Source organism: Primulina tabacum, chromosome 2 (assembly GCF_025594145.1).
Source record: "Primulina tabacum isolate GXHZ01 chromosome 2, ASM2559414v2, whole genome shotgun sequence".
NCBI classification, from domain to species: Eukaryota; Viridiplantae; Streptophyta; class Magnoliopsida; order Lamiales; family Gesneriaceae; genus Primulina; species Primulina tabacum.
The window spans coordinates 49,619,145-49,743,619 of NC_134551.1; the positions used below are offsets into that span (position 1 = coordinate 49,619,145).

Below are 124,475 nucleotides of genomic sequence, written 5' to 3' on the forward strand. Positions count from 1 at the left end.
ATTTCTCAGGCCTTACATGACCCGTCTCACAGATGAAGATTCGTGAGATTATCTCACAAGAAACATACTATTCTTTTAGAATGGAAAATGACCAATTCAAAGAGGTTGAAAGACACAAGATATTAAAATTTTTGCTTAATGTATAAATCTTTTAAACATATAGTTTTAATTTAATTATCAATTCTTCCCTCTCGGGTTACGACTCGATTGTCCACAAAATCAAAATCAAAATCAAAATACTTGAAATGCATGGGAAGTTGGTTAGGAGTTGGTTAACAAATATAAGTTTGCGAAATATCCTCCTGCATGAACATGCAAATTCTTGAGTGTTGCTCTTCTTGAAACTAATCAACTCCAAAGCTCTCATGTCAACGTCCTTCTTCCTCCGCCGCCTCCTCCTTGTGGCAGCCATTATTACCACCAGTCTCAGTCTCATCTCGGTCACAGAAAGGGCTCCTCCACCCTCAAAGCCACCGTCCCAATCACCCTCTCATCCACCAGTAACACCACCTCCACCTCCAGTACCGCCACAAAACTCCACCTTGATACGGACGCCTCCGCCGCCCTCACCTCCGAGGCTGACACCGGTTGATACTCAAGAAAGTCAGATGAACAAGATAATCGACGCCCTAATCGGGGCCGGAGACTTTGCGGGTTGGGCTAACATGCTTTCTTCTACCGACCCTTCGTCTCTCCCACTCACCGCTACCCTGTTTATCCCAAGTAACGATGCCATTTCCCAGTTCCAGCTACCTTCCGCCACTGCTAACCCTTTTCTCATACCATATCACATAGTCCCGCAACGCCTAACTTTCTCCGATCTCAGACAATTCAAAACTCACACGCTCCTCCCAACTTTGCTGCCCTCCAAATACATTCTCATCACCAACAATTCTCCTTCAAATTTCACTGTTGATGACTCACAGATCATGCATCCCGATATCTTTGTGAACCCCGCATTCTCCCTGCATGGCATCAAGAACGTTCTTGATTACTCTCTCTACGGGAACAATGGTCTTCTTTCACCACCCAAGAAAAATAAAAAGAAGTCCCCAAGGCCTAAATCTTCGCCTGTAACACCAAAAGGTTCAAACAAGAATTTCTCGGGGGAGGTTATTGTTGATTTAATTAGCTCCAGCGCAGCATGCTCGTGCACCGAGTGTTTGGTTATCTTTTGTGTCATTTCCGCTGTTTTTGCTTCCAAGATCTATGAAGTTGCATCTTATAGAACATGAAGACAATAAGAACGCATCATCAATTCTTGATTTGTATGATAAAACATTTATATGATTCTTTTAAGTCAAATTGTTGAGTGTCATGTACGCATTTTATGGGTTAATATGATTTGTTTTCAGAATTTAATGTTCACTGAGATGAGATCTGTTAGCAAGTTCAATGACTTTAGATAGTTTCATTTATTTACCACAGCTATCGTTTTCTTCTGTGATGTGATGTGATGTTATTTAGTACATATTCAGTAAGAAGAAATTTACTAGCAGACAACCAGGCATAATAACAGGAGCCATATCAGCTCAATAGTTAGAATACAACTTTTGAAAATATTACAATCTAGATTCACGAATAAAATTGTTCTCTAATCCATACAAAAGTCAACAGCTGTCGGTTATTCAGAAGATACCGGGGGAAAAAATCATTTATAAAATCTGTATCAGCTAAACCAGGAACTTCCCCTTTTTACACCAAGGTTGAAAAGAATGACAATTGACTAAAAAGGGTTGCTTAACCCCAAAAATAATGGCGGAATGTTAAAGATTTGCTACTTCAATTATTTCTTTGTTGTATGGATCTCCTCTGTCAGTGTTTCAACAGCTACTCTCCATAGCTGACTTTTTGATTCTTGGCACAATATTCTGTGCAGTACTTCCATCTCTTCAGAATCAGCTTTCCTCAATAGCCTTCTGAATATAGGCCGTATTTCATCATCAGACAAAAAATTATCACTACCTAGAGTTAACCTGTCGGAAGTTTCCTGCAAGGCCGAGTCAGTTGCATAGCTATCTGTTATTTTTTCTCCTTCACCGGACCTTGTTTCTGAAGACTTCTGAGTTAAGAGCTTGTGATTCCAGTATTTAACGCAACAGTGATGAGTATCCTGAGCCTCAATAGCCTGAATATACTCTAATTAGCATTTTCTTAACTAATCAAATTAACACAGTAGCCATATTATTTCTTGGTTGAGTTCTCAACAAAGGGTACAAAAAAAACGAGAAGCCAGATTTACCTGAATGATAGATGAAGAAAGAAATCCAAACATCTGAAAACCATTCACGCCACTAACAGGCTGCAATGGAGGCAATCCTTGCTTTCCTAGGCATGCCTGCGTTGTAATTTCTTGATTAATTCTCTGAAGCACCATTTCCCAGCATCCCTGTGCTGACGTATTCGTAAAGCTCTCGTGCGGATACTCTTCTAGACTAACCTGGTAATCGAAAGTTTCTATCAGAATGGTTGTTGAAGCGAGAGTAACAAAAGGTAAGGTTCGTTTAAGACTTGGGGATCTAGGAAGATTACCTTGAATAGGGGGCCTAGTAGTCCACCATCCAGGATTTCTGATGTATAGGTACTCCTAATCATCGGATTCAAAACGTTAAAGAATTTTACCCGGCTTTTATATCCTGTAACAAGTCATTCATGACTTTGCATAAGAACCATGTAAATAATTATGAAAGCCAACACACCTTCAAAGAATTTTTGTTTATTCCGGACACATACCTTTCGAGAATATGAACGCCTTGTTGCACCACAGTTTTCCACAAACAACAGAACCCAAATTTATAGGTTCCACGCAGAAGTCAAGCCTCCCTTCAGAATCTGGCCCAAACTCAGAAATCTTGTTTGCTAAATGCTCCTCTGGATCGTTTTTCAAAGTGCTATTGAATGGAACACTAGAAGAAGGGCCTGTATTTCTTGAACCTAAAGGCTGACCATCATCTGAAGCCACATTTGATTCAGATGAGCAACAATCACTCCCCCTATTTATTCCTTCCTCTCTCTTGGGGTGGTGAACTCCATCTTCATCTTTCCCTCCATCTAGCTTGTCAAAATCATAGGTTTTATCAGTTAACAATGCCACCTGAAAGTATTTGGACGACCATATTTTGAGAGCATCTGTGCACTCTTCCAGTGCCTCGACCAATGTGTTCAGCTCATCAATGGTGTAACGGAGGATGAGAAATCTGTTGTCTGGTTCACAGCAACATATGAGATTTGCATGTTTAAGGCATGCGAATTTTTTGGAGGAACAATTGCAAGAAGCTGCAGATAGATGCAAGTCAAAAAAGCATGCAAAACATTCCCTCTCTATGTGCAGATCAAGATACTTTTCCATCTTCTGAAAGTTGGTAACCTGTGGAAGACGTTCGATTCTTTTCTTCTCTAAATGAACCCTCCTCTAAAATTCAAATAAAAGAGTAATAAGTATAATAGATACAAAGAAAGAATCAGACATGGATGTACATTCATTTTTTCCACTTTACCCTAATAGCCTCAGTAAGCTTCCCATCCTTTCCACAGACATTTTTCCATCTCAAGTTCTCTGGGTTTTCTTGCTTGAGAATGGAGATCTCCCAGAGAGCCTGGATAGCTTTCTGGGCTGCAGCCACCATCAGCTTATCATGTGACAATGACGTTTTGCGACACTGTTTGCTATACAGCTCAACTGCATTTAGTCCATGCTGTAGCCAATCCACGGGAGCCACATTTACAGCCTCTGCACAGTTAAAGCCACAGTTGAATCCACAGTGATAAGCTCTTGGAAAGGTGAGAACAAATTCCCCAGATTTCTGAAGAGCCCGATACACGGGTACACCTTCTGACTTCAAAACTGAAGGAGACAACTGAGTGACCTGTCACAAGTGGTCCTAAAGTCATACATGATGTAGCATAATATTATGATGATGCCAAAAAGAAAAGGACGCGGAGGATTATGATTTACCAATTCATTAAGTAAATTAGGTTGTTCTTCAAATAGATCTTTTAAGTGTTTCCTCATAGCATCCTCCAATGCCGAGGCATGACTTCCAGGAACCCCATACCAAATTTTTGGATCCCCCCAGTGGAGATAGTTCAGAGAGTAGAGATGGTGGTCTTCAACATGCTTTCGTAAGTAACATAAGAACGATCATATACATAAGAATCAGGTCGACATACAAAAGTAACTTCGCATAGATGACAAGTTACTGCAGAGAAAATAACTCACCCAACAAAATGATGAGAAGCACATTCCAATATAAAGCCATGGTACAACTACCCCAGAGATGTGCTCTTCAAAATTCAGAACCGAGCCCGGGAGAAGTGAGAAGTTATTCAAATTCCACCCTGAGTTCACATATTGATCTATCTTAGAGTCTGTTATTGACGATAATTCTTTAGGGAATCCACTCCCCAGTGTTTCATTTTCCAAATCAGCTCCATAGTATACCTATGGTTGTCACACAAAGTTAAATATTGTAAGCTTACTTGTACTAAAGAATCTGAAAAAAGGGTAAAAAACATGGTTAAATTTAGAGTTTCTCACCTCAACCTCATCCGTAGGCTCCTCGATGATCCTCCAATACTCTCCTTCAATGTCAGCAACAGATGGAAACCCCTTCTTAATCTGTCCAGTCTCACTAGAGCATTCTTGAGTTCTGTTGTGCAATCCAAAGTACGATTCTTTAAATTCCTCTGCAAATCTTTGAAAATCTTCGAGGGTAAAGTCTGGTCCCGATTGAAAACCAAACGTTTCGTCAGTATCACATGCAGCATATGATTCGGCACTCTCAGGATGAGCATGTCTCCTCGGTCTAGTGTTAAATAGCCTCCTCTTTTTTCTCTTTGGCTTTAGTTTTTTCTTCATGGGTTCTCTATTCTGAAGGAGATCTACTTGCTGAATTCTTGTAGAAAATGTCGTGTTCTTCCAGACTTTCTGATCTTTTAGGGGACAAGGAGGATTCCAAGATGCAGGAGGCACAATTTTGCAAATACCATATGCCTCAGCTGTGGACCTTATGCTCGCTATATAACCAAGTGTATCTTGGAACTCCTAAAAATTGAAGAATATTTCAACTTCATATCAGGGACAACAAGATAGTAACAGTATGATCTCTATTTTTTTAAAGAAAAAATGAACCTCAGCAGTTGGATAGAATACTGGAGCTTCTTCGAGTAAGGGTCTACATGCTTCAGCAGGAACCCATCTTGCAGATACCTGCTTCAGTAGACACAAATAGAATCATTTCAAAAATTTGTAAAACTAGGAAAACGAGTTATTCTAGCAAGCATAAATAAATTTCTCAAAAACAACTCAAACAATTATGGAAATGGTCATTCTGTCACTCTTGCACCTTTCCATTCAGTGGACTGCCTGGACTCTTTAGGCTGTCATCATTTTTCGGCATATTTCTGGAATGCTGCTCCTGGAAGAAAACTACTATGAGTATTTATCTATTAATACATATTCTAAAGAAACTGAGCCATGAAAAAGCAAAGCCCGAGTAAACGGGGAAATTTGAGAGTGGAAAACAATATGTAAATATAAAATGATTCATCAGGGTAAATTCTGCATGATTCAGGCGATAAAGCAAACCTTCATTCTCATGATGATTCAGTTCCTAGTTGATGCATATGTTAGGAGCATAGTCGTGCTGATGTGTGGTTCAGAGACTTCAGACCTTCCCGTAAGAATGGAACTATAGAACCTATATGCGGAACCGTTCTTGAACAAAACTAATCTTGTTGAGAAATCTGAAACAATAATAAATTAATTTCATGTTCTAATGGAGATTGTTAACTCAAAAGAAATCATTTTTCAGACACCGTATTGATAATCAAGCAAAATGCATATGGCTGAAAGAGAACATATGAGGAAAAAACCAAACACATGATCTCACTGAAACAGGGACTGAAATTTAGCTTTAGCAAATCTCAACCTTAACAATACCTATTCACTAATAACTCCCGATATTGATATGTTATGTCTAATTATCAACTACCTGCCTTCTATTTTCCACTGTTAGAGAAGAATGAAACGAATTTACCGTGAAGATCATTTTTTCCTGAGAAATTCAACATGGTTGACAAGAAAACACGGATTATAAGCTGAATACAGAATAACTCGAGCAGTTTACACAACAAAACACACAGAACAATCAAACGCTGAAGACATGTGTTGCCTTTGTAATATACTATGCAGATTCTTGAATGACGAATGTGGCTGGAAGAGAAATCGGATTTGCACATACTATGAAACAAAGCAACTATGTATTAGATTGGTAAACATAATTAATTACCAAGAAGTAATACAAATCAACTGACCCCCAAATCTTAGAAAATCTTTACACGTACATACAATTCTTGAAAATAAACGGAAACCAATTTGTAACTGTAAAGCCAAACAGTTTCTACTTGTTCTCCCATTCATTAATGCCCTAAGAATTTTCCAGAAATCTTCCCAGAAAATATCATAAATCGCATTAAGAAATAATGAAGACTAATTATCCAAGATCCTCCAGCCTAAAGGTAATTTCCACGAATCCCAGTATTAACACGCAGATAAAAATACCTTTTATACTCAAATAAAAGGATGAAAAAATCAAATCTTGAAAGAACGATTAAATATTTATAGAGTCGACAATAACATAAAAGGTGGGGGAATATAAAAAGCAACTTGACCAACAAAGAAAATGACATTCAAATTTAATGATGGAAAGTAAAAACAAAAGGAGATTCGCAGGATTATATTTACTGCGGGGACGTTGACAAGCATTCAAGAAGATGAAAATATGAATGCCAGGGTTACCTCAAAGCGACAGCTCAAGAATTCCACATTGTAACCCAATTGTTTTTCACTTGAAAAGTATGGCAAAACAGAGTATTTATAATATTGTTATAGGGGAAATTGTTAAAACGAAATCGAGGAAGTTGGATAGTATACAGAGAGAGGAAGGAGGATAGGGTCCCTCTCACTTAAAAATCCTCGTGTGTGTGGGAAAAATCAAGAAACCGAATGGGAATCAAATTGAAAAGGACGGATCCACGAATCCTTAATTTAATGGGAAAAATAGAATGGTGCCCCCCGTTGTTTTCTTGATTTGCTACGTTAAAAGTACAATTTGGGTACAAAGATTCTCTAATGATTGGCATCGTGTTTCGTGCTCTGCTACCACCGTGAATAGAAAGAAAAAATATATAAAAATGAATATCACGTTATCATTTTCGAACTACATGTTAATAATGCGATGAAAGATGATTATCTTTTTTATTAGAAAAAGTGAAATTAATCTATTAAAATATATATTATATATATAACATTTATATATAAGAATAAAAAAATGTACATCAAATAGTGTGCCATTAAACATATTTTTGTATGGAAAATTAGAGATGTATTAAAATTAGAATTTCAGACATGAATATTGAGTAATGTGTCAGCAGAAATATTAGACATTCCGATGGCCCTTCGAACCATGAGGACTTTATGTGTTAGGCTCATGATCCAAAAGATAATATTCGGTAAGGGAAGAATATAAGATTGAAATTAGATTTTATGAACCACTTGCACATAGCTCGGATATACATTTAAAGAGGTGGTGGAAATTCCTTTGGGCTAGGTCGATCCATCCAAAAGTCCAAGTATTTTGGTGGCGCATTTTGCATAATATTATCCCGACATCAGTCGATCCTAATGTCTGACCACGTCCGTTAATTGGCAGATGCCCCCTTATGTCATTTCGGATATGATACAACAAGCAATGTGTTATTCTCTTGCCCCATAGTTAAAGTTTGGTGGAAGACATCTTGGTTTTCGCCCTTGTTGAAACAAGTACAATCTTTCGATATCTTAAGATAGATGAAGGATAAGCATAACGGATTTTGAACTATTCACTGTGAACACTATGCGATACGGGCTGAACAACTCAAACTCGTACATAGCCAAGGAAGCCACAAAAAGGGACTTAATGTAAATTGGAGTGAGTCACTGCTGCGAGACTTGCAAGAGGCCCAACAATCGAGCATGCTGGCTGGGAAAAATGATAATTCATGAAACTCATCGAAGACATGGACAACACATGTTAATGAGTTAAGACTAGATGTTAATGCAACTTATAATGAGAACATGACAACTTTTTATAGGAGTTGTTATACGAAACCATGAGAGCCAACCAGTGATAGCTTTCGGGAAAAAAAATTCGAAAGCCTCCCTCTATTGTCTATAGAGAACTGGCCACCATTGATATGTGAATGAAGATTGCACGAGAACATAATTTTCTTATCAATCAAATCATATCGGAGTCATGATTTGCAGTGTAAACATTAACTCAACTAGAAGAACTCAATTAGAAGAGGACCTTAACTATTTTGGCACCTATGCTTTATATATCAGATGATCTTTGATTCAGCATAGTGAAACTATTTTAAACCACATTCGGCGCACGAAAAATGCCTTTGCAAATTCAATGAGGTCTTTTGTTATTTCTCACATAACTTCATTTGTCTGAAAGCCCTATGATTTTTTTTATTAATTTGTAAATCTTGTAATCAATTATATTTCTCATCTCAGTGATATTACAAATTTTACAGTAAAAAAAATATTAGATATTCATCACACCCCATGTCGCTTTATTATGTAGTGTAGATATTAAATAATTGTGATCTATTTAAAATTGTTTATGTCAGACACTCTTTAAAAAAAACATCATTCGCTTGTTTTCATACAATTGGGAATTTGGACATCCAATGATAATCGAAAATAGTAAATATTAAAACAAAAATCTTCCCCCAAACATTATTTAAGTGGTACGGAATCAAGAAATTGTCGAGTTACAAGTATTTTATTTGTTCATTTTTAATATGTATAATTTAGTTTTTTTTTTACTCGAATAAGATTTCGAGTATTGCAGTCAAGAACTTACTACATGAGTGATAATATGTGACAGATTCTTTGCCTTATAAATATATATACTACCATATATTAATACTAGAGTAGATCTCTTGTGAGACGATCTCACGAATCTTTATCTGTGAGATGGGTCAACCATACCGATATTCACAATAAAAAGTAATACTCTTAGCATAAAAAGTAATATTTTTTCAAAGATGACTCAAATAAGAGATCCGTCTCACAAAATACGACCCGTGAGACCATCTCACACCAGTTTTTATCTTAATACTAATCAATTTGGTCCGTTAACAACGTACCAACATCTAATTATTATGTATATAATCTAGTACCCACTCATTTTTTTGCTAAGAGATCAAAATCGTAATTCTTTTATCCTTATCTTGACTTTTTTTAAAAGTTTATTCTCTTTTTAAAATTTGTACCATATAATCCGCCAAATCTTATGATTTGACTTTTGTTAAGGGTTTTTTTAATATTTTTTTTTTCATTTTGATCATGGGTATCTGAATTTTATTATTTGATTGTAATAGGATATAAATATGTATTCAAACAATAATGTATTCAAAGAATAATATCGAATTAAAAAAAGACAATATCTAGTAAGACTAAAAAATTCTTATTTTTCCATATCTATTAGAATTATAAGTAATTAAATAAAAAATTAAAATAACATATTAAAAAAATATTTTAAAAATAAAATTGCATGAGATACACTCAACATATAATATTAACTTAAACATAGGCAATGTGTGCCATGAAAATTAAGTATACTCTATACATACATACATACATATATATTGAATACCGATAAATTACATCGAGATTTATTTTCAAATCAGGCGGAAGACGATCAAACTAATTTTCATAAAAATCGATTAAATGTTTATTAAATAATTTGAAAGATATACAAGTTGAATGAGTAGAGATTTTTTTGGTCAAAGTATTTATCAAACAATTAGTATGCAATATTTTTGTAGTTTTGAAAGATATATAAAACGCTTCAACATTGCATCTAAAAATAGTAGCAATAGTAAATAAATGTGATAAATAAATAAACACAAATTTGTTTATTTATATTCAGAGATTAATAACTCTTACGTCACCCTCTTCTTCCACTTGGTAAGGTATCACTAAAAGACTTTGATTTATATAACTTATTGTATAAATTCATTTCAACTTAAGACTTATCAATTGCCTAATTGAAACGTCTAACATACTCGACTGTAAGTCGTAACCTCACAATCCGCATAATATCTAACGTCTCTTATGTCAATACTACAAACATAATATTTAATATCTTTGTGTGAAGACTATCACTCAACTATTCATTGAAACTCAACTTTCTTTTGTGTGATTGATTAATGTGTGTGAGGATTTGGCCATTTACCATGTATAAATATTTCATACGTATCCTCACACATTATGCTTGCTCTAATTATAGCTAATTTTCTTCATATATATTGCTCATGTTTTGAATCACCTTCAAAAACTTGTATTTGATCTTCAAGATATTGTATATATAGTCTTCAAAAATAATATATATGTTAGACATAAGAATATGACCGTTTGAGAAGACTTTGGATAGTTTCTGGTATTAAAATGGTATTTCCACCTTGATGGCTAATTTCCCGAGCCTGACTGATTTTGAGGTCCGCTGTTAGTTAGGCTCGTCGGTTAGGTTGTTCCATCAGCTAGATTGGTCTTTGTTGAGCCTCGATGATTTCATCACATGCAGAACCAACAATTTTATCGTGGTTTATCAGCTTTTTAAAATCTGCTTCAGACTTCGACTTGTGAAGATGATTTGTAGATCATTGTCTTATCTTCGTAAAGCATTTTCAGTTTGCCCAAATTCGAGTTTCAGCTTTAATCTTGAATTTACAACTTCACACTTGAGTAAATATGTTAAAAACACAATAAAAAGCTTTTTTCATCAAAATCAAGATTGTAAATATTTTTAAACTCAACTGTCTCCTCTTTTTTTATGTAAATTAACAAGTCATATTTTAAAACAATTTAAGTACAAAATTTTATTTCATCAACATTTAAAATCAATCTTCTCTTTAAAATCATAATTAGCCATCCTTCTATACTTTTGAAAGTTTGAAATCGATAAATATATGAGGATAACTAACCGATATAAATATTTTCAAAAGGTTTGAATGATATGTAAGTTGAATGAATATAAACATTTTTGGTTGAAACTATTCATCAAACACTTATACAATATTTTGGTATTTGAAAGACACATAAAATGCTCAAAAAATGCATCTAAAAATAATAACAATAGTAAATAAATACGATAAATAAATAGATACAAATTTGTTTATGGATGTTCGGAGATTAACAGCTCCTACGTCACACCTTATATTACTTAAGAATGTATCACCGAAAGACTTTGATTTATACAACTCATCGTCCAAACTCATTTCAACTTATGACTTATCTATTGCCTAATTGAAACTCATATCATACTCGAACATTTTCGGTATACCGACATTTTTTCGGTATACCGACAAAATTTTCGGTGTCGGTACAGTACCGGTATGAACTTTTTCCATACCGAAAATTCGGTATACCGAATGTGCGGTATACCGAAATTTCGGTATCGGTATCAGTATGAAATTTTTCCATACCGATATTTTCGGTACGGTATACGGTACCGTAGTTCGGTACGGTATACCGTACCGTACCCACCCCTAATATAGACTGCTCATGCTTTAAATCTCCTTCAAAACTTGTATTTGATCTTCAAGATGTATATATATCATTTAAGAGTGATATATACATTAGACACATGAATATGACCGTTTGAGAATATTTTGGACAGTTTTTGCATTAAAACAGTCATTTTCGCCTTGCTGACCACTATTCCCAAGCCTAACTGATTTTGAGGCCCGCTGTCAATTAGGTTTGTCAGTTAGGTTGCTCCATCAACTAGGTTGAGCCTCGCTGATTCATCTTATGCAGAACCAGCAACTTCATCATGTTTTATCTGTCTTTTAAACTTCGAGTCAAACTTTGACTTGTGAAGATAATTTGTAGATCATCGTATTAGCTTTGTAATGTGTACTGAATTATTCTATTCTAATAATGGAGCTGATTGGACTGATCAAAATACGACAACTGCTCATATTTTACTTATCTTTGTTGATATGCCAAACTGATGAGCTTTGTTATCATCAGTTTGCCTAGATAACATCCGATTTAGCCCAATTGACATGAAGGACGACTTGTCCCAAATTGAGTTTTCTTTTTGGTTGCTTTGGCAGCTAGTCATTTTCATCATCGAGCCATAAGATATCATCAAAATTTTCAACTTACCATATTTTCAGTCTGGCTAAATTCGAGTTTCATCTTCTATTTTGAGTAAATATGTTAGACACACAATAAAAAATTTTACTATCATCAAAATCAAGATTGTTAGTGTTTCTAAACTCAATATCATTAAATAGAGAATAAAACAATAAAAATAATATTACTTAATAAAAAAATTAATAAAAGTATAAATAATAATGAACAATAAGAATATTAATGACAGCTCCCATAATTACTGCAATATAATAAATGTACTATTTTTATATTAAATTGAGCAAATATTTCACTAATTTATACTAAACATTCGTAATTTGTCAATGTACTATTAATAATATAAATAAATATTTATCAAAGTAAATCAAATTGTAAAAATCATCATATGAAAAATATTTATGATTTTAATAATTATACTAAATTTCCCATTTTTATAATTGTTTAAAAAATTTACACGTCAACCCAAAATTAAATTAAGATAAAAATGGTATTATAGAAGTATTTTAGGATTTTTAAATGATGTAAGGATATATAATAAAATTTTAATTAAGTATTAAAAATTGAGGTTTTAAATGGGTTAGTACAACTAATTTTCCAAAAATAAAAGATTTTATTATGCTCTATATAATTAAATGAGAAATCCTATAATAAATACTTTTGACTTTAAAAGACACCAAATTTTCTTCCCGAAATATCACTTCTCCAAAATATCTTAATTTCATCAAAATAGATAATAAGAGACGAAAACTCAAATATAAAAGATATGATAAAAATTTCTTAAATATAAATAAACTAGCCACAAAAAAAAAAAAAAACCAGAAACAAAAAGTTTACACTTGGTAACAAATTTTAGTATCTGCATGCATTAAAATCACTTGCATGATTTTGACAGGAAAATTGATACATACCCCATTGTCACTTAAAAATTTCACATGGTGTATTTAATATATGAGATTTAGTGGTTTTTAATTATTTTGTAGATTTAATATAGGAGATTTAATGGTTTTCAATTATTTTGTAGAATTTTATAGTATAAGGTATTCAATCAAAACTGTATGCTATATAGAAGTCTAGTGATATTCAAAACAAATTTTCATAATGTCTTTAAAAGTCAAGTGATATTAAACATTGAATTTTAAAAACATTCAAACGTTTATAGGTATTAAAATTTTCAATAGAATTTAGTAACTCCATAAAATTCATTAACGTACAAATATTAAAACCTAAGGTACAAATATAAATTGTCAAAAATTGTATTTAGTTCAACCCTGAAAAATTTAAATTGATTTTTAAAACTTCGAATTCATGCACAAGCTCTCTTTCTTTCTCTGTCTCTCCTCTCCTCTCCTCTCCTCTCATCTCATCTCATTAATCCTATATATTATTCACAATATATCTCAGTATACATATTCTCTTTTCATCTTCATATTTTTCATTTTTTTTGGCCGATTGCTCATTTACTCATTTTTTTTATAATAATTTGAAATCAAAACCAAAATTACTAATGTCATATGAATTTTTAAATTCTGGTATTATTTTGTGATTTTTAATTTATGATGTATATCAATCAATAATTGTAATATTCAATAAAAGATGATCCAAATTTTTTTAAATTCTTTTTATCAATTTCAATTAATAAAAGTCGTGGACACCAGTAGCTGATGTTCCGAGTATTCAGCATTGAGTCTACATTGATGTATTCGCATCCTATATTTTCCGTGCGTTCTTCTTCGGAGTTAAAAAATGATAATAACAAGAGCACCGTAATGCAAAAGCAAAATTATTTTTAGTAGATAACAGTATAATTGAAAGATAACAAAACAGATTGATGTCAAAGGTATACGAGAGATCGATGATCATGGAACATTGGTAAAAGAAACAATCTTCTTAGTTTTATTGCTGAGTCTGATGATGGAGGCAATGGTGATGATGATCATGAGTAGGAGGCCGAGCAAAGATGCAAGCATGGCTGCTCGTCCACGGTCGCAGAAGCTCTCGATTTTATCACATATCTTGTTCCACCGTGCGTGTGAATTCCCATCCCTACCCAGCTGCCCCATGAAAACCGCTGCGCTTTCGCCGCTGGAGACGAGAACCACGTTCATCTGGCCATAAGTAAGTTCATTATGGAAATAAGTAGCTGGTTTTTTTTAAGTATTTTAAGTGTTTTGCTGTACTAGGCATCATGTGTATATGCATATTACAAATTTCAATGAATTTTGTATATTCTGTGATGAAATGTATAATCAGAATGTGTTGAATAAATTTTAAAATAAAATTTGCATTCTATTACCAAGTCCAAGATTGCAATTGCCAAGGGTGCATGTCCCTTCAAACCAAACTTGTATCCAATAAAAGTGACCACCAACATCAGTAAGTTGTGGAGACTAGCGTTTCCATTGACAATCACAAAGAACCTATACAACAAAGTTATGAAATTTTTAGAAAATTGGAAGAAAAATGCTAATGAAAGAACCATTTAAAATTACTGCTTTATTGGTACGATGAAATCTTAATTTCAACCAGATGATAACAAGTATAAAAGTTAGTGGGACCAGAAACATACACAAATGCTGGAGTATCTTGAAATCTGGCCTTGAGAGTAGCTTCAATAGACGTGGTTCCAATCGTAGCCACGAGTACTTTCTTGGTTTCTTTGTTAAGCGCCATTACCAGGGTGGCTGATAATGTTGCAAGAAATGCTAGCAATCTCAACAAGGGAACTACCCAATCCACCCTTGAGCTAGGGGTCGGTGTCGGTTCTTGACCGGAACCAACCTCAGGTCTTTCAACTCCTTCGGAAGCCATTATGAATATTAGATAGATGAGAATGTAGACGAGACATAAATGTATTTAAAGATCCAATTTATTTGACATCTGATTTTTCTCTCTTTTTTTGGGTCGTTTGGCTAGCTAATGCTCACTTGCCTGTTTGTTGTATTAGTTGTTGGGAAAAGTGACAAAGGGGATACATGATTAGGTGACTCTTGATTGGAAAAAGGTATGATACGCCACTGGATTCTTCCACCATACAAGATTTGCAGCAATTTGTATTTAACTATATTTTCTGAGAAAAGGCCATGTTTCGGTTTTGCAGGCATTACCAATAAAATAACCCACAAATCAAATACATAATCATGTTTGATTTTACCTAAACACACACACGTTAGATTCATCTTGAAAATAGTAATTGATTCACAAAACGTCTTCAATAATACCAAGCCTATATATGTTTTCGCCCTAATCCTTCCGTTGTATGGATTTAACGTTCTCAATTATAGCATGCCTAGCACGGTCCCTTTTTTTAATTAAAAAAAGCACATAACCAATTCATAATTTTTTTACGTTTAAGTGGATATGTGGTGACATTTTGTTGTTTTCTGAAAGCCAAACCTCAATGCTACTTCACTCTGCTAAGTTGCTGATACAAATCAAATTCTTCAGTAACATAATTACATAGAGATGTAGATTCAAAAGTTCCATAAGCTCACCCATATAGAACAGAAATTTCACATATGACATAATCCCATATATATCGTAGCCAAAATATGCACAAGTTATCTCTATAAAACTTGGTTAGTTCTCCCACTTCATCGCCATCGCTACTATGTTGTCACTCCAACAACAACGTTGCTCACCTACAGCAATATAACAAATGACATAAGCCCAAGTGTGCAACAACGTATTGTAGATAATACAGCGAAGCAAAAATGAAATATATGACGAGCAATATGAAGAACTCACCAACTTGCCACTTTCATTAACTGTCATGGGATTCTGCACGACAACGGTTTGATTCTGAGAAGGGACTGTTACCTATAGCAGAAAAAGGAAGTTCAGAAAAATCACTCCCCAGTCAGACTTTGTTAAATTAGTGCAACACATGTATGAAAGATGACTCACCGAGGAAGGAGATGGCTTTGATGCTGGTAAAGAATTCCCAATCTGAAGGGATTACCTTGTGTAATCCATCTGCATAAGATATGATTAAAAAACAATAATATAAATATTAACTTCAGAATTTGGGAGAACCAGGAACTACGAATAGTATCAGAGGCTAATCACTTGGTTATTTAGTTTGCTTAAAGATAAATGAGGGACCAGTTACCGCAAAAAATCCAATAACTTGTAAGTTGTTAAACATGTTTCCCCACAATTCAACTCACTCCGACTATCTAGAAGTATGAATATTTTTTTCAACTCTTTTCCAATATAAATAGTACAACTATCCATTTACTACAGCATATTAGTTGTCAATTTCTTGCGGATAGCAACAGCAATCCTGTAGAGAGACACGCGGGAGAGGAGAAGGATCAAGTATCAGCCGTCAGCTTCAGGGAGATAGTAGAATTTAAATGATAACTGCACACAGAACATAGGAAATATAGTGGTGAAGGGTTACCGACATTGACATTTATAATATAGTGGCAGATCGAACATTTAACTGATGGAGCTCCAGCTGGATACATCAGCGTAATGCGACAGTTTCCACAATTGACATGAGCAACGTGATTAGGCATTGGTGCCGTTGCTGCAAATAAATAATATCGAGCTAATCGGCAAATGAGAAGGAAAAACTAGGATATCTAAATCCATGGTCATATACATCAGCGAGGAACCAACATTCGAAAAGAAGGATTCTGTTGCAGCAAAGAAAGAAAATTTTCGATGGGGCTGATGTTTAAATAACAAGAGGATTGAGCATTTGTGATGAAATTACAATTCATGAAATTGGTACCAGGTACGAGGTTCACCGTATGACAGCAAGAGCATCTGACACTGGTAGCCCCCAGTGCATGCATGAGTAAGGTCAAGCATCCTCCACATATTGATTGTGCCATATCCATGCCTGCGCGTGCAAAAAATGACTCGGCCCACGTTGCATATCACGAAACAGCGTAACATATTCAGGTGCAGTGTCAAATACACCAGTTAGCAGTAAGTAAGTTAGTAAGCAATTAGCAATTAGTTAGAAAGCGGTTATTAGTATTAGAGCTATTAATATACAAGACAAATAGCTTTTGTATTCATTCGTTTATTTCCAGATTACATTCAATATATCAAAGAACTCTCGGTTCGAGAGATTCAATAGCTTCACGTAATATGGTATCAGAGCTTCCGCATAAATCCTTCAATTTCTTTCATATCGTCCCAAATTCTTGAGCTAACGATTCGATGGCTCCCGGAAACACATCTGAAGTTCCTCGCACGCATGCTCCATCCGCCATTGATGATCCCCTGAGTCCCTACTTCCTGCATCACTCGGATAATCCAGGGCTCACACTGGTATCACAATCGCTTACCTGAGACAATTACCCGTCCTGGAGTAGAGCAATGAAGATTGCGCTTTCAGTCAAGAACAAGTTCGGTTTCGTTGATGGAACGATCGTCAAGCCTCCTGAGGTAGATTCAAATCTTCTCAATTTCTGGACTAGAAACAATAATATTGTAATATTTTGGATTCTGAATTCGGTATCTAAAGATATTTCGGCAAGTATTCTTTTCTCGGAGTCTGCTGCACACATTTGGGAAGATCTCAAAGAAAGATTTCAGCAAAGTAATGGACCAAGAATTTTTCAATTAAGGCGTGATTTAATCAATCTGTGTCAAGAACAACAATCCGTGAGTGTCTATTTCACGAAACTTAAAGCGATTTGGGAAGAATTGAATAACTTTCGTCCACTTTATAGTTGTGGAAGATGCACTTGTGAAGGAGTTAGGAAAATGGATGCATACTCCCAGATGGATTACATCATGACTTTTCTCATGGGTCTTAATGAATCTTTTGCTCAAATTCGCAGTCAAATTTTAATACTTGATCCCCTTCCTCCCATCAATCGTGTGTTCTCGCTGGTTGTTCAAGAAGAACGCCAGAGAGCAATTGGCTCACATCCTTCAATCCATAATCATGCAGGGGACATGGCATTTGCTCTCAAAACTAATCGGCCACAACGACATTCTCATGAACGAGGGCCCTCGAGGTTCGTTCGAGAAAGGCCATTTTGTACTAAGTGCAACATCAATGGACATACAATAGACACATGTTATAAAATCCATGGGTACCCACCAGGATTCAAGTTCAGAGGAAACACCATTAATCGGGCAAATGTGTTCAATGCAAATCAAGTGTCTGATTCACACAATTCCTCTGCTAGTACAGATGATGGTCCAAATCAGAATTTGTTTCAGAGTTTCAACACAAAGCAATTAAATCAGTTAAAGATAATGTTTGACCAACATATTTCTTCGGTTGATCAGAAGCACAGTCACCCCAATGAGCCAAGCAATGCTCCCACCACAGGTATATGTTTATCTACATATGCTCCTAATGATTTAGTCTCTTCATCATATTGGATTATTGATTCCGGAGCATCCCGACACATATGTTCCCATGCGTACTGGTTTAATTCACTCAAACCAGCTGGTGGTTCCATAATTACCCTACCCAATCACACAACCATTGAGGTTAAGTTTTGTGGTGATATTGAACTTGGTGAAAGTCTCATTCTTAAGGACGTTATGTTTGTACCAGATTTCAAGTTCAATCTTTTATCTGTCAGTGCACTCCTTGCTACTGCCAAATCAATGATCATCTTTTATCATGATTCATTCGTCATTCAGGAAGCATTAACGACGAAGACGATTGGCAAGGGTAGGAAACTAGAAGGGCTCTATGTGCTTGATACAAATTCAATCCATCAACATTGTTCTGTCAATCAAATATCAGCTGAAACGTGGCATAGCCGGCTTGGGCATCCTTCGGTTAGTGTCATGAATACACTAAAAGATCAATTACAGCGTAATATGCAAAATTTAGATAGATGTAAATCTTGCTACATTTGTCCATTAGCAAAACAAAAGAGACTTGCGTTTATATCACACCATAATATGGCTGCTTCTTCCTTTGATCTTGTGCATTGTGATATTTGGGGTCCATATAATGTTCCAACCATACATAATCAAAGATATTTCTTAACCTTGGTGGATGACTGCACACGGTTTACATGGATATTTCTCCTTCAATACAAGTCAGATGCACTCAAGGTTGTCTCAAAGTTTTGCATTATGGTTGAAACTCAATTTCTCAAGAAAATTAAAGCATTTCGCACTGATAATGCAAAAGAGCTTGAGTTTACCGAATTATTTCTTGAAAGAGGCATCATACATCAGTTTTCGTGTGTACAAACACCTCAACAAAATTCCGTAGTCGAAAGGAAGCATCAACATCTATTAAATGTTGCTCGAGCTCTATTATTTCAGTCCCATGTGGGGGTTAATCTATGGGGCGAATGTATCATGACAGCAACTTACTTAATCAATCGGGTACCATCTCCCACAAATCAAAACAAGTCTCCCTATGAACTACTATATCAGAAGTCGTTTGACTACTCATCTTTAAGAAATTTTGGTTGTTTAGCTTTTGCTTCTACTCTAGCTGCTCATCGGGACAAGCTATCACCTCGTGCTCGGGCTTGTGTTTTCTTAGGTTATCCTGCTGGTATTAAAGGGTACAAGTTACTTGATATCAAAAGTCATGAAATTTTTATTTCCCGGGATGTTATATTTCATGAAACAACATTCCCTTTTCTGTCCACTAACACAAATATCAACATTGATCCATTTGATGATGTGGTTCTGCCATTGTCTCATGATACATCAAATCTCGACACCTTGGTTCCTTCCATGGTCGAGGATCCACACTTACTTGAGTCCATCAATCATTCTTCGCCCATGGATCAAGCTACTATTCAACCAGTGTCAGTTCCTCTTCGAACTTCATCCAGAAACACACAGCCTCCATCATATCTTCGTGATTATCATTGCAATCTGATGCAGTCCAGCAACCTAATGCAGTCCAGCAGTTCTCTCACCTTTGAAGCTGTATATCCCTTGAGCTCTTGCCTTTCTTATGAATCTTTGTCTCATTCTTATCGCAATCTTGTCCTCAATGTGTCTTCACAATTTGAGCCACAATTCCATCATCAAGCTGTCGGTTTTCCTCAGTGGCGAGCAGCCATGCGTGATGAACTAGAAGCTATGGAGTCTAATCACACATGTTCAGTTGTCCCATTACCACATGGCAAACATTCCATCGGTTGTCGATGGGTTTTTAAGATTAAATACGCATCTAACGGGTTGATTGACAGACACAAGGCTCGCCTTGTAGCCAAAGGATATACACAACAGGAAGGTATTGACTTCTTTGAAACTTTTTCCCCTGTGGCAAAGCTAGCAACCGTCAAAGTGTTGTTAGCACTAGCTGCAAGTCAGAGTTGGAAACTTGCCCAATTGGATGTGAACAACGCATTTCTCAATGGTGATTTGTTGGAGGAAGTCTACATGGATTTGCCACTTGGCTACAATACACAAGTTTCACACACCGATTCATCCCAAAAACTTGTATGTAAGCTTCACAAATCAATTTACGGTCTTCGTCAAGCTTCTAGGCAGTGGTACTCTAAGTTTTCTACGGCGCTGCTTCAATCTGGATTCACACAATCTCAATTTGATCACACTCTGTTCACCAAAGGCACAGGCCACTCTTTTGTGGCACTTCTTGTATACGTAGATGACATCATAATTACATGTCCATCCTCAAGTATCATTCACTCATTAAAAGTGCTTCTCCAAGAACATTTTAAACTCAAGGATTTGGGTTCGTTAAAGTACTTTCTTGGTCTTGAAATCGCTCGGTCACAGGACGGCATTTGTCTATCACAACGACATTATGCCTTAAAGCTATTAGAGGACACGGGATTTTTGGCCAATAAGCCAGTTTCCACACCAATGGAACCACGACTTCGGCTAAACAATACTGATGGTGAGCTACTAGAGGATATTTCACAATACCGTAGGCTCATTGGACGGCTTCTCTATCTCACACTATCACGGCCAGACATTACATTTGCGGTTCACAAGCTTAGTCAATATGTTGCTAAGCCTCGCACGACTCATTTACATGATGTGCATCACATTTTGCGCTACCTAAAATCAGCCCCTGGTCAAGGAATTTTCTTCCCAACTTCATCTTCCACTCAGCTGAGAGCCTTCTCTGACGCTGATTGGGCCGCCTGTCTTGACACGAGGAAGTCACTCACAGGATTTTGTATCTTTCTTGGTGATGCTTTAATCTCCTGGAAGGCAAAGAAGCAAGCCACCGTTTCCAGGTCTTCTACCAAAGCTGAATACAGAGCATTGGCTAGCACCACCAGTGAAATCTCGTGGCTTATTCAATTGCTTCATGATTTCCACATTTCGCCACCGTCACCAGCAACCTTGTTCTGTGACAGTCAATCGGCAATACACATTGCCACTAATCCAGTGTTTCACGAACGAACAAAGCATATAGAAATCGATTGTCATTTTATTCGAGGACGAATCCTAGATGGATCTATCAAGTTACTGCCAGTTAGATCGAATTCTCAACTCGCGGACATGTTCACAAAGCCATTGTCGTCTCCCACATTATCCACTTTACTCTCCAAGATGTCCATCACTAACATTTATGGCACATCTTGAGGGGGGTGTATCAAATATACCAGTTAGCAGTAAGTAAGTTAGTAAGCAATTAGCAATTAGTTAGAAAGCGGTTATTAGTATTAGAGCTATTAATATACAAGACAAATAGCTTTTGTATTCATTCGTTTATTTCCAGATTACATTCAATATATCAAAGAACTCTCGGTTCGAGAGATTCAATAGCTTCACGTAATATGCAGTGCAATCAATATCCAACTCTTCCTTGCTAGTACAACCAAACAATCAAGGAGAAGAATCTAAAAAATTACCAGTTGGTGGCACAGGAGTAACCATATTGCATAATGTGCAGCGAACATTTGTTGCTCCTCTGGGATAAAGTAGGACAGTCCTACACCCACCGCACACAAGCTGGCTCTGCATATCTACAAAACTCAAATTTTTCAGGATAAAAATCAAACTTTTAAAGAGTAGCCATCATAAATCAGAGACTTGTAACTTCCAGCAATACATGATTCTCACACACCCCACCAAAACAGAAGAAGAGATTCATCCCAGGACATCACTATCTTAAAATTGTTCGATAATCTTGGTCAGAACATGAAAAATAACCTTTCTAGGAAACAAATTCGACAGGAGTAAATAGTTATTACCAACCCTAACCGAATCATTACACCTTGCAGGAGGAGATTAAAGAAAGGGAAATCGTCGATTCTCCAAATAAAAATCTGAATCAGATACCCCGCGATTTGATTAAATAGCTGATTTTCATCTTTCCGTTGAAATTTTCAGAAGATCGTGGCTGACACTTCTCTCTTGCACACATTGCCCGCGTCAACGTGTAAAGGATTGGGAACTGAATCTGTTCGATACTAACACATGGAGTTCATCGTATTTTTATTGTTTTTAACTTCATATAAGAACAAATGAGAATCGTTGGATTATCCCTTGCAGGCAACTTCCGCAGAGATAGCGATGACAAAATGGAGTTGGAGCTAGAATTCAAAAGGCTTGGCCATTAAACATGGTTTGCTACTGGCTTAACTAATAACTTTCGATGGGGAAATAATAAATAATAGATGCATCAATAAAAATCATCAGATCTCATAAAAATGTTTATACAATAAATATGATGTTTCAAAGTAAGCAATTGATTCCATAGTTTCAGTTATCATATCCGTCGAAGGGACGCCAGCCTTTTCTCGAGGTCTTCAACGTCAGTGGAAGCAGCAGAACTGGAAAAATTCACACAAAAAGCATTTACAACCACCTATATAAGAGTGTATCTTCAAGTATCATATAGCTTTGGGGTGGAGAAAGAGGTCCAACAAACGAAACAGAAGAGGTTGTTGTAGTGCTATATGATTGCAAATGGAAGAATCTAGAGACAGAAACGAGGATGATTTGTTAAAGAAAAAAAATGACGCATACCTGGGAGCATTTTTAGCTTCTTTCTTTGATGCGATACGCCCTTTTGGAGCTGAAGATAACTGTTACTCAAAGAAGGTGGTATTAGAGATCAGGGACTTTTTGTTTGTTATCGTTGTCTTTCTGTACTATTTGTGGCAAGAATTTGTGAGAAATAAACTGAAACAAACCTGTGATGCAATGTCGACACCAATCTCATCAAGCACCTGGTTGGTAAGTTCTTCGGTCTCGTCCTCAGCCTCATCTTTGTCTAACGTCTCATCGATCGCCTCTGACATCATTTCAATCTGAAAGGAAATTTTTGTTTATTCTCGTTATCTGATTGAAGAAAAGACCAAGCAAGAGATTAACCAGGTGAATTTATCTTGCAACATGATAGTTTCAGAAAATGCTCAAAACAAGGTGACTTAGGGCAAATGCAGGTGAATCCATGATTTGGAAGTTTGCCTGGCAAGAGATTAACCATGGCAAAGAGGGATATTGCAAACATATATTAACTGCAGTGAAAACTTTTCACCGAAGTCCCGAAAATTTATCTTGCAACATTGTCAGAAAATGCTCGAAACAAGTTTAAATTTTACCGTCAGGTCCATCTGCGCCGACTCTTTCTGGAATTCTTTGATCATTTTGGTTTGCTTTGCAGGTTCCATTTGCTAAAAGAAATGGAAAAATCAATTAATTCATCGAATATACGAATATCTCATCTTTTATTACTCTAAAACAGAAGCACAAGATCGGTAGAAACACCCCTACCTTGTTCATGGCAGTCATGGCTTTAGTTGCACCCTTCATACCAGTTGAAATTGAAGTACTAGCATACAAAGCCTACATATGTGGTAAAAATGTTAAGAACTCATAAGAAGTACAACAATACACCAAGATTGAAAGAGTGTGAATGATTTAATATTATTATTTCCAAGGTCGAGATTTTACCCAAGGTTATAACGATCACCTGAGTATGAGTTGCCACACCTCTGATCTGGGCACGACTCGCTTGCAAGTTTGTTATTTGCTGCCGCAGCCGAACTAATTGACGAGCTAAGATTTTGGTGGCAGCCTAGTTTGTCACCAAAACAGCAAGTTACTGCGATTTAGAGTTCAAAATGTACTATCCAAAGGCATAGTTTGTTGGGAAATTACCTCGAAGTGATGTCGATCACGATGATAATAGCACTCAAAAATGCGGAATAAAATAATCAACAAGAACACAAAGATTTACGTGGTTCACCCAAAATAGGCTACGTCCACGGAGCACTGCAACTTTTATAACCGGAAGAAATATTACAACAAGTGTATACATCAATACACTCAATATTTCTCACACTCCCAAACCCGAGTATACCGAGAAAATAATTTCTCTAACTCACACAAGAGAATTCCTGCACTCAAGAAAAAAATACACTCTTTTTTTCTATGCACTCTCTTTTTATCAAAGCTGAAAAGCTTTTGATTTTGGGATACAATAACTGAAGGAGTTGAGCTCTATTTATAACCAGAATTCTTAAGCCAAAACAGAAAATCTCCCGATGTGGGATTTTCATTTTCTGATTTTTAAATTCCGCGTGGGCCCCACCTCATTAAAAACTCACCTAACAATTCTCCCACTTGAAGACTTGATTTCAATCATGTCTTCACATCATCATTGCAGCAGCTCATATATCTCCATTTATACTTGCAGTCCGACTGAAGTTGAACACAACTTCAGTTTGTCAATGGTTACTGTCTTTGTGAGCATATCGGCTGGATTCTTACTTCTAGGAATCTTCTCCAGCATCAAGATTCCATCTTCCAGCACCGATCTGATGAAATGGTACCTAACCTGTATATGCTTTGTCCTAGCATGATAAACAGGATTTTTTGCTAAATGAATAGCACTCTGACTGTCACAGTGTAACGTGCTATCTTCAAGCTTCTGAACCAATTCTTCCTGAAAGGATCTCAACCATATCATCTCCCTGCTAGCTTCTGTAACTGCAACATACTCAGCCTCAGTAGTCGAAAGCGCAACAATCTTTTGCAGCTTAGACACCCAGCTTACAACTGTACCACCTAATGTGAACACATATCCAGTAATACTTTTCCTGCCATCCAGGTCACCATCCATATCGGCATCGACAAAACCCTGTAAGCCCAATTTTGACCTCCTGAAGCATAAAGAACAACTAGCAGTACCTGTCAAATACCTGAGAATCCACTTAACTGCTTCCCAGTGTTGCTTTCCTGGATTACTCATAAACCTGCTCACAACTCCCACTGCATGTGCTATGTCTGGTCTTGTACACACCATTGCATACATGAGGCTTCCGACAGCAGAAGCATAAGGAACCTTATTCATATAAGCCTTCTCCTGCTCCGTCGATGGTGATTGTGCTTTGGTTAGTTTGAAATGACTAGCCAAAAGAGTACTAACAGATTTAGCTTCATTCATATTAAATCTGTTAACCACCTTTTTCACGTACTCTTCTTGTGATAACTTCAAGAATCCATTCACCCTGTCTCTTAAGATCCCCATTCCAAGGATTTGCTTTGCAGCACCCAAATCCTTCATGGCAAATTCCTTTGATAAATCTTTTTTCAGTTTATCAATTTCTTCCAGACAAGCTCCAGCTATCAGCATATCATCTACATATTGCAGTAGTATGATATAAGAACCGTCAAACTTTTTCACATAACAGCAATGATCAGCTTGACACCTTAGGAAACCATTATTACTCATAAATCCGTCAAACTTCTTGTACCACTAGTCTTGGAGCTTGTTTGAGACCGTACAAGCTCTTCTGAAGTTTGCACACCATTCTCTCTTTTCCCCGTACTTTAAAGTCCTGTGGCTGCTTCATATAAATTTCTTCATCTAGGTCACCGTGAAGAAACGCATTCTTTACATCCAACTGCTCCAAATGTAAGTCTTCCTTCGCCACTAGTCCAAGTACAGTCCTGATAGTGATTAATTTAACCACCGGAGAGAAAATCTCGGTGTAATCAATGCCTTCCCGTTGTTGGAAGCCTTTTACAACAAGTCTTGCCTTGTACCGCTTGCTACCATCATGCTCTTCTTTTAACCGGTACACCCACTTGTTATGTAACGCTTTTTTGCCTTGCAAAAGTTCTGTCAACTCCCACGTCTGATTGGATGACAGTGAATCCATCTCATCTTCCATGGCCAACTCCCACTTGGTTAAATCATCATTTTGCATTGCCTCATCATAGGTCTCCTGTTCACCTTCGTCTGTCAGCAAAATATAGTGAAGTGCAGGGGAGTATCTCTCAGGTGGTCTGATGGTTCTCAAAGATCTCCTGAGTTCAAGCACCAGAGTTTGTGGGTCATCATCTTGTGCAGTTTCTTCTCCATCTTCCTGGTTACTGGTTTTCGATTCATTCACAGGAATATATGTCAATGGCACTTCATCAGTCTTCTTGACTTCAGGACATTCATCTCCAGCTCCAATGTCTGACTTGTCCTTGTACAGAAGCTGCTCATTAAAGATTACATCCATGCTCCGAATGATCTTCCGATTTTGGTCATCCCAGAAACGATAACCAAACTCATTATCTTCATAACCAATAAAGAAGCACTTCTTTGATTTCGGATCAAGTTTTGTTCTGCTTGCTGAATCAATATGAACATAGGATAGACATCCAAACACTTTCAAGAAAGAAAGGTTTACTTCTTTGCCGCTCCAAACCTCTTCGGGTATTTTGCAGTCAAGCGATATCGAAGGTCCTCTGTTGATCAAATATGCTGCAGTGTTAACAGCATCAGCCCAGAATGATGTTGGCAATCCAGAATGCAATCTCATGCTCCTTGCTCGTTCATTCAGGGTTCTGTTCATCCTTTCAGCTACACCATTCTGTTGAGGTGTACCGGGAATGGTTTTCTCCATCTTGATCCCGTTCTGTGCACAATATTTTTTAAACTCATCATCTTCATATTCTCCACCATTGTCAGACCGTAAGCACTTCACCTTCAAGTTGGTCTCATTTTCCACCATGGCTTTCCACCTTTTAAAGGTCTCGTAAACATCAGATTTATTTTTCAGAAAATAAACCCAAATTTTTCTACTCGAATCGTCAATGAATGTGACATAGTATCTCGAGCCTCCAAGGGATGTCACAGGAGATGGTCCCCATATATCAGTATGAACCAGCTCCAACTTTGCTGCTTTTGGTTCTCTACCGCCTTTTGAAAAGCTCACCTTCTTCTGCTTTCCAAGGATACAGCTTTCACATAGTTGGTGTTCAACAGTCTTTAATTCTGGTAGCTTTCCTTTTGACACCAACATCTTCATTCCCTTCTCACTCATATGTCCAAGTCTATAATGTCATAGACTTGAATTGGCTCCAGCATCCACAGCTGCTAATGTGTCTCTGCAACTGGAAGTCATATACAGTGTTCCAGTTTTCTTTCCTCGAGCAACAATCATGGCTCCTTTGTTCACTTTCCAGGAACCATCACCGAATGTCACATTGTGGCCTTCATCATCCAGCTGTCCCACCGAGATCAGATTGCGTGCCAATTTTGGTACATGTCTGAGTTTGTTGATTTTCCAGACAGATCCATTTGGCATTTTCATCCGTACATCACCCATACCAACAATTTCCAAGGGTTTTCCATCAGCCAGGAAAACTTTTCCGTAATCGCCAGCGATGTAATTATCAAATACATCGCGATCACCAGTGGTATGAAACGAAGCTCCCGAGTCCGTAACCCAAGAATCAACAGGGCTTTCCATGGATAATAGCAGAGCATCATGTACTTCCTCAGTGATAGCATTGGCATTATTCTTCGTTGATCTGCAGTTCTTTTTCAAGTGACCAGTTTCACCACAGCTCCAGCACTTCAAATTCTTTCAAAGTTGCTTTTGTCTTTTCCATTTCTTGATTTGGATCTACCGCGTCATCGGTTGGAACTCCTTTCACCACCTCTGTTATCAAGATTTAGAGCAGATCTCGATGATGTTGCTTCACCCGAGTCTTTCCTGCGAACTTCTTCAGCAATGATTAGATCTCTAACATCATTGAGTTGTAGTTTCCCTTTTCCAACAGAGTTGCTAACCGCTGCTCGTATCGGTTCACAATTGTCTGGATAAAGACGCCAGAAGAATAAGTGCACGAATCTCATCATCAAAATTAATTTCAACCGATGTTAGCTGAGAAACAATCGTGTTGAACTCAGTTGATGTGTTTAGCCACCGAAGCACCTTCACCCATTTTCAAGTTGAATAACTTTTTCATGAGATGTACTTTATTGTTTGCTGATGGCTTCTCGTACATGTCCGATAAAATGGACATCATCTCTTCTGTGGTTTTTGCCTCCGCCACGTTATGTGCCACGTTCTTCGTTAGGGTTAGTCGTATCACACCTAACACCTGTCGGTCAAGGAGCTCCCAATCATCATCCTCCATCTTTTCTGGTTTCTTTCCTGATAGAGGTTGATGCAGCTTCTTACTGTACAGATAATCTTTATCTGTAACCGCCAGAACGAAAAATCTGTTCCGTCGAACTTGTTGATTCTCGGTCCCAATCCATCACCTCCGACCATCGCTTCTCTAGCCTTAGCAAAAAATCTAAAAAATCTTTTCTGATGTGGAAGATCAGACGGAGCTGCAACCACAGAGCATACTCAGAATTTTAAGAATTTTCACAACAAGGCTCTGATACCAGTTGTTGGGAAATTACCCCGAAGTGATGCCGATCACGATGATAATAGCACCCAAAAATGCGAAATAAAATAATCAACAAGAACACAAAGATTTACGTGGTTCACCCAAAATAGGCTACGTCCACGGAGCACTGCAACTTTTATAACCGGAAGAAATATTACAACAAGTGTATACATCAATACACTCAATATTTCTCACACTCCCAAACCCGAGTATACCGAGAAAATAATTTCTCTAACTCACACAAGAGAATTCCCGCACTCAAGAAAAAAATACACTCTTTTTTTCTATGCACTCTCTTTTTATCAAAGCTGAAAATCTTTTGATTTTGGGATACAATAACTGAAGGAGTTGAGCTCTATTTATAACCAAATTCTTAAGTCAAAACAGAAAATCTCCCGATGTGGGATTTCATTTTCTGATTTTTAAATTTCGCGTGGGCCCCACCTCATTAAAAACCCACCTAACACAGTTAAGTGAAAAGGGGAGTCAAATTGAACATTTGAATTGAAATACGACAACTGTTTTTTGTGCACATTTGTTGGCATTTTCTCAGATTGTCTTCTGAAATTATATACATTGTGAAGAGTCCTTAAAAGAGTAGTAGAGCTACAGATAGACTAAATTAAACGACCGTGGAGCTACAATGATATCAAAGAAGATCACCATTTGAAGCATGCACCACCCAATCACAGGCAGTAACACCAAATTTAAACAAACTCGAAAGAACCAGAAATAAATTCATTAAAGCATACCCCATTTCCTGTTTTAGCTGTTTTCTTGATCTCTGCCACCAATATCCTTTCCTGAGTAGTGGACAATAATGAGATTTCCCATATGTACTGTGAACATAAATTGAAACAATGAAAATTGTTAGAAACATATATCACCAAGGGATAAGAGAATACCACCATTTGTAAAGATGAGATCTCGCCTTCGATCCCTGCGATTAACAAAAAAATCCCCCGAGAAACTTATGTGAATAAAAGAAAGGGATATTGCAGATGCAGCATGTTAAACATTTTTTACTCTTAAGCCCATATGCTAGCCAGAATGAATAGATTTGTGATTGTTGATTTGTTGGTGCTAGAACAATCTAGTCAACAGAACCTACTGCGAGATCAGTATTGTCAAAAAGGCTAAGCCCATTGGGTCAGCCAGCCTAACTCTTGACTCAAGGTGGGTTGGGCTAGTTAGGGAAATTCTCAACCCGTCTAATGGTGGGTTGTGGCACGTTGCAAACAATTCAATAGCCATGACTAATTTACCACACATTCATCAAGTGCATATCTTCCATTATGTTTTTTATGATCGACAACACTTCCAACAACAAAATCATGATCATTTATAAGCATATACAAAGTGTCATACCAAGCTCTATGAAATTGGTTATGTAAACCCATCCCATACCTATATCAGATTGATATGATGATATATAAACTAAATGTCAAACTTTGTTTCTATCAAATTGATTTAATTCATCTTGCATGAATTCTATCCAATTAGAATAACTTCATCAATCTTTTTTGGTTCAATCTCAGAGATAAAGACATCATGCTAAATTCATCAATTATCAGTTTTTAGTTCCTAAGGAGCAAAAAAGTTACCAATGACCAATTCAGTTGGATGATTTGTATTCGACTAGAAGAATGGTCCAAGAGGATTTGTATTAGCAGCTGAAACTTGATTTTGAACTAGATTAGCTTGATCTTGGACTAGATTATTTTGACCTGAGTAAGCTTGATCTCCTATATTGTCATTTCGATCTTTCAAGTTTATGTCAATAGCTTAATCAACTTGAATGCCTCTGGCTCATAGAGTGGATCATCTATTCTTTTGATCTGAATCTTATCATAACTTTCGGACTCAAGGTCAGTAGATTCCAGTCTGTTAATCAAATAATTTAATTTTGCATTTTGTGCAATAATAGTAGATTCATCAAAGACAATATGAACTTATTCTTCAACAGTTAAAGTTATATTATTGAACACGAGATAAGCTTTGCTAACGCAATAATATACTAAGAATATATTATCTTATTTAATATCAAAGACATATGAATATACTAAGAATATACCATTTTATTCAATATCAAAGACAATGAAATGATTTATACTGTTATTATGAATAAATAACTTACAATCAAATATACAAAAGTATGAGATTTCATGTTGATTGCGATTCCAGATCTCATGAGGTGTATTTCTGTTATTCTTGTTGATCATTAACATTTTCTAATGTAGCATACATTGTTTACGATTTCTGCCCAAGAACGTTGAGAAACAACTGATTCACCTAACATGGCTCAAACGTTGAGAAACCACGATGCATTCACTTGTTCTTCTGTTAAACATGCTGAGTAGTCTGAATTTCAGGCTCTATATGTTCATATTTTGTGTTGGATCTAACAAAATCTATGAATTTAGATTTGTATTTTTCCAGACACAACTGACTACTTGCTTTGGAAGAATTACAATCATTATTGTCAAATCCTAAGCATGTTCTTTCACCAGCTTGCTTTTGACCTATGCAACACGGACACCTTAACAAAATTTCTAAAGTACCGGACACGGATACGACATGCGGATACGCTTGTCGGATATGGAAAAATCCACGTCGTTGACTTTATTTTAATAATTGTCGTATCCCAGCCGTATCGTGTCTTATATTTTCAAAATTTGTCGTATCACCGTATCCGTAGTGTAATCGATACAATACCCATACCCGTACCAATATCCATGTAACATAGCTTTTGACCTTCATGCAATTTTTCAAGTGAAACAGAACACTTAGTCCAAGCGTTGACTAAATTGTTCAATCTCTGATTTTCAATCATGATAACTTGAACTTCATTAGCGTACTCACTTATGTCTTTAGATTGTTCAGCTCATCAGACTTAATGTTGTCAGATTTGCTGAACTTATATGTTATACTGCTCAATGAGGATAATACTCGCCTTGGTAGCACACTTGGACATGGAACTTCAACAACTCAATGTAAAAACAATATTTCTTAATGGAGAACTTGAAAAGATCATTTACATGGACCAACCAAAGGGATTCTTGACAGAAGAATCCAAGCAGAAGGTGTGCCTCTTGAAAAATATCACTTTATGGACTAAACAAAGCCAAAGACAATGGTACAAATGGTTTGATGAGTTTATGCTAAGAATAAACTTCGGGATGAGCAATTATGACAAGTGTGTTTGTAAGCAAATATCATATCCAAACTCTTAAACAATAACTAAGATTGGAATTTGAAATGAAGGAATTGGAACATGCCAAAAAGAATCCTAGGAATAGAAATTACGAGGAAAATGGATTGCAAGAGTTTGTTTCTAAGTCAAGGATCATATATAAAGAAAGTGCTCCAACTATTTAATATGCATGAGTCTAAGACAGTAAGCACGCTACTCGGCCAAAATTTTAAACTCTCAGTGGAACAGTCACCAACAAATGAGTAAGATAGGATGAAGATGATGCATATTCCATATGCAAGTGAAGTGAGAATCAAAACCTATGGGATGGTGCGTAGTCAACCAAACTTATCATAATCAATAAGCTTGATCTCCAGATTTATGGCTAACCCTGGACAGAGTCATTGGGAAACCTTAAAATGGACACTAAGGCATGACTGAGGTCTTCGCGGTCCAAGATTATCAAACCATCAGACCGTACATTACTTCAGTCAGAATGAGTCCCCGAGACCCAAGGACATTGGCTTCCGATCTTTCCATTTTTTTACACATCTCCTTTGTAAAATCTCCCAACTATATTTGAAAATGAATTAGTTATCCATAAATACGAACGTCTTTCCTCTCGACACTTCAGATGTAGGCTTGATGCTTAAGAATCAGCTGGGAAACACAACACAACTTCTTGAAGGGTATGTGGATTCAGATTTTGCGGAGAACTTAGATACTAGAAAGTCCCAAACATGCTATGTTTTCACTTTATTTGGTACTGACATCAGTTGAAAAGCCTCACCCATAACTTCTTGAAGGGTATGTGGATTCAGTTTTGCGGGGAACTTAGATACTAGAAAGTCTCATACATGCTATGTTTTCACTTTATTTGGTACTGACATCAGTTGAAAAGCCTCGCCCAATTGGTTGTAGCTTTATAAACAAATGAGGCCGAATACATAGCTATTACGGAGCCCATCAAGGAGACAATATAGTTGAAAAGTTTAACAGCAGAACTTGGAATTGAATAGGAGCAGGTTGTGGTGAATTGTGATAACCAAGTGGGATTATCAAAACACCAATATTCCACGAACGTTCTAAGCATGTTGATGTTAAGTTGCATTTTGTAAGGGACAACATCTCTTAAGGGGAGATAAAACTTAAGAAGATCGCAATGGATGACAACCCAACAGATATGCTAACAAAGTCACTGCCTCATGTCAAGTTTAAATATCGTTTGAACTTGATCGATACAGTGGTTCAGAAGGAGGAGGAAAATGAGAGTAGCCAAACTCGGAGACAAGGTGGAGAACTGTGAAGGAAATGTCTCCCAAGTTGGCATCTTTATTGAGGATAGCATAACATATTCTTTGAGTCTGGTACAGAAAATAACTTCCAGTGTCAACAGCTCTACAACTGGATGAGGAGGTCACTGAAGGCTTGTGTGAAAGAGACTGGACTTTGAGAAATCTTCAGAAACAGAGGAATTCAAGAGGGAAGAAAACAGGTATATGAGGGAAAAAAATTCTCAGATTGTATTTTCTATTCTTGAGTGTGAAAAATTTTGTAATTGTTTTTGTTCATCAATAAGAGTTGGTTATCCATAAATACGAATGTCTTTCCTCTCGACACTTCAGATGTAGGCTTGATGCTTAAGAATCAGCTGGGAGACACAACACAACTTCTTGAAGGGTATGTGGATTCAGATTTTGCGAGGAACTTAGATACTAGAAAGTCCCAAATATGCTAGATTTTCACTTTATTTGGTACTGACATCAGTTGAAAAGTCTCACCCACAACTTCTTGAAGGGTATGTGGATTCAGATTTTGCGGGGAACTTAAATACTAGAAAGTCCCGAAACATGCTATGCTTTCACTTTATTTGGTACTGACATCAGTTGAAAAGCCTCGCCCAATTGGTTGTTGCTTTATCAACAAATGAGGCCGAATACATAGCTATTACGGAGCCCATCAAGGAGACAATATGGTTGAAAAGTTTAACAGTAGAACTTGGAATTGAACATGAGCAGGTTGTGGTGAATTGTGATAACCAAGTGGGATTATCAATTCACCAATATTCCACGAACGTTCTAAGCATGTTGATGTAAAGTTGCATTTTGTAAGGGACAACATCTCTCAAGGAGAGATGAAACTTAAGAAGATCGCAATGGATGACAACCCATCAGATATGCTAACAAAGTCACTGCCTCAGGTCAAGTTTAAATACCATTTGAACTTGATCGATACAGTGGTTCAGATGGAGGAGGAAAATGATAGTAGCCAAACTCGGAGACAAGGTGGAGAACTGTGAAGGAAATGTCTCCCAAGTTGGCATCTTTATTCAGGATAGCATAACAGATTCTTTGAGTCTGGTACAGAAAATAACTTCCAGTGTCAACAGCTCTACAACTGGATGAGGAGGTCACTGAAGGCTTGTGAAAAGGACCGGACTTTGAGAAATCTTCAGAAACAGAGGAATTCAAGAGGGAAGAAAACAGGTATATAAGGGAAAAAAATTCTCAGATTGTATTTTCTATTCTTGAGTGTGAAAATCTTTGTAATTGTTTTTGTTCATCAATAAGAGTTGGTTATCCATAAATACGAACGTCTTTCCTCTCGACACTTCAGATGTAGGCTTGATGCTTAAGAATCAGCTTATAAACTAAAAGTCAAATAAAACTATTCATATATCTAAGAAAAATCACCTTATATTATCATAATTTATTAAATGTTTTTTTTATTAATGTAATCATTTTGAGTCTGTTTGATTTGAATTATTTTTATATATGATCGTGAATCAGTGGCACTTGTTATATATATTAGTATATTGAAGAACATTTTGTATAAGAAGACAATTATTTGTTTTGAGTGTATAATATCGGAAAAATTAGTAGATTTTTGAAAGGTTCATTGTGATATAGTAAAGTTAAAAAAAATAGCGATCCAATTATGTGGTTATTCGCCTACATAAATTATTTGAAAAACTATAGTGACTAAATATTTTTTAGAATTATTTTGCTTTTATGCATATATTTAAAATGTATTAATTTATTTGTTTTTTATTTTTAAAATTATAGTAGTAATTATTATTTGTACTATGAATAATCTATTATATATATTTTTATTAAAGTTGAAGACATTATAGTAATCACTTGGGAAGGACACCGATTTTTTCTTTCAACTTTACCTTTATATGATACTAATATTACACTTTTATTTTTTGTTTTTTTTCCAAAATTTCAACACACACTTTTATTTTTATTTTAACAATTCAAATATAAATTAGTCCTTGCCATAATTTGTCAAATTTAACTTTAATTTATCGATAATGATAAAAAAGACTAACACATACAAATTGAGTGTGCTGAATAACTGATGTGCTGTCGTTGTGCCACCAAACTTAAATTTCTACTCTCTAAATAAAATTAGTGTAATGGTGAGCAGGGTCGAATCCACACGGAACGGTGGGTGATTTCTTTCGAGTAAAAGTGCAAATAAAAGGGGGAATTTTTGGATATGAATTTAATAAAATACTAAACTAAATTTAACACTGCAAGAAGAAATAACTAATCAAGATGAATAACTAATGAAATGTAAATTAATATTACCAAGCTCGATTCAAGGGATTTCTACTATTCAATTGTATCACTGTTCATCGACTAACATATTATTTATTCATGCAGTTACAAGTAATTAACCTTAGAATTATAGGGATAGCCGCTAAAATCCTTGCGTTTTCCTAATTTAATTGACCAAACCCAGCATTCAGTCAAAACTTATCAATAATTAACTGGGCACGATAGCGTTCCATATTAATTAAAAATAGCATATTCGTTTTGTGAAAACAGTTAATCCTAAAATCTAACAACTGAGATAGCTGCAATTGATAGATCGAGTTTCGTTGATTTGTATAGATTAAATATGTTATGATAGCACAACACACCTAATCTATCGTTACTCATGTACCAATCGTTCATGACAATTACGGATCACTGAATTCATGGATAGCAGTAGAAAATTATATCTCGAATTAAATTGTCAGATTAACCGAGATACAAATTTCGTATAAATAAATTATAAATCAACAAATACTTGACAAAACACGAATATTAAATTAAAGTGCAAAAAATCTCACAGTGATAAATCGAAATAGTAAAAATATCCCTTGAATCAAAAATAAAACTTAGCCTAAAGATGTGGAGAGAAGTTGAGAGAAAATCCTTGAGCCCCTTGTTTCTTGTGCTTCACGTGAAATTTTTTTGGAGAGGAGAGTTGAGAATTCTCTTCCAATCTGATTCTTTTTATTCCTGTGTTGCGGCGGTCTTCTTCCAATTGAGTAGTAGGCTTTTGGGTCTTAAAAAAATTAAGCTAAAGAAGCCCATTAATTCTAATTAACCCTAAATTTTAAATATAAAATAATAGATAATATTTTATCTAGATTTTCCCTCCTTGCAATTTTTGGCAACTGAAATATCGTCACAAGGCGTGGCCACGCCTTATTCCAGGACTTCTTCTGGTTTGGTCATTCACTTTCAAACTCTATCTTGGAAACTTCAAATTTGATAAACATCACCTTTTTAATCAAATTTGCTCCAAGACCGCGAAAGTTCCTCCTACAATAAAATTACACAAAAATGTATCAATTAAACATATCGGAGGTTGAAATAACGGGAAATATGGAAATAAAAATACTAACTATTACGAGCCTATCAAAATCTCCCACACTTAAACGATGCTTGTCCTCAAGCATAAAATAGATAAACTCATTATCTCAATTTTTCGTCCTCCTTCTGCTTCCTCTACTTATACAAAACATTTTTCATGCAAGAAGATATTTTAATTTCAGAGCACCTCACAAAATAACATCATGAACAATCACTGCAATCAGAATGTGTAGAAATTAAAACGCATGGGATTTAACAACTCCTCACAAGATTCGCTCATTCTGCTCATTAGTGTCTAGGATATATATTAACAAACTCTCATGTCAAATGCATTGAAAACTTTTACCATAGGCTTGCAAATATATCACATCTTTCCACTAAATGAATGAATTAAAATACACAAACAAAAAGGGCTATAAATGGGTTATAACGTGGCTAGGGGTAAGGTAGGATAAAAGGGAACAATGAGCTATGAAATTAGAGAAACCATAACAAACTTTTCTCACACAAATAAAAATGTATCCAAAAACTCTTATATCTCATTATAACAATGGAGCATTTTTTTGTTTTTTTTTTCGGCTCTTTTTTTTTGTAGACGGTGACGATAAGGATTCGAGATTGACTAAATCCCAACAATTCACACTATTTTGGATTGAATGATGCTATTTGTGAAAAGTTTATATGATTCTCCAATTCAAGGTTCAAAAAAGGGGGATAACCAACAAAAAGGATTTATCAGGGCTTGTAATGTGGTTATTTTTATTCAAAGAAAAAAGGCTGAGGCTCAAACTTGGTTCACTAGGGGTCTATGAATCAGGGTAGGCTCAAAGAACGGCTCAGATGATGCGAAAGAAAATGGTTCGAACCTAATGCCCTTATCAGTTTTGTCTATGCACCTAATCCACCAAAAAGTGTTGACAAAGACATGTATAACAATGCAAGTTCTAGAAAAATTAACAATGCAATGACAACACACAATCAAAGAAAATGGAGCATGATATCATGATTGCTCATAGGCTCAAAGCTCACGAAAGAAAAAAGATATAGCAATTGTGTTAAATCACACACACTTGTCCTCTCTAACAATCATCAAGAGCAACTTATTCATACTGAAAAAGTGAGAATGCAAAAACATTTGCACGCAAAGAAAACATCATTTTTTTTATTCGCATCGGAGGCAATCAGGGTTCAGAAGAAAGAGATAACAAATGAACTAGGTGCTTGGAACTAACAACGTCACTATTTTTTAAAAAAAAATTAAAATGCAGAAAAATTAAATCAAAATACTAAAAATCGAATAAAAAAAATCAAAAATCCCAAAGTCAAGTCAAACTTCTCACCAGCACATCAAAAACTCCACACCTAAACTTGACATTATCCTCAATGACAAAAAATAGCTGCTCAACTAAAACGATAAAATAGTATGAAAAGATAGAGAACTCCTCTGAAAAATGTTGAGCATCGTAAAGAAGCATCATTTACTGCTGCGGTGGGGGAAATGGTGGATCGATGATAAAGCTATTGAGAGAAGATGTGAAAAGGAAAAGGGTGAGAACAAATAGTGTTAGATAAAAGAAAAGTAAATTTTTTTTTCAGAAGATGTTTTCGGACAGGGCGTGACCACGCCTTGTCAAAAGACATCTAAAGTGTTTAGGGCAAAAAAAAAATTTTTTTTGGGTGCAGAAGTGATATTCTTATAAGGCGTGATCACGTCTTGTTAGAAGACATCTTCTGCACAAAAAGATAACAAAAATTGGACTAATTGAAAAAATTAAAAATATAAGAACAAAAAATTTGGGTTGCCTCCCAAAAGCGCTTGATTTTTAGTCGTCCGCTTGACCCTCAAAAGCAATCATTCAAAGAGCGGCTGACTCCCAAAGTAAGTGTCATATGACACCATAAATGGGTCTTGGTTCCATGTGCCCTCAAGTTTGGCTTGATATACACCATAAATGGGTCTTGGTTCCATGTGCCCTCAAGTTTGGCTTGATATATACAATGTAAGCTCGTCTCCTCAACAAAACGTGACTTTAAGTAATTGGCATGAGATGAAAGTATCATCGTTGGCTCTTGAAGAACAAAATATGTTGAAATCGGCAATGGAGAAAGGCAAGGATCTCCTAGATGTATATATGATGATATTATCGACGAGCTCAAATCGATAGTCTCAAGAGCTTGTTCAACTCTCAACTTCATTGGTGCCTCATCTTCGTGTGATATTTCTTCCAAAACTTCTTCAGACTGAGGCTCAACATTTTCCTCATTCAATGCCACGCGCTTGTTTACCATGTCATTCAATCGACTTATGATTATTTCAAGACTATATCCCTCATCTTCTTGATGCTCGAAAGGTTGATATGTAAAATCAGATTGGCTAATTTGTGGAGTGTATTGGTGGCTCCAACTCTGCAGTGAAGGATCCCAATACTGATGGTAATCAAAGTCGGCCATATCATTTAGCAAATATATCACACTATCTTTATCTCGACTAAGTAGTGGGCTACCAGTTGTTAGTGCTCCATTAAATACCCATCTTCGTGTAACTGCATTCAAACCTTTAAGGAAAAGTCGAAGAAGAACATAGTTAAAAAAATCATGATTCCTGAATGTTGTTACTAAATTATTGAATCTCTCCCATGCTGCGTAGAATGGCTCTCCGTTTTGTTGGGCAAAAGTTGTGAATACTTGTCGATGAAACATCTCAAAGTATTTTACAACAAAAAGTTCTCAAATTCTTTTTTTTTTTTTGATGAATCACCTGTACAAGAAGAATGAGACATAAAAAAAATAATAATAGCAAAACTCGAAAAAAACTAACCTTGCACCGTTCCCCGGCAACTGGCGCCAAAATTTGGTGTGCTGTCGTTGTGCCACCAAACTTAAATTCTTACTCTCTAAATAAAATTAGTGTAATGGTGAGCAAGTTCGAATCCACAGGGAACGGTGGGTGATTTCTTTCGAGTAAAAGTGCAAATAAAAGGGGGAATTTTTGGATATGAATTTAATAAAATACTAAACTAAATTTAACACGCAAGAAGAAATAACTAATCAAGATGAATAACTAATGAAATGTAAATTAATATTACCAAGCTCGATTCAAGGGATTTCTACTATTCAATTGTATCACTGTTCATCGACTAACATATTATTTATTCATGCAGTTACAAGTAATTAACCTTAGAATTATAGGGATAGCCGCTAAAATCCTTGCGTTTTCCTAATTTAATTGACCAAACCCAGCATTCAGTCAAAACTTATCAATAATTAACTGGGCACGATACCGTTCCATATTAATTAAAAATAGCATATTCGTTTTGTGAAAACAGTTAATCCTAAAATCTAACAACCGAGATAGCTGCAATTGATAGATCGAGTTTCGTTGATTTGTATAGATTAAATATGTTATGATAGCACAACACACCTAATCTATCGTTACTCATGTACCAATCGTTCATGACAATTACGGATCACTGAATTCATGGATAGCAGTAGAAAATTATATCTCGAATTAAATTGTCAGATTAACCGAGATACAAATTTCGTATAAATAAATCATAAATCAACAAATACTTGAACAAAACACGAATATTAAATTAAAGTGCAAAAAATCTCACAGTGATAAATCGAAATAGTAAAAATATCCCTTGAATCAAAAATAAAACTTAGCCTAAAGATGTGGAGAGAAGTTGAGAGAAAATCCTTGAGCCCCTTGTTTCTTGTGCTTCACGTGAAATTTTTTTGGAGAGGAGAGTTGAGAATTCTCTTCCAATCTGATTCTTTTTATTCCTGTGTTGTGGCGGTCTTCTTCCGATTGAGTAGTAAGCTTTTGGGTCTTAAAAAAATTAAGCTAAAGAAGCCCACTAATTCTAATTAACCCTAAATTTTAAATATAAAATAATAGATAATATTTTATCTAGATTTTCCCTCCTTGCAATTTTTGGCAACTGAAATATCGTCACAAGGCGTGGCCACGCCTTATTCCAGGACTTCTTCTGGTTTGGTCATTCACTTTCAAACTCTATCTTGGAAACTTCAAATTTGATAAACATCACCTTTTTAATCAAATTTGCTCCAAGACCGCGAAAGTTCCTCCTACAGTAAAATTACACAAAAATGTATCAATTAAACATATCGGAGGTTGAAATAACGGGAAATATGAAATAAAAATACTAACTATTACGAAGCCTATCAGTAACTAATATAAATTTATTTTTTAGATAGGTTTATAAAAATAAAATGTTATGACATGTTTGGTTTTATCAATTTAATTAAACAAAAGAGAGCTATGTCCGTTAAATGCCTCCAACCGGTGATTCAATTATCCGATTCAACCCGGTTCTCTGTCACATCTCCTACCTCCCCCCACCCCCTTGTCATCTGAGATCCGGTCAGTAATCACTTCTCCGAGAACCATCGAGTTCTGCCATTCTTTTCGATCTGTGGCCGATCGAAGATTAAGATCGCATGTAAAATTTTCTAGAAAATTAGATTTTTCAATGACGGCAATGGATTCACCGTCTTCTCGATCGCCGGGAAGTTCGGAAACCCCGATTGCAAACCCTAGGAAACCCTTTAATCTCACCGTTTCATCATTGTCTAAATCAATAACCGATTCGAGTAGCCAAAGCTTCTCCTCCATTCTCAATAATCCTAATCCTAATCCTTCTTCATCTGTCGTTGGTTGGTGGTCTTCCTCCACTTCTGTCCCTGCCCCTGAATTCGCCCCTCTGTCATCTGCACCAAAACCCGGATCCGAACTTAGCAGATCCGATTTCGCTCCGTACCTATCGTCTATATACGAATCTCATTCTCGATTTGTCGACATTCTCAAGCAGCATGACAGGGATGACCTAGGGCTCGACGGTAATTTAACCCCCACTGCCGCAGGTGAGGCGTTGGTAGCATGCCTGAGGGAAGTCCCGGCGCTGTATTTCAAAGAAGATTTTGAATTGGAGGATGGCGCAACGTTTAAGACAGCTTGCCCGTTCAGAACAACATCGGAGAATATTGCATTGCAGGAGCGGCTGTCTCAGTATTTGGATGTGGTGGAGCTACATTTGGTGAGGGAGATTTCATTGCGTTCCAGCTCGTTTTTTGAGGCACAGGGGCAGTTGGAAGATTTGAATGTGAAGATCGTAGAAGGGTGCCGGAGGGTTAGGGAGCTTAAGGAGACAATCAGACTGCTGGTTTCAGATTTGATGGGTTCAGCTAGGAGCGTTCAGGAGCTCAGCATGAAACGTGGAGATTCGATAGCATTGCAGAATAAGCTTAGGCTGGTGATGTCAGTCAATCAGGCTCTCTCCACCCTACAGTTAGTGAGTTCTCCTTCCACGGATTACATGCTTAAAGATGAGATTACTGTGGGCACATCGTATTTGATGAAACCCATTTGCATAATTATGGATAATTACTTCCAGATCCACCTGTTATTTTAATGTCAATCACAACCCATTCATGTTCTTCATAGCATGCATATAAAGTACTGTAGTATGGCACGACGCAATGACTTAGCTTTTTGGTTCACACTGGAGATGACTGTCTGATGACCAATCGGTTACCAGGCCATGCCACATACATTTTTTGTTTCTGGATTGCATTATTTGAAGATTAGAATTTTCCCCAAATATTTTTGTAGATTTACCTATTCAACTTTCCTCCATCTAAGCATTAAGCAGAATTAAAGCTGTCAGTGGCATGAGATGCTAATTTTATAGAAATACTATCAATGGATATTGTGAGCTCCCTAATTGATTCACCCTATTCTCCAGAATTTCCATTTTATGTATTGTCTGCTGCTTTATTCATTTTAATTTTGAGAATTTTTCTCTGCTGATCTTTCACTTTTCAAGTTTCAGATGACCTATCTAAGGTGTTGTTGTCTCTAGGGTTAGACTTGAAATTACAGCTGACTTTAATTTGGGAACTTTGAATCTGATTTTTAAAAATGATTTCAGTCCGTCATTTGTTTTTGGCATTTATATAATCTACTTGGATATGGTTGCAGTAAGATCACATTAACTATCTTTTGCAAGTTAATTATGCTGCTCAATTCATTTTCATAATTTTGAAGCAATGGAATACGTAAGCTATTGAAAGCATAAATTGGCACTTGATGTGCTGCAGAATAGCGTGTGCTGCACTGCATGCACCTTGCAGTATAGTTTATCTGAGAAGATACCAAGATTCTATGTTTTAGCTTTTTCGTGTAGCATAATGAATTCAGTAATTGTGATCCTGGAATGTCTCATTTATAGCTAGGGCCTAGGAGGGTGACAAGATTGTATCGACTTATATTTTTGTTACCTATTGTTCTTGCAGCTTGTCGCATCTGCAGATTGTGTTGGAGCTTTAGATATTATCGATGATCTACAGCATATATTGGTAGGTTCAAATTATGAGCATTTTGTTCCTATTCCTCCATTTGGCGACCTTACAAATTTTTATGTTTTTGAATAGGATGGAGATGAGCTGATTGGTCTCCACTGCTTCCGCCATCTTCGTGATCATGTAGCAGCTTCAATTGATACTATTAACAGGTTCGTATTCATGCTTAGATGACGAGAATCGTGAGGTTCTTAATTTCTTCATATGTCTCCTACATTGTAGATTGTGAAAATGCCTGTAAGGCCATGATACAGTATTTAGGATGGTTGGTCGTGTGATGATTGATCGATTGCCTTGAACCACCAGATCATTGTACTCTAACCTGTTAGTGAAAATATAGTCCTTGTAATCTATGTGTGAAATGGAAAATGTTTTAGCTCTTCTTGCTCGAGGGGCGTTGACTTTGGTGCTTGTCGTCTTAGGGTTCATTGACTAAGACTTATTTTGTTTTCTGGCCGCCGAACGCAACTGTATATTTTATGGAATAAGTTCCAATAAATGTATTTTGATTAAGGAGTTATGATGTATAGTAATTTGATGTTTGACTCATCAGATTCATTCTTGTAGCATTCTTTCAGCAGAGTTTGTCCGTGCATCGTTGCGTGCTTCTGACAAAGATCTATCAGTTACTACATCTACCTTCACCGTTGATGGAACAGAGGACGAAGTAAGATCAGTGTTGTGTATATATTGATATGTCAACGCACACACACATATTTGTGGCCAATTACCATCTTTTGTTTTTTTTACCTTGAAGGCTGTTTGGTCAATAGTATCATGTTCTTGGAGGTTTACCTAGGGCATATAAGAACAAACTGCGGACCTGCAGTAGAATTCACAAGTTATGTGTTAAATATTCTGATAAATATTTTGATTCCCTGGCATTTCTTGTACGGCAAGTCTATGGTAATCCCATGATTATAGTTATAGAGAATTTAAATTAGTGATGCTGTTATAGTGGATTTGCTTCATCTTTGTAAAGTAGAGGTGGAATAAGCCTGTGAAAGGCATGGGGTGTTTGCTCTCCCTCCCCTTAAGTTTCCTTGTTCTCTATTTATTAGCATGCATTGTTTTTTAAACGGTTTCAGCAGATCCGTGCTTGTGTACGGTTTTTATTTATATGTGTGTACAGTAGTACTGTTTTAGTTGTCCTGATTTTCATATTAAAAAAGATATATAAATTGTCCTTGTTTTAAAATTGCAAAGGTTTTGTATAATCGTTTTTAGTAAACTTCTAATCGACTTGACTCCATAAAAAGTTGGTTTGTTTAAGGTTTGTTTTATGCTCCAAACTTTGCGTTGGCCACATATTTCAACTTGTTTCCTAGTTTTGAAATTGTGCTTCAAAGTCTCTTTATCTCACGTATAGTTGACTTGCTAATCTGCGTGACCTGAGCTATACATATTTTCAGGTTATTTTACTATCCACTTCGTTGGACTTGATTCAACCAATCTTTTATTCCTGCGACTGTGTTGCCTACCCTCTGATTACTGTATACTAATGTTTTTTGTTGATTTTTCAGTTAGATTGTGCTATTTGGATCAAACAAATAATTTGTTGCTTGCTAGATTTTTTTACATAACCTGATTGCAAATCTTTACTGAGGATTGTACTAATTTTCAGGTTAGGCTGATGGAGGAACGGGCCTCTCATTTTCAAGACCAGCTTCTTCCTCTCATCATTGGATTGCTTAGGACGGTGATGCATCATATTTATTTTCATCCTTGTTATCTGTTGCTAAAGTCTGTCTTATATGATGGCTTCTTGTGTGTTTCCTGCATTATTTTGCTTATCGTCAGTGGTATGTGGAATGGTTTCTGGTCTGTCTTAGATATTATCATGTTCGATATAACAAGTAACAACATTGTGGTATGTCATCGTGAACTGCAATTATGCACACTTACTAAACATCAAATGGCAGAAGAAAAACAATATGGGAAAATAATTGTGTTATTTGTGTCTTTTTTTGGCTTGGTAACTGGTTATCTTGAACTTTCACATCAAGGAAGTCTTTCCACTTCATTCAGTTGCAAATTGGTTGCATTGCCAACTTACTAACTAGATGTGTCTTATACATTACCTGCTTAGACCTTAAATTGATTCATCTGAGAGAAATTTTTTTTGTTATCTTCATTTTCTCTAATGTGCTTCAGTACATTTTATTCCAACTTTCAAGTAAGTTGTAAGATAAACTGTTGAAGTGTAACAAAGTAATCATTGCCTTAATGTCACACTTTATTGGCAATTCTTGTTGTTGGTGGTAGGTTCACTAGGAAATATATATTTTCATTTGTTCTTTTAGCGCGATGGATGATGTTTATTGTGTGCTAAACATCTTGAGATGGTTACTTTCATGCTCCACATTTTACTCACTTAAACAGAATGAGGGTAGTCTTATTGACTTGCCCTAATTGTTTATTCACTACTCTCCTTGTGGAAGTTATAAATTGTCTCCCAACATTTAAAATTTTCAGGGAAAATTACCCGCAGTGTTGAGAATCTACTGTGATGCACTTGCTTCTGATATAAAGACCTCAATCAAAATAATGGTTGAGAATAGGCCATTGGAGTCAGATACCATCTCTGGAGAGGGGATGGTGGACGCAGATGGTGGGTTCACACACATTATAATGATGTTCTGTTTCTTTCTAAAACTGCATTTGTTATGCATTAATTATGTGTGTGTAGGATATGGTTAGTCCACTTTTTTCTCCGTTTTGATTGCCAATCAAAATCAATAATGGGCATCTACGAGACACTTTCCTTCAAAGTCCCTTAGTTTGAGATCCTTTTCTTTTGTCTTCATTCCTTGATGCTGATTCAGGTGGAGGTTCGTCGCTTGGAAGTAAGTTGAAGAACCTATCACCTGAAAGCTTTCTTAAACTTTTGGAGGAAATTTTTAAGACAGTGCAGGTAACATAAGCTTGCCTATTTTTTCTTACCTTTTTCTAGATTATATTTCTGTGTCTATCAAAGCATATAAATCTTTTGCAAGGACATGTCAAGTATTTGCCTCTTCTCGACTCAAACAAGATTAGTTTCTGTTGAAGGGTCACACTAATCAGCAGTTCATAGAAACTAAATCCCAGGGAAGGTTTGGAAATTTTTTTGATCCAGAAAGAAGTCTGGAGGGTAATATAATCTGTAAAGAGCCCTTGATTTAAATAGGACGTATAAAAAAGTTCTTATATTTTGGAGTTGTTCTAGGCAAGTGTTTATGCATTTTTTAGTTTCGGTGTGATTTTACATTTGGATCATCAATAAGCCCTGCAACTTTTTTCCCAAGCTTTTCATGAGGATATACCTGCTTTTGCATTTAGACATATTTGTCTGGAAGAGAGCGTGTGTCTACATCCCAAATATTTTTTGGTTAATGTATTTTACAATCTTACCTTACATTCCTTTGATTTAGTGAATGCAGACACACTTATTGCGAGCTTCTGAAGTCAAAAGAGCAATTGAACGTATCATGGGAAATCTTGATGGCCACTATGCTGCTGCTTCAGTTGCTGCTGCAATTGCACATGGTGCAGCAGTTCCAGAAGCAGCTCCGGACTCTGATGGTCATGTCAGTTCCTTTGTACTACATTATTCGCAGAATTCCCCAAGGGTTTCATCAATCCAGGGAAGGGGATATGATGATACAAGTCCAAGTCTCTCAAGAAATTTTCGGTGAAAACTCTTTTCTTATGTCTTTATTTTTGTTAGCATCAGTTTTTCCTGTATTTGGGGTGACTGAGAATGTGATACCGTTGTCCCACAATGATTGAAAATGAAAGTTCAAAGTAGTTTATAATGATTTACAATTGACTCATATAGCAACTTGAGTTAATCAATTTTGTAAAACGAGAATGAATACGAAATAGTTGTGATAGAAGTTCATTGTGCAGTCGTGCTTACGCGGGACCTGACCCCACGGTGTGACACAAAACAACTTAGCTCTAGAATTGTCAGCCTGTCAGATTTAGAAATGGACTATAATCATCACTTTAATTTATATTATTACCTTTAAAATAACAATTTTGTGTTGTAAAGCTTGAGCTAAATGTGATCATGATTCCGTGTGCCCTGTTAAGATATTTAAGATTTTTTTTTTGGCTGGACAGTGCTGATATTTTAAGGGAAAATGCAGAAGCTCTATTTGCAGCTTGTGATGCTGCTCATGGTAGATGGGCAAAGATTGTTGGGATCCGTTCTCAAATTCACCCAAAGCTTAGATTGCAGGACTTCCTTGGTGTTTATAACATCAGTCAGGAATTTATAAGTTCAACAGAGAAGGTATGCATTGCCTTTTGTTTTGATGCTGCCTATGATAGAGTTTTGTATCATTGCGTTTATGATATCATATTATGCTAACATAAACAGATTGGTGGAAGATTGGGATATAGTATCCGTGGAACGCTACAATCACAAGCTAAATCCTTTATTGATTTTCAGCATGAATCTCGAGTTAGTTCCCTTCCAACCAGTTGTCTTTACCTTAATCGTGCTCAAGACACATGACATTTTTGCTGGTAACACAGATGGCTAAGATGAGGGCTTTACTTGACCAAGAAAATTGGGCTGAGATAGATGTGCCGGATGAGTTTCAGACCATTGTCACATTGTTCTCTTGTGCTGAACCTGAACCTGAACCCGAACATTCTGGAAATAATGGTGTGGCTCCTGGTTATCTCACTTCAAGTTCTAGTGACTTGGTATCAAGCCATGATGGTGCCTCCACAGTGGATGCTGGACCATCAAATTTATCTCCACATATTGAGAAGCCTAATTCTAATGGGACGTATCTAGATGATATGCCAAATACTGAATCATCACGCTTGAGTGGGGCCAGCAATTCTGATGTTAGTACTTCCACTCATGGTAGCATTAAGGAGCGTGGAAAATCTTCCCTTCGAATGCTTTATTTTAAAGGTGTTGGATATCACATGGTGAACTGGTGAGCTATCATGATCACACAAGTAGCTTATCTTCCTTGGTTCAACATTATTGTGAATGAAAGGCTTGGCTAAAATACACTTGCCATATCAATCCCACCCCTAACATAGAAAACCTTCATCCTCCTGATTTTACTGCCAGATATCATTGAAATGCCATAAACTTTGATGAACTTGGACTTTTACTAGAGTTGTGGCTAATGTGAATGGTTGATTTGAATATTGGCTCATCATTTTGGGTGGCTTTATTTCTTCCATTTTGCCCCAGTTTTGTGTGTATCATGCCTTACTAATATTTCAGTTCTAGCTTATGAATACTGGTTGGGTGTTGGTCATGCCCACATTTTCATGTTGTCAATGTCTCCCGACATCTGACCGGATAGCCAAAGCATATTCTATAAACATATCATATATGATTTTTTAACTTGATTGTTACTCTTTTTTGGTTCTTATGGTGATTGGCTTTAATGATAACGTTTTTTTCCATGGCTGCTTCAGTGGATTGTATTTAGTGAAGATGCTGTCAGAGTACATAGATATGAACGATTGTTTACCCACTCTATCTGCGGAAGTAGTTCATCGGGTTGCTGAGATCTTGAAATTTTTCAATTCAAGGACTGCTCATCTTGTGCTTGGAGCGAATGCCTTACAGGTATAAGCCGAGAATATTATAAGTTGGATGTAGTCTTTTTTTACTTTTAGAGTATTTGATAATTAATCTTTATACACCACAAGTGAGGGTTTCATGCTGTATGTGATTAATTATATATTTATTTTTATGTTGACCCTATCTTGGAGAGGTTTGGAAACATATACAAATAGTATTTTTGCTGTAATCAACGTGAGGAGTTTTTATTTGGTGTTTAAGACTCTGACCCAAGTTTGGTTGATGAGTGGATAATATACTTTGATCTGAATTATTCAACTTTTATTTTGTTTTGTTGCAGGTTTCTGGTTTGAAATCTATCACCGCTAGACACTTGGCTATGGCTAGCCAGGTTATCAGCTTCACATACGCCATCATCCCTGGTAGGTGGTTATTGTGTACTGTTAGGTATTATTAACATACTATGATATCATACTTTTTTAACGTAAACAACATCATCATTTGATTATTGTGTTTATCGTAAGCAAAATGATTTATGGTATGCCATACAAAATCTCATTGGCGCCCTCATCATTTCGTGGCTAAATTGAGAGAGAGAGTCCATTTGTGCTTGCAATTTTTCTCTTGTATTCCTTTTCCTTTATAATCAAACAACATTTACTGTAGAAAAAAAATTGGAAGTTTCTTCTAATGGCCTGATGTTTTACATTGTGTGTCAAGAAATTAGGAGGATTCTCTTGCTCAAAGTGCCCGACACCTACAAAGGGCTATTGCGGTTAGAGATTGGTCGTGTAACAACTGTAAGAGAAGCAGTCATTGTTTTTATCTTTTTAATACAGTATTTTTCTACCACTTCTCTAAAATGCGTACTCATAAAACAGCATGCATTATCTTTATATGATGTTGGTACCGCAAAAATCACCATGACGTGGATGTCATATCTATGAATCCCCTTGCATTCCCTTAGGTTGTGTTTGGAACGATGGATTTGAATTCCTTGACTTGTTTGAACTTTGAATAAACAAAATTCAATTGAATTTCAAACCAGACCAAATCTATCAATCAAAGTGCAATAGATAGCTGACATGCTAAAGAATTTTGTGGTGGGAGTTCATGTCATTGCTTGTTTGCACAGACAGTGTATCGTTGTAAACACAATCATACCTTTGTAACTATTGAATTCAACTACCGTGTAAGAAATCAGTTGCAGAGGGTTAAGGCTTGAGCATGAAGAGTGATTGTAGTCTCTGATCTCGGAATATCAGCTGTTTCATACATGAGTGACCTGATAGCGTTGGATCAGGGTTAGAATGTTAAAACTTGAGTTTCTATTGTGCTATTCTTAAAGTCTACTAGTTTTTCTCTTCCAAGAGGGTTCACTGGTATCTTTTGACTGTCAGAACAGTTTTATCATATGATTGCTTTGTCTATGGTGACAAGAGAGCTGTTTTTGGGAAGAGCGATTATAACAATGTGATAATGGTGAAAATTATCAATATATTTATACCCTCATAGTTCCTCTATCCATGTATTATGTAATGAAACTTAAGATTTGAACCCCTGCAAACTTTTCCTGGGAAAACTCCAGTATTTATAAGTCGTTTGTTTATCCTCTTTGTTTCTGAGCACAGCTTCATGATAGATGTGTTTATTTTTCACTTTAGGACTACAAAAATCATCGTGACGAGATTCACTCCAAACTGGTTCAAATAATGAGAGAAAGGTTGCTTCTTCATCTGAGGAGCATGCCACAAATTGTTGAAGGTTGGAATAGATCTGTGGATACTGAGTTACAACCTAGTCAGTTTGCTCGATCTCTTACTAAGGTACGGACGGAACTGAGCTCCAACTTTTATGTATGTTGTTGAAAAAATCTCATCTGCGATATTGACCATGTTAGGCAGGTTTATGGGATGCTACAGTAGTTTCGTCGGGCTATATTACAATTTGCACCTTTAGGAGTTTGTTTGGATGGGTTCTATTTTGCAACTTTATTTGAGCTTGGTAGTATTCTTACTATTTTCTCATGTGGAAACTTCTATGACCTGCTCAGTAATTGATTAATCTAAATGTTTGTGATTGAAGCTTTTAGCTTTAAAATTTTTTCTCATGAGTAGTTACACAAACCAGTTTCATGACAGTTCCATATTTTTGTATTTATCTGTTCTCAAAGAAGAAATTGTTGATAAACAAATCATCTAGATGCAGTATAAAATTCATCAAACATGGATCTTGCTCTGGATCAGTCCAACCAGAAGTGTCATCATAATGAAGATTTAGTTGATGAGTTCTATTTTGCTTGTGATTGAATCGTTTAACTTTAAAATTTTGCATGAGTGGCTCACGAACTAGTTTCATGATCATGACCGTTCCATTTTTAGTATCTATCTGTTCTCGAAAGAAGATTTTGAGAGCCCGAATGATCTAGATGCAGTATAAAAATCATCAAACATGGATCTTCCTCATTTGGATCAGTCCAACTAGATATGTCATCATAATGAAGATTTCATAATATTGATGGCCCTTATCATATCTTGTAACAGCCACTGCTTATGACTTTGATCAGATAAAAAAACTCTTTAAGGGATGAAAAAGAGACACCCGCTAGGAAGCTAGAATTTATATGCTTCAGCCTGGTTGATTTACTTCTTTTCTTAGTGCGGGAAGGCTTGTAGGGATTTTCCACCTTTTGTTTTAATTTGAAGGTGCAGACAAATAATAAATAATTAAATACATACTTATTTTCCCTTGTGGTGTTTGTGTTTGCTGTTCTGCATCTTCGAATCATAAACTGAATATGTTACATTTGTCACAGGAGATCGGCCAGCTATTACGTACATTATCTAAACATCTGCTTGAAGAGGATGTTCAAGCTATTTTTGGGTAAATATCGAACACCAATAGTGCAACTGGATTTTCATTGTTTGCTTATTTAGTTTCCTTTTGGTTTTGTATTGTGTACTCTATGATCCACGAGCATGCTTAGCTTGCATTTGCAGCTTTAACTTGAGATTGTCTTTAAACTGGTTGGATGAAGGTGGAGATTTGCTTAAACTGCTATAAAATTTTAGATTGATTTGCAACACACACAGATCTATAATTGACATTAATAATCAAACTTTTCTCACCACCATGATATGATCTTATCTCGAAGCTTCTCCTCAATATGACATGATGACATGAGTCATCACCCAATGAATTTAATTGAAAAATGATTGTTGGACTTCTTCTCCGGAACCAACTAAAATAATGAAAAATCTGTTCCAAGGCTGTTTGTATTGTCGGATAAAATTATTTGCTTGTTGACATTTGGAATGTGTCTGTTGTATTAAAATGCCCTCATTGCATTCTATTACAGGCAAGTGGTGGTAATGTTGCACTCCCAAATATTTGAAGCTTTTGTCTCACCTAGAGCTAAGCACGCCACAGGCGAAAAGCAGGTACTGATATCCTTTTTTTTACTTCATATGAGATGTGTCTCGGGTTTATATTGATACCAATCATTTGCATTATCCTGTGGCAGACTTCATTATGACGTCCAGCATATTCTTGGATGTATCAGATCTTTACCTTCTGATAATTTAAGTAAATCAGATCCCCCAAACCGGGGGCTTCTTGATGATTTCGTGGCACAACACTTAGGGTCCGAGTCTGGCGAATAGACTTTTTGGCAAGGAAGTTAATTGTTATAGTTGCTTGAGGATTTACTGCTATTATTGGTTTTCCATCTGGAAGATTCTTAGCCAAGGTGGCGGCCCTTAAAAAGAGGTAACAGTTTTCGTTTGCATATCTGGCTGGGGAAGATGTCTGGTCGGACAGTTACCGAATTTGCATTTGCTTATTTAGTGAATCTCCATTTCTTGCCATTTGGAGAGTTTGCTGCGGAGACCTGATTTGTTAAATTGAATTTCATACTGTTATCTAGACATTAAAGATTCAGTTATCTTCTTCTCCAACAACCATACTACTGCACCATCGTCGTTCCCAACTACTGTCGTCTTGATTGTATGATGTTTTCCGTTGCCTTCACCCAATAGTTTTTCTTCTTCATTCAACACCTTTCTTTCACTTTCTTTACTGTGTTGACATCTCTATGTACGGATTTAGATCCTTGAAACAAGTATCTGTGTTTACTGTTTGGCATTGGCGTCCTTGGAATTTAAATGGCTCAGTAAATTTATTGTCATTATGTAGGTGGCAATTTTTTCCAAATGGCTTGATGATTGAATTACTTATATCGAGTAAAAACATACTTACTTGATATATAGGATCCACCAGAAACTCTCTAAATCAATGCTCCATACATGGTTCTCATCACATGTGCTAATTTATTAAAGCTTATACTGTTCTGCTTCTCTTGATGCTAAAATTCCAGGGGTACCATACACCATACTCTGCTTAGGGTTTTTGAAAATCCAGGGGTACCAGACTCTTCTCATGGTTACGGAGGTTTGTGTGAATTGGATGCCTGTTTGCCAAGGAATGAGTGAATGTATTCTTTTGTAATAGGTTCTGTATTATTTTTATTTCATTTTTGTTATCCAAAGAACCGAAAAAAAATGCCTGCTTGACCCAGTTCGCCTGAAGTTTTCTTCTCTTATATTTCATTTACTGCAACATTTTGCAGATTCTGTAAGCCTGTAAATTAGCAACATAAAGCGAGGCATACTGGAAGTTGAAACTGAAGTTTTCATGAATTTTAAAAATACTGTTATTCTTTGAACAGAATGTGTACAACAAGCTTCAGCTGCAACAGCAAGTGGACATTATTCATTTGTTGTCATTATTCCACGAGACATACTTTAAATCTTCTATTTGAGCGGAAGCTCAAATAAGAAATCTTGCCCTATAAGCAATTTTAGATCAGATATTTCAACCGTGACAAATCCATCGCAATAATTCTCTACTTTCAAAAAAGCCGTGTTTTTTAGCTCCGACGCCAAATCAGTAACCAACCTGAATCTTTCCATCATGTTAACTTTTCTGGTCAATCCCAAAATAGTCAACTTGTCAATGATCCACTTGTGATTCAAGGCAAAATCTCGATTAGAAACTTCTGATGAGATAGTCAGGTTATTACCCACAATCCCACTGTGAAATTTCACCAAGCTCCAATTCCCCCCTTCTCCTCCCATTTCTATATCTTCTCCACTATCCAAGAAAACTTGTCCACTACTGATACCCCCGCCGCCTACCACAACTAGCAAATGGAATGGGGTGCTTCTTGCAGCCACAGTTGTCATTGCTTCGCCTTGCATAGCAATAATATTTCCTTCATGCGCATGCACATTGATATAATCAGCGGGTGCATCAAGCTTGACAGGTCTCCCTTCTTTGACACTCACACAATGCGAATAGTCTAAGAGGTCAAACCAGTTTCCTGCTGGGAAATATGCATCAACAGAAACTGCTCCAGGTTGTAGTACAGGGGATACCAACACTCCCTTACCGAGTAAAAACTGCGAGCTGATATTATAAGTGTGGACATCCTCTGGAAATGAGAAGAAAATTGGCCGTGCAATAGGCGTTCCTTTGGAGTGTGCCTCATACATCAATGTGTAGAAGTATGGCAATAGCCGGTAGCGAAGTCCTAATACTCTTCTTGCTGTTGCAGCAACTGAATCCCAGAGGTAGAGTTCTTGACGGATTGAGTTCTTGTCTGAGTGGTCTCTAGAGAAGGGGTAAAATGCACCTAGCTGGCAACAAGTTCTGAATGTCAAATGGTAAAACTAGAAGACAGTTTTAATCTCAATAATCGATTTTTGTGTTCGTTTTTAAGTGGGGCATACCTGAATCCATCTCCGACAAAGTTCTTCATTTGTGTTTCCTGAGAAACCACATATATCTGCCCCAACCATTGGAGTTCCAAACAGTCCAAAATTTAAGATGCCTGGGATTGAGTATTGCAAGTCGTTCCAAGTCGCAGCATTGTCTCCTGTCCAGTGCGCTGTGTACTTGCCAGAACCCACAAATGTAGATCTACTAAGAACAAATGGCCTTTTGCCAGTTATGTTAACTAAAGCAGCATTAGTGGCTCTGGATTCCAAGAAACCATAGAGATTGTGAATGTCGTACTCCGTGATGTTATTAAAATGTAGAGAAGTTGCAGGTACGGTTCGCTCATTGATGAGACGTTGGTATCCTGCATTGTTGATCCTGTAAGATGGATCGTCAATGGTTGAAGACGGATTGGCAGGTGAGGTTATGAAATTTGATATCTCATTCATGTCAATCCAAAGGCCATCAACAGGAATAATTTCATGGAATATTTTTATTTCATTGCTCCAAAAGGTTTCAGTTGAGGGGTTCAGAAAGTCAGGGAAGTAGGTTAATCCAGGCCAAACCTTGCCAAGGTATGGAACACCATTTCGTTTTATGAAGATGTTAGCTTCCAGTCCTCTTACATAGGTAGGATATGTGTCATCTACAGCGATTCCTGCCGTTTACAAAACAAATGCAAAACGATATTAAAGAATTTATTCATTTACGTTCTGGTATCTGTATAGTAAACAAGAAACCAATTGGAGATATAAAACACAGGAGAGGTCATTTACCAGGATCAAGAATAACCACGTATTTCTGTCCATTCTGATGAAGTGCATCAACAAATTTCTTCATTTTGTCTGCAGGAAAATTAATGGGGTCGAGTGTGAAATCTTTGTATCCATCCATGTAATCGATATCTGTCCACATGACTTCTAGAGGAATCTTAGCCCTTGCATAACCAGCAGTCACATTCTCAAGATCAGAGACATCCTTGTACCCATATCGGCACTGGTGAAATCCTAGAAAAAAGAGCATATCAAAGATTTGTTACAAGAAAATTCACGTCTTGAGCAAATTGCTTAAGCTTAATAATTTCATCAAAATGTCCCTTCATGTAACACAGTAACAGTACCAAAAGACCAGTAAGGCATCGGAGCAGGGCGTCCAATCAGTTCAGTGTATTGCTCCATAACCAATTCCGGCGTCGGTCCCGCAAAGAAATACAAGTCAAGAATCCCACCAATCACCCTGTAGGTAATCCTATCTCCTGTGTAGACAACATCCATACCATTACTATTGAGCAGCAAAACACCATGAGTCATCCCCTGAGGAGACCTGATATCCATGTAAAAAGGGTGGGAACCGTACAAGTTGACATCCAATTGTGAACTTCCAATGTCAGCATTCCAAAGGGTGAACATCTGATTATGCTGCAGCTTAAAAGAACTTTTTGTATGTTCTCCAATTCCATAAAGATTTGAGCTTTCCGGCGGAAGTGAAGAGGAAATCTGTAGATATTGGTCTTTGAAGATGAGATACGTGGAATCATTGCTGTTTGGGTTGGCGTCGAATAGCGTGTCGGCGGAGGAGCGACGACTGACAGTGAAGCCGAATGGGGTGGTGTTGTGGAGGCTGAATATTAGGTCTGAGTCGGGGTGAGAGAGTAGTGACGGAAACCGGTGGCTAAAAATCCGGGGATGGTGGTTTTCTGAAAGGGAACGCTGGAGACAGGCCTGTGGATGTCGGGGAAGAACTTCGTCCGGGATTTCCCAACGGGATCGGTTGGCGTCCGTTATTTTGATTCTCAAACGATCTTTTGTTTCAAAGCTGCCAGACAGGTCAGAGTTAACGCCGTTACTTTTTTTGTCACAACGGTTAAATTAGAAACAATTATAATTATTTATTAGATACCAATATTTCAGCGGACAATCATGATATTAAATTAAAATTTATTATCCTTTCAAAAAAAATTAAAACTTATGTTAGCATAACTACCTCTTAATATTTTTTTAAAAAAAAGATATAATATATATATATATATATATATATATATATATAACTAAAACCAAAAACGAACTCTATAAAAATCTGTATTTGAGAAAATAATAATATTAAAGTTAACAGAATATCAAATGTACATATTACTAACAAGCATTGAAAATACACAAAAATCAAACAAGGAAAATGAAAAATTCAAACAAATGAAAGATATAAAATATTTTCTGCAGATAAAATAAAAAAAATTGATAATATCTATTTCTGAAAAATAAAGATGAAAATACAAATACAATAAAATCATAATTACCTTGCAGTGAGAGATAAGATTTGAATGTCAGGTCCGAAGACGGAGGTACTGTTGATGAGCTGCAGCTGAGCAGTCAACGATTTCCCCGACGAGTCGTCGTTGGTGACCGATCCAACTCTGTAACCGTATCCGATCACTTGCTCGCCCTTCTGTTCAAAAGATATCGCAGGATTCAAGATCCAACCACACGTCCAAGCCAGCAGCAGAAATCGGAAGCCACGATCACTGGTTCTGCTCTTCATATTCTTCACCAAGTGTCGGCTGCATCTAAATTATTTGAGAGAGGTAGACTGATACTTTATTTATAGGCATGCTACTTACTTGTGGATATAATATGATATTGTTTGAAATTTTCATGCAAGGAAAAAAAGTTAATAATTTATAAATTAATGATTTGAATCAAATGTTATTAATATATTGTAACCGAAAATTTAATGATTTGAAAAGGATTTGATTGCTGGAATGAATTTATGGTTAAGTAGATTTAAACTTTTATATTAATACATGAAATTATTTATAATGTTTTTTAGTAAAAATTTGTTTGATAAAGTATTTGTTTAAGTATTAGTGTGATTTACTTGTGAAAAATATTTTGAAGTTAAAAATACTTTAATTGTAGGTTAATTACTCATCTAGCAGAGGGATTAGGGAAGGAGAATATTCGTGTGACCAGAATGAGAAATAAAATTGTCTACCTCAATTTTAGTGTCAACATTCTCCATGCATTATTTTAGTGCAATTAAAATAATTCATTGGATTTTAATAAAAAGTTTCTTCGATAGGATAAGTCGATGTTAAATATATGTATATTGATATATTATATATATATGTTATATCGTGAGAAAAATTCATGTATGATATAACTTTTTTCTGAAAAAAAGATTATAATTTATAAAATTATTGTTTCAAATCAAATGTTATTAATATATTGTTGACCGAAAATTTAATGATTTTAAATATATTTGATTGCTTGAATCAATTTACTAGGTAGATTTTAAATCCATTCATTTGTTACTTTTATGTAAATGTAACGATAATTATAATGGATTAAAAAACATCGAAGATGAGTTGTGTCATTTTTTAAATCAAATATCTACTTTCAAATCAATCATTTCGTTCCACGTCACCTAGCGTGATTGGAGATGTAAATTTTATATTAATACATTAAATTATTTATATATATTTTTTTTTGGAAAAAAGTGTTTGATAAAGTATGACGTATCTTATTCATATCAATATTTGTTGGAATAAGTATTAGTGTAAATTACTTGTGAAAAATAATGTGAATTTGAAATAAATTTAAAAATAATTTAATGTAGGTTAGTTGTTCATCTAGCGACCAGAATGAGAAAAAGTTGTCAACCTAGTCAATTTTAGTGTCAACATTCTACATGCATTATTTCAGTGTAATTGATATAATTCATTGGATGTAATTAATAGGTTAATCTTAAAGATACACCCAATATATCGATATTTATATCAATTATATCGTCAAATTTTGTATTAAATATACGATGTGATTTTTACAAATTGAATTTTAGTATTGATTTTTTTTTTTTTTTTTTTGTGTAAGATTTGATAACAAGTATTGATATACATGTAGCATCACTCTGATTTATATACGAGAGTTTTTTCAACGAGTGTAACATAAATTTTGAGACTAAATATTTTCTAATAGGTCTCTTGTGATACGGTTTCACTAATCTTTATCTGTGAGATGGGTTAACCCTACCGATATTCACAATAAAAAGTAATAATTTTAGCATAAAAAGTAATATTTTTCATGGATGGCTCAAATAAGAGATTCGTCTCACAAAATACGACCCATGAGACCGTCTCACACAGGTTTTTGCCAATATTTTTTGTCCAACAATTGTATCAGTAAATGGGGAAAAAAGGACAACAAAGGCTCAAGTCTTTCATCAAGCACCAAGTTAACTAACCACTACATTTTCAAGAACATTTACAAGGCAAACAATGAAAAAATCAGACAAGTTAGCGAAGCCTACGATGTAATTATTCAATCAGAGTGCTGAATCATCCACCAGTTGTATTGAATGAAATTTTAACAATAACTGAGACAGGGATTTTCACCACATGACCCTTGCTCCCAAAGAATCTGATTCTCCCATAACTCACAATCGAACTGCTTATAGTCGCGTTAAGCACTACAGTTAAAACCTGTTTCTCCCCGCTTGAGATGGCAAAATACGAGGGTATCACCTTAACTGAAACTCCAAAAGGAGCGGTCCAACCAACTCTGTACGTCTCGTTCCTGTCAATGTTGGTCACGGTTCGTTGCATGGTGGTAGATTGGTTCAGCTTCGATACCGTGATGGAAGGCAAGTTTAGATTAGCGGCGGTAGTTGTAGACACCCCACAGCTTTCGCCTGTGTAGTTTAGGATAAGTGGAGATGATCCATTTATCCCACAGAGGAACGAAATATAGTCATCATAACCTGCAAAATGTAGCCAGTAAGATTTTCTTTTTTAATCTAAAATTCATTAATAAAACTTATGGAGGAAACACCTTCAATAAAAAGAGCAATTCATCAGAGATGAAGATGGTACAAAGACTTGCACAACATAGACTCCTCATGCCATCTTATCTAAACCTAAATATAATATTTCTTGTGTTTATAACGCAGTAAAGCAGGCTAAACTTTGCATATATCCATAATACAATAATTTAAGTTTAAGAAATGAGTTTTTTCCGTAACTTAATCTTTTAAACCATACAACATATAAATAATCACATTTTTATTGATAAACAATTCGGGACAGTAGGAATTCCATATTTTAGGCTATAGTAGAAAGGTAACTATGCGATTCCAATATTTTCAATAGTTTGGTAGCCAAGATACCACCTTGCAATCATCTTGCCACACAAAGAAAAGGGGTAATTGTTGCTGTCTAATAATTTTCATCCGTCATAATACAGCAGCTCGAAGTTCATGAAAATTGAACAGCTATCTTGAACAGTGAGATCAATTATAGAATCGAATGTATATTAGGATACCAAAAAGCATAGTAAGATGCCTAGATGATAATGATGTAACTCAAATATGTAAACTATACAACAACCCAATGATAATATGTAGGGACCATGTAACCATAACCACTGGTTTTGGGCTAGGCCATATTCAGGATATAAGGGGAGTGACTTACTTGTGTCCAAAATAAGACCTGGATTCAGAGCAGCAGTAGGATTTACAAATCCACTCCCCATATCAAAAGGAGTGGCAGGAGATTGATTCGAATCTGGATTAGTATAGACTCGCTGCGCCATTATAGGACCCCCATTTCTGTCGTAAAGAGAAGCAGTAGTTGAAAGCGCGGATCCAATGGCTGCAGGACTGAAAAAGGGAAACTGTTGCTTGATTATTGCCGCAAGTCCTGCAACGTGAGGAGCTGCCATGCTTGTTCCAGACATCATAGCAAAGCTTTCACCTAAAATGTTTGATCGTCAATTCCTGTTTAATTGTTGTTTGACAGAAGTTATCTTTTGAAACAGAAAAATACCTTGAAATTCAACAGAATCTGTGCCACCTGAACTCCAAGCAGCCCATATGGAATTTCCAGGTGCAACAATGTTTGGTTTCAGAATGTCAGCATTCTCGAGGAAATTGTCTTCTGGATCTGGCCCCCTAGCAGAATAAAACATAATCTTTGGAGCAGAATGGCTAAAATTAGCTTTTATTCCACCAGAGATCCGAGCCATGCCCCCGAATTTAACAATTTTGTTCGAAGCTACATCTCTTTCCAAAGAAGAGTTATAGTACTGAAGAAAGGCCTGGCACATAATATATTTTTAGTCACCATTTCAGGCCATTTTTTTCATGAATAAGAAGGATTTATACATTTCAATTTCATGGGCTCATATCATATTAGCATGAAATGCATGGAAAGATGAGCACTCACTTTGAAGTCATCTGGTGATGGAATTATTATGCCAGGAATTCTCATTGGAATTGGATTGAGCTGGAAGCCAATCACATATGGATCCATGTAGAACACAACACCAACTGCACTGAGGTTTTTTGCGGTTTCTAAAGCTCGTTTGACGGTGGCAAGCCCAAGTACAAAGCGAATTGAGTAGCCACATATCAAGAGATTCCCTTGAACGGAGTCATGGTTAAAATTGCTGGCATCTTGGCATTCACCAGCGTACATATCCTTCGCAGCTGTCGAGTCTTTCAATGCATGGATAGCAGAAACCAATGTATACATATTATCGGTTCCAGCTGGACAAATCAATTCAAGTGTCATAAAGTCATGTCTGTGGTGGATCCAAATAATGAATAAAAGGTAGTCATATTAAAAAACTATAGAATTTCAAGATTTCAGGGGGGCAAATGTAATTTTGTGCTATGTGCTATAAAAAAACATATGCATGTACATAGGAATATCTAAGGAGGGTAAAGACTGTATGCCATTAGCTATGTATTTGACAACCTCAGCGCAAAAGTTAAGTCGATCATGTTTACTTGCTATTAAATGCTTTCAAACTAAATATCAAGAATCTTATTTAACATTGGTGTAGGTAAAAACGACTTTAATATATAGCTATGTTGCAGAAATGTTTAAATATGATCGATCATAAGCATAAGAGTCTATCAATAACTGAAGAGTTCTGACTTACGAGCCAGTCCAACTCCAGGAATTGTGATATTGTTGCCCAGGACTATAGAGTTACTGTATACCCTATCATGGGCTGCAGCGCCAACAGTGAAGATCCATGGACTAAAGGATGATATGCTCTTGGGTGAGGGTCCGGTATTCCCTGCTGCTTGTACTACAAAGATACCAACCTTGATAGCTGACAATAATGCCATATCTATAGGATTAAAGAAAGTGGCAATGCCAGGGGGCCGCCTGTTCGGAGTTATTGACAAGCTTATTATATCCACTCCATCTTGTGCAGCCTACAAACAGAGACATAATGATGAAGTATCAACTTGTCAGCAAGTGGTTATGTACCTGGAGGTACATAGTGGCGAATGAAATACAATATCAAAGCGGGAGAGAAAACGAAACAACAAATAAGAAACCCAGGCTTCGTATTCCAGAATGCCAGCTATTATTATTTTCATTTAATTTATTTAAACTAGGATACTCACATCTTACTCAATATGTGCCAGAAAAAAGTCGGCTTCGTATTCCAGAATGCTAGCTATTACTATTTTTCATTAAAAAAAAATCACTCGGGGATACTCACAGTCTGACATCATATCATATCCAATAAGTGCCTCAAGAATATTCTTTATTGAAATTACGTTTAAGGGGTACCTGATCTATGGCAGCAACCACATCTGCGGCAAAGCCTCCAAACCTTTTGTATAATGCCTTATAAACAGCAATGCTACAAAATTAATAAATAAAGCAGAATGTAAAGGGCTGGGAAATCAAGTGTAAGCAGGTTGGATGAGAAATTTATAATAGTTTGTTAAAGCTGCTTCTCCATAAACGAGAAACTTGACAACGGAACATTATGGCAAATCAATTAGTCTGTTTAATTTGCATATGACTCAATAAAGAACATTGATAATTCTCATGATGCAAAACGGGTAAAAGTTTGATGGAGAATCCTTACTGTGAATGAGGAGCCATGCCACTGGCATTTCCAAAGTGATGCCCAGCTACCACAACAGGAATCCCATGATTTCCTGATGCAATTGCAGCCGTGTGCCTGGGAGAAATTGCCCTATTATGTGCTAAAATATTACCTCAAATCATAATGCCAGTTTCTTATTAAGTCGGTAACACTTACGTCCCATGGCCATCACCATCATAGGGTGATGCATAGTCCTGAGTGGCATTAAATATCCCTCTGGTAATGGCGGATGCTGCAAAATGACGAGCACCAATCAGTTTCCTGTTGCAGGATCCAGATGGGAAGTCCTGTGTGACTTCACAGATTCCAGAAAAATGCTTGGGAATCGGATATGGCTTCGTAGGTGTATCATTGGAGAAGCTGGGGTGTGTGGGATCGATTCCAGTGTCAATGAATCCAATCACAATTCCTTCCCCTGCTGTTTCAAAACCACCTTCTTGAGCCCATGCTCCTTGAGGAAGACCAAGAAACTGTGGCGTATGAGTGGTAGCAGTTCTAACAGAAAAATCCATAACCACATTCAACACTTCTCTTCTCCTTGAAATTCTGTCAGCCTTCAAAACCGGTTTGAGAATGTAAAGAATCAAGAAAATAAAAAGGGAAAAATGATTGTCAAAGTATCAGAAAACAATATACACTTCTGAAAATATTGGACAATATAGGCAATGAAAATACAAAGTCACTGAAACTAACCTGATGTGGAGTGACAAGCACAGCAAATCCATTTATTAGATAGTGGTAGGAGTAAACTTTTAGATACTTTTCACCCCTTAATGTTCTTTCCAATAGAGAATCGTGTAGCCCAGCTGTGTATGATCCATTGTGCCATTTTATTCTCGTCGCAATGCTGATGTCAGTATAATATTAACATGTCAATTTGGCAAGACACAGAGATGCGACAAATGTATATGATCATTAAACAAACGGAACTATCAATCTTCTCAATAATCCCCTCTCCCCCTATACAGAGTTTTATCCAATAAAGAAGGTCTGAATACCGTAATCAGTTACAAGATTCTAAAATATTGCATAGACCTTCAACGTCCACAAAAAGAATAGTAACTAAACGCAAAGCTTACATTCCATTATCTTCTCGAGAATAAACAAGAAACAAAAAATACATCATTGGTCTCAACTTTCAAAATTAATCAGAAAATAAATTCAAAAAATGGGATACAGTAGTGATATCCTAATGTGATCATAATACGGTAAGTTTCTAGAAACTGAGAGCAAGGAATAAAAACAAATGAAAGACTTGTACAGGCAGAAAAAAGTTCCAAACAAGAAATTAACTGCACACACTTGTCATTATCTTTAAAACCCAAATAATTCAATTCCTAGTACAGTCCAGATGATTGAAAAAAGAAAGAAACGAACCTTGGTTTATCCAATCTATTCATTCTATGAGATCCATTGCTTTTAATATGCGGACCCTGATTCACTCTAAGCTCACTCCGGTAATGAGAGGTGGGGGCATGTTTCAGAGTAACAATATACACAGCAGGGATTGCATCTCCACTGTTTTGACCATAATCGCAGCTTACAAAGATCACCAAACAGAACATTACCAACATCACTCCACTTCCGAAAACACGCCCCATTTTAGTGGAAACAAGCATTTTTCAAGAATTACCGGAAAATAGAAAAAAAAAAGGGGTCTTTTCACCAGTAGGCACAGGCTTTTCTTCACGAAGTTCAACCATCCATGTCCACCATAACTCCGGTTTCAGCACAACCTTCCGTCTGAGGCTAGAGGAAACGAACTATTATTTCTTCTGAGGAAGTATACAAGATTTGCTTCAATGATTACAACCACCCCATATGAAATGGACCACAATCTTCTGCTTCTTTTCAGGTACCCAGCAAAACAAACTAATTGCAGCACAGTAGAGAACAGGACAGTCGCAAAGCAATAAACCCTTTGAACTAACTACTACACCAGCTGTAGAAAGAAGCTCCAAAACCCCATTGACTTCTCCCCATAACTCATGTTACTTGTTTACAAGCAAATAATTTCATCACAAGTCTTATCACCATTAAGAAAGTTTCTTGTTCTCCTTTTCACAATATAGTACCAGTACTTCTGCAAATCATGGACCAAGAAGCACATGTCCCATTCATTGGTACATATGTGTGTAAGTTGGAAAAAAGAAAAAAGAACCGATTCTGCAACTTTCTTGGGCGGTGAGCACAGGAAGGTTTTGTTTATAACGGGCGTGTTGAATGAAGCAAGGTGGAGAGAATTGGGAACGTTATTTTGGTCATTATTATTCGTTTTGACTCTTTGTGTTGGTGTAATGCATTGTCGGTGTAAATGAAATAAAAACAAGCCCGTGTCCTCTTAGCAGCACTCATCCTCTTTTGTGTTGAAAACACAGCATTTGATGTTGTGTATTTTTTACACGATATGATTATAATCTGACAATTTTTTAAATTTATCTATCTTAAATCGATCTGCACCTATAATTTTGTATTTTTAAAATTTTGTAATTAGTTTATATATATATATATATATATAGCAATGATATCCTGCACATGCACCGCCACGTAGGCGGTGCTCATGATACCCTGCACACCTGGTGTGCAGGGTAACAAATTCGTATATATATATATAGTTTTGATATCCTGCACTTAACACCGATGATGTGTCATTCACTCATTGGATGCGATTATAAATATATAATCACAGACTATGATAACTTAATAAAAAAAATAATTTGAAAATGAAAATTATTTTTAAAAAATTATATAAAATAAAATTTACTTTTTGTTTTCATTCCACTTATGATCAATTGGAACAAAGAAAAAAAGAAAGAGAATGTGCATGCCACCAAGTTGGGCCGGACCCAGTAATTCTTTTTGGCTTTTCTTTGTCTTTATTATATTAACATGATTTAGATTTAAAAAATAGTAGGGGTGGGTGGTGGGCCATCCTTCCCAACGTTCCATTTCTTTTGTTACCGCAACACACTTTTGATTATCAATTAAAAAAATTGTTATTTTATTATAAATATGAGTAGAGTTGATTCATCTCATGAATAAATATCCATGAAATCGTCTCACGAGAGACATATCTACTCGCTTACTTATTATTAATTTATCACCTATCTATATTTTAATTGTTTTCATTTTCTGTCAGTAACTATTTATCCAAGTGTTTTCTTTAACTTTTATATTCTAAATATTTAGTCATTTTGTATTGACATTTTTCGGTCTTATAAACCGAGAATGGAATTACAATGCACGGAACACTCTTTGAAATCTTGTATGTCGTGCGATAGAATTTGGACAAGAAATTATAGGAAATATTTATTTAAAAAAAAACTCGATATTCGACTCTTTCGAATGGTAGCGATGATATTGAATAAATATGCATCGAAGTATATAAATTCATCATAAAACTATAGAAACTCATTTATTTTTTTACTCATAGTTTAGGGTTAATTATGACATAAATTGATCATATAACTTATGCTGGGAAATTATTTTGAAAAAGGGAAATATAATAATGACATGATTTGGAGAATATTCGGGTAAGAATGATTTCATGTTCCATAGCTCCTCTCAGCAATGATTTCAAGTTAATTATGATCAAATATCAAATAAATCAACAATTAGATAAAATGTTTGGATAATAGCCGTTGGATGCCCTTAAATTAATGTTGGGCTGGTCAATTTTCTTATAGAGCAATGAGCACCGCTTTTTGTTCTGCTTTTGAAATCATTTTCCTTGGCAAAGCTACCACATTATTCTTTAAGTGGGTAAAATGAGTCAACTCGATTATATTTATTATGAAAATTAATATTTTTCTTTAATTTAAGTGGGTCGGAGATTTGTCTTATAAATTGAGCTCACGGAGTTTTTGTGTTATTTTTGTAATTGTTTTACGTAAGATATATAATTAAAACTAATTAAATCAACCACCTACATCTCTTTGGTACCGGTGGCTCTTTTGCTTTTTAAAATATTCTTGGATGTAATTGATTGATATTCTGCACCTATAAAAAGCAGACAAGTAAACTTCAAAAGGTTATGGACAAACGAGAGTTGGATGTTTGTTTTTTTAAAAGGGACGGGACAAAAGGTTAGGGACAAAGGCAGAGCTACAAACAACATTGCTAATATTGTCATTTTTTACATACAATTGGTCCCATAAAATAATTTTAGGCAGTGTTTAACATGAATACTAAAATATTAATCGATTACGCATCATATTATATGAATTAATAGAGTATAGATTATTATGATATTCCATTGGACCCAGAAATGATACATTGGAAGAATAAAGTCCCCTCATTTCATTTAAGTTAAGACGCGAAATTGGAAAGGCGAAGAAGGCCTCCTTCCGGGGGGCCCGAGCCATCAGTGAGATACCACTCTGGAAGAGCTAGAATTCTAACCTTGTGTCAGGACCTACGGGCCAAGGGACACTCCGGTAGACAGTTTCTATGGGGCGTAGGCCTCCCAATGTATATAAATTTATCGTCCATATATTGTACATCTTTCATTGTCCGGAACCAAAAGATGCGTGATTATTCTAGTGAAAATTTTAAAACAAGAAAAGCCTACTTAGCTTAAAACATACTAGTGCACCGACGTAATCGTTGCATGCTTGTATAATATTTTTTTATAAATCATTTTATTTATATTTAAATGAGGATCAAAATATAATTATAAGAAATAGTGAAGGACTATACTGTAATTTTGATATATAAATTTAAAAATAAATTGAAAAATAAAATAATAAAAAATGACTTCAATGAGAATTGAACATATAACATAAACCCCAAGAAGCAATGACTCTAACCGCTAAACTACGTATAACTTAAATTAAAATTTTAACATTTTATTAATATATATAATTATTAAAATATTTTAATTATTTTAAGTGTCTCGAAATTAATAAAATAGTATAAATAAAAATAAGGAACACTCGGTTTCTTCAAACAGCAAGAGAAAGATGATTAAACAATGGGGACGCGGAGGGACTTTTTTGGGTTGGGCTGAAAATTGGACCTAAAAAACGAAGGGGCCCAGGATTACATCTGGCCTAATTCCATAATATATGGGCCGAGTTCCTCAAAGTGCGATATGACATAATAAAGTGCGGGAAGAGTGGGTGGTTGCATCATTTTTCAGCTCTACTATTTCTCCAGAGGTTTGGGTTCGAGATCTGAACTCTTCGATCCGTTGATTGTAAAAGAACAGAAAAGCTTAGAAGATCGGAAATGGCTGCGGCTGCTGGAGGACCGGACCCGTTGTTTGGGTTGAGGAACAACTTTTACTTGGGAGCGTACCAGGCGGCGATCAACAGCAGCGAAATCCCCAATCTTTCCCCAGGGGACATCGTTGAGAGAGACTGCCTTGTTTACCGTTCTTACATTGCCCTCGGCAGTTACCAGGTACAATCAAATTACCTTCAGTATGTGGACTCTTTTTGTTATTATTAAATTTTGGATTGTTGTATATTGAGATTCCAATTTTTTGCTTTAAGTGCGCCTTGAGAAGTTTCTCGATTGATTATGTTTGCCGTTTCTGTTTGGTGATGTAGCTTGTGATAAATGAGGTCGATTCGTCAGCAGCGACGCCACTTCAGGCCGTGAAATTGCTGGCTTTATACCTCTCGAGCCCGGAGAACAAGGTGATTTCTTAAAAAAACAAAATCCATGTAACTGATCTGATTTTTCGACTTTGAATCTTGAGTGGGAATGCTGGATGTAAACCTTGGTTATACTAGTTTTTGTTGACGTGATCTACTAATCTTGTTCGGTTATAATTGCATACAATAATTCATGCACAATTAGCGTAGGGGCTTTTTGTCCAGGAAGTAATTTCTTTAGTGTTCTCAGAGTGAGAGAATCGATGCGGAGTAGGATTACGATGAAAAGAAGGTAGACGAATTTTTTCATAAAGTTGAGCATTATTGTTCTATTTTACTAAATTTTATTCGAGATGGCTACCTAGAGTAAATTATGACCATCACAAAAACATAAGTGATCATTGGAAAACTAGAAAATACTTGAATTTTGAAACAATACTCGTGACAAGTCAAAGGAAAAGTGATGGAGCAGGTAGTAATCATCGGTGCAAGATGTTGGTCTTGATTAATCAATGAGCCAAATCTATGATGTGTAGGAAATGGCAATTACTAGTCTTCGCGAGTGGTTAGGAGATCCAGCCATTGGAAACAACCCTATGCTAAGGCTTATTGCTGGAATTATATTCATGCACGAGCAGGATTATAATGAAGCCTTGAAGCACACAAATGTTGGGGGAACCGAGGAAACCATGGAGCTGTGAGTTGTTTCTGGATTTGATGATGGCTTTGCTATATATTTTGTATCCATTCTATATTTATATGCTAAGTGTTGCTAATACTCACGATTTTTTGAAACATGTTAGTGCTGTGTTCTATTTCTACGTTCAAATTCCCTCATGCATTATATGTCAAGTCTTGTTCATAGCTGTCATTTCCGGGAACATGGTGATGCTGCGTGCAATATATTGATGTAGCCCCGACTTTACTATTATCCATACAGTTAGTATTGTTTTGCACCTGCCTTTTGTTCGCCTAATGGAGGGCGGGTACTTTTTCCTTAACATCTCTTTAAGAGTCAGCGTGCTTGTTAAATGTGTAACATGTGTGATTATGAACGAACGTCTGCCATTTTTTGCTGCATATGTTTGTGTTTTGCATTGTGGCAAAGCATAACTGCATAAGGTGTTCACTATGAGTTCCATGCTGTAAATACTGCATTAAATGCAACTTTTCTTGCATAATATATGTTTGTGTATTTTATTTGAACACTCAAGGCTGACACCTTTATCTATTTTGCAGGCATGCTTTAAATGTCCAAATTTTTCTCAAAATGTATAGATCAGATTATGCTGAGAAACAACTGAAAATCATGCAACAAACAGATGAGGATCATACCCTAACTCAACTTGCAAATGCATGGCTAAACTTGGCTGTGGTATATTTTTTCTTGCAATACATTCTGTTTAATCAGGAATTAAAGTTCTATTGACCTATCTGTTTTTCTTTGTACAAGGGTGGTTCAAAGATACAGGAAGCATATCTGATATTCCAGGACTTCGCAGAAAAGTATCAAATGACTAGCTTGATTCTTAATGGGAAGGCACTATGCTGCTTGCACAAGGGTGAATTTGCTGAAGCTGATAAACTTCTGCTCGAGGCCCTAAACATTGTATGTATAACATTCTGGCCTTTTGCTTCCTTGAAATCCCCGACAGCATTATCTATAGTGTGATGTTTGACGAAAGATTTTCTCAGTGTGTTGGATCATTGATATGTTTGGTGCTTTATTTACAAACATGGAAGTCTATGGCCATGAATCGTAAAGTATGTAGTGAATTGACTACATGGCATTCGACTCCCTTCAAAAAATTGATCCGCGCGGCATATGAATTACGCCTCATATCTTGTATGATTTTTGACTTGAGAGTTTTATCGTGTGCTGAATGCTGTACGGAAGAATTACCATTCTTTTGTCCGTAAGACATTGCCTGATGGTTGTTACACAGGATGCGAAGGACCCAGAGACTCTTGCCAATCTCGTTGTCTGCAGTCTTCACAACGGGAAGCCATCCTCCCGCTATTTGAAGTACGATTTGTACTTGTTATATGCTATTTGATTTGTACTTCGTAGAGCTTCTACTTATTTTATGGAAGACAATTGCAACGGATATGTGATACCTACATGATATTTTGCAGCCAGTTGAAATTGTCACACCCAGACCACATGCTTGTCAAATGTGCATCAACGGCGGAAGAGAAGTTCGATAGAGCAGTTCAAAATTTTACTTGAAGAGTAGACCAGCATGCTTGTTTGTCAAGGTCCGACCATATGAGAATTATGTTATGCATAAATATTCTAGAAACATACTTGCCTTCACGGAATTTGCTATTGTTAATCCTTTTCTTTTGGTCCGATTTTTCTATATGCCAAAATTGTGTCAGTAAAACGCTGATACATTGTGGAGGGGCTTAAAATGTTGTAGTTGATTAATCAGTGTATAGCGTCGCTACAGCCCCCACACCCTTGAAATTATTCTGAGTGTCCTGTTTTGTTTTCCGTTCTCCTCTATTGGGTTCTTTTCTGGACAAGTCTTTCAAACTTGCTCCATATCGCGCAACGACACTGATGTCAAGATGGCGTTTGAGATTGTGTTCAGAATTATAACACAAAAGCAAAGGGTAGTAAAATATGTAATGACGTCTTTCAATTCAAACACAGCGCATATGTGCTGATGTGCAATTAAGAATTGAAAGCAAAAGAAATTATCTATAGGCTCGCTTACGTCAGAAGCTTCAGCGTCCAAAATATTATGCACTGAATAAAACTTGCCACATGCGACACTGCAACAAAAATTGATATTAAAGACTATTAAATAAATAGAATAAACAGGGTGTTTTAATGTTAGTCTTGGTCATGTTGTGAAAACACCGAACCTGAAGGGTGGTTGAGTCAAGTTTTCTACTGGTTTCAACTCGTTAAATACATCCGGACGAAAATCTTAATATGGTATCAATACCTTTCATCTTTGTACAAGGTTTTTATTCTTGTATCCCAGAGTCAATGCATCGTAGCTAGGAAAATGTTTCCGAAAGCGTCAGTGACAAAAATCTCGTCAGCCTTCTCAGAGAGGGGAGAGATTCAAAAAAAGGATTAGTATGGTTTTTTTTTAAGTAGGACTCCCCATGTATTGAAAACCCCTCATTGAATATCCAAAACAAATAAGGACGACAATTCTCTGACGGCATCGAAAGCAGATTACCTCAGTTTCAAGCATCTTCTTGTATAATTTACACATGATTTCAAAACACTAAAAAGCAGTTTCACTATGAGACCTGCTAGCCACTTCTAGTTCCCCGAGTTCTGTTGTTGCTCCTTGGGTCCTCAAGAAGACTTCACAAGATTTCATTAGCTGTTCGAGTACAAGGTTTTCGTTATTAGCTATGACGATGTTCATCTCTTGCACCAACTTCATGAGAGTGGACCTCTCAAACCGGTGCCCATTTTCCGTGAAAAATTTTGACCATGACTTTCTAGAAAACAGACGTGACTCAACACAATAGTTAGTAATACAGTTGAGAGCAGAACCATGGTCACGCTGTTCCAGTCTTGTGCAAAACAGTTCTAAGATGAGCAAAGGGGGGAGAACCCGTTGAGTTATATTCAAGTGCTTCCAAGTCATTTCCAGTAGCTTGTCCTGAAAAGCAAAATCGGATGTGCAGAAATTTAAGTCTCATCTACAACCTCGCCTATGGGTTAGACAGTGACTATACAGTGAGGCTTTGAAGAATCAAGTAGAATATGTCAAGACCCTGCAAAAACCATCAAACTACTGTGCGTGGCCTCCTTGACCAGCGTTAAACACAAACATTTCACATGAAAATGAGTTTGGGAAGAATAATACCAAACTGGTAAAGAGGAATGAGAAATATGGTTGCACTATGTGAATTCCACAGTACCAAAACACTAGGATACTTGGGAAGAACAAAACTTACCACACAAAAGAAAATCATATTCTGAAGTTAGCGAAAATCTAACATATATAGCATGTTTAATTTGTGTATGATACTTTGTTTAAAATTGTGAATTTTTAAAACTTTACCTTTCCAGCACGACGGGCATCCAAGATTAGGCGAAGATGACGTTTTGCATTGAAGTGGTGACCATATTTCAGCATCTGCTCATATACAAACTCAAGATCATCCCATTTGTGTTTCGCATAGCATGCTTCCAACATTGTGTTGAATGAATAGATATCTGGTATGACTCTAACTTTATAATCTCCTTCATGCTTGATAAAGTTTCCATTCTCCAATAAGCTCAGAAACAATTGTTTGGCTTCTTCAAACATTCCATGGTCCAGAAAAGCTTTAATCATTATGTTACATGTTATCAAATTCGGCATACAAAACTTCTGCATCCGATCAAAGACATATGCACCATTTTGAACGTCTCCAGAGTCCAGACACGCTTGAATTAAACCAGTGTAAGTTACCACAAGTGGTTTATTTGCAACTTTGCATATCTTGTCAATCTGTGAGGAAAAACAGCGAGGAAATGAGAAAAGATGTAAGATTCAATTTCCCCAAGCAAGAATCTGCAATTGTATTCCATCAAACAGAAACCATGCAAATTTGTGTGCAACTTCCATAAGTCAGAACAATAAATATATCCGCTTCTAATTTCTGATGCGCACTCCTGCTGTCTAGTATTCTGATTCAAAGTTTGAATTAGAGTTACCAAATGGAACTAGAGATATTATAAACAGAACTATGTAGAAAAGGATCATGTTGTATTGTTTCCCCATTTTTTTCTTTTCTCATTTTCAAACTCTTAATGTTATATTGCTTCAAACAAATAGTGCCTCAAATAATCTCAGACATGCTACAAACTACCAACGAATAGGCAATGAATACAAACCATCACCACGGAGAAAGCACAGTAAGAATTTCAACATGGTATGCAAAAGATGTTAATGAAACTTTATGCAAAAATAGAAAGAAAGAAAAACAACAACAAATGTGTTACACATTTGAAAATACATACTAGCTTTAACGCTTCGTTGCACCTTCCCACGCTACAGAGGCAGCGAGCAAGGTCATAGTACAAACTAGCATTACCAACTATTCCTCGTCTCTCCATCTCTTCAACAGCCATTATGGCCTCCTCAGTTCTACCTTCCCTCCATAAAGCATTCACAAGAACTACAGACAACAAAAAGAAATTTGACATGTAATAGTCTCCTATGCATTAGGATAAATATACAATTCAACAATTTACCTTTATATATCAAAGCATTTGGTACGTATGCCTTTTGTACTTTCTTGAAAAAATCATGGACCAAGTTATACTTCTCACAGGCCAACATTACCTGCAGAAATACAGACCAATTTTCTGCTATAGACAAGGAAGAGAAAGCAACAAATTTTTGGCTAGAAAGAGAATTGAGCTATATAAGCACAAAAAAATACGTTTTTGCAACCTCCAAGTAGTTTCTATCATAAATAGAAAAACCAGGCTGAAAACCGCAAGCCTTGGGGCTCAACATGGGACTATTTACAGAAGCTAGATATTTTGCTCTTGAAGCTTGGAACAAGTACAGCTATAGAACATGTTATCTTGAACCTCTTTAGTACAAATATGAGAAAAAGCAAAAAGAGATCAACCACCCTAACAAGACTCCACTCATATTCTAATATTCACATGGTATTGTCCAGAATGTCAGAAACAATACATGTCAAGGTGAAAGTTTATCCTATCACACGTGGTGAGAAACTAACCGATAAGACTAAAAATGGATGTGAAAATAAGTAATTTAATCAGAAGCCAACAACAAAACCAACAATAATCAACACTGAATTGCTTGGAAAAATTATAGAAGCAGGACTACTTTTATTTAACCATCACCATCCACAGTTTCCACACTTCAGACTAAGGCTATAAGGGCTACAGAAACGAGCATTACCTCCATAACTAGTCCATATGTTGTCATTGAAGGTTGTTGGCTTTGTTCGCTTATTTGCTGTAGGACCCAGAAGGCCCCTTCCCATTTCTTACGCCGTACACAAGCATTAAGCACCTGCAACAAATGCATTCATGAATCCTCAAGAAATAAAACCTAAACTAAATGATAGCAGCATTATTAAAGATTATGTTTTAAAAGAAGGGGAAGTTCAAAAATGCCCTTTTTGCAACATATTTATAATCATCAAACTGCCTGCATAGAAAAGGAAACTGGAAAGTAGCACATGGTATGACGTAATACAGTCAAGAGGCTTTTTCATTTGCATCAGAACGGTCTGATGTATGTTACCCAAGAGCTGAAACCCAAACTGGACGTGCAGCTATTATGTCCCAATACAAATAGCTTTTAATCAAAATGAGTAGCAAGATTACTGCTTTCTCAAAGTCTCACCAGAAAACAAGCCCATCCTTGCACATTGAGACGTGCAGCTATTATGTCCCAAAACAAATAGCTTTTGATCAAAATGAGTAGCAAGGTTACTGCTTTCTCAAAGTCTCACCAGAAAACAACCCATCCTTACACATCGAAACACCGACGCTGTAAGTTACATATCAATCACCAAACTAAACAAAGGTTCCTTAGTAGGCGACAATGATTCTCCACAAACCAAAAAAAATAGTACATTAACTAGAACATCAACATACTTACAGAATTGTAGACAACAATATCAGGTTCTAATCGTGGATCCCACTTCTCAAGATATCCAGTTTTAAACTTCTTTTGTGGAGGAGATCGCATCGAATCAATAACATCAAATAGTTCCTTCATATGCCCCGCTTGTCCAAGAGTGACAGCAATGCACCGATATGCCACGATGTCAGGGTAAGAGGCCGTTTGCCCCTATCAGATAAAAGAAGAATCATTCCACGTCCTATATCCTCTCTATCTGGTACTTGTGCGTGAATATACATAATACAAACTACAAAGTACTACCTGCATAACGTGAAAGAGATTTAGTGCTTCCACTGGCCTCCTTGCTTTTCCAAGGGCATCAAGTGCAGCAGTATAGATATGCCTGGAATTATGGGTATACTAGAAAAATCAAATGATGACTGAAGAAGGAATATATAACCGCAATGTGTTTGATCGGATGCAATAAAACAGTTCCTCAATTGAGAAAGAGGATCCACCTACAGCTGTAAGTTATGCAGCAATTCCATCAAATGAAGGAAAAAGGATCGACAACATTTAACTAGGATGCAATTTCCAAGTCGAGCAAAATAAAAACCTGATTTTATAAAAAGACATATATAGTCATCTTTGTGACAAATTTCTTAAGGCAATCGTATGTTATACAACTCATGGATTGACAACGGCTACCCGCACAGCCCGAAAAAAAAATCAGGTAAACGTAATTCATAAAAAAAATAATTTCCAGGAGAATCAATGGATTTAATAAATTTATTATGACTTCAGCCCTCAGAATTATTGCACCATCTCGTTGAAGAACATAGCATCCTAGATATGACTTCTGAGCATCTAAAATAGGAACCTTCTAGATGCAGATAAACGTTTCCAGATCATATGCTCATACAACTTTTATTTATGCAAAAGAATTCATGTTGCAAAATATTTGTTAATTTAAAAAAAGAAATTGGTAAGTTTTTTTCGAGCTAGATTTGAATATAATGGATGACAAAAGAAAACAAAGAAACCTTAGAATAGTTTTTTTTTTAAAGAAAAAAACCTTAGAATAGTGCACCAATAAATTGGATGCATCAGACAGATCTTAAAGCAAGCAGACTCAAAATCAAGTAACTAACTACGAGTAGGAGTATCACACCACATCTTGTTGACAAGTTCATAATTGAATGTATTCTCAACCAATTAATTACTAATTTTCAGATAAATTTCAGAACAGGGTAGGAAACGAAGTAGCGGATAAGTACCGTATGTTGTGAGATTTGAAGCGCTCACGTGATTGAATCCATTCAATGAGTTGAAGAACTCGTCTCCAGTTTCCCAACTCACCCAAAATCTGGACAATCCTCCGGATGGAGTAGTCCGAAAATCTTATCAGAGCACTTCGCATCATTTGAGAGAATTTCCACTCAGGCATGTCAATGTCTGCACCATTCAGACTGTAGGAATGAAGAACAATACTTCATTGTGCGGTAGAAAAAATTTGAGCCATAGAAATTGGTGCAGTCACAACAGATGCTGGAAATAAGGCGTATGTTTTACCCGAAAGGACTTTCTTCCAGTCAAAATTAAGACTTGGTAATAAAACATTAACACTCACAATTACAGATTCGACATGGGGGTCTTTAAATTAGTGCTCCAGTTAACACTAGAAGGGGTAAGTGTGCATGTCAAACGAGGGGAGCAAATTGGACGAAGGGCTGAAGTCCGTAGTTATAAAAATTCGTATCTGCCAAAAAACAACTTAAAAAAAACCACCGAGGAATTAACAAGCATCATATCAGTCACCTTCTTGTGGCAATTACACGAAAGATCCTTACTCTGGCACACACATATACGGTCAATTATCACAACATTGCTTTTCTATTAACTGTCCCACTTGGAATTAAACACTGTTTCAGAATTCCCAATAACTAAAAGAACATGAAGAAATCAACATGAACTTCATAACGATTAATTATATAATTTATCACATAATCACACAATACAAGCGATCTACTCACCTCTTAGAGAGCTTTCGAATTCTCTCATCCATGTCTAATTTTGAGATTCTTGGCCTGTCCATGAAATCATCTACATTCTCCAGTGACTTAAATGCAGCTCTTTCCAAGTCCAACATCTTACTCTCACCGTTGCCACTTTTTTTAGCACCAAGATTCTTGACACTCACATTCAGCGTCCTCTTGATGAGTTCCGGCGACTTTTTCAGACCCTTCCTTGAATCTTCTTGAACAAATACATTTTTATGAGAAGCACCCTTTCTTGAATCTTCTTGAACAAAGACATTTTTCTTATGAGAAGCACCCTTTCTGGAATCCTCGTGACCATTATCCCGTGCGTCGTCACCCTTTTCATCTTGAACTGTTTTCTTGATGCTCTTCTTTTTCGTCGGACTACTAATATTAGAACCATTGTCTCTGTCCGTCTTGACAGATTCCAATGCCTTCAAATACTCATCAAAGGATGGCTTGAATTCAAACTCTTTATCCAGAACAATCCCACCCCCATCAGTTAAAGAGCTTCTTGACGTAATTCCAATCTGATTCTTTCTTCTCGGAGCTAATACAATACTGGGGTTCTGCCCCTTAAACGGGTGCAGCGAATTGAACTTGCGGGTCTGGTTAATTAAATAAATAGCTTCAATGGCGGATTCAGAAAAATATACTGTGCACATCATGTCCCTTCTCCTTAATTTGACATATTATTTAAGTTCTCAACACAAAATGGGACAATCGAAACAAAAGTTTAAGGTTATACTTGGTGTTTGTGTGCAATGAGAGGAGCAAGAGGATAACAAGAAGATATTCTTCAGACGCAACGGCTGGAAATCATATGTAGTACGCGCGACCGCGAGTTGTCACGATAAGAAGGATGACGAATATACCATACGGCCCAGATTGATCTGAGTGGCCCAATACATCGCCCAAGCCCATTCAACCTATAGCCCACGAACTATAGAGATGTATATTTTAAAATTGTATGTGTGATATTTATTTTGTATACACAAACATCGAGTGTGTCACGACTGCTCACAAAATTCATACTATTAATTAATCAGAGATGAAGTTAAAATGTTCGATTTGATAAGAAATCTATATATATGTATAAGCAAAGTTTTTGTCAAAAAAAAAAGTTGTTTTTGTCAAGAAAAAGTTTTCGCCCAAATTACTTACTTAAAAAGGAAATATAATATTTAATTAATTTTTTTAACTTTTCTTTAAAAAACTTGGTTGAGTATTAAAAGTTATAATTTAAAGAAAATTTTCCAATGGATATTAAATTACAATTTAGTAATCATAAATATTCGACCTCAAATGCATGCTATATCGAGATTATCTTAATTTGAAAAAAGTTAATGCATAATAATTTTCTTCCAAAACTATATATATTTTGTATATTTTGGAATGTCTTCTTTAAAGTAAAATAAGATACCTCAAGAAAATTAAAAGAGATATATTTTAAAAAGTTTCAAATATATATTAAATTACCTCAATAGACATGTCTATTACATTCAATAATCAGAAATATTTGACACGCAATACATGCAATTCGAGATTTTCATAATTTGAAAGAGTTAATGCATGGTATAATTCTTTCAAAGCACCTGCTATATAATTTTTTTCTCTTGGACTGCCTTATTTTAATCTAAATTATAAATAATGCACCGTTGAATATTATATTGGAAACCGATTTTATTCTATTTATCTTATTAAATTTATGTAATCCAATATATATATATATATATATATATATATATATATATATAAGCAAAGTTTTTGCCAAAATAAAAAAATTACCGCCCAAATTACTTACTGAAAAAAATACAATATTTAATTTGTTTATTTACTTTTTCTTTGAAAAAACTTGGTTGAGTATTAAAAGTTATAATTTAAATAAGGTTTTTCAATTAACATTAAATTTTCATTTAGTAATCATAAATGTCTTACCTCAAATGTATGTTATTGCAAGATTTTCTTAATTTTAAAAAATTAATGCATGGTAGTTTTTTTCCAAAATCATATGTATATTGTATCTTTTGGACTGTCTTCTTAAAAGTCAAATAAGATAGCCCAAGAAAATTAAAAGAGAGATATTCAAAAAAGTTTCAAATATACATTAAATTACCATCAATAGACATTCTATTATCCTCAATAATGCATGGTATAATTCTGTCGAAAGCACCTGCTGTATAATTTTTTCTCTTGGGTCGCTTTATTTGAAATTATATTATAAATAATGCATTGTTGCATATTATATTAGAAACCAATTTTATTCTATTTATCTTACTAATTTTATGTACACCAAAACTGAATTCTGAAATAACTTCTCTTTTTAGCATAATTTGTAAGTTGAATCCTTCCAAGTTTCAATGACGTTTAGACTTAGATTTGTTCGCTATTATGAACTACCTACATATGAAAACAATGAGAATAATGAAACATTAAGTTTGAAATATGTCTTTCATGATCTATAAGTAATAAATATTATTATCTTATTTGCACGAAATTTTAATTATTACGCATATTGCTAATGTGATAATTTTGTTATATATTGCAAGTTCATGGATACAAGGTAGTATAAAATGTCCCGTAATAAAAAATATTAAACTAATTCTAAAGGAAGTACACAACTTATTAGAGGGCACCTTATAAAACTCATTGGCATTGTTTTGTGATACACATAGTAAATGTTAATAAAATAACTTTTCTGGTTATATATGATTTACTTATAATCACATATTTCATTTTTTTTAGGAATAATATGATGTTGTATACATTATGAATAGATTTTGTGGATAAAATCTTAACCTATTTGGATAAAGATATTAACGAAGCAATTGTTGTTATTCTTCAAATGTTTCGAACACGTATCATGTCACAAAACTATTTGTGAATGAAGATTTAGAAGAAGTTATTGAATTTTTTAAAATTTATTTCTCGTTAGTTTTATTGAATTTGATTTAAAAATATTTATTTATCACATGTTAAAAAATAATAATATATATAGTTTCTCGGAAATTAAAGAGTTAATTAATTAAATATGTATTTACGTTGGTGGTTGACATTAATACATTAAACATGATAAAAACCATGACATTGTCTTATGCTAACATAATTAATCGACATACATTGTATTTAAGAAAGTTTTTCAAAATTAGCGAAAAAATAGTTTTCATTTTTATTTTTATAATCATATTATTTTCAGTACAATTTAAATTTCTATTATTTTTTATAATAATTAATTTTTAATAATATTATTTCGTTCATTGCACAGTGTTAAATACTGGTGAAGAATCTAAAAAAAAGTTTTTGTGCATACCATTATTAATTCTTAAAAAAATTAGAGACATTAAAGTATAACTATCAAAAGTAAGTCATTTGTGAGACGGTCTCACGAATATGTAGCTGTGAGACGGGTCAATCCTACCGATATTCATAATAAAAAGTAATACTATTAGCATAAAAAATAATAGTTTTTCATGGACGACCCAAATAAGAGATCTGTCTCACAAAATATGACACATGAGACCGTATCACACAAGTTTTTGCCAACTATCAAAATAGACCCGCTCGCCAATTTTTCAACATAATTTAGTCCTACTTTGAGTTGTGGATTAGGCGGGCTAAGCCACTAGAACTTACATTACATAAACATTTTACAGAATAGTTCAACAATCGTTAATCATTGCTATGAAAATTAAACGTGAATAATTCTTGAATCTTTAAATTAATAAATAATACAATGTTATTCAAAAAGTAATCAACAATAGATAATTACAAAATATCAATTTTAATCATGCATAGATTATTGGTATTTGACATTTTTAGTCATACATGTTTCGCTAAATCAATTATAATCTTAGAATAATAATTTTTTTTCAATTTTAATCATTATCTCCAAAATAATGTAATTAAATGACCATTTTTATTATTTAATTTTGTAAGTTCGTGATTAAAAAAATCACTTGAGATATACTTGTGTGTTTAACGACGTAATGATAAATTGTAACAAAGATATCAGCCATTTAGTTGCATGATTTTGACAAAAAAATAAAATTTATCAAAAAAACATAGTTACGTGACTATAATTGATTTAAAAAACATACATAACTGATATTTTGTCATAAATAATTATAACATTTCATCTCCTTCCCCATCTCTTTCTTTTATTCTTCTCAATAATTTCCGAAATATTTAATACGATTATCTTAGTATTTGCATCATTTTCATTATCTTATGTGAATAAATGAAATCGAGCCAATTCGAAAGTTTTTTTTCGCATGCTAGAAAAATATTTTAATTGTATTCAAAATTATTGAATTCGAGCTGATCTCGAAGCCTAATTATTTTATTCAACAGTTCAAGAATCACTCACACGTTTTAACATTTTATTAAAATAATATAATCATATTATAAATAAATATATTTCGAACATTTATATCCAGAGTAACTCCAAAATATTTTTTAAATATGGTATAGATACTTGTATTTATTTATTTTTAGCACATAAAACATCTACCCCAATAAATTTTGAAACTTGAACCTCCCTAATATATATTTATAATAACTTTTGTGAGACAATTCAATTTTGTGATGAGTCATTTATAAGAAAATATTATTTTTTTTGTTGTAAATATGAATATACAACATGAACAGAACAGACTATCACAATACATATATTAATATATATATTTAGTAATATATATTTCGATTGAAGTGAATATTATGTGTAAGACTGTCGTCGCATAAGAAACAGACGAATATATATTTAGATTGAAGTGTATTATGCCATATATATATATATATATATATATATATATATATATATAAATATAAGCAGAGTTTTTGCCAAAAATAGTAATTTTCCGCCAAAATACCATTTCTAAAAAATGAAAGATTTACATGAATATTGACACATATGTATTGCAATAAATGATCACTTCAATTATTATTTGCATTGATTACATCAATTCATTTAATTCAATTTTGAATTCAATTAATTTTTATATTAATTCAAATGTAATTTATGTAATATATGTTTTTTTATTTTTTTCTCAAATTAAAACTAAACTCTATTAAAAACATAAACTATATTAAAAAATTTTCATTGATTATATCAATCAATTTAATTAAAAACTGTATAAATAAATTTAAAATACAAATGATTACAATGTTCAGTATCACTCATTAGATAAATCATTCAAAAATAAATTTTTCTATTTTAAGTAATTTTATGTCCAAATCACTTGCTAAAAAAGAAATACAATATTTTATTAGTTTATTTAATTTTTCTAAAAATAAATTGGTTGAGTTTAAAAGTTATCACTACAGCAAGGTTTTCCAATGAATATTAATTTACCATTTAATAATCAAATTTTTTTATCCCAAATACATATTATTTCGAAATTACCTTAATTTGAAAGACTTAATGCGTTGTAATTTTCTTCTAAAACTATATGTATATTGTATATCTTGAATTGTCTTCTTAAAAATTCAAATAAAAGAGCACAAAAAAATTAAAAGAGATATATTCAAAAGAGTTTCAAATGGACGTTAAATTACTCTCAATAAACATGTATATTACCCTCAATAATCAGAAATATTTGACACTCAATGCATGCAATTCGAGATTTCCATAATTGGAAAGAGTTATGTTAATGTATGGTATAATTTTGTCAAAAGCATACAATGTATAATTTTTGTCCCTTGAGATGTCTTATTTGATTTTTAAATTATAAATAATGCAATATTGCATATTATATTAGAAGTCAATTTTACTCTATTTATCTTACTAAATTTATCTACTCCAAAATTGAATTCTGAACTGGCCTCCTCTTTTCAGTACCATATATGAGTTGAATCCTTCCAAAATGTAATGTTCGTTTAAATTTAGATTTGTTCGTTGTTATGAACTACCTACATATGGAAACAACGAGAACAACGAGACATTAAGTTTGAAATCTGTCTTTCATAGTCGAGAAATAAAAAATATTATTCATCTATTTGTACAAAATTTTAGTTATTACGTATTACTAATGTGACAATTTTCTTCTATATTACAAAGTTCATTGATACATGATAGTATAAAATTTCCCGTAATGGAAGTGATTAAACCAATCCTAAAGAAAGTAAGCATCTTATTAGAAGACACGTTATAAATTTTATTGACATTGTTTTGGAATACATAATAAATGTGAATTAAATAACTTTTCTGATTTATGCATAATTTACTTAGGATCACATGTTTCATTTTTCTTTCAGAATAATACGCTGTTGTGTATATTATGAAGAGATTTTGTAAATAAAATCACCACCCATTTGGATAAAGATATTGATGAAACAATTATTGTTATCATTCAAATGTGTCGAACACGTGTCATGTCACAAAATTGTTTGTGAATGTAGATTTAGACGAAATTACTGAGTTTTTAAAAAATTATTTCTCATTAATTTTATTGAATGTGATTTAAAACTATTTTTTATCACATGTTAAAAAATAATAATATATAACTTCCCGAAAGTTAAAGAATTAAATATGTATTAAGGTTGGTGGCCGACATCAATACACTAAACACGATAAGCATCATGTCATTGCCTTAGACTAACGCAATCTAAAATTTTGATATATGATAGTGATTATTAGCCAAAACTGTATAAATAAATTTAAAATACAAATGATTGCAATGTTCAGTATCACTCATGAGGTAAATCATTCAAAAATAAATTTTGCTATTTTAAGTAATTTCTTGCCCAAATTACTTACTAAAAAGAAATACAATATTTAATTAGTGTATTTAATTTTTCTAAAATTAAAATTGGTTGAGTATTAAAAGTTATCAGTACAACAAAGTTTTCCAATGAACATTAATTTACCATTTAATAATCATAAATTTTTTTTATCCCAAATACATATCTATACTATCTATACTTCTATACTATATTATTAAGTGTGAGGACATGATAATAACTACATAGAGAGGACACCAATTTTTTCTTCTAATTTTACCTTATATGATACTAATATTACACATTTGTTTTTTTGTTTTTTTTTTCAATTTCAGCACACAAATTTTCAATTTTATCCTTATATGACACTAATATTACACTACTTTTTTTGTTTTTGTTTTCCATTTCAACACACACTTTTATTATTATTTTTTATTTCAACAATTCAAATATCAATTTAGTCCCTCCATAATTTATCAAATTTCATTTTAGTTCATCGATAATGATAAAAAAGATGGTATAAATACATCGGGTGTGCAGAGTATCTAGTATATTTTAAAACGAAGTTTTAGTTACTTTATGGGCAGAGAAATTCAAATTTGAAATTCAAAATAAAAGGTTAACAGTGAAAGCTGAGGCACGGTACCACCTTTTGCCGTTGCCAGTTTCAGGATTCTAAAGCAGAAGTGATTCAGCTCTGGACTCTCTCCATTGCTACCAGATATTGTCCAACCATCTTGATAGTTCATGTATCATGTATCATTATCACGGATAATTAAGGATGACAAAAGGGCGTAACTAGTTGAAGAAAGAAGAAGAATGGCTATTTTTTGCAACCTGTAATTGATAGAGTTCTTGTTTTAGCCAGCTAAATGGAATTTGAGATAGAACCCTCTCAGTTAACATGTGATTTGAGATGAAATATTAAATTTTCTTTGCAGTTAAATCAATTCAGATGAGTTATTAATCATCATTGATTAAACCCATTTTTGTTTTTTGGTGCGGTTTTCGAGTTGTTCTCTTGTTCTTGATTGAACCCATTTGCTTCCTTATTGGGGTTTTTTTTCTCGGTTGTTAACTTGTTATCAAATATATTTTCGTTTGGATTGGGATTTTTTGTTCCTTGAGGTTGTTCACTTGTTCTTGCTACTATATCCGAGTATTGAATCGATGCATTGCATCTCCTAGTGGTAAAGGTTAATCTTTTATTAGCTGTTCAAAATGAGAGAAGAAATTCCATCTGGGAACAGAGTGAAAGCTTCAAAATTTGCTGATCAAAATCAGGCCCCAAAGGGTGGTAATCCCAGTAATGTTAAGGTCAACGGCAATTTTTCAAGGATGAAATCTTCATGGAGTTCTCACATAGTGAAAGGATTATCAGCTGCAGATAAGAAAACCAAAACTAGAGTACTGCAAACCACGGCTAACAGCAATAAATTACCATCCGACGACATCACAAACCAGAAGAATCAGCCACCTGTTCCGAATTCAAGAATCAAGAGGTCTCTTATAGGTGACCTCTCGTGTTCAATATATCCAACGCAAGTGCATCCAGAGTCTGTCGAAAGCCAAAACAAGAAAAAGTCTTTAGGTTCATCCGAGGATTTGTTTCTTGAAATCGACCATTTACGGAATATGCTTCAGGAGTCAAAAGATAGAGAGCTCAAGTTACAAGCTGAGTTGTCAGAGTCGAAGAAAAATCCCTCGGTGTTGGAGCTTGAATTAAACAAGAGTGAAATTGATGGTCTTGTCAAGAAAGTGGGATCGCTTGAAAGTGAAAAGGAGAGCCTTTCTACACAGTTGGCATCTTTAGCTGCGTTAGTTGGGAAGCAGGACGAAATATTGGAAAGCAGAGAATATGAAAATTTGAGTAATGTGGAGATAGAGGTTGTGGAATTGAAGCGTTTGAACAAGGAGCTGCAGCTTCAAAAGAGGAACCTTGCTTGCAGGATTTCTTCCTTGGAATATCAGTTAAATAACCTTTCTCAAGTCTCTGAGGTATATTATTACCACTTACTGAATCAAAGCTCTTGCTATTGATGATGTTCACTGTAAACTTATCGATTGCTGCAACTGCTAAGTTATTTGGCATAGAGCTTGTTGATCCGGTACGTGCTTATAATTTTGCAATGCAGGAAAGTTATAAGTCAGGAAGAATTGTAATTCCATCAAGTTCTAACTTCTAAGTATGTGCTATGCTCGAAATTCAAACATTAGTATTTATCAAGAAAACAATTCGCTATGTTTGGTTAAAGGAAAGCTGATGAAATGTTTGAAAAAATATGTTCTATCAGTGGATCTATCCTGTTTTCATTCATTTTTTATATCGTCAAATTTAATTACATTGAAAATATAAGTTTAGATGGAGTTATATAAGAACTTAAACAGTGGTGAAAATCAATTTTTATGACAGCCTTGGGATCTGAAAAGAACTAACAATAGCTTGATTTCTTATTCCTTTCATTTTGAACTTTTTATGGGCAGAGTGATATTGTTGAGAAGATTAAATCAGAGATTTCTTTGCTACGGCATACCAATGAAGATCTATGTAAACAAGTGGAAAACCTTCAAATGAGCCGAATGAATGAAGTGGAGGAGTTAGTTTACCTGAGATGGGTTAATTCATGTTTGAGACATGAGTTGCACAAAGCCTCTACTACGAGTTGTGACAAGCCACCAGGACTTAACCCTGTTGAGAAGAGCAAAGGGTCTAAATGCTTGTTATCTCTTCAGACGGATGAAGGTTCAGAAAAAAATGCCAAAACAAGGTTATATCTGATCAAGAAGTTCAAGAAATGGCCTATTACTGATCAAGACTTGCTACAAATGAAAGACACGGATGACCTTATCAATGCTAGCAGGAGTGATTCCCAAGGTTCAGCACGTCGGCACTCTATTAGCGGATCGAAACTCTGTTCTGAGGATCTGATAGTTAATAACAGAAGGCAGTCCGATGGTTTTATATGCTCCAAGGAAGCGGATAAGGGGATAGAGATGCTAGTTTCCCAAAAATACGACTTGGAAGTAGGCAATAGGTCCCATGTTTATACCAACTGCCAAGAAATTAGTAAGCTAGCTGCTTCATTTGATGTTGAAAAACGCGCCTTACGAATTCCGAATCCTCCTCCTAGGCCTTCATGTTCTGGTGTAAATGAAATAAAAGAAGAAAAATCTTCTCAAAATCTTGCACAAACTCTCCCGCTCCCACCCCCGCCCCCGCCCCCGCCTCCGCCTCCAAAGTTAATGGGTAGAAGCATGATCGGAATAGTGAAGCGTTCTCCCTTAGTAGTTGAATTTTACCACTCACTCATGAAGAGGGATTCTAGGAAAGAGTGCTTAAATTCAGGGACAACAGATGCATCAGATGTTGCAGATGTTCGGAGTAGCATGATTGGTGAAATTGAGAACCGGTCATCCCATTTGCTTGCTGTAAGCGATTGTTTCACTTTTCATCCTTTCTTTGTAATTGTTACACAAATAAATGCCCAAGCAACGGTTCTTTTAACATGCTTTCTTGACGATGACTTAATGCGTGCAAATAAATCATCTTTGAAGATACCAGCCTTCAATGTGTTCTTTTTATCAGTCAATTCTAAAATATCCTTGTATATCACCTTCTTTCGAGCAGATAAAGGCAGATGTTGAGACTCAAGAAGAATTTGTGAACTTCCTGATTCGAGAGGTCAATAGTGCAGTTTATCAGAACATTGAAGATGTAGTGGCATTTGTGAAGTGGCTTGATGATGAACTATGCTTTCTTGTAAGTTTCTAAACTATAATGCATAGTTCATTAGCATGTTCTTTTCAAATTTTGATTAAAGGAGTCGGTTATTCCTGTGGTTTAATTTCCTCTGTTGGATTCGCCCTCAAGGTTGATGAAAGGGCAGTTCTGAAGCACTTTGAATGGCCAGAAAAGAAAGCTGACACATTAAGAGAAGCAGCATTCATTTACAGAGACTTAAAGATGTTGGAGCATGAAGTTTCAAACTATAAGGATGACCTTCGTTTGCAATGTGATGTTGCATTGAAAAAAATTGCTTCTCTGTCTGAGAGGTAAGAGGACGTAGTTGCCTTCTAAAATAAGTTTTTGACTTTGCCCTAAGATCCTCCTGTAAGAATCCAGACACTGATATAAACTCTCTCCTTCATTAGGATGGAGCGTACTGTGCATAACATTCTCCGAACTAGAGAGTCATTGATCAGACACTGCAAGGAGTTCCACATTCCTAATGACTGGCTACTAGATGTGGGAATCGTGAGCAAGGTTTGATCTCTTGAATGCATTTTCACACATTTTAGAGGGAAATCTATTTCTTCGTTACGAGTACATTGATATTTTCATTTTTTTTTTCTTGATTTCAGATAAAGTTTGGATCAGTCAAATTGGCCAGTATGTACATGAAGAGGGTTGCCATGGAACTCCAGACCAAGGGAACATCAGATAAGGATTCTTCCTTGGATTATATGTTGCTCCAGGGAGTGAGATTCGCCTTCCGAATTCATCAGGTTTGATCACACTTCAATGAATAGCCATTCTTTCACTTCTTTGATCATCCCTGTGCATAAAGTTTTCTTGTCTTTCGCATACTGTGCAGTTTGCTGGAGGATTTGATGCAGAAACCATGCACGCATTTGAGGAACTACGAGACTTGGCTGTCGTTTTTAACACAAAAAATTAGGTTCTATTAGGCTTATCATCTCAGTAAGCATCAAACATAATTCCGAAGCATTGAATTTTTTGTGTAACGACATTGTATTTATCAATAACTGTGAAGAAATGCGAGTTTGAACGTGAAGATATCTTAGTTTTAGAAATATAATCATGCTTGTCCCTTCCCCCAATGTTAAATGAAAATCATTCACAATTAATTTTCAAAACTTTTAAATTAGATGGATAATTTTTTTTCTAACAAGTTAGAATCTCGAACTTGCTATATTTTAAATTTGAAATTTTGATGTCAGTTAAATCGAATTGAATTTGAGTCATTAGTTGGATCTAGAACATTGTTTAAATCCGCATCTCCGACAAGGAAAACTTAAAGTTAAAAATTAAAATTTATGTGGTCTAAATTCCTAACTCGGAAGATTCCTCCGCTAATGAATGGCAAAATGGAACCAAATCGGAACCATCCTTTCCTTGGATTTTCGTCCGTGCCGTAATTTTTTCACCCCACGAATGAAACATTTTTTCATGCCTAAAAAACAAAAATAGATCAACTCTCTTCCCGAGTTCATATACAGCTCTAATTAATATGTGATCCTTTTCCAGAACAACCAGATATTAAACCAATGTCTGGTGTATGTATTTTTGGTGTACCAGGATTAAACGTGATTCTGTCAAAAAGTACAAAAAATTACCGATTAGAGCCTGACAAAGAAGTTAGACAATACATAAACTTTTCCCAAAGCCCTTTAATTTCTACCCATAATGCAAGAAAAGTTTCGAGAACTGGGTTTGGTGGAGCAAGATTGCAGTACTGAAACGAGCTAGATAGAATCCGTTCTGTTTTCACGTGTTACCGGAACAATTCAGTTGGCATTTTTCTGAGCAGGGATCAAGAAATACGTGAGACAGCCATTCCTGAAAGGGCTTTGGGAGTTTCTTATGGAAGAAGATGAATATTAAAGCTGAGGCGCAATTCAGTCCATGTGACGGGAGATTAAATGATTTCTCCGATTCTTAAACTCCATTTCCCCATAGGTCACGCTCCATATTCATGGTGACTTGGCCTGAATACGAGAAATCAGAATCAGACAGACACATTTCATGGATTCCCCAAGGGCCGCGTGTTTCATCTATCGGGATCTTGATATTGGGACGAATAATCCTGCGGGGGACATGGCTAAGCTTGATCCGACCAATTTCTTCAGAAACGAGCAAAGCAATATTCCACCTCTAACAACGTGATATACGTATATATGAAATGAATTACAAGGAAAAAGTATTTGTAATGTTTTGTTCCACAGCAACTCGGAATATCTCACTTTTATATAATCAAAATATATAGGGACCGTAATCTCGCTCACTGAAATCGGGGAAATTTAGGGAAAAATGAGTGTATTACGGAGTATTTAAAAAAAAGGATCCATAAGTCAATTTATTTAAATATCCTTGTATTTTAAGTGTAAATACATCATTAAATTTGATTATATATATACATTTACTTTAAACACGTAATTCATTCTCATCAGTCGACTCAACCTAAATCCTCTCCGTCGACCTCTTTTTCATTTCCTTTCCGACTACAATTCTCAACAGAAATCGACGCAATGACTAATAATAATATGATAATATTAACGTTTATTTCGATTCATTGTTTATTTTCGTGGGTCGATCGAATGATTGAATAAGAAAATTTCGATCACGTTTAGTTTAGATCGATTATCTATCAATGGTCGACCAAAGACCAAACAATGGTCCACCATTATCTGGTCGACCAATGGTCCACCATTGCTTTGGTCAAAGACCAATTGTTGGTCGACCAAAGCACCCAATTGTTGGTTTTGACCAATTGTTTGGTCGACCAAACTGCTTTGGTCGACCATTGATTGCTGATTGTTGGGTCTATCCAAGTTTGATGCTTGGGTCGACCAAAAAACAACATAGGTCACCTACGCTGTCGACCCAATACATTGGGTCGATCATGGTCGATTAAATTGATTTTGGGTCGACATATCTCGATTTGGGGAAAAAAAACTCGTAAATTTTAATTGAGGGAAGATGTGTGTCGACAGAGAAGAAAAAGAAGGGGAGAATTAATTAACTTAAAGAGTTTAATTGCAGTTAATGTAATAATCAAAAGTGTTTCTTAAAAAAAAAGTCAGAATCTTTATTTTTTAAATATTTTCTATCACACTCCTACTTTTTTAAGTGACCCCTGAAAACGAAAAACAAGAGAAAATCAAACGAAGTCAGATTAGATTACCGAAAATAAAGGCTCGAGCAATCGTCAGATAACAAAAAAAAAATGACAAAAATTTGTGTGAAACGGTCTCACGGTTTCACGGCTCGTATTTTGTGAAACAAATCTTTTATTTGGGTCATCCATGAAAAATTATTATTTATTATGCTAAGAGTAATATTTATATTTATTGTGAATATCGTTAAGGTTTATCCGTCTTACAGATAAAAATTTGTGACACCGTCTCACAAAATACCTACTCAAAAAGAATTATGTCCGATTTCAGTAAATCCTATGTTTTTAACAGATTTGAAACTCTCGTCAGCGAATTCTGGCAAATGTTAAATAGTTGGGGAATGGACATAGGGAAAAAAATTAATTTAAAGATTTTTACGAAAGATTAATTGATCCGTCAGTACTCAGTAGCATATAGTCCCTTTAAATTATTGTTTTTATTTATTTATTTTGAGATTGATCATTAACACATTTTTTTCCGTAGAGAGTATCACATTTTTTTAAAAAAAATATTAAGGTTTAATTTGAGCTTATGAATTTTAAATATATTGAAATCGTATTTTTATAATTTAAAAAAACAAGATCATAAACTTAAAATTCATCACATATATATTTATATTGTGTTTAATATTAATTAAGATACATTTCAAGTTCACTAAATTCATTTTATTTGGTATTATAAATAAATAAATAAGTTATAAAATTAAAATTTAATTTATTATTATATTATTAACAATAAAACTACAATGAAATCAAATTTATGTTTCGATAAAAAAAAACCGTTGATGTAATAATTTATAGAATTAAAAAAATTAATGTAAGATAATTTTATAAATCAATTTTGTCATATAAATATTTTATTCGAGTTTTTTAAAAATAAATATTATTTTTTATATTAAAAATATTATATTTATAATTTTATTACAAATATCAACACGATTAATAAATTATGATCGAGAATTAGTTAGGGACCCACCTACGACTTTGAGAGACTTAGAACGGTTCGGTCGACCCTATCCCTGCGAGCACTGCCTGTAAGAGTCGATCCAACGGCTCGGATTTTTTCGAGCCAATTTTATTTTTTTTTTACAGGGAGGTGGGCCCGGATCACTCATGTGGAGTGATCCGGGCCGTTCATTGCCCGTGCAGACAGTGCTGCACGGGTAGGTTGAAACAAACCACTTAAAACGATGATATGCGTCAAATCAGAGCCGTTCTCCTTTTCTCCATTCGTTTCAGCCAAAAATACACGATATCGACTCTGATTGATCTGACAAGACGTTTCGTGACCTAATTTTAATATCATTTTTACCATTTCAGATTTAGTGAAAATTGGAGCAGCAAATTTATCTATGCGACGATTCGATTCCAAAAGTAATTACTTCGAATGATGCTAATTTACATGACTTATAGAGGAAAATTGGAGAAGCTTGCAAAATATATAAATATATTTGTATAATGTTGCTTATTATTCATGGAATCATGGTCTAAGAAATGGGTCATTTTTATAATTCAAATGGGAAAGAATTTTATGAAATTTTTTTTTGTAAAATGTCATGATATGAATGAAAAATATTATTATTTTTATATAAAATACTTATTTTGACTGTAAAACAATTTTTTTGTTTATTATCTTATTTAAAAAAAATATTATGTAATGTATGATCATTCAAGTGAAAATTATTAATTTTTATATAAAAAATATACATATTATGTAATATAACTCTGATACGAGTGAAAAATATTAATTTCTATGCTAAAATTAGGGGTGGGCAACGGTCGATTTGGTCCGATTTTACTCTACAACAATTCGGTTTTTCGGATTTCGGTTTTGAATATCTCTAGTCCAAAACCAAACCATTTTATTACGGTTCGTTTCGGTTTTTTTGCAATACGGTTCGATTTATACGGTCAGTTATATACGGTTGGCTAAAATTTGTTGAGAAATAAAATTATATGTCACTTTATGCCTTTAAAATCTAAATCATAGTATTTTTCAGATATTTAATTTGTGAGACTTAATCTTATATAACATGTGTTGTGTACAAACATGTCATACGAATATAATAACAATATATAACTAATTAACCATGTAAACACGAAAAATGCATGAATCCAACGGAATATTCAGTAATAAGAATGATAACAAAGTGTCAACCAACTCGAATGGATAACAAATAATCTTACGAAAATATTAAAGAAATATATATAGAAAAAAAAAGAAAACGTCGACTGATGAATGGTAAGAAAGAAGAGAAAACGATCGGATTAAAAAATTGAGGATTAATCATACTAAGTTTCTAAATCTTAATAAGTCCATTATACATAAAAGTCTTATATTTAACAATAATATGGCCCATTATACATAAAAACCTTATATTTAATAATAATATGGCCAGTTCGGTTTTTCGATTTTTTTGGGGACTAAAACCGAAAACCGAACCGAAAATCGAACTTCATAAATTTTAAAACCATAACCGACCGAAAAATCGATAAAACCGAACCATTTAAATCGAATTATTCGGTTCGGTCGGTTTTTTCGATTTTTCGGGTTTTATGCCCACTCCTAGCTAAAAGTGTTACTTTTTGCTGTATTTATAAATTGAGTCGACCATCGTAGCACATGAAACCTACTCATCTTACTTTATTAAAGTTCAACGCTCAGTACAACAAAAACGACAAATGACGACGGATTTTATTTACAACTGTTGTAACTGATGGTGTTGTTGAAAGTGAGTTCAACCACAACGGATTTTATCCGTTGTCGTTGCTATTATTTGTGATGGTTTATCAAAAACCGTCGCAAAACCGTCGCTAATTAGCGACGTTTATGATAACCGTCGCTAACTGTTTATGATAACCGTCGGTAATTAGTGCCAATATAATATTCACTCTAAAGAACCGCTCAAAGACAACAAATTTTAGAAAATTGTTGTCTTTTGCTTAAAAAACGCACCTACGACAACGGTTTTTCACTAAAATCGTTGTTAAAAAGTCTACGATAACAGGTGCATTGTTGAAGAGATTTTTTCTTTTAGTGGCTCTTTATCAACTAATTCTTAATTAATTTGGTGAATCTTTAGAAAAATTTACGATTTTATTTTAATTTAATTATAATCACATCCAAATTTGTTAGACAAATTAGTACTTTCAATTTCATCTTTTCCGTTTTCTCATCTATATATAAGAGTCTATTATGTAGTGTGCTAAACCTATAATAAATTCATTTTCAACCTATATATATTTTATATCAGAGTTAGAATTGGTGACAGAATATATGATCACAAGAGAGAACTTACTATATAAAATATGGGAAAAATTAAAAGTACAGATTTATTTAAAATTATGGAGAGTCATATAAGGTAGATCTTGATAATATATATTGATAGTTGTGTGCGTGAGTGTGTGCATATATTTGCTGTACGTATGTATAACCTAAAGAGTGGCGATCCCACGTAGGGTATGAATATTATACTGGTCAAAAGACTAAAACAAACTCCACCTCTTGATTGAGCTTAAAAGTAGATTGATCAGTCTGATATAACTCAACGCTGCAAGATTTGTACTACCAAATTTGGAATTTTCCAAAAGAAAATTAAAAAATATTACGTGAAAGGACAGGTTGAAGTGATGTGCAAACAGTCTTCGCGTCTCGTCCTCTCTGTTTGAGGTCTGAGGATATTTGCATGCAGGTTCAGGCCCCCCCTCACCCCTTGTTCCCTAGCTGTATTCATCATCTTCTTTATTAATCAAATCTTTCACCTCCGTTGCTGCAACATCGAATTTCCAGAGTTTTTTCTGCAGCCAGACCAGCTCAGAATTTCTTATTTGTAAGAAATAAACATTACTAGGTAGGACATGCAGTGTGAAAATGTCAGCGACGAGTATTATAAACCAGTTCAATTCCAACGTCTTTAACAGATCTCCTCCGCCAGAAACCAACATTGGCAGCCAGAAAACAGCGTCTTCACTGAGCCGTTACGAGTCACAGAAGCGGCGGGACTGGAACACCTTCGGGCAGTACCTAAGGAACCACAAGCCGCCGCTTGTGCTTTCCCGCTGCAGCGGGGCGCACATACTTGAATTCCTCAGGTACCTCGATCAGTTCGGGAAAACCAAGGTTCACAACACCACCTGCCTCTTCTTCGGCCACCCTCACCCCCCCGCTCCATGCCCGTGCCCGCTGAAGCAGGCGTGGGGAAGCCTCGACGCCCTTGTGGGCCGCTTACGCGCCGCCTTTGAAGAGAATGGCGGGACTCCGGAGGCTAACCCTTTCGGGGCACGGGCAGTGAGGTTGTATCTGAGGGAGGTGAGGGACAGTCAAGCGAAGGCGAGAGGGATTGCTTACGAGAAAAAGAAGCGTAAGAAGCCACAAAAGCAATTGGAAGCGCCAATGATAGAGGAACTTGATGAAGATGGTAGCGGTGGTGGTATAATGATAATGCCGGCGGGATTATCAGGTTCCGGCAGGATTGCTGTCAGCAGTAGAATTTCTTTGCCTGCCTGTTTTTAACAAGCTAGCTACTGCTGTTTACTGATAATCATTGCTTTATTTCTAGATGTTGTAATGCTCATAATTTTCTTGAATAATGGGTGATGGTGAATACATCTGTTGGCTTGTCATGAATTGATGCCGGTTTAAGAATGGATCTTTAATTAGATTAGACAGGTATTTGCTGCAGTTTCTAAATTATTTTATCTACAAATTTGTTCCGGCCACAAATGACTTCTCTGAATATATTACTTCATTCCACGATCGAAATTCAACCCTTTTTTTACATCGATCTAGTCCTAATGATCAATCTTTCCTTATGTCTAATCTACATGGAGTCTAACATCTATCGAAGCGGCTTACAATCTGGACGGATTATCACCTCGAGAAGAAACTATTTCGAGTTGAGCTTCATGTGCTAGAGCTTGAATTGTACGAGGTTTGTGGGTTTGAGCTCGATTTCTCTTCTTGAAGAAAATTGGCCTCTTGAGTTTGAGCTTGCGAAATATGATTATTAATTAAAATTTACGCCTCTGATAAAAAGTATCAGCACTCATTTCATACCATCTAGTATCTACTAGTGGCTAACTTAGCAATACAAAACTAAACGTTATTTTACCAAAGATGATCCGATAACTATCATGATGAAGTAAAATATTATAATTGGGATTTCAAGAAATTTGTCACCGTCTACAGTGAAAAATAATTCTGTGACAGCCCAAAATTAAAAACATTAGATTTCATGATAGGGACCCGCTATAAATTTTCTTCTCCACCAGGGCTAAATCTCAAGTTCCAAACAGTGTCAATATACTGACTCAATAATTACCACTTGCTGCACTACATAGGGCACAGGCGTACGTTGGTTTTGAACCGTCAAATTTGTCGTCCACCTTAAACTCTGACGGATAGACCACACCACATTTACGAAAAGGTACCTAGCAAAAGCGACTGATCGTGCTCATCACCTTCAAAAGAAAATAGCAACACTTTCTTAATATGTTTCATTGCAAAAACAACTCACAATTTTTAGAATGATTCAAGAATAAATAGAGCAAGACAAGTTCAAGAAAATTGTGCTCATCAATAAAGAAATGAATGCCAAATATAAGGATGCTAATCTTGTTTGAAATGAGTGTCACCTCATAAATTTTTTGGCCTATTTAGTGACATTATATACTATACATTAAGACATTGTTTGACTCTTTTGATTGCATGACGAAAGTTGTATGATATGAGATAAGATATATATATATATATATATAAAATAATAATAAATTATAAATTTAATTTTTTGTAAAATTTGAGTTAGAGATCAAACAAATATGCATATAATGAACTAAAGCATCTTCATTCATACCCAGGGGGAGCCACCCCAAAGGCTGTGGTGGGCTCCAGTCCAGGGTAAAAAAATTTTTTTAAAAATTAGTATATATTTTAATTACAGACTAGGGTAAATTTTTGTGAAGCTCTTTAGTAATCCAAATATTTATTGTTCCTTCAAGCCGTTGATCTTTTGATTGTCACTTCCAATTTCTTCCGATCAAGTTGTTCGGGTATTTGTACTTTTATTCAATTGAGAGCAGAAGGTTACGATATTCTTCTAACGATCGTGTAATTATTTTGTGAAAATAATGGCATTGAGATACCAAATATGAATGTTTGTTATAAATCTGCTACAGGACGTTCGTGTCATCAAAGAAATTCTATTACATTTGAGCACCATTATCATTTTGATGTATTTCATGTTGTAATAGATTTTTAAGTTGAAGAACTCAAAAACAGATTCAATGATTGTAGAACTTCTTAGACTTAGCTCTGCTTTGGAACCTCGAGACAACTTTAAGTTGTTTAATATTGATGATATTTACAATCTTGTAGATAAGAAATTCTAGTGATTTAAATGGACAAGAACTATATTATTTGAGAAGTTAGTTGCAGCATTATCAGTTTGATATAATTCATCATGAAAGGTTTCAGAATATCTTTACCATTTCTGAATTATGTCGACGATTAGTAGAAAATGAAAAGGCACAACATTATCATTTAATTGACAGATTGATTCGTCTTGTTTTAACTCTTCATGTTTCTACTGCAACAACAGAACGATCATTCTCAGTTATGAAACTTCTTAAAACCTCTCTTCGAAATAAAATGGAAGATGAGTTCTTGGCAGATTCTATGATTATCTACATTGAAAGAGAGTTTACTGCAAAGATCGACACTGATTCAATAATTGATGAATTCTATTCTATGAAAAACCGCAGAGCACAACTTCAGTAGTTTATATCTTGTTCGTGTCACTATGTAATATTTGCAGTTATCATTAAATATTTGATAAATGTTTTTTTTATTATAAATTAGTAGTTTACCATATTTTAAATTTTTAATATTTAATTTATACTATTTTATTTATTTTTATCAATGATATAGTCCAGTGTGAAAAAATTTCCTGGCTACGCCCCTGTTTATACCAAACGATGTCTAGAAGAATTTGTCATCACATTGATGTTGATAATATGCTCCGTGACCACAAAATAGATTATAGAAAACGAACGTTGCCGAATATTGATACATATGCAAGTATCGTGTATAGTAGGCCACGACTAGACATTGGCTTCGGAAGGGGGAAAATTATAATCTATACTATATTATTAAGTGTGAGGACATGATAATAACTACCTAGAGAGGACACCATCTTTTTCTTCCAATTTTACCCTTATATGTTACTAATATTACACTTTTGTTTTTTGTTTTTTTTTTCAATTTCAACACACGCTTTTATTTTTATTTTTTTTATTTCAACAATTCAAATATCAATTTAGTCCATCTATAATTTGTCAAATTTCACTTTAGTCCATTGATAATGATAAAAAAGATTGTACACACGCATAGCGTGTGCAGAATAACTAGTTATAAGAAAATTTCCTTCATTCTCGAAGACAGAGAAAAGGAAAATGTCCTTCGTTCTGAGCTCAATAATCAGATTTTTCGACAACAAATAGATTTCACAGGAATGAGGGTGAGATATATCAGCAGCAACAAACATATGGGAGGACTTATGGACTTCATGAATCCAACTGTAACCAGGTAGTTTGATCACTCCTCGTTCTTTCATGAACACGGCAAGCACCCAATAATGTGCCCCATATGCCTGCATCAGGAGCAAATGGCACGCCCTTAATCACTTGAAGAGCTACTTCTAATCGACCATAACGACCAAGCATATCAATTAAGCACGCATAATGTTCAATCCTTGGTGAAATTCCATAATTTTGGGTCATGATATTGAAATTGAAGTAACATTTTCCTTCCTCAACCTGCCCCGAATGGCCAAAAGCTGATAAAATTGCTAGAAAAGTGACATGGTCATGTTGAAATCCCTCATCCTGCATTCTATGAAATAAAGCTAGGCATTGCTTCAGATGGCTGAGGTTGCCATATGCAGCGATAATACTATTCCAAGATACTTCATTATTGGACTCCATGGTGTCGAAAACATGTTGTGCTAGGTCCAAATTGCCACATTTAGCGTACATGTCTATTAGTGGACTACCAGCAAATATATCAGGATTGAATGAACTTTGGATCATAAAGCTATGTATCTGTTTTCCGTAATGCAGAGCAGACAAGTTTGAGCAGGCAGAAAGAGCGGCTGATATGCTTACGGGGTCATATTCAGCACCTTTCATCCCCATGCTTTGGAAAAGATCAATGGCCACTTCTGGCTTCTCGTTCTGGCTACAGCTAGTAATGACTGAGTTCCAACATATGGAGTCCCGTTCTTTCATCGTAGAGAAAACTAGATGACCAAGATCTATCCTTCCACATCTTGCATACATGTCTGTTACTAAACTTCCAACGTAACACCTCCCCTCGAGACCTTTTCTTATGATGTTACCATGCAATTCTTGACCCAATTTCAGGCTAAGGTTGGTAATCTAATTATTGGTAGTCAATAACGATTAATAACAATGTTTTTATATTCAAATCGATGGTTGAATTGGTTTATATTAAAAAATGCTTCAACCGGTCGGACCGGTTTAGTCGTAAAGTCGATCGGTTTTTTATCGGTTTGACGGCTAAAATGATTTTTTAGAGTGTTTGGATCGAATCTGTCATTACAAGAAGTCCTACCTATCGCGACACACCGCACGTTCAATGTCGTTATATGGTACCATTTGGCGACGCATAATGTGCTCAGCGTCGCTCAAATAGCTAACCGTGCAAGTCCATTTTCCCAACTTTATTTTGAATTATTTGGTGATTAGACAAAGCTAATGCATCACGAAATGTAAGCATTTGACGAAATTGAGCATGCTCAACGACACTGGTACAGTAGCGGGAAATTTTTCCTCCAACGTTCTGGGTCATTTGGCAACATGACTCAGTTAAAGCATCATAGACAGGTATAATCTTAGAACGTCGCAAAACTGGTAAACCATTTCACGACGCGTAAGAAGCATTGCCAAAAAAAAATTGATGGAAAAGTTATTTCCTTGGTACATGTCGCGACGCATTTTACACGCAACGTCGCTAAAGCGTAGAGTGTCCTTTCGCGACGCAACTCATTGGCCTTTGTGCGTCGACGAATAGCTTTTATTTTTAACCAATGTCAAGGAATGTAAACAAGCTGAGCCTATTCATCAGTTTTTTGAACCAACTCGGAAAACACTTAATTCGAATTTACCTCAACTCAAGTCCAAATTATTTTGGTCATTATATAGTTCGAGAGGTGATCAAGAGCTTTGATATCTTATTGATATAATATAAATATATATTAAATAAATAAATTTCTAGTATTTAATGATTCGAATAGATTGAGAGCATATTTGAATCTTTTAAATCGAAACTCAAACCCGAGCCCACATTCGAACTAAACTCGCGAACAAAACATTTTAAATTTTTCGAACTTTGAATCGAACCAAGCTCGATTATATGTATTTCAGTCCAAATTTGAGCCATTAATTTTTCATTATATTCAGCTCGATTCAGTTCATTTACACATCTCATATTGACATATAAAATTAATACATTTTCCATTCTTCCATTAAGTTTTAAAGTATGTCTCATGGTAGGGATATTCAAACTTTTGTTAAAATCGGAAACCAGAAATTCAAACCGAAAAAATAGGTAACCGAACTGAATCGAACCGACAACCGAATTTTTTATTTTGGATACAAATGCTAAAAATGAAATTTATATGATTTGATTTCAGATTATGTGTCAAAATCAAACATTTCGAAAATACCCAAAATTTAATTAAATTAATAAAAAATAATTAATGTAGATCATTATATTTTATAAAATAATATTTAGTGAATTAAGTATAAATTTGTTAATTTTTAGTTGATTAATATTTAATTAATTAATTTTGATCTTACATTTAAATGTTTTATAAAAAAAAGAAACTCAAAATATAATATCTAAAAATTTATATTATTATAGACTAAAGACGTTACCACGAGACAAATTGGCGGCCACATGATCATTTGATTGGAGTGAAATTTTGAATGGGTGCACTTGACGATATGAATTATTTTAAAAATAAACGTATTCATTCTGTAGCGGATCTTTTACAAGATCAATTCGGATCGTCTCTGGTTCTTTTAGAAAATGTGGTTCGCGGAATTTAATTATTAATTTAAATAATTGTCCAAACTGAATAAATGAAGTCGAAAAAATCGAATCATTTTAGTATAAAAAAAATTGAACCGAAGTTTTCAGTTTCTAAAATCGAAAACCGAAAAACTGAAATCAATTGCGTCAAATTAAACCAATCGAACCAACCGGTGAGTACCCCTATATGCTGTGAGACTATATCAGATATTTATATCCGTCAAGCGGGACAACTTGACTCATATCTACAATTAAAAATAATTCTTTGGACATAAAATATATTTTTTCATGTGTCAGATCGAAAAAGATATTTATCTCACAAAATTGACTTGTTAGACAGTGTAATGAGTGTTTTTATATTAAGATTTTTTGCTAATTATTTTTAAAAATTTAAACTTTTTAAATTTATAATGAAAGTTTTTTCATGTATTATAAAATTTTTTATTTCCTTATTGTTTTGACTCATTTTCAGTTTTTGTTTGGTAAAATTTATTATTTTATAACTTAAATTTTTTATATGTAATATATATTATATACAAAATTATAATTCTTTATTATGTTTATATTATTTATTATAAGTATTTTCATTCTCCCACTATTCTCCCCCAATTTTTTCCCCGCCTCACAGAAATCCCTGAATACCTCCCGCCTCATAGAATCCTCAATCATCGTCATCGTTCTTTTTCTATCGAGAAGTGGCTTCAAATGAAAGATTTTCAGAAAGTTGTTGTTAATCGGAAGAGGCAGGGCCAGATTTCATTGACATCGAATCTGTTGAGGTGAAGAAAGGTGCTTAATTCTAGTTACTCAATCTTTGATTGTCAATTTTTAAACATTTTGATTGAATATATAATTACGCACTTTCTTTTTCAAATATCAAACTCTTTTACCGAATATTATTGAGACTTCTTTGTAAGGCTGGGGGAACGGATGCGAAACGCCTCGTGTCGGAAGGAAGGCGTTGCCACATGATAATATTTTTGGCGATGTGTGGGATCAGCGTCACGAAATACGTATACCGTTAGTGATATTTTGTTTTAGGCATTGTCAAAGGACCGATTGACATTTGCCTACAAATAATTTGCAACGCAACTTGGCGAAAAGTTTTTGTGTCACAAAATATTTAGTGTCATATTTTACTTACATTTTGTTACGTTGTTCAAGTTCAATTTTGAAAACACTGATCAATACAAACAAGAACACAATTTTAAGAAATCGTTATTATTGGTTAATGTACTACGTACATAAATAAATAATTGACAAGACTATCATGATAAATTTAATTGGGATCGATGACATTGTATATAGACAAATTAAGTCACCTCACAATATAGAAGTCAAAATCAGATACGATTTACCAATTCGACGTGATTCAACTCGAAAAAAATAAAATTTGGGTTTGAATTTTTCGGGTTCGAATCAGATAAAGTTGGATCCGATAGATGACCCGAAAAAAATGATGAGGTTGACCCGAAAATTTTAATTCTTTAACAAATATATAATTAGTAAATATTGCATACATTTTTATATATTGTATATTTATATCAAAAAATTTCGTAATTTAATATTTATTTTGAACAATTTTTTATTTTTTAAACAATTTTTTATTTGATTTATTAAATATATTTTATTTTTCTACAATTAGATTTTCAAATTTAAATCATATATATGAGGGAGATTTTGTTAGTATGTGTTTAAATTGAAATTTTTTTTTGGATTTTATTTAATTTTTTTTTTAAAAAAATTCAAAATCAGGTTAATCGGGTTGGTCTGGTTTATTCAGGTTCGGGTTGAGAGTTTTCGAGTTGGCTCGAGTTCGGGTTGAGTTCGGGTTGAGCAATTTTTGAATAGTATTATTGCTCAACCCGATCCAACCCACCCGAATTGATACCCTTACCTCACAGCACATTTATGATAAAAAGTGACATAAATCTAACTTAATATGGAAGACGTCTAAATTCAATCCTAGATGATAGCGAAAAATCTCATGTAATAATAATAATAATAATAATAATAATAATAATAATAATAATAATAATGAAAGATAAAAAAAAACCTCCCAACGGCCTCTTCCTTAATGCATAATGATCATTAATACATGATATTTGCACATAGAAATATGTTTTTATAAAGTATAATTTTATGTTAAATAAATTTATATACAAAATATAAATATAGAATCAAACATTTGTCGTTTTATCAAAAATTATAGCAGGTGGTAATGATGCAACTAAAATCTTTTAAACTGTATAGCAGCTCAAACGCCATTGTCAATCGTTCTATCCACAAAGGACAATTATTACACTTCAACAATCTGCATCTCAATAATTGTGCTCATTTCAATCAATGAAAATCGAACTCATGACATTGGCTTTGATACAAATTGTAGGACTGAGCGTTTTGTCGTTTTACCAAAAGCTATAGCCGGTGTCAATGATGTAACTCAAATCTATTAAACAGTTTAACCACTCAAACAACATGGTTCAATCGCTGTACCTAGTAGGTACAATTATTGTACCTAAACAATCTCTGTCAAAATAATTGCACTCCTTACAATCAATGATAATCAAACTCATGATCTTGGCTCTGATATCAATTATAAGACCGAACGTTTGTCGCTTAACTAAGAGTGTGTTTGGATGTATAAAAAATGAGATTTGAAATTGGAATTCCATTATGTATTTTGGTTAAAATTTAAATGTAATTTGGATTTTGATTGGAAAATTTAAAAATAATAGTTCTTATTTTAAAAAAATTTGAATTGCTTATTTTTAAAATTATTTTTTATTAATATTATTTCTATAAATACTCATATTTTCTTATAAAAAAATATTTTTAGAATATAACAAATATTTTTTTAAGAAATAAAAAACATAAAGTTTATCGAGATGAAATTAAAAATAAAGTTATGGATTTTTATAAATTGAGTTTTAGTATTAAAAAGAATGAAGTTTTAAGAGAAAAAATAAATTATATAATATTTTAAATATAAAAAAATAATGTAATTTTCTCAAATATATATACGTGTATATATATATATATATAATAGTGTGAATTGATAATATATATTTTTAATAAACGGTATTTTGTAAAATAATTTTAAAAGACTTAAAATTTATAAATAAGTTATACAAATTTAATAATAACTTATTTTTATTCTTTTTGAAAATTTAAAACTCATCAATTATTAATCTCATTTTATCAAATAATATTTTTAATTTCAAATCCCTTCGAATTTTATCTAACTTCATGTTGCCAAAGACATTGCAACCCTTAATTATATTGTTTAGTACAAAAATTCCTGTGAGATGGTCTCACGAGTTAATTTTATGAAACAAAAATTTAATATGAGTCATCCACGAAAAAATATAATTTTTAATGTTAAATATATTACTTTTATTATAAATATAGACATGATTGATATCTCTCATGAATAAAAATTCATAAAATCATCTATACCTACTCATTGTTTAGAATATCCGATTTCTGTGTTGAAATCAAGTACAAATTACAACATGAGTGCCAATAATATTTATCTAGTCTAACTTGTGGAGGCAACACGAATTCCCGGATAAAATAGGGCCATAGCACCCAATCAACAAGATCCAACTCAGCCTCAATCCAATCTTATCCTCTCTCACGTCCACCAATCCTTTCTCCACAAAATCTACATATCGTCTTCTTTTCTCACAAAACCCCTCTCAGAATCTCAATCTCAAACCAAATTACAATGTCTCTCACGATTCCCGCTAATCTTTCCACTCCCAGATTGGGTTCTCCAGCCACAACAAGATCAAGGGCCGCCACCATAGTTTGCCAGGCAACTGCTCCTAGCCAGTCAAACTCGGAGCAATCTGCTTCCTCCTCTTCTTCGTCTCAACTCAAGGCTTTTTCTGCTGCACTCGCGCTTTCATCCATCATTTTATCGTCCCCGGTGCTGCCGGCATCTGCCGACATAGCTGGCCTAACCCCATGCAAGGAGTCCAAGCAGTTTGCCAAGCGTGAGAAGCTGGAGATCAAGAAACTCGAGTCTTCCCTCAAGCTATATGCACCTGACAGTGCTCCTGCTCTTGCCATTAATGCCACCATTGAGAAGACCAAGAGAAGGCAAAAATAATATCATTCTTCCCTTTTTCATTTGTCTATTTAATTTTTTCTATAGTTGTCTAGGCTGCATCGGAAGTCACAGGACGGAGTGATATAATTTAGCGTAGAGAAATGCTAAAATTTTTAGAATCTTTAGGCATTGAAATTGAATTTTATCCATTTGTTTACCACTAGCAAATCTTGTTCAGTTCAGATAAACTATTGGTTTCTTCAATCATATGATTTCGTGGTATTAACTTCCAATTTGAACTGCACCCGATGTTCTAAAAGTATGCATCTTCTGCTGCTCGTGATCCTCCAGGTTCGATAATTATGGTAAGCAGGGGCTGTTGTGTGGATCCGATGGCTTACCTCACTTGATCGTTAGCGGGGATCAGAGACACTGGGGAGAATTCATCACTCCAGGTATCTTGTTCTTGTACATTGCTGGATGGATCGGGTGGGTCGGCAGGAGCTACCTGATCGCCATCAGAGATGATAAAAAACCAACCATGAAGGAGATAATCATCGACGTCCCACTGGCTAACTCGCTTGTCTGGAGAGGCTTCATCTGGCCCGTTGCTGCCTACCGAGAGCTCGTGAATGGAGAACTCATTGATCCAAATGTCTAAATCTCATTCTCAGGTGTCAAGAAATTTAGATTTCGTAATTACTTGGTGAATGTCTTTGTTCTGTATCAAGAACACACATGGGTAACGTGTTATGCTGAGTGCTTATAGATTTTGTGGTTTTTGATGTAGGTTTGGACGTGAGATCGGAAGGGAAGAGAAGATCGGTAAAGGGGTTTTATTGCAATTGTGTGCAGTGATTGGCAAATTTCTTGTATCTATAACTGTCATCTCGCAGTAAAGCTTTTGTGTTTGTCCTTGGAAACCAAAGTGAACGCCCTTCTCTTGTTCAGTGGTATCTCTTTTTATCTGTTATCTGTCTTTAATTGATGACACCAGTAAATTAAACCATGTCTAGTTAGTTTTTCGTTCAAAAAGTCCTACTTATACTGCTTTTCCAGCTGAAAAATATATTTCTTTAATAATCTTGGTAAATGCCTCGAAACTGTGAAATATGAACAGTATATATATATTTCGTAATTATACTTGTGTAACACTACTTTCCACAAGAACTCGGATTCATGGAATGCTATTTATTCTTTAACGCGTTCCTGTGTGTGAGGATTTAATGAAATCGGGATAGGATACATGTTGCAAACAATAGATTTTGAATTTTTTTCCCTTGTTTTGTTGTATGTCAGTCAGAAAGCGCTTCAACAAGAAATTCAAGTTCATGGGAATTTCGTCCAATATGAATGTCTCGATCTTTATGATTCAACTTCTCTTTGCAATTGCTTTTGCGTTTTGACACGTAAATGTGTTGGGGTAATGTCCAAAACGCATCGCAAGTTTTAAAAAATTTTGTTTTGACATTCAAATAATGCCTTTGGATATTTGTATGATTTAAACAATAAAAACATTTATAGGGTGATAGTAATTATACTTATAGTGAATCACAAAAATTTTTGTGAGATGGTCTCACGGGTAAATTTTGTAAAACGGATATTCTACATGTGTCATCCACGAAAAAATATTATTTTTTATGTAAATATGGATATGGTTGATCCGTATCATGAATAAAGATATGTGAGACCGTCTTATGAAAGAGCTACTCATCGTGAATTAATCACTTTGGAACCAAAAGGCAGCTCAAACCCAAAAAAATCAAGGGATGGCCGAAATTTTGGAAAATGGAGTAGAGAGATTTTCGAAAATTTTAGTGAATAGTGGCTAGGGTTGTGGCCACCTTATTAACATATGAATCCTTAACCTAATTACCTTAATTATGGGTTAATGCTCCTTATTTAAATTTAATTAATTTATTCTCTTCAAATTTTAATTATCATAAATTCAGCTCCTTGAATTTACTATCTCGTAATTTTATATAAATTCAACTCATTGAATGTATTGTTTCAACTGAAACAAATGATTCAGTGTTTGTGTGACTCTCAATGGTTCAGGAATATAGCTAGTCGTGAGTTCACAACACTTTGTGATTCAGGGCATTTTTTTTATTCGGTCTTACCCTAATTTGCCTAATTACATGTACCAACATTTGATCATGAGAATATCATAAATCATTTTCTGATTTAAACCCATTGAATCACGGTAAGAGCGCCTATTAGCATCGTCCCATAATTTCTTAGGTATCACTGATAGTGTCTGCAATACCAATAAGTTATGATTAATGTACAATATGTTCCTTTCATCTCATATATCCCGATTGAATCCGCAACTATTGATTTATCGAGGGTTGCATATTAGATTCGATAGTTATGTGATACATTCATAAAATATTCATAATGTCATCATATATACAACAAGAAAACCTTTGTTCCTAATGTACTACTTACACTCTGGCCATAGATTTCATATACTACTATTTCATTAGATCGCATAGGATATCTACACTCGTAGGTGAGCGGTGAATTCTCGACTACAATGCACTGGCTCTTACACATGTCACAGTTGAACCCAACCTCGCCACCTTGTGACCCTCGCGGAGTTGGTAAATGTGTCAAAGCTCAATCATAGTATGTAGAAACTCAGTGTTGTCCCAGATCTTAAGGACTAATGATGTACAATCAAAACCACATAGTTTTTCTCTTGATAAATGATAATCACTTGTAAAGTTCGAGAGAGGGTTATTCGGTACAATCATCATATGATTACCTATCTACATGATTAGATATGTCAATGCCCTTACCATGAAATATGGCGCACAACATCATAGATATTATTCTCAACTAAAGCGGATTTTATCCTTGTTTTTAGGCGGCTGAATCGACTATGAATTAATTTAGAATATACAGTATTTACAAATGAGTTTAAAGATCAAAATATGATTCATTTGTATTAAAGTATAACAAAGGATCTTATCTATGTTGTTTGCATGGATATACTGATGAAGTAAAATGGAACAATAAAATGTAAATTATATTAAAATAAAGACTACAACTGAGTCAGTAAATTTCTTAACCAATCGTTGGTTTACAGAGTATCTACTCTAACATAATGTGATCAAACAAATACAGCACACTATATTCTTGTTCTTAGATGTCTTACATTGATTCGATTAAATATTCAAGAGCTATATATATAATGTTAGACAATCCCCAACTCTTATAAAATTTAAGCTCCAGCTATTTATTCCTTTGTGGATAAATCTCAAGTTGTATATATTAACTTGGACAATTTTCCCTTAAGCTAGTTTTTTAGTATGGATTGAGATATGTTACCTTCAATTTCCAATCATGAGATGGAGTTAAGTTGCAAATAGTCATAATCAATTTGCACCAAATCTCGAATTTCAATTCCCACCGTCAAACTAACTACTGGATTGAAGCAACACTAAGCATCGTATCAAGAAGATTGTTAGTCGAATTACAATTTAATTCTCACAAATCTATTAATTGAAAATCTTCTCTTGCATGGCTAATTCTCCCCATCATCCCTCATTTCCTTGAACAAACGATCCACAGCCACCTTCACTAGACCCACATATACCCGGAACTCCTCATTCCTGTTCTGAACGTGCGCCGGATCGAACGCACCATTATCGAAATCATTGTGGCAGCTCTTCACTTCATCGAGAACATCGTCGACTAGCACAGGAATGCCGCTATACCCACGCTTACGCAGCATCTTTTTCGCTTCATTCAGATCACCAATTGCGTCGTTGTAGTTCTTCGAACACGACCAGTACTTCTGCTTCAGTTGTTCGTTATTCGACTCCTCGCGAAGGCGGTCGAGTTTATGGTGGATTTCTTCTGCTTTTCCTCTAGCCAAATCGTTGGCGGCTTCCACCATGCCTTTGGCGTCGGTGTGGAATTTGCTGCGCTCCGATTTGAGAAGTTTCCAGCACGACTTGGAATCATGTGTTTTGGAGCAGAGATCTCGCAGGTCTCCATACTTCTCCTCGTGGCCGATCCTAACAATATTTGGGCCTGAGTCTAACTTTTAAAAACAGGCATCCGGATCATAATGTGTGTTAATATTTTTTTTAGTTTCATATCAATTTTTCAAATTAAATCAATACGTCAAAGACAATATGAAAAACTAAATAAATAAAAATATCAAACATGTCCAAAATGATCACTAAAAAACAACCTGCCTAACAGTTTTAGAGCTAAAAATACTAATCAAGTCTGTATAATCAAGTTGTTCAGTAATTTCTTTCTCAATCGATAACATAGCCAATCCATTCAATCTTTTTTGTGATATGGTTGATCGGATAAAAGTTTTGATGAGCTTTAATATAGAGACAGACAAATAGCTCGTATGAAGAAAGAGAACTTGTCATACGTGGGGCGAAACAAAAAACATGAGCAAACAGAGACAACAGAGTCTTGAGAAAGACTCGTGACCAAAATTTCGAGAAAAAATGCTTTGAATTAAAACAAAAAAATACACTACACATTGAAATCCGGATAAGTATTACATCCACCAAAATTTCACTCAAAAAGCGTAGATTATAGATACCACATAAAGCCCCGAAGAAAGTAAAAAACTACAATAAAAAATTAGAATCTCGAACAAAGCAAATACGAGAAAATAGACTTACAGCTCCTCACGAGTCTTTCAATCAAACCTAGAGATGACGCAACGACTGGAGTCGATTAGGGCTTGTCTGCAGATGAATATTGGGGAAGATTGAGAAATAAATCGATAACATACTAAGCAAGTTTCATTTAATAAATACTTGGTTTTGAGCTATCTAGTAACTAGTATTATATATAATAATTTTTAAAAAAAATTTGGGCCCCAAAAAAGAGATGAGTCTGAGTCATTGGACTCATTTACCTCTTAATAAGCACGGCCCTGCTTCTCCTTCTCGTGGTAGTGGCGAGCCGATGATGCGGAAATGACAAACATCAAAATTAAGGTGATAGACATTATTTTCATCAAATCATCCATTATTTTTTAATTTAATTTTATTTAATTTTATTTTATTTTATTTTGGGTTTTTTTGAGTGGGCAAATGAAGGGGTATATATTAATATAAGAATATTATTGTCGTTACTTTATAAAATTTAATGTTCGTTTATATTTTAATTTACTTGGAGATTATTTACGTTTCTTGTTTGTTGGTATAACTAATTCATTAATGCTATAATTCATGACATAACTCTATGCCAAGCTAGTTGGGGTCGTTTCCTATAATTATTTTTTCACCACTTAATTGACTTGAAATTATTTAAGAAATATCGTGAAACCTTTCAAATTAATCTTGCTGAAGCATTTTAGAGACCTTCTTTTAGAATCATAAAAGATAATATAAATTATCTTGTTAAAATAGTTTAAAATAAATTCATACAATTTACAAACTCGTAAAACAAATTATAACATATGCTATCACTTAAAAGATAACTGATAACAAATTTGTGTGAGACGATTTCACGTGTGATATTTTGTGAGACTGATCTATTATTTAATCATCCATGAAATAATATTATTTTTTGTTATGAATATTGGTAGGAATTGACCCGTCTCACAGATAAATATTCGTGAAATCATCTCACAAAAGACCTACTTAAGATTTCCAGTCTGTACCTAGTTGTGACCATCATTATCCACAGCTAAAAACAAACAAATTATGTTATGTAGAATAAATTCAGCCAAACAAATTCTAATTATCCATAAATTGTACATATAGAATGGGCGCGGCGCTGGGAGAGGCCAAAGAGACCAGTTTTTACTCAACTCTACACTCTCATTAATTAAGGCATAAAATAAACAAAACTTGTACAAAGTTGCCAAGGAAAATTGGACCTTGAATGGTAGAGAATAGCAGGGATTGATGGACCAATGCAGCTGCTAAACAATTACAATTGCAGTTTCAAGCTCCACAAAATACCATGCTACACCCACCAAATCTATTATAACTTTACAAAAGAAATCACACAAATTCTGAAATCATACAGTCTCGGATTCTTGTTGAAATGGTTCAAGTTCGTAGTCTTTGAATCCGGAAGCCTGTGTATAAGAATATCAACCAATCTTAGGTGTTTATTGAATCGTTCTGGTAAGTTTGCACTTGGAAATGAAGATGGTGTCCGAATAGTTCAGACTGCAAAGCTTCAAAAGCTCAGCTGCTCGCTGCTTGAGTTCGGCGCTGCATCCACTCTGGATAACAAGAAGAAGCTTTGCGGCAAGACCTGCATCCACAGCTACCGAGGAGCATTCCTCGGGGGATAGTTTGCATACTGACAACAAGATTGAGAGTGCATGTCTCGTACAGTTTTCCGAGATTCTCATTAAAAGTTTAACCATATTTGGTATAGTGTTTTGACAATCTTTCAGAGCTTCTCTCCCTTCAGGCACAGAGGACAAGGCATCCAATACGAAAAGGGCTAGTTCCATGCACTCGGGATTCAAGAAATGTATCAAATCTACTAATGGAGGCACAGCTCCAATGCTCACAATCAAACTTCGGACTTGCTTGTGTGTGCAAATTAGTTTTAGAAGACCAAGGGCGGGCAAATGTCCATTAGGTTGTTTCCTATCCCGCACCAGTCTCATCAAAGCAACCAAAAGGCTATGGCTAGATATAGTTTCAGCTCGGAAATCCTTCTCCCCCATCAATGTTTTAATTAACCGAATACAATTCACCTTTATTTCAATCGACCCTTCATTCAAGATATCCACAACTGATGACACCTTTGCAGGTTGCATCAAATTTGATTTCGAATCCGAACTTAAATTCAAGTTCACAAGAATAGCGATAACTTCGGAGCCTACAGCATATGAAGTAAACGGGCCAAGTAAAGACAAAAGAAGGGCCACCCCACCTTCATCAATAATGGTCTTCCTAGCAGTTGAATGGCTCCCCACAAGTTGTCTCAGCTCCTTCAATGTTTGGATTCGCACCTGGCCCTTAACCTTTTTGAGTGTAATCAGAAGCTCTGATGCCCGACCCTGTGCATCTTCGGATCTCTTCTTCATCTGCACGTACTTCTGAGAGAACCAAGTATAGATTAAATGGTAAAGGGTCCTGTTCGGTGTGACCGTATCATCCCAAAGTTCTTGCATTGTGGTGGGGCAAGTGTAATGCCCCAGGCTAAACCATTTGAGAATGTTGGTTTTCTCGTAAGTTTGCCCAGTGCAAAGAGTAACCGGATCTTGCATGGTTTCGAGAGAAATAGGACAGATAAAGACAGATGGGATTTCTGGTAAATTAAGCTCTTCAATCATCTTTTTCAGATCCAATTTCTCCCCAACTCCACCGCCACAACCCCCTTCATCAACTCCACCCAAAACTCCATCTTTAACAGCCGTATCCAGATCTAACACACGCCCGTCTACACCACCCTCAAACCCAACAAGTCCATCTTTCTTTAAAGGCAGAAACATAGGCATCTTGGCGACCTTCCTCAGACCAAAAAAATGCCCGATTTTTTAAGTTGCAAAAACCCCGTGTGAAAACACAGTCAATAATCTTCCCCCGGAAAAATTTCAAGAAAGCACATTACATAAACAACTACTACACATGAATTCAGTGAAAAAGGATGAACAAAGAACGAAAGTTTCCTCAAAGCACATCGCTTTCACTGACACTAACAAGCAACAATCCTCTCTTTCAAAAGGCACATCTTTATTTTCCTCCTCTCCACACCCTTATCTCTCTCTTTTCACTTTCTGTGATTCTCTCTTTTACTGGTCAAAAGAATCATCAACATCATCACACAAGACATCATACGGCCTTCATAATCAATATTCTTCCCAAAAAATTCCCGTTCAAGCTTCTAAAAGAGTAAACCAGTCATATATTTCATCAAGAAAAAGAGCGAGGAAAAATATATAATTTTGAGCAAAAAATGCTACACACATGAAGACTATTATCGACACCCAAATCAAAACAACCTGCCAAAATGAGAGTTCAGAGGCGCTATTCAGCAGAAAACAAGAGAGATGATTGGAGAGGAGAGATAAAAGAGCACCTCCACCAAAGACTCCTCTGCTGAGCTCCTCTTTTTTCTACTTTCTTGTTCTTGGGCCAGCCCACTTGTTGATTACAGAGCCTCAACTTAATAGTAAATTAAAAAATTAAAAAATTAAAAAATCTACTCTTACAATTAATAACAGGGCAATTTGGAGAAAAATACATTATCTATGATTTATTTAAGATTCAGTACCCAGGAGTTTTTTTTTTATTTTAATACCTGACAAAAGATCAATTTAGTTTTTAATACATGTTTTATGCATTTTTATCTTTTTACCCTTTTAATTAATAAAAAATGATATAAATACATATTTCTATTGGTCATCTTCTCTTTCCATTCATCATTTCCAATGCATTTGGATGACATGTAAATTGAATTTAAATTTTAAAAAAAAACAAATTCGCAACTAATTGAACTTTTTGAAATGCTTAGTTTTAATTGCGAAATACTTAATTTCAATTTTAAAATACTTGATTTAGTAAATAAAATACTCAGAATATGTATTAAAATACTGAATAATCGAATATGCAACGCAAGTTCACCAAATGCTCGCATTTCCATCCAAGATCCATTTGGATGACATTTTCATTTCATTTAATTATTTTTTTATTGTTAAAAAAACAAATTCGCAACTAAGCATTGAACTTTTTCAAGTATTTAGTTTTACTTGCGAAATACCTAATTTCAATTTTAAAATACTTGATTTGGTAAATGAGATATTCAGAATGGGTATTAAAATACTGGATATTTGAATATGCAACGTAAGTTCACCAAATGCTCGCATTCCATCCAATATGCATTTGGATGACATTTTCATTTCATTTAATTATTTTTTAAAAAAAATTCGCAACTAAGCATTGAACATTTTGAAGTACTTACTTATATTTACGAAATACCTAATTTCAATTTTAAATACTTCATTTGATAATTGAGATACTCATAAAAATTAATAAAATACTGGATATTCTAGTAGGCAATGTAAGTTCACCAAGTGCTCGCATTTCTATCCAAGATGCATTTAGATGACATGTACATTTCATTTAAATATTTTTTCATTTTTAAAAGAAAAACAAATTTGCAACTAAGCATTTAACTTTTTCAAATACTTAGTTTTACTTGCGAAATACCTAATTTCAATTTTAAAATACTTGATTTGGTAAATGAGATACTCAGAATGAGTATTAAAATACTGGATATTCGAATTTGCAACATAAGTTCACCAAGTGCACGCATTTTCATCCAAGATATATTTGGATGACATGTTCATTTCATTTAATTATTTTTTTATTGTTAAAAAAAAAACAAATTCGCAACTAAGCATCGAACTTTTTGAAGTACTTAGTTTTACTTGCGAAATACCTAATTTTAATTTTAAAATACTTGATTTGGTAAATGAAATACTCAGAATGAGTATTAAAATACTGGATATTAGAATATGCATCGTAAGTTCACCAAATGCTCACATTTTCATCCAAGATGCATTTGGATGACATGTTCATTTCATTTAATTATTTTTTTATTGTTTAAAAAAACAAATTTGTAACTAATCATTGAACTTTTTCAAGTACTTAGTTTTACTTGCGAAATACCTAATTTCAATTTTAAAATTTTTGATTTGGTAAATGAGATACTCAGAATGGGTATTAAAATACTGGATATTTGAATATGCAACGTAAGTTCACCAAGTGCTCACATTTCCATCCAAGATGCATTTGGATGACATGTTCATTTCATTTAATAATTTTTTTATTGTTAAAAAAACAAATTCGTAACTAAGCATTGAACTTTTTCAAATACTTAGTTTACTTGCGAAATACTTAATTTCAAATTTAATATACTTGATTGGGTACAATGACTGAATTTACGGTGAATGCTCGAAAATATAGTATTTTCTTATATATTTGGAGTATTCAAATAGTAAAATCAAGTATCTGAAACCCCATAATAGGTACTTTGTATATCAAAATAAGTATGTACTTTTATTCCATGATAATTGAGAAACAATATTTTGATAAAATTATATTTTAAATGGAGAAAAATGATATAATTTTGGTGGATAAAATAATATATTTATTTAAATAATAAAGGGTAAAAGTGTAAAGTTTGCTTAATGGGTATTTAAAACTAAATGTATAGAATTGTCAAGTACTGATTTCTAGAAAATTATGGGTAGATACTGAATTTTAATGAAAACATCGACAGATGTATTTTTGGGAAATTTATCGTTAATAAATAAAGAACTATCAAATTAAATTGTCTCGAAATACCCAAAATAAGTTATTTGGGAATAATGTTAAAACTGACAGCTTGACCGCCCGTGACAATGTTTTGCTTTGACCGTTGGCCATCCGCCTTTTCCCGTGTGGCTTTGACTCCACTTGCACTTTGCTTTTACTCGCATAATTTGAAATTCAATTATTTGCTTTAAATGCTAAATAACGTCAAAAAAATTTATTATTGCATGGGATTATTCTAATTCTAACACTTTAAAATTGTATAAGTTAGTTTTGAAAATTAATAAGCAATATATTAATTGGACATGGAGAAACTGGTGGAGATATGAAAAATAAGTACTTAGTACTAGGAAAAGTGTAAGAAAATAAATAATACTGTTTGTATTCATTTTGGGTATAAAAAGAAACAATAAACTTCTAGCTAGGGATGATCAAGATTTCGGTTAAATCGAATTAATCAATCGAACCGAACCAATTTGAAAATTCGGTTCGGTTATTTCGGTAATTCGGTTTTCAAATTTGAAAAAATTCGGTTAATTCGGTTCGATTACGGTTTTCAAAATTTTGAAATTGGTTAACCGAATTAACAAATATAATAAATATTATTATTTAATAAATTTTTATTATTTATCAATTTTTATATATATTTTAATTTTTAATTTTAAAATCAACCATAATTCTAATATGTGTGTGATTTTATGTTTTTATGAATTTGTGTAGAATGTTGTGTTAAAAAAATTACATATATAATTAAAGTTAAATCACAAAATTTTTTTAAAAACTAATCGGTTAATTCGGTCACCGGTTCGGTGACCGAACCGACCGAATGTTCACCCCTACTTCCAGCTCACAATTAAAAGCTAATTATTGATAAATCATTAAATACTTTTTTGTTAATAAAATTTTAGCTTAATTCAGCGCTCCACTAATTTTTACAACTGTAATTTTATTAACACAAATCTTCGTGATTAATAATATTAAATTAGATACATTTAAAAATGTAACATTAATATGTTTTTTAAGGTTTTTTCTCCCTCTGACTGCATTAACGATTTGCTCGTAGAATGGAGAACATTAAATTATTAATAATTATAACAACAATGAGAGGAGATTTAATGAGGGATTCTTATTTGATATATATTTATGTTTGTTGGCAAATTTGTAGTTCGAAGGAAAAATAGAGAACGAAATATGTTTTTATATTTTTTTAGGGTTAAAAAGTCGTAATATTATTGTAAATAATCGTCAATTATAAACTTAAACAACCAACAGAGAAATTAGTCATTCACACAAGTAAAAGACGAAGGAGGAGGAAAAATTAAACGAACAATATAAATTTGAATAATTTAAAAAGATTAGTAGAATTGTCAAAATCTAGAGCGAAAATAAAATTTTGAGGTTGATACATTAATTTGAATGTATATCTATTATTATTAATTGATGTTGGTGAATTTTTTTATAAATCTCATAAACATCTCTTATATTTTTTTTTGAATATGTTTTTTGTGAGACGGTCTCACGAATCTTTATTTGTGAGATCGGTCAAACATATTGATATTCACAATAAAAAGTAATACTCTTAGCATAAAAAGTAATAATTTTTCACGGATGATCTAAATAAGATATCTGTCTCACAAAATACGACATGTGAGATCGTTTTGCACAAGTTTTTTTCTTTCTCAAGAATATGTATTACAAAAATAAATTAAACCTTCCCTGATTTGGAATCAAATTAAGCTATCACGTTTCTTTTCAATTGCGCATCTAGAAAAAATAATCATCACCCTAAATTTCTAGATTTTAGATTTATCATTAATTTTTTCTCATATAATCCGTGTTTTCATACCAAATAAGATATACATATCATATAAAATTGATTCGTAATATCGCGTCATAAAAATCATCTGATAATATGATTTTACATAAACTTCACGGATTTAATAAAATACATTATGATGGGAGTGATTCTGGATCCAGTCAACACTGGCATAAACAAATGCGTTCAACCTGAACAATATACTTATTAAATAATTAGATTTATCGAATTCGTAATATCCCCATCATATTTTATAATTTTCTAAGCGAAAGCAGGTCTTGTGGTGGTTGGTTCCGACTCTCTGTGTGGCCTGTCCCCCTTTTGTCATGCTCATACACACTACGTACGTGTGGAATTCATGGGAATGGCCCATCATTTTATAATTAGTGATGTAAATAATTTAAATTAAGTCAAACAATATTAATCTTGAGTTTGTCTCGTTTAAGATTATTTGAAGCTCGAGCTCGATTTGTTTTGAAATTATTAAGCTCGAGAAAGCTCGAGATCGACTCGTTAAAAGATCATTTATCATGATAATCAAGGTGAGCTAATTTATTTATCATGTTTAACAAGTCTGACTTGAGTTCGAGTAGTTTTCGAGCTCGTATAGCATAAAATTGAGCTCGAGTTTAAACTTGATTCGAGCTTGTTAAAAATTAAATATATCTATAAAATAATTTTAAATCAGACATAAAGGTGTAAATACATTCATAAATAACCAAAACGAAAAAAATAATAACTTAAAAAAACTTAAACTCGGTATATTATTGAACATATCAAAATAATACATCTGGCATCCAGATAATAAATATTTGTCATACATTGATATCACCATATAAATAATATTAAGTTTACTCATTTAACACTTCAACTAAGGCTGATGAGAAAGTAGAGAGGACGTTAGAGAGTCATTATAAATATGAATTACAAAATCATCTCCAATAACAAAAACTAGTCAACTATCATGTAAAGTCTAAAATGACAAATTTTTTTTTTAAAAAAAATGCATTATCAATGTGGGGACCCGGACGCTAATCAAGTTCTTAATCATCATTGAGACTAATTAATCAATTAGTAATACAGGGTCTAAATTTTTTTTAAAATGCGGAACGTAGTGACTTAAAACATATATACATCTCAGTATAAAAGTACAAGTCCTGTACTACATACATTTATTCAACTAAGGTTTAACAGCTAATATCAAGTGTCCAACCCTATCTCTAATCCAAGTCCGCAGCCTCCACTCTAATCACGATCTTTCCTCATCTCCTCGACCCTGAACCTGTCCCACATGTTGTCATGCACACATACAAAACAAGACAACAGCCGGATAACTCCGGTGAGAATAAATCTCAGTATAAACAATGTAAACATGCAATCATATAAAACATATACAAAAGCATATAACAATTATCATTCACATGCAGCCAATCAACAAACATGTATAATATCAAAACTGTAAGTCAACTAGTCATCACAGACTCGACTCAAACAACGCGTCGTCTCAGACTCGACTCAACTCTAACCTAGGGATCCCGGTTTTGAATATTGAGAATTATATCGAATCTCAGTCGATAGGAATGACTCATCCCTAAACGACATCGATATAATTCCTATATCCAGTGTCTGGGCGAAACAGCCACAGAATTGACGAATCAGTCAAGGATTAAGCGAATCAGTCAGGGACTATGCGAATCAGCCGATGACTAGGCGAATCAGCCAGTAGCTAGGCAACTCGGCCGATAGCTAGACGAATCAGTCTATGACTAAACGAATCAGTAGTCAAAACATGCAGTGGCTTTAAATCAATAGACTACAAACATCAATCTCATTAACTACAAATATCAATGCAGTAAACTAGGTATGTGATTTAGGGAAACTCGAGTCAAACCTCACTCGAGTTGTGCAATCCCAACTCAACATTAATTTATACTTTTCTTTCTGTCACTCTAACTCTGTCAAAGTCCCGAACTCAAAGCCTGACAATATCAATCTGGCAATAACAATATCGAGGAGTATAATATCAATACATTACTCCAATCAAATCTGTTCTGCTCAATACTCAATCTAATCCACTATCGATGGCATAACGGTACAATATCGATATACCCAACAATACCGTATTAGTCAGATATCACTTCCAATATCTCATAATCGATAACAATTCAATTATGATATCAATTCCATTCAAATCAACTATGAAAATCATAACAATTCTGTACGGCATCCGTTCTTCAATCCGGTTTCGATTATACAATGTCTAATATCGCAAGAATATCATATATGAATCATATCCGATTCCTTCAACATCATAATTTCAAATCATATCTAAACGTAGCAAAACTTACATCCAGTTGAAGCCTGCGTCGATAGGAACACAGTACTGAAGTCGGATTCAAAATCGGACGGGCGGATCGTTCACAAATCACAAATCTATACGCTAAAAGGCGTAAGGATTTCTTAGAGAAATCCTCGACTCTTCCTGCTAAATTCTGAAGAAGGAAACTTATATATATATATATATATATATATATATATCTCATGCATGTAAAGATACGTGTCCCATTCTCCCTTATTTTCACTCGGCGCTCGGGCGGTTATAAACTACCGCTCGGGCGCCGAACACTCTGCCCGGTACTCGGCTTGTTATCCATTGGCGCTCGGGCGGTAATTTTCTACCGCTCGGACGCCATAGGTTCTGCCCGAATGGTATTCTTATTGAACACTGGCGCTCGGGCGGTCATTTCCTACCGCTCGGGCGCCAACAATTCTGTCCAAACATTTTACTTTTCATATGTTTTGCCCAATCTGGTCTCGAAATGGCCCGACTATAATCACCTCAATTCTTAATCAATAATCTCAGATTAACAGAATCAAAATCTCGGGCATTACATTTCTCCCCCCCCTAAGATTTGATTTCGTCCCCGAAATCACAGGCAATCAAATTAGATATCAGAAAGAAATGTGTAGCAGAAGCTGAATCAAAATACTCACATCAGTGAAATAACTCAGAAAATCTCTGTCTCATATCAGACTAAGTTTCCCAAGTAGCTTTATTGATGTCATGACGACTCCACTGAATCTTCACAAGTGGAATAGTCTTCGTTCTGAGCTACTTTTCTTTACGATCAATAATCTGAATCGGTTTTTCGAAATAGCTCAATGTCTCATTCAATTCAACTTCGTCTGGTTGAATCATATGTGAAGTATCTTGCATGTACTTCTGCCATAAAACTACATGAGAGACATCATGTATTCCGGATAATGAAAGCGGTAAAGTGAGTCGATAGGCACGATCTCCTATCTTCTCAAGAATCTCATACGGCCCAATCTATCGTGGAGACAACTCCCCTTTCTTGCCAAATCGGACAATTCATCTGAAAGCTGAAATTTTCAAAAATACTCGGTTTCCAGCCTCAAATACCAACGGTCGTCGTCGAATATTGGCACATTTGGCTTGTCTGTCTTGGGCTGCCTTCATTTTCTTCTGAATCAGCTTCACTTTTTCAGTCATATCTCTGATCATGCCAGGTCCGATCTCAGGAATCTCAGAGATATCATCCCAAATAAGAGGGGATCAACATTTCATTTCGTACAACGCTTCGAAAGAAGTCATTTCAATACTCGTCTGATAGCTATGGTTGTACGATAATTCATAAATGACAATAAATCATGTCAACTAGTGCTAAAATCCAGCACTACAGTTCTTGGATATTCTCCAGTATTTAGATAGTTCGCTCCGACTATCTTTCAATCTATAAACCATAGATAAAAATCATGCTATACATTCTGCCAAAAGTATAAAATCAACCAAAAATCACGGTATGATATAGTCAATTTTGGCATTCAATGCAGTCTAATCACTCTTCTGACATCACTCTTGATCGTCTGATCTTATCTGTACATTGTCCCGTACACCTGATTCAAACACGGATTCAAGACAACAGCAAGCTTCAATCAGATTCAAAACATCACTCATCGGTACCGATCTGCCAACCTCATAAACCGCAAATGTTTGACACTGATATCCACCTCGGCCAACGAATTCCGGTTTAACTCTGCTACATTCAACAGATGTATCATCTTCAGATATAACACACCCTGAATGTAATCTGTCTCAATCAGGATTCACCATTTCAACAGTTTCTGATATCAAATCAAGGTTAGAGTCAATCTCTCTGACTGAAATCAGATCTGAAGTCTTATCGGGGAAAACATTATTAACTTTCTTATCATTGGCAAATCAGCTAATGATAGACTCAACTTCAGTAAATCAACTGAATACATAAGGAGTCCCTCTGTTCTTTTCTGTAATAATCGAGTCATAGATAGTACGAATTATCAAAGGAATTCTCAATCTAGAATCTTTATCGTACACTATTCATCCCTTGGCCATCTCAGGTTCGATTCTCACCATCTTCTGGAACTAATCTAGGGTAGCTCTGTACTTGGTCAGCATATCCATATCAGTAATGCAGTCCCAATATCAGATAACACTAGTACAATTCCAGCTACCACACGATCTAACTCAATCTCATTCTCATCCTACTGTAGTATACGATTTACAGAATTCACTGATATAAAAACTCTCCCCAACTAGTCAAGAGATACACTACAGTAGAATAAAGCCTCAACAGGCAATGCATGACTCAATGCAAATCGTTCAGAAATAAACATATGGGAAGCATCCGTATTTATCAATACAAAAGCAGGATAACTACATCAAGAACAGTTACCTGCAACATCATCATCTGGTGCTTCCTGAGCCTTCTCCTCAGTCAAAGCAAATACTCTGGCCTGCTGTCTAGGAGGCTGGCCAACTGTCTGACTTCCTCCTGGCCTCTGCTGTGACTGAGATGGTGCTGGCTGAAATGAAGGAACAGCAGCTAATCGTCTACTCCACTGTGCCGCTGATCCAGATGATTCGGCTCTCTGGGATCCTTGAGAACCCTTCTGTGGACACACTCGGGCAAAATGTCCCTGTTGTTTGCAGAAGTGGCAACTACCAAGTATTCCTTGGCATTGCACAGTGGAATGTCTCCCTCCACAATTTCCACAGTAAACTCCGGTATAACTCTGTTCGGAACCACTGGAGCTAGCAGAACTGCCGCCAGACTTCTTAAACTGCTTTCCTCTAGCCTTCAGAAAATCTTTCTTTCTACCACTGCTACTGTCACTCTCGAATCGGGGAGGTGGTTGCTGTGGTCTCGATTCTAGGGTAACAGATGCAGCTCCTCTCTGCCTTATCAGGCCCGCTTCAGCGCCCTTTGCTCTATTCATGGCATCAGCAAAGTTATTCGGTCGCCCTGTGTTCACCAATGTAAATATATCGGGATTCAAGCCATTGATGAACTGATCAGCAACGGCTTCGTCATTTCCAGCCACATGTGGAGCAAACTTCAACAAGATAGAGAACTTGGTCACATATTCTTCAATGTTCAGCTGACCCTGTCTCAAATTGGCAAATTTCGCCCCCTTGTATTTTCTGTACGACACTGGGAAAAATCTCTGATAAAACTCAGTTTTAAATACATCCCAAGTAATAGTCGTACCCCGATGCTCCAAGGCCTTCTTCATCGTAATCCACCAGTTCTTTGCAACATCAAGCAACTGGTGCCCAATCAATTTAATTCGACGCTCATCACTGTACTCCAGTGAATCAAACAGCATCTCAATGTTATCTAACCAACTTTCACACTCAACTGATGTCTCAGTACCCTTCAGTGTCGGTGGTTTGAACGACTGAAACCTTTTCAATAATGTCTCCATTGGAGTGGCTGTAACATCCATTGGAGAATTCGATGTGCTACCCTGTTCTGGTATTCTTCGAGGAGGCATATCTGAATATCAAAAGGATTAGTAACCCCAATCCAACAAACCTGTTTCAATTCAGTCCCTCCTCCGATCATCTTACTGCTGATCAAGAATCGGTTCAAATTCGTTCCCAATAATACATATTACACAATCGAATCAGATAAGTCAAGTAACATGTATTATATAAAGCAGTAAAGCATACTAGAAATCACAAGCAAGGAAAGAAAACTCAATCTACCCCGCTCACTAGCTTCTATGTCAATCTAAAGGATCTATCGCTCTGATACCACATGTTGTGGGGACCCGGACGCTAATCAAGTTCTTAATCATCATTGGGACTAATTAATCAATTAGTAATACAGGGTCTAAATTTTTTTTAAAATGCAGAACGTAGTGACTTAAAACATATATACATCTCAGTATAAAAGTACAAGTCCTGTACTACATACATTTATTCAACTAAGGTTTAACAGCTAATATCAAGTGTCCAACCCTATCTATAATCCAAGTCCGGAGCCTCCACTCTAATCACGATATTTCCTCATCTCCTCGACCCATGAACATGTCCCACCTGTTGTCATGCACACATACAAAACAAGACAACAGCCGGATAACTCCGGTGAGAATAAATCCCAGTATAAACAATGTAAACATGCAATCATATAAAACATATACAAAAGCATATAACAATTATCATTCACATGCAGCCAATCAACAAACATGTATAATATCAAAACTGTAAGTCAACTAGTCATCACAGACTCGACTCAAACAACGCGTCGTCTCAGACTCGACTCAACTCTAACCTAGGGATCCCGGTTTTGAATATTGAGAATTATATCGAATCTCAGTCGATAGGAATGACTCAACCCTAAACGGCATCGATATAATTCCTATATCCAGTGTCTGGGCGAAACAGCCACAGAATTGACGAATCAGTCAAGGATTAAGCGAATCAGCCAATAATTAGACGAATCAGTCAGGGACTAGGCGAATCAGCCGATGACTAAGCGAATCAGCCAGTAGCTAGGCAACTCGGCCGATAGCTAGACGAATCAGTCTATGACTAAACGAATCAGTAGTCAAAACATGCAGTAGGCTATAAATCAATAGACTACAAACATCAATCTCATTAACTACAAATATCAATGCAGTAAACTAGGTATGTGATTTAGGGAAACTCGAGTCAAACCTCACTCGAGTTGTGCAATCCCAACTCAACATTAATTTATACTTTTCTTTCTGTCACTCTGACTCTGTCAAAGTCCCGAACTCAAAGCCTGACAATATCAATCTGGCAATAACAATATCGAGGAGTATAATATCAATACATTACTCCAATCAAATCTGTTCTGCTCAATACTCAATCTAATCCACTATCGATGGCATAACGGTACAATATCGATATACCCAACAATACCGTATTAGTCAGATATCACTTCCAATATCTCATAATCGATAACAATTCAATTATGATATCAATTCCATTCAAATCAACTATGAAAATCATAACAATTCTGTACGGCATCCGTTCTTCAATCCGGTTTCGATTATACAATGTCTGATATCGCAAGAACATCATATATGAATCATATCCGATTCCTTCAACATCATAATTTCAAATCATATCAAAACGTAGCAAAACTTACGTCCAGTTGAAGCCTGCGTCGATAGGAACACGGTACTGAAGTCGGATTCAAAATCGGACGGGCGGATCGTTCACAAATCACAAAACTAATACGCTAAAAGGCGTAAGGATTTCTTAGAGAAATCCTCGACTCTTCCTGCTAAATTCTGAAGAAGGAAACTTATATATATATATATATATATATATCTCATGCATGTAAAGATACGTGTCCCATTCTCCCTGATTTTCACTCGGCGCTCGGGCGGTTATAAACTACCGCTCGGGCGCCGAACACTCTGCCCGGTACTCGGCTTGTTATCCATTGGCGCTCGGGCGGTAATTTTCTACCGCTCGGGCGCCACAGGTTCTGCCCGAATGGCGCTTGGGCGGTCATTTCCTACCGCTCGGGCGCCAACAGTTCTGTCCAAACATTGTACTTTTCATATGTTTTCTGCAATCTGGTCTCGAAATGGCCCGGCTATAATCACCTCAATTCTTAATCAATAATCTTAGATTAACAGAATCAAAATCTCGGGCATTACAATCAATTTAATCAAGAAGAAAATAATATATTTAAATTCAAAAAAAAAAAACATCACCAATTTAATGACAAAAAACTCATAAAAACTCTTGATAATTGATTCTAAGTATTTTAATTCAAATGAATCTATTTAAACTTCGAATTT

General features: G+C 35.0%; 14 protein-coding genes and 1 long non-coding RNA gene across 20 annotated transcripts; 5 read left to right on the forward strand and 10 right to left on the reverse strand.

The window, feature by feature from the left end:
• Positions 1-1,509: 1,509 nt before the first annotated feature.
• Positions 1,510-6,971, reverse strand: LOC142534725 (lysine-specific demethylase JMJ18-like). 3 transcript variants are annotated; one of them, XM_075641520.1, is made up of 12 exons: positions 6,800-6,971; positions 5,588-5,745; positions 5,346-5,417; positions 5,132-5,209; positions 4,538-5,044; positions 4,220-4,441; positions 3,956-4,117; positions 3,498-3,866; positions 2,734-3,412; positions 2,533-2,636; positions 2,243-2,440; positions 1,511-2,128 (listed from the first exon to the last, which is right to left on the reverse strand). In XM_075641520.1, exons 2-12 carry the CDS (start codon positions 5,597-5,599, stop codon positions 1,787-1,789), a joined length of 2,745 nt encoding a protein of 914 aa, XP_075497635.1. In that variant the 5' UTR covers positions 5,600-5,745; positions 6,800-6,971; the 3' UTR covers positions 1,511-1,786. The 3 variants fall into 3 exon arrangements, with proteins under 3 accessions (XP_075497637.1, XP_075497635.1, XP_075497636.1); XM_075641521.1 differs by lacking the exon at positions 6,800-6,971 and adding an exon at positions 5,994-6,721; XM_075641522.1 differs by lacking the exon at positions 6,800-6,971 and having other exon boundaries at positions 1,510-2,128; positions 5,346-5,411; positions 5,588-6,723.
• Positions 6,972-13,978: 7,007 nt separating this feature from the next.
• Positions 13,979-16,525, reverse strand: LOC142534754 (CASP-like protein 1B1). The gene is made up of 6 exons (XM_075641525.1): positions 16,118-16,525; positions 15,959-16,030; positions 15,560-15,852; positions 14,781-15,365; positions 14,508-14,631; positions 13,979-14,319 (listed from the first exon to the last, which is right to left on the reverse strand). Exons 4-6 carry the CDS (start codon positions 15,020-15,022, stop codon positions 14,071-14,073), a joined length of 615 nt encoding a protein of 204 aa, XP_075497640.1. The 5' UTR covers positions 15,023-15,365; positions 15,560-15,852; positions 15,959-16,030; positions 16,118-16,525; the 3' UTR covers positions 13,979-14,070.
• A 434-nt stretch (positions 16,526-16,959) lies between these two features.
• Positions 16,960-30,020, reverse strand: LOC142534770 (vacuolar protein sorting-associated protein 2 homolog 2-like). Of its 3 annotated transcripts, XM_075641528.1 has the most exons (10): positions 29,689-30,020; positions 29,536-29,586; positions 24,072-24,176; positions 23,873-23,944; positions 23,701-23,772; positions 23,290-23,406; positions 23,123-23,181; positions 22,345-22,926; positions 22,003-22,116; positions 17,043-17,063 (listed from the first exon to the last, which is right to left on the reverse strand). In XM_075641528.1, the coding sequence occupies exons 1-8, from the start codon at positions 29,692-29,694 to the stop codon at positions 22,863-22,865; spliced, it is 546 nt and encodes a 181-aa protein (XP_075497643.1). In that variant the 5' UTR covers positions 29,695-30,020; the 3' UTR covers positions 17,043-17,063; positions 22,003-22,116; positions 22,345-22,862. The 3 variants fall into 3 exon arrangements, with proteins under 3 accessions (XP_075497644.1, XP_075497642.1, XP_075497643.1); XM_075641529.1 differs by lacking the exon at positions 22,345-22,926 and having other exon boundaries at positions 16,960-17,063; positions 29,689-30,017; XM_075641527.1 differs by having other exon boundaries at positions 16,993-17,063; positions 22,003-22,926.
• Positions 30,021-40,909: 10,889 nt separating this feature from the next.
• Positions 40,910-53,224, forward strand: LOC142534805 (vacuolar protein sorting-associated protein 54, chloroplastic-like). Its single transcript, XM_075641534.1, is given in 20 exon segments — positions 40,910-41,943; positions 42,947-43,009; positions 43,085-43,164; positions 43,580-43,679; positions 44,637-44,711; positions 45,488-45,623; positions 45,838-45,926; positions 46,435-46,685; positions 47,120-47,291; positions 47,379-47,462; positions 47,537-47,952; positions 48,449-48,602; positions 48,898-48,979; positions 49,278-49,357; positions 50,222-50,383; positions 51,373-51,440; positions 51,916-51,955; positions 51,957-51,997; positions 52,081-52,325; positions 52,977-53,224. Coding segments are annotated over 19 exon segments (3,051 nt in total). The 5' UTR covers positions 40,910-41,124; the 3' UTR covers positions 52,220-52,325; positions 52,977-53,224.
• Positions 53,225-53,232: 8 nt separating this feature from the next.
• Positions 53,233-56,955, reverse strand: LOC142534813 (alpha-glucosidase). Its single transcript, XM_075641542.1, has 5 exons — positions 56,629-56,955; positions 55,456-56,150; positions 55,112-55,342; positions 54,347-54,993; positions 53,233-54,253 (listed from the first exon to the last, which is right to left on the reverse strand). The coding sequence occupies exons 1-5, from the start codon at positions 56,868-56,870 to the stop codon at positions 53,369-53,371; spliced, it is 2,700 nt and encodes an 899-aa protein (XP_075497657.1). The 5' UTR covers positions 56,871-56,955; the 3' UTR covers positions 53,233-53,368.
• Positions 56,956-58,484: 1,529 nt separating this feature from the next.
• Positions 58,485-64,552, reverse strand: LOC142534818 (subtilisin-like protease SBT2.3). Its single transcript, XM_075641549.1, has 10 exons — positions 63,620-64,552; positions 62,936-63,089; positions 62,399-62,796; positions 62,222-62,317; positions 61,918-61,990; positions 61,271-61,553; positions 60,550-60,872; positions 60,151-60,421; positions 59,797-60,078; positions 58,485-59,087 (listed from the first exon to the last, which is right to left on the reverse strand). Exons 1-10 carry the CDS (start codon positions 63,859-63,861, stop codon positions 58,666-58,668), a joined length of 2,544 nt encoding a protein of 847 aa, XP_075497664.1. The 5' UTR covers positions 63,862-64,552; the 3' UTR covers positions 58,485-58,665.
• Positions 64,553-67,343: 2,791 nt separating this feature from the next.
• Positions 67,344-70,344, forward strand: LOC142534839 (coatomer subunit epsilon-1-like). The gene is made up of 7 exons (XM_075641563.1): positions 67,344-67,645; positions 67,795-67,884; positions 68,379-68,539; positions 69,082-69,217; positions 69,296-69,451; positions 69,789-69,868; positions 69,979-70,344. Exons 1-7 carry the CDS (start codon positions 67,472-67,474, stop codon positions 70,070-70,072), a joined length of 891 nt encoding a protein of 296 aa, XP_075497678.1. The 5' UTR covers positions 67,344-67,471; the 3' UTR covers positions 70,073-70,344.
• A 312-nt stretch (positions 70,345-70,656) lies between these two features.
• On the reverse strand, positions 70,657-77,285 carry LOC142534829 (pentatricopeptide repeat-containing protein At1g30610, chloroplastic). Its single transcript, XM_075641557.1, has 9 exons — positions 76,451-77,285; positions 75,695-75,886; positions 74,739-74,820; positions 74,454-74,645; positions 73,746-73,859; positions 73,061-73,151; positions 72,827-72,984; positions 71,883-72,314; positions 70,657-71,477 (listed from the first exon to the last, which is right to left on the reverse strand). Exons 1-9 carry the CDS (start codon positions 77,122-77,124, stop codon positions 71,091-71,093), a joined length of 2,322 nt encoding a protein of 773 aa, XP_075497672.1. The 5' UTR covers positions 77,125-77,285; the 3' UTR covers positions 70,657-71,090.
• Positions 77,286-83,813: 6,528 nt separating this feature from the next.
• Positions 83,814-88,014, forward strand: LOC142534848 (protein CHUP1, chloroplastic-like). Its single transcript, XM_075641571.1, has 7 exons — positions 83,814-85,171; positions 85,658-86,602; positions 86,802-86,933; positions 87,045-87,226; positions 87,326-87,437; positions 87,536-87,679; positions 87,769-88,014. Exons 1-7 carry the CDS (start codon positions 84,395-84,397, stop codon positions 87,850-87,852), a joined length of 2,376 nt encoding a protein of 791 aa, XP_075497686.1. The 5' UTR covers positions 83,814-84,394; the 3' UTR covers positions 87,853-88,014.
• Positions 88,015-88,409: 395 nt separating this feature from the next.
• Positions 88,410-89,147, reverse strand: LOC142534888 (uncharacterized). The gene is made up of 2 exons (XR_012817250.1): positions 88,597-89,147; positions 88,410-88,507 (listed from the first exon to the last, which is right to left on the reverse strand). It is a non-coding gene; the product is annotated as an uncharacterized LOC142534888 (long non-coding RNA).
• A 4,662-nt stretch (positions 89,148-93,809) lies between these two features.
• Positions 93,810-94,762, forward strand: LOC142534872 (protein LIGHT-DEPENDENT SHORT HYPOCOTYLS 5-like). Its single transcript, XM_075641575.1, has one exon. It carries the CDS (start codon positions 93,962-93,964, stop codon positions 94,601-94,603), a length of 642 nt encoding a protein of 213 aa, XP_075497690.1. The 5' UTR covers positions 93,810-93,961; the 3' UTR covers positions 94,604-94,762.
• Positions 94,763-97,650: 2,888 nt separating this feature from the next.
• LOC142537832 (pentatricopeptide repeat-containing protein At4g21300-like) lies at positions 97,651-98,424 on the reverse strand. The gene has a single exon (XM_075643318.1). The coding sequence runs from the start codon at positions 98,422-98,424 to the stop codon at positions 97,651-97,653; it is 774 nt and encodes a 257-aa protein (XP_075499433.1).
• Positions 98,425-103,879: 5,455 nt separating this feature from the next.
• LOC142534858 (photosystem I reaction center subunit III, chloroplastic) lies at positions 103,880-105,208 on the forward strand. Its single transcript, XM_075641573.1, has 3 exons — positions 103,880-104,308; positions 104,610-104,932; positions 105,049-105,208. The coding sequence occupies exons 1-2, from the start codon at positions 103,932-103,934 to the stop codon at positions 104,917-104,919; spliced, it is 687 nt and encodes a 228-aa protein (XP_075497688.1). The 5' UTR covers positions 103,880-103,931; the 3' UTR covers positions 104,920-104,932; positions 105,049-105,208.
• Positions 105,209-107,604: 2,396 nt separating this feature from the next.
• On the reverse strand, positions 107,605-109,338 carry LOC142534925 (pectinesterase inhibitor-like). Its single transcript, XM_075641578.1, has 2 exons — positions 109,173-109,338; positions 107,605-108,260 (listed from the first exon to the last, which is right to left on the reverse strand). Exons 1-2 carry the CDS (start codon positions 109,270-109,272, stop codon positions 107,791-107,793), a joined length of 570 nt encoding a protein of 189 aa, XP_075497693.1. The 5' UTR covers positions 109,273-109,338; the 3' UTR covers positions 107,605-107,790.
• Positions 109,339-109,935: 597 nt separating this feature from the next.
• Positions 109,936-112,367, reverse strand: LOC142534899 (U-box domain-containing protein 30-like). 2 transcript variants are annotated; one of them, XM_075641576.1, is made up of 2 exons: positions 112,219-112,367; positions 109,936-112,100 (listed from the first exon to the last, which is right to left on the reverse strand). In XM_075641576.1, the coding sequence occupies exon 2, from the start codon at positions 111,712-111,714 to the stop codon at positions 110,365-110,367; it is 1,350 nt and encodes a 449-aa protein (XP_075497691.1). In that variant the 5' UTR covers positions 111,715-112,100; positions 112,219-112,367; the 3' UTR covers positions 109,936-110,364. The 2 variants fall into 2 exon arrangements, with proteins under 2 accessions (XP_075497691.1, XP_075497692.1); XM_075641577.1 differs by having other exon boundaries at positions 112,296-112,314.
• Between the last annotated feature and the right edge of the window lie 12,108 nt (positions 112,368-124,475).

Excerpts from the sequence above, each read along its gene's own strand:
- LOC142534818 (XM_075641549.1), bottom strand. The coding sequence starts at position 63,861 with ATGCTTGTTTCCACTAAAATGGGGCGTGTTTTCGGAAGTGGAGTGATG. Across the intron at positions 61,991-62,221 it reads GGCATGGCTCCTCATTCACA|CATTGCTGTTTATAAGGCAT; the intron begins GTAAGGATTCTC and ends TTAATTTTGTAG. Across the intron at positions 61,554-61,917 it reads TGGTTGCTGCCATAGATCAG|GCTGCACAAGATGGAGTGGA; the intron begins GTACCCCTTAAA and ends CTCTGTTTGTAG.
- LOC142534925 (XM_075641578.1), bottom strand. The coding sequence starts at position 109,272 with ATGGATGATTTGATGAAAATAATGTCTATCACCTTAATTTTGATGTTT. Across the intron at positions 108,261-109,172 it reads CGAGAAGGAGAAGCAGGGCC|ACCTGCGAGATCTCTGCTCC; the intron begins GTGCTTATTAAG and ends AGAAGTATGGAG.
- LOC142534858 (XM_075641573.1), top strand. The coding sequence starts at position 103,932 with ATGTCTCTCACGATTCCCGCTAATCTTTCCACTCCCAGATTGGGTTCT. Across the intron at positions 104,309-104,609 it reads ATTGAGAAGACCAAGAGAAG|GTTCGATAATTATGGTAAGC; the intron begins GCAAAAATAATA and ends GTGATCCTCCAG.
- LOC142537832 (XM_075643318.1), bottom strand. The coding sequence starts at position 98,424 with ATGTATGCAAGATGTGGAAGGATAGATCTTGGTCATCTAGTTTTCTCT.
- LOC142534725 (XM_075641520.1), bottom strand. Across the intron at positions 3,867-3,955 it reads CTAATTTACTTAATGAATTG|GTCACTCAGTTGTCTCCTTC; the intron begins GTAAATCATAAT and ends CACTTGTGACAG. Across the intron at positions 2,129-2,242 it reads TTTCTTCATCTATCATTCAG|GCTATTGAGGCTCAGGATAC; the intron begins GTAAATCTGGCT and ends GAGTATATTCAG.
- LOC142534770 (XM_075641527.1), bottom strand. Across the intron at positions 24,177-29,535 it reads CAGCTAAAACAGGAAATGGG|GCTGCCACCAAAATCTTAGC; the intron begins GTATGCTTTAAT and ends GTGACAAACTAG. Across the intron at positions 23,945-24,071 it reads GTGTGGCAACTCATACTCAG|GCTTTGTATGCTAGTACTTC; the intron begins GTGATCGTTATA and ends CCACATATGTAG.
- LOC142534872 (XM_075641575.1), top strand. The coding sequence starts at position 93,962 with ATGTCAGCGACGAGTATTATAAACCAGTTCAATTCCAACGTCTTTAAC.
- LOC142534839 (XM_075641563.1), top strand. The coding sequence starts at position 67,472 with ATGGCTGCGGCTGCTGGAGGACCGGACCCGTTGTTTGGGTTGAGGAAC. Across the intron at positions 67,646-67,794 it reads TTGCCCTCGGCAGTTACCAG|CTTGTGATAAATGAGGTCGA; the intron begins GTACAATCAAAT and ends TTGGTGATGTAG. Across the intron at positions 69,869-69,978 it reads CCATCCTCCCGCTATTTGAA|CCAGTTGAAATTGTCACACC; the intron begins GTACGATTTGTA and ends GATATTTTGCAG.
- LOC142534829 (XM_075641557.1), bottom strand. The coding sequence starts at position 77,124 with ATGATGTGCACAGTATATTTTTCTGAATCCGCCATTGAAGCTATTTAT. Across the intron at positions 74,646-74,738 it reads ATCTCTTTCACGTTATGCAG|GGGCAAACGGCCTCTTACCC; the intron begins GTAGTACTTTGT and ends TTTATCTGATAG. Across the intron at positions 71,478-71,882 it reads ATGCCCGTCGTGCTGGAAAG|GACAAGCTACTGGAAATGAC; the intron begins GTAAAGTTTTAA and ends TTTGCTTTTCAG.
- LOC142534754 (XM_075641525.1), bottom strand. The coding sequence starts at position 15,022 with ATGGCTTCCGAAGGAGTTGAAAGACCTGAGGTTGGTTCCGGTCAAGAA. Across the intron at positions 14,632-14,780 it reads CAAGATACTCCAGCATTTGT|GTTCTTTGTGATTGTCAATG; the intron begins GTATGTTTCTGG and ends TTTGTTGTATAG. Across the intron at positions 14,320-14,507 it reads CAATTGCAATCTTGGACTTG|ATGAACGTGGTTCTCGTCTC; the intron begins GTAATAGAATGC and ends ACTTATGGCCAG.
- LOC142534813 (XM_075641542.1), bottom strand. The coding sequence starts at position 56,870 with ATGAAGAGCAGAACCAGTGATCGTGGCTTCCGATTTCTGCTGCTGGCT. Across the intron at positions 55,343-55,455 it reads GATGCCTTACTGGTCTTTTG|GATTTCACCAGTGCCGATAT; the intron begins GTACTGTTACTG and ends TCTTTTTTCTAG. Across the intron at positions 54,254-54,346 it reads TTTGTCGGAGATGGATTCAG|CTAGGTGCATTTTACCCCTT; the intron begins GTATGCCCCACT and ends ACTTGTTGCCAG.
- LOC142534899 (XM_075641576.1), bottom strand. The coding sequence starts at position 111,714 with ATGCCTATGTTTCTGCCTTTAAAGAAAGATGGACTTGTTGGGTTTGAG.
- LOC142534848 (XM_075641571.1), top strand. The coding sequence starts at position 84,395 with ATGAGAGAAGAAATTCCATCTGGGAACAGAGTGAAAGCTTCAAAATTT. Across the intron at positions 86,934-87,044 it reads ATGATGAACTATGCTTTCTT|GTTGATGAAAGGGCAGTTCT; the intron begins GTAAGTTTCTAA and ends TTCGCCCTCAAG. Across the intron at positions 87,680-87,768 it reads TCGCCTTCCGAATTCATCAG|TTTGCTGGAGGATTTGATGC; the intron begins GTTTGATCACAC and ends CATACTGTGCAG.